The 116,835-nt window shown below is 45.4% G+C and overlaps 1 protein-coding gene across 1 annotated transcript; it reads right to left on the bottom strand.

Annotated features, from left to right (window-relative positions):
* Positions 1-21,309: 21,309 nt before the first annotated feature.
* INTS2 (integrator complex subunit 2) lies at positions 21,310-116,484 on the bottom strand. The gene is made up of 24 exons (XM_088446348.1): positions 116,299-116,484; positions 113,729-114,031; positions 108,041-108,179; positions 107,720-107,822; positions 104,304-104,417; positions 103,054-103,184; positions 102,720-102,893; positions 97,362-97,582; positions 96,211-96,336; positions 86,083-86,154; positions 85,840-85,954; positions 74,095-74,163; positions 64,587-64,721; positions 46,761-47,043; positions 44,791-44,895; positions 43,223-43,387; positions 36,891-37,092; positions 33,482-33,607; positions 33,193-33,397; positions 32,906-33,091; positions 32,140-32,247; positions 29,885-29,990; positions 26,229-26,405; positions 21,310-23,267 (listed from the first exon to the last, which is right to left on the bottom strand). Exons 2-24 carry the CDS (start codon positions 114,019-114,021, stop codon positions 23,101-23,103), a joined length of 3,522 nt encoding a protein of 1,173 aa, XP_088302474.1. The 5' UTR covers positions 114,022-114,031; positions 116,299-116,484; the 3' UTR covers positions 21,310-23,100.
* Between the last annotated feature and the right edge of the window lie 351 nt (positions 116,485-116,835).

The raw sequence follows: 116,835 nt of genomic DNA, 5'->3' as shown, positions 1-116,835 counted from the left end.
GGAACAGGCACTATAACTCCAGCCTGGAGCATAATGTGCAATACCTTCCGCAGCTCTGTAGCCTTGTTCCGGTCTGATTGTAGACCCATGGTGAAGAATCGAGCCGGGGGTCTGTGCCGGAAAGAGAGGGCGTACCCGTGGGAGACCACCTCGAGAACCCAAGTGTCTGTCGTAGTGACCGACCAACACTGGGCGAACTGCAGCAGGCGGCCTCCCACTTTGGGATCTCCCAAAGGGAGGCCCGGACCGTCAGGCCGCAGGCTTGTCATCTGGCTTAGGGGCCGGACGTCTGGTACTCCATGCCTGCTTCCGGGGCTTGGCCGATTTCTTAGGGCCAGCCTGTCGAGGAAAAGACTGTGGTTTGGGCCTGCCCTGGGCCCTATAAGACCGAAAGGATGATGGTCCAGAACCAGAAGGAGCAACGGCCGACGGGAGACAAGCCGATTTGGCTGCCGCCAGCGTGGCCACAATCTTGTCCAGATCCGGACCGAAGAAAACTTCTCCGGTAAATGGCAACGCCTCCAAACCCTTTTTGGAATCTGTGTCCGCCTTCCAGGATCGCAGCCACAAGGTGCGACGAGCAGCCACCGCTGCTGAAGAAATTCTAGACACCAGAGTACTAATGTCTAAGGCCGCCTCGTTGATATAAGTGGCCGAATCACGGAGATTACCAATCAACTCCGCCTGTTCGGCCGGACAGTCGGAATCAAAAGACGCCTCCAATGAATCCGCCCAGCGCTCCATCGCTCTGGCAACCCAGCAAATGGCCATAGCCGGCCGTGCTGCCCCCCCTGCAAGGGAATAAGCGGACTTCAGGCAGATCTCCATCTTGCGGTCCGTAGCATCCTTAAGGGAGGACATGGATGGCATCGGCAATGTGGCACTATGGACAAGACGGGTCACGTGAGAATCCACCTGTGGAGGGGATTCCCACTTTGCAAAATAATTATCCGCGAACGGATAAGCCACTGCCAGGCGCCTCTGCGGCTGGTATCTTTTGCCAGGCTGTTTCCACGCCTCCTCTAAATGGTCCACTAACTGACCCGAAAGAGGAAAGACTGTGGCATCGCCCTTCACATCTTTAAAAAAGGCATACTTGGATTTAGCCGCTGGGGGAACTTCGTCCTCAATCACCAAGGCTGTGCGGACTGCCCGAATAAGTCCAGGAATATATACCTTGGACTTAGTGTCAGCGTCCTTAGTATGGAGAGGTTCCTGATCGTAAGGATCCAGAATCTCCCCATCATCAGACGTCCCCTCGTCATCCTCATAAGGAGCCGACAGAGATGCCACCGACCATTTATGTGGCCGCATCACAGACTCCCCTTGCAACACATCCGACAAGTGCTGTACAGAACTCGTCAGGGAGTTAACCCACGCCGAATCCTGAGAAACCGGGAGCGGGGAAATAGGGAGACTGTGGGGTACCACCAATTGTCGTGGGAAACCCTGCATGGGTGACGACACCACTGACTGCTGGGACAAACCCATCGGCGTAAATGCGGGCTGCGGAGCTAACTGGCCCACTAAGGTTGTAAGTGCCTGAGCGAAACAAGCCCAGGGTGGCTCCTGTACCGGTGCTGTAACCGTAATAGGCCGCGCTATAGACAAACACTGCCGGCAGAGGCCCTCCGCGCTACCCTCCCCCTCCGCTAATGGTACTTTACACGTAGTACACTGTAGCCAGAGAGGAAAATCACTTTCAGACATGATGGCACCAAGTATGTGACCCCTCTCACCAATTATATATTAAATAGGCGAGAGACCACCCTGCAGCACCGCACCGCAAGGGCTTAGCAGAAAGGACAGGGACAGTAATAAAGCTGACAGTTAGAAGAAAAGTTACAGGCAGCAGCGCTAGCACAGTCACATACAATGCAAAGAAAAATCAATTCCTGCACTAACAGCGCTGATCACTCAACTACGCAGACACAGGGCCTGGTAGGACACAGCGCAGCATACACGGACCTGACCCAAATCGGAGGAGAGGTATGCGGGGGGACCCAGACCACGATGCTTCCGTCCAGTGCTTCCAGCAGCGTTCACCATGCGTTGGAAAGATGGCCGCCGAGGAGCAGAGAGGAGGCTGGCCTGGGGGAGGAGCGCTGCTACAGGGCCAGTCGGCAGTGTGCAGCGGGGGAGGCGCCGGCTGTGAGACAGGGAAGGCGCGCTCCCCTAGCATGCATTTAACCCCTGGGACGCCGCAGCGCTTCCGCTCTGCTGCAGTCCGCTGTCCCAGGGGGGTAGTGGAAGCGCAGGTTCTTACCTGGCTCCACGCTGCAGCCAGTCCCCAGGGAGCCCCCTGCCTGGGGACTCTGGACCATGTAACAGCGGGGACCCACCGCGGGACCCCGCTGCTTACCTGCTATCCCCCTTGAATCCGGCCATGGTCCGGAACATCTGGGGTCACCGCTAGCTGTGAACCCAGATGCTCACCAACATCCCCGGATCGGTACCGGCGTTCTGGTACCGGCGGGGGTGTAGGGAAGACAGCATGGACGTCAGCACTGACTGTCCATGCTGTTCATCCAGATGTGCAGCCACAGCTGCATGAAGAAAAAGCTTCAGGGGCTCTTCTAGCCCCCACTCCAACAGGTGCACCCGACTCCGGCCGGGCACCAAACGAAACTGAGGTGCCTTGGCTCGGGGGCGGGGTATAGGAGGGGGACCCTAGTGCATCCTGGGAGGCTGAAAGCTTAACTCTATGGTGCCCGATGACTGACGTCACACCTATACCCCAAGGTATCCTGTGGATACCCTATGGACCCTGAAGTAGAAATATATATATATAGTGTGTGTGTATATATATATATATATATATATAGGTGTTTTTTTTTTAAATCAACCGTTTGGAGGCCCCCCTTTAAAATTCCTGCGTTTGCCCCTGACCAGGGATGAAACCCAGTGTCTGGTGATGTCTATGCGTTCCAGACTTCAGGCTGTAATTGCCTGCAAAGGATTTGCAACAAAGTATTAAAAAGTGAAAGTTAGATTTAGGATTGTTTAGTTTGTCCCATTACTTTTGGCCCCTTAAAAAGTGTGAGGCACATATAGAAACCGTTGTAATTCCTACACCGTTCACCTGATTTGGATGTAATTACCCTCAAATTAAATCTGAAAGTCTGCAGTTAAAGCACATCTTGTTTGTTTCATTTCAAAGCCATTGTGGTGGTGAATAGAGGACAAAATATGAAAATTCTGTCAATGTCCCAATATTTATGGACCTGACTGTATATATACACACTGTGTATAGGTATGTTTACTATGTTTATTACACTGTATGTGTGTGTGTGTGTGTGTATATATATATATATATATATTTATATATATATTTTATATTATTGCTAATCTAATAAAACAGAGGCACCAATTATTGCCACTATAATAAAAGAGCCAATTATTGATAGTTTTTTTTATTAAGGGAGCACCGATTATTGCTATTTAAATTATTATATTAAAAGGGTCAGATTACTGATGCTGTAATAATGAGATGACCACACCCCTCCAATTAATGGCCACACCTACCCAAGGCTTGTCACATCCCTTCAGCAGGCCCCTGCCATTGCATTCCCCAGTGGGCACTTCATAGACAAGTCCAACACCGAACTGCTAAGCCCCTTTCTCTCCTCTCCTTCCTCAATCCTCTACATTTCACTGTGACTTCCACTACTAAAGTGTGAGAAGTGACCCTTTGACTTGGCTGAGAGCAGCCCAACAGTGTGCACACAGCCAAGCTGAAGGACACTTCTCCATACTCATCCTCTCTCACCGCTATGCTGTTTTCAATAGAGTTTACAATCCTCTACTCCTGCACATTCTTAATTACTTCACTTGCTTCCTAACTTTGTGAAAGCTTCTTCACTTTCTGGCACATCTTCTCCTCTACTCCTATCATCTGTCAGGGTCCCCCATGTATTGGTTACAATACTAAGGATGACCATTTGGGTTATATATACAACCACCCAGTATGAGGGTTCAGTAAAGGCAGTCTGTAAAATAGAAGTTTACCATCACTGCTTTAGATGAAGGTAAATAAGCTGCACATTACCATGTCTTACTGCATATATGGTTTATAACAAATGTAGTATGCAGACAACAATCCACTATAACAAATCACATGGTACAATAAACTAATACATACTGTAGAGGTTGGCAGAGAGTTCAGTCGTTACTTTTTGTTCTTTTCCACTGAAAACTTTATAAAATCTGGGTGGAAAAGAAGAAACCACGATCACTGAACCAATTCTCTGCCAACCACTATGATACACAGAACCATTTGCACAAGCAGTGCAGAGCATAATGCTTCCTCCTCGCTACTGTGGTGCAGTAATTCCAGCGACATCCAGCTCAGCGGCTCATGAGCTATAGTGACTATTGGAGCACACAATAGGCAAATACTTCAATCATTTTTTCGGACTCAAACCGTACTTTGGAGGATTAATTCTGGTAATACCAGTGATCCTAAAGACTTTATCATCTCAAATCTAATTTCTAACATATCTGGGTCATTTAATTTCAGCTCAATAATAAAGAACATATAAGTGTATACATTATATTAGTACTCTTACCCCAATACTGTATTCTAGTTCTCAAAATAACAAAATGCAGAGTTATGTGTAACATGACCTACAGCGGCTTTCAAATGTATTTCAACCCGGTAAATGTCTACAGATTTGTCCTCCCGACATCAACACGAAAAGATTTAGGGGTAAGTTTGCTAACAATCGTGTTGGTTGAAGATTGCAATCACGGGAATTTACCTAGAAAAAAACAGGGGTATTTTCTGTATCTTTAGAGGTGATCACGGCCGATTTTGATGTTAAAATGTACCCGAAAATACAACTAGAAATGATACACCATCATCTGAACACATCAGTACTTTCCATAGACAGGTATTTACCAAAACTCGTGATTAGAATCATTGGTGTAAAAATAGAACTTACAAATAGACCCCTCCTGAGCAGCGTGTCTAGCAGAATCATACACAGATTAGTGTGATCCGTGTATGTTTCTACCTTTTGTTGTTAAATAAAAAAAGCATAAACAGCCCCAGGGTCCTGGTTCTAAAAAACAGAGGGAAAAAAGCATGTAGGGTTCCCCCATATTTTAGAAACCAGCACTGGGCTTCCAGAGCCAGTCCTGGTTTTAAAAATAGGGGGAAACAAAGGCATATGGTTCCCCTTATTTTTCAAACTAGCACCGGACTCAAATCTAGCCAGGGCATAATGCCACAGCCAGGGGACCCTTTCACCGGGTCACCTTGGCCAAAGCATTAACACCCCTACCATGTTAGCACAAGCTGGGGATCTCAGGGGAGGTGGGTACCCCTCCAATAAAGGGATCCCTCCCTCTCCTGAGAACCCCAGGCTTATGCTGGGTGCAGGGGTAATAGAGTGAAAATTAGAATTATACTATTGGGGGCGTGGCTAAGACGCCATACTGTACAGTCGCACACTCCTGGATCTCCAGGCTATCACCCCCTTTTGCTGGGACTTCCCTACCCTGCACCGGGTCACCAAATTTCTGGAGGGTGCCTGACCTTACAGGGACGGAGCTGGACTTCTGTCCGGCCGCATCGGCACCTCCATAGACTTGGGAAGACCGCATGCCCGGCGTCCACGGTCAGGCCTCATTCACCGCGGTCCTCGCTGGGATCCTGCAAGCCGCACGGACTTCCACCCCAGCCACCCACCTGTTACTTCACACACTTCCGCAGTCTTCTCTGCTGTGCCTCTCTCCCGGATTCCCTGCTGTGTGCTGCCGACGACGGTGGGGAGATGCTGCCACCTGCCTTACACCACAGGCTATAGGAGCTGCCAGACACCCTGCTGTGAGCTGCAGCTGCTCACGTCGGGAAGATGCTGCTGCTGGAACTGCTGCCTGCTTCGCGCCACAGGCTGTCGGAGCTGCTAGACGCCCTGCTGTGAGCTGCAGCCGCTGACGGCGAGGAGATGCTGCTTCTGGGTCTGACGCCAGCCTCACACTACAGGCTACCGGTTCTTCCTGCTTCCTATCCTGGCACATTCCCAGTACAATGCGCCCTTGGAGTCTGGCCCCTCTGTGCCTCTCACACGCACTCAGGCAAGTTCTTTTGATTCTCCCTGGCTCCCCTGTGAATCTTTCTCCGGCATCTTAGTAGTGGCCATTTTGTAAACTGACCGCTGGTCTCCCCCTCCACCTAAGCTGGCAGTGGAAACCTACATAACCAGCCTCTGTACTACGATCCCTGAGACTCCCAGAAGCTTTCTGGATGGTGGAGGAGCCCCTGTGAGACCTGTTGCATGCCTGCCCCCTGTATCCCCAATCATTTATTTAATTACTGGAATTCTTTCCCATATTCACCTGATCTGTTTGCACTTAATCACAAAGGTGCCCTGCTTTGCTCTGGACCTGCACCTTTTAACACCTGGTCTCAGTTTACTTTTTTGAGGGGACTTTTTTTTATTTGTCTCCTTGGACTGAGAGCCCTTTTAATGATGTAATTTTTTTAGTGCTTCCCCACTAACCTGGACTTCGAGTCCCAGCTTCTAATGTTCCAGTGAGATTTAATTTCTACTCCTCCTACTCAGTGCTACTTTACTAATTGTCCCTAGAGATGCCCCTTCGCATCTCTACACCTGTGGACTATGCCTAGAGGGTGTCGGAAAACTGGAGGGACGGACTTGTCCCAGGGCCTCAAGAACTTTGCCTATACTGATGCTAAGACGGCAGGAGATTCTTCCCCTCATCGTCCTGACCATTCCGATTTGGAGGACTCCGATCATTCTCCACTTACTCACAAAGACCTGCAATCTCTCTTCCGTGAAGTTCAAGAAACGAGACGATCAGTGCAAGCGGTCTAAGCGGAGATCCACAAAGCTGTAAATTCTCTTCAGGCTGAATTGAATGTTCTTGGCGATAGGACTGACCATCTTGAATCTAAAATGGAAGAAGTGATTTCTTCCCAGCACTCCGCAGAAACCGAACTCTGACGCTTGCAGCGGGATGTGCTCCTCCTTCAGGAACATCAGGAAGACCAAGAGAATAGAGCCCGCCGTAATAATCTATGCATAAGAGATGTCCTTGAAGAACTTCCTTCTGTGGATGACTATCTGAAAACTCTTTTCTCATTTATCCCCTGCTACTCCTGATCATCTACTTTTAGATAGAGCGCACAGGGCACTCCATCCTCGTTCCCAAGCTTCCTCTCAGCCTCGGGATGTTATCCTCCGTAGCCATTACTATTCCGCTAAGGATGCAATCCTACGTGAGTCCAGAAAATATGATTTGGTATCATTTGAAGGGGCTTCCCTGCAAATCTACCAGGACACTGCTCCTGTCACACTCCTCAAGAGAAAATAATTCAAGCCCATCACAATGCTACTCAGGGACAATAACATACGGTACAGATGGGGCTTTCCTTTTCGTATCCTTCTATGGCATCATAACAGTTTTCACTCCGCTAATTCCCTGGAGGAGGCTCACCGCCTCCTTGAGACTCTGGGACTCCCCACCCCTGCTCCATCCCCGGGCTTCGGAGCAGGATTCTAGTGCCCCCATCGCCCCTCCACTTCTTCAGCACCCACCAAGGATGGAATGGACGACTGTGAAGAGTGCAAAGAAATCGGCTGCTTCAGAAACCCTGACTTGATCTATGTTTTATAGTTAACGTTTGTCTACTTTTTGCGCAACTTTTTGTTGCTGCATGGCAACTATATTTTTTCTATTTTCCATGTTGGTGGACAATCTAAGTATTGTTGCTATAATACTTTTTCCTGTGTTTTAGTAACTAAGTTTCTATAATTCTCTCGATTTCTTAACCAATACTATACCCTAGTACTTTATTGTTTTTTTATAACCATGTTTGCTTTTTGTTTATGTTCCCAATTACACATTTATTACCATGTTTTTATCTCTTCTAATATATATTTTCTAGCTTCCCCACCTGGTGACTCTTGTACCAGGTGGGGGAAGCTTATCTTCTCCCACACCTATACCTATGTCTTTGTGTTTGTGTTTTACCACCCACGCCCCTACTATTGGGTGCTGCACCATTGTCCGGCCTTTGCCCATCTGTGGCAACTCCCCCCCCTTCCCTTGACCAGCAGCTTGGACCAGGTTTTACCCTTTGTTTTGGTCTAGCCCCTTTATCATGTCCCCTCCTTTTTTTGGCCCTCTTTCCCCCCCCCCAGGTACTTACTGCTTATCTGTGAGTTTATTGTGTCAATATTTGTGTTCCTCTTTGTTTGTTTTTATCTGGATAGAGGGACCCTCGTTGTTGGACCCGGGGAGGCTACCCTGGACATCCTCCATGACTTTTATAATTTTTTCACAGAACGTTAAAGGTTTGAATAGCCCACAAAAGCGCACTAAACTTTTCCTTACACTTACACAACACAGAGGTGTCCTAGTGTTCCTCCAGGAAACCCAATTTTTACAGTGCCTTCACCCTGAATTAAAATCCAAATTATATCCTCTTACATTCCATGCTTGCGATTCAAGACAGAAAAAATGGGGAGTGGCAATCCTCACGCATAACTTTTGATTTACTAAATTCTTATACTGATAAGGAGGGCAGATACCTGATCCTAGTGGGCAGGCTTAATGATACCCTCTGTACCCTAGTCAATGTCTACGCCCCTAATCAGAAAGTTTTCTTTGCTAATATTAGCTCTGTACTTTCCAAAGTTCTCCAGGGAGCGTTAATTATGGCAAGTGATTTTAATGTAGTGGTAATCTAGATTGGTCACCTCCCACTTCTTCCGCTGGTAGATGCGAGCTCCGTAAATCTGCAGCTTTACTCACTCTCTTTCACCACCATCTCCTATTTGACACCTGCCAAACCATGGATCCCACCGCAAAAGACTACACATTTTACTCCCCGGTTCATAATACGTACTCTAGGATAGATGATAGACGATTAGATCTGACCCTTAAACTTCAGTTAGCCAAGATTCATCCGATGGTCTGCTCAGACCATTGCCTGATTACTGCCGATCTCTCCGATCTTGCTTCTCGTCCCTGCTCTTCTACATGGCGGCTTAATGAGTCCCTCTTGCATAACCCTGACTATGTCCAACGGATCCAGACCCTTCTGACTACTTCCTCCACAATTACCTTTCCGATATGTCCCCCACAATACTATGGGAATCCCTTAAGGTAGTTATACGAGGACATTTGATTAGCATGGCCTCCCAATACAGAAATACCAACGACTCGAGACACCTGTCTTTAACTATTAGACTCCAGACTCTGGAACAGCAACATAAGCTCTCCCCCACTACAACCATCATACAAGAACTTAATAAGGCCAGATCAGATCTGAACCTTCTCCTCTCTAAACGCACTGCTCTGTCTTTAAAACGATTGAAGCAGACATTTTGAGAAAGGTGACAAGGCGTATAGGCTCTTGGCTTCTAGGCTGAGGGCTTCTATATCAAAGAATAATATTCTAGCTCTTAAAACATCCTTGGGTACTCTTTCCTATACTCCTGACCTCATTAATAAAGAGTTCCAATTATTTTTCGCCAAACTGTATAATTTGGACATCCAACGCGTTGATCCTGGCCCGTCAGAGGATGCCATTAACGATTTCCTTACCCGCACCCATCTCCCTACACTCTCACCCCAGGCGGCCCAACAGCTGAATCTAGATATTTCTCATGAGGAAATAGAAGCAGTTATTAAGGCCCAGAAACCTTCTAAAGCTCCTGGCCCAGATGGCTTTTCCACAGCCTATTATAAGAAATTTTCCTCCATCCTGTTGCTCCACCTCCACACCTTGTTTAATGCCATGTTACATGGCACTCCTTTCCCTAAAACTATGCTTGTAGTGATTCATAAGGATGGGAATGAACCTCGTGACTGTGACAGCTACAAACCTATATCTCTGCTTAACATTGATCTTAAACTTTATGGTAAGATTCTGGCTGATCGCCTCAACGGGGTTCTTCCTGCCCTTGTGCATTATGATGAAGTAGGGTTTATACCAGGGCGGCAGGCCAGAGACAACACTAGGATAACAATTGACCTTATCCAAATTATACACCATAAATGGTCTCCAGAGATAATCTTATCCTTAGATGCTGAAAAGGCATTTGACTTGATCTGTTAAAGCCCTGAGAACCTATGGTATCTCTGCGGAATTCCTTACAGGTATTTCCGCTCTTTACTCATCTCCCGCGGCAAGAGTACTCACTAATGGCTCTATCTCGGAGTCCTTCCCCCTATTTAATGGAACTAGACATGGCTGTTCACTGTATCTGCTTCGATAATTTAACCCCTGGCTTCCATGATTAGACATTCTACTTCTATATGTGGTGTGGAGGTGGGTTCCTGTGAATTTAAAATTTCTCTGTTTGTGGATGATGTTCTTCTTTTCCTTACCCACCCCCAGTCCTCTTTACCATCCCTTCATCAATTGATATCCGAATATGGTACCCTCTCGGGTTATAAAATAAAATTTTCCAAGTCTGAGGTTATTACATGTCCCATCTGAATTGAGGGCGAGTTTACAGTCATCCTATTCTTTTAAATAGCAAGACCGTAGAATACAATATTTAGGAGTATTTATCACTTCCCACTAGAAAGACCTGTACCAAGAGAACTTCCCCCGACTTCTTTCCAGAATCAAACAAGACCTTGCTCCCTCGAGGAGATATATAATTTCGTGGCTGGGAAGGATCATTGCTATTAAGATGAATTTGATTCCCAAACTCCTCTATCTGTCCCAAACTCTCTGTTCAGGTTCCAGAGGCAGTCTTTAAAGATCTGCAGTCCTCTTTTCTGAAATTTGTTTGGAACTATAAGACCCCTAGAATCTCTCTGAATGTTCTAAAACAACCCAGATTCAGAGGAGGTAGGGGATTCCCTGATACAAAGTTCTATTACATGGCAAGCCATTTGAGCCAAGTGACAGCTTCTTTTGCCCCACATGATACCCTTGGTTTTGGTAGACTTGGAGGCTTGGTATACCAGGGTCCACTTTTTGTCTTCTATATGGGGTTTATCTAGTTCCAACAGACCCCCCTCACTTAATTCTTTCCCCTCCCTTGAATTTTGTCTATTTGGGATTCATGCAGAACTCTGTGTGGTTTTATCTTCCCCCATCTATTCACCTGGTCCCATTGTGGAGTAATCCAGATTTCTTGCTTGGGGTTTCTTCTCCCCCATTTTAAGCTTTGGGTGCAGACTTATACACGACCTTAAAATTTGTAATACTTGGGCCTTCATGGCTAATATTCAGCAAAAATTCCCCTCCTTCCACCCCCTTTTTTCAAATCCGTCATTTCCTTTTGTCCCTTCCTCAGGCAGATGCTTTACACACTCCCCTACCCCTTTTGAAAGACTTTGCCTTAGTTCCCCTCTCTGTAAAGGTTTGATTTCTATAATTTATAGATTGACTATTTGTGAATCTCAGAGCCGTCATGAACGTGAAAGGGATTTTTTTACCACCCCCAGATGAGTCCTGTTGGGAGGAGGTTAGAGAAGGGATTGCCACAAGCTCCATCTCCACGCAAATTAAAGAAACTGCATACAAACTTTATTAGAGGTGGTATTACACACCGGACATACTCTCCAAATTGTTCCCTACCTCCAATCCAAGTTGTTGGAGGAACAGTGGTCAAAGAGGAACTCTTTTCCACATCTGGTGGACCTGCCCTAATATTACCCCATTTTGGACTCAGGTTCTTTATATTATTAACTCTCTATCTGAGCAGCAATTTACCCTGGACCCTTGGTCTTTCCTGCGCTCTCACCCTTTCACAGATGTGAGCTCACAATCCAACAAATTGTTTTCCCATATTCTGGCTGCAGCTAAATCTCTAATTGCCCGTTATTGGAAAACCCCTGCTCCGCCTACACTTCAGGCCCTAAGAAATGATGTCTGGCTTATTGCAAGCATGAAAAGTATTACTCACTATCTGCATGATACACCACATAAGTTTGATATTATATGGGCTCCCTGGTTTTATAGAGAGGGCCGTTCCTTCTCTCCCCCTTCTGGACCAGCCCTTATCCCTTGACCATGGAGATCTCATACTAAATGTCTCTACTGCCGTCTTTGGGTCTTCCACGAGGGATACTCCTCCTTCTGTTTATGAAAGAACTATTTAGCTATCTAAATGTTTGTTTTTTTGGTATTGACTATTTTTACACTTGTATTTTCTTTTTTGACTGCTGTTCTAGGCCCGCTCCTTTTTATTTTTTTTTTCTTTCTTTTATCAAAATTACAGAAAACAAAGGAAATGATGGTATTTGTTTCTATGATGTAATCTATTGTTGTGGTTTCCTTTCATAAAGAACAAAAAAAAAAAAACTATACTATTGTTTTTTCAGTGGAACTACAGGTGCCAGCGTGCCTGCCCTTTGTAGTTCCACAAGTGCCAGCAGGGGGCTGGCACCCATACCACCACTGTAAAAACAAAAAAGTAAAAAGACTGTACTCACACCTTTATTGGGGGGGGGGTTGCAGGGGGGTCCCCTCCTCGTCTGAGATCCCCAGCTTGTGCTAACTGGCTTGGGGTGTTAAGGCTTTGGCCCCTTGCTGTGGAATTACACCCCGGCTAGATTAGAGCCAGCACTGGTTTAAAAAATAGGGGGAACCACACACCATTTTTACCCCGTTTCTAATTCAGGGTCCAAAGGGGTCCACAGGGTGACCTTGGGGTATAGCTGGATCCTGGATCCTCGGGCACCACGGAGTTAAAGCTTTTAGCTGCTCCCAGGATGCACTTGGGTCCAACCTCCCCTATACCCCGCCCCCGAGCCACAGGCACCTCAGTTTAAGATGGTGCCCGGCCGGAGTCGGGTCAGGAGCAGGAGCAGCCCCCTAAAGCTTTTTATTTTAACTTAGTTTAATTTTTTTACTATAGTTTTTTTCTCCAGAGCGGCAGCGATGGGCTGTCTGTACAGACGCCCACGCTGCCGCTCCTTCTCCCTGCTGGCGCCGCGACGCCAGCACTGAACTTGGGATCGCGGCGGGGGAAGCCAGAGTCTGTACTAGCCAGACTCTGATTTCCCCCGGGACTGCTGCCGGAAGACGCCGGGGAGATCCAGGTAAGCCGCGCTGATTAGCGGCGGTGCGCGGGTTCCCTTCAAATGCAGTCCCATGCCCCCGGTCTAGGGGACAGACCGGGGGCGCTAGCGGTGGCGGCGGGCCCCCCCTCCAGCAGAGGCATACCCCGCCAGACCACTAGACCACCAGGGTAAATTAAGCGGCAAGCCGGCAACCTGTGGGTTAATATGCTAGCCAGGGGAGGAAGCCTTCCCTGTCTAGCGGCTCCTCCCCTCAGCTCAGCGCGCCTTTCAACTAGTAGTCTGGCGTCACTGAGCTGCAGATACTCGGGCCACTCCTCCTCTGAGGTCTCCAGCGGCCATTTTCTTCAAGTGGCAGCGCAGATCTCCAGGGAGCACGCGGACCGGTCCCCCTGTGTACCTCTCCCCCGACAAGGACAGTGTACACAGCACTATAGCCCTCCTAGACACTGAATCTGGGCAGGTTGATTGTAGTGGAAAGGTGCAGTGAGTATATCTTCCTGCATGGTATGTGACTTTTGCTAGTGCTGCCTGTCTGTGTCTTTTTTCTACTTACTGTCAGCCTATACCTATCCCTTTACTTCTCCCACAAGCCCTACAGGTGTGCGGGGGAAGGGTGTTTCTACTGACCTCATTTATATAGATCACGTATTTGTGAGGTCCGTCACATACAGTTGTGTGCTACACAGTACCATATTGTGGGCTGTTGTTCAGCACACTGGTGAGTGCGCACGTTTTCTTCCTAAGTCATGTCAGAGGAGGAGATTGAGCACTCCGGGGCTAAGGTATTGTTCTCCTGCAGGCGCTGTTCTGCAGGAGTGGATAGGGAGGATTTGTCACAGGACGGCCTGTGCGGACGGTGCCAGGCGCTCCCTGGTATGTCTAAACCTCCCATGTCGCAGGAGCCACCATGGGCGATGTTTTCCCAGGTGCTGGTGTCCATCGCGGACCATCTGTCGGTCCCGACTGCCGCCCCTACTAGGGCGTTGCCCCAGCCTGCCATCCCCCATTCCCCGGGTGTCCCACAATTATTGCAGACTCCCCCGGGGTCTCAGCCTGTTGGTCCCTATGCGGGGTTGCCAATGTATATTCAGTCCACCCCTGTGGCACAGCAGGCTGTGGTGCCGTTTCAGGCTCCTGTGGCAGCTCCTCCACCCTGGGTGGATGCGCTTTCCCACACTGTCCAAGATTTGGCGGCAGCATCTTCGGCTTTTCAGTCGATGTTGCGCAGTGACGTCCCCTGCAGGGCGTCTAAACGCTCAGTCATGGCGCAGGCTGCGCATCTTTCGGATTCTGAGGGGTCCTCGGATGATGGTGAGGTGCAGGATGACTCAGCCTCAGATGCCTCAGTCCAGGAGGTAGACACTAAGTCTTCCATCAATGTGCGGGGTCTGGTTAAGGTGGTGCGGGCCATTCTTCTGATTGAGGATGAGGCACCCGCTCCCAAGTCAAGGTATCCTAGTTTTAAAAAAGCTAAGGTTACTTCTACAGCGTTCCCCTTGTCTGATCAGTTGACTGATCACATGGCGGTGGCCTGGCAGACACCCAGTAAGCGTTTTCTGCCACAGAAACGCTTGGCGTCCAATTATCCATTCCCGGAAGCGCATTGTAAGAAATGGGAAACTCCGCCTGCAGTCGATTCCCATGTAACACGCCTCATCAGGAGTGCTACTTTGCCATTGCCGTCTATATCCTCGCTGAAGGATCCTACGGACAGGAAGGTGGAGACTTGTCTAAAGTCTATTTATTCTCTCTCAGGTGCTGTAGCCCGGCCGTCCATGGCCATCTCCTGGGTGGCCAAGGCCATTGAGGGGTGGGCCAACGCCTTGGAGGACACGTTTACGGATGAAGCTCCGGACGTCCAGAGGGCGTTGTTAGGACAGATGAGAGATGCCGCCTCCTACATTGGAGAAGCATCTTTGGATGCTAGCCTGTTGACCTCTAGGGTTTCGGCGGCAGCAGTGTCTGCTCGTAGATCCTTGTGGTTGCGGTCTTGGAGAGCAGACGCGGATTCAAAGAAAGGCTTGGAGGCCTTACCTTTTAATGGAGAATTACTATTTGGTCCGGACCTGGACAAAATAGTAGATACCCTGGCAAAATCCAAGTCAGCCTTCCTCCCTTCAGCTACTACACCTGCTAAGGTCCGGAGCTCGGCCTTTCGTTCCTTTCGGGTTCAGGGCAAGGAAAAGGGTCAGTCCTTCCCGAGGCAGTCTGCACCCAAGACCGCCTCCAAGCCAAAGAAGCAAGCCTGGAGTGCTAGGCGCCCTTCTTCCAAGCAAGAAGATAAGCCTTCTGCGTGATGGGACGGGCCTCCCTCTGGGGGACCCCAGAGTGGGAGGCCAACTTCTTCAATTCGCCCAGTGCTGGCACAATACCACCACGGATGCCTGGGTGCGAGAAGTGGTCTCCCAGGGGTACGCCCTGTCTTTTCGGCACAGGCCGCCTTGACAGTTTTTTTGCACAAGTCCTTCTCAGGACAAAACCAAGGCCTTGCAGGTTCAGGAAGCCATAGAGGCCTTGCTGACGGCGGGGGTCATTATACCCGTACCACAGTCTCAACGTGGGATGGGGTATTACTCTACGCTGTTTCTGGTGCAGAAACCCAATGGCTCTCATCGCCCCATCCTCAATTTGAAGTCCCTGAACAGGTTTCTCAGGGTTCCCAAATTCAGGATGGAAACTTTGCGTTCCATCATTCTGGCGATGGAACCGGGGGATTATATGGTCTCCCTGGATATCCAGGACGCCTACCTCCATGTGCCTATAGCAACATCGCACCAACGGTTTCTGCGGTTTGCTATTTTCCACAACCACTACCAATTCAGGGCTCTACCCTTTGGTCTCTCCACGGCACCAAGGGTATTTACCAAGGTGATGGCGGTCATGGCGGCTCACCTTCGGAGCCAGGGAATACGGTTGCTACCGTATCTAGACGACCTCCTCTTGCTGGCAAGCTCCCCGGAGGTACTGATCCAGCATCTCCACCTGACGGTCGCTTGTCTACAGGCGCACGGCTGGTTGATCAACTGGAAGAAGTCCTCCCTCATCCCATCACAGCGGATGGTTCATTTGGGGGCCCTGCTGGACTCTCGTCAGCAACGGAGTTTTCTGACTCCAGAGAAGGTCTCCTCCTTACAGCTGCGGATTCACAGTTGTCTGAGCAGTGGCAGAGTGTCGGTGCACTCAGCGATGAGAGTTTTGGGGTCTATGGTGTCGGCATTCGACATGGTGGAGTTTGCCCAGTTCCATTGCAGGCCCCTGCAGGGGCTGATTCTTTCGGAATGGAACAGATTGCCACACAGGATCCGCTCTCAGATGCTGGTGTTGTCCTCGGAGGTGCGTCTGTCCCTAGCCTGGTGGCTGCAGACAGCTCATCTCCTAGAGGGGCGCCCCTTTTGGATCCCGGAATGGGTTCTGCTCACGACAGATGCCAGTCTCCGGGGTTGGGGGGCGGTGACAGGCTCCTTGTCACTTCAGGGTCGTTGGTCGGCGGAGGAAGCGATTCTTCCCATCAACATCCTGGAACTGCGGGCAGTATACAGAGCCCTGCAGTCGTCCGGCACCGCTCTTCATGGAAGGGCCATTCAGGTGCAGTCAGACAACGCCACCACGGTGGCGTACATCAATCACCAGGGAGGGACTCGCAGTCGAGCTGCGATGTCGGAGGTGTCCCGCGTCCTGGCTTGGGCGGAGCGCTATCTTCCAGCTCTCTTGGCAGTTTTCATCCCAGGAGTCCTCAATTGGGAGGCAGACTTCCTCAGCCATTACGACGTGCATCCCGGGGAATGGTCGCTTCATCCAGAGGTATTCCAACTACTCGTGGACAAGTGGGGGCTGCCAGAGCTGGACCTGATGGCGTCCCGTCACAATCACAAGCTGCCTGTGTACGGGTCAAGGACAAGGGACGCAGGCGCAAGACTGATAGACGCGCTGTCGGTGAAATGGCTGTTTCAACTGGCTTACTTGTTCCCTCCGATATCTCTGCTGCCTCGGGTCCTGCGCAAGTTCAAACAGGACGGAGGCACACTGATCCTGGTGGCCCCAGCATGGCCCAGAAGGCCGTGGTACTCCGATCTGTGGAGCCTGTCCATCGATGCTCCGTACCTCCTACCTCAACGGCGGGACCTGTTGTCTCAGGGGCCCTGTCTTCACCCGGATCTGGGTTGACTATCTTTGACGGCGTGGCTCTTGAGACAGCCGTCCTGAGGTCTCGGGGCTTTTCTAGCTCCGTTATTACCACCATGCTGAGGGCGCGCAAGCCTGCTTCCGCGAGGATCTATCAGAGTGTGGCACACTTACTTTCAGTGGTGCGAGGCCAGAAACTATGATCCCCAGGTGTTCCGGGTTTCGCGTATTCTGGCTTTCCTTCAGTGGGGTTTGGATTTAGGATTACGTCTTTCTTCGCTGAAGGTGCACGTGTCTGCCCTGTCGGTGTGGTTCCAGCGCAGGATCGCTGCTATGCCGTACGTACACTTTTTTCCAGGGAGTTTTGAGAATCCAGCCTCCCTTTGTGCCACCTGTGGCCCCGTGGGATTTGGCGGTGGTTCTTCGGGCCTTACAGGGTCCGCCTTTTGAGCCCTTGGAGTCAGTGGAGCTCAAGTGGCTAACTTTTAAAACTGTTTTCCTCTTGGCAATTGCTTCTGCCAGGAGGGTTTCAGATTTGGGGGCGCTTTCTTGTCGTCCCCCTTTTCTGATTTTTCATCAGGACAGAGCGGTGCTTCGCACTCGTCCTGATTTCCTGCCTAAGGTGGTTTCCAGGTTCCACATTAATCAGGAAATTGTTGTACCAGCCTTTCAGTCGCCTGCTCTTTCGGCTGGGGAGACTTCATTAGACGTTGTCCGTGCACTCCAGGTTTATGTGGACCGGACTAGTTCTGTGAGGAAGTCGGATTCTTTGTTTATCCTCTTTGGTTTTCACAAGAGGGGTTGGCCTGCCAACAAACAGACTCTAGCCCGTTGGCTTTGTTCTGTTATTATTGAGGCTTATGCACAGGAGGGTTTACCTGTGCCAGCCTCTGTTAAGGCACATTCCACTCGGTCTGTGGGCCCTTCTTGGGCTGCTAGCCGTGGCGCCTCTGCTGTTCAGCTCTGTAAGGTGGCCACCTGGTCTTCCATTCAGACCTTTTTGAGGTTCTATGCGTTTGACACCTTTGCCTCTCAGGATGCATCCTTTGGGCGCCGGGTTCTCCTATCAGCACAGGAGCGTCCCCGCCCTTAGTTGGACTGCTTTGGGACATCCCCAAGGTCTGTTTCTATGAAGTCCATAGGGTCCACAGGGCACCCGCCCTGACGCACCTGGCTTCATATGGGCTCTGTGACTGGTCACCGGTTTTCCGTCTCACATTTCTGTGAGTATGGTTCTTGTGTGTTCCAGTCTTCCTTCTCTCTGTTTCGTCTCCTCCTCCGGCCTGGGCTGCTTACCAACTGAGATGCCTGTGGCTCGGGGGCGGTGTATAGGGGAGGTTGGACCCAAGTGCATCCTGGGAGCAGCTAAAAGCTTTAACTCCATGGTGCCCGAGGATCCAGGATCCAGCTATACCTCAAGGTCACCCTGTGGACCCTATGGACTTCGTAGAAACAGAGATAACAAAGGTAAGTTCTTACCATATCTCTTGTTTTTTAAAGCCAGGACTGACTTTGGGAGCCCAGCACTGGTTCCTAAAATATGGGGAAACCCTACACATTTTTCTCACGTATTTTTGGAACCAGGACTGAGTCAGGAGCCCTGGCCTGGTTATGCTTTGGGGGGCGATGGGAGTGGGAGCATGTGCTTACACACACACACACACAAGCAACCTGCACATATCTCACTGATATATGCAGGCTGCTTGTTCGGGAGGGAAACACTGGCAGAAAACAAGGGTATTAAACAGGGGTAGGAACGATCACATACACCATCAGGAAACACGATCTTGACAAACATGGGAACTTGGTAAATTCCCAATTTATTTAAAAAAAACAAAACAAAAACACAACTCCTCCCGCTCGTTCCTACCCGTATTTAAAAACGGACAGAGACGGGCAGTAAATTTACCCCATCATTTAGATGTAACAAGCAAAAGGGCAACATAAAGTGGTCCATGAAAAAAAACAGGTCTCCACCTAGGTCAACTCCAGACACGTTGTGTCTGTCCAGGTGCTTTATTTATTGTCATGCTGTTACAGTGTGTATATTAAAATCAATAATAATAATTCCTTATACAGCTAAAACCAAAATATATAAATGAAATGTGATAATTTTCCCAGAGCTTAGAAGTTTCAATACAGGTAACAGAAACCAGCTCACAATACAATCTGATTAGCATTTGTTTACCCTAGCTAAGAGACACAGTTTCCTGCCTGAAGGCTCTAGATAACACAATAAGGTTTGAGAGGCCTTTGTTTGGGGTACGACACCTTGCAGGTGGGAGGCTTGGAAAATCAAAACACACAGCTGACTCACTGTTGGGACAGGATTGACACACCCCCTTTTTGAACATACCTATCAGGTGTGTTCAAGGCGGAGTTGGGTTCACAAAGAAATCCCAGATCTCAATTATATTAACTGAAGGACATGGTCACTCTGACTGTGGCAACCAGATGAGAAAGATGCAACCTCCATCTCTTGGAGACATGGAGAAACTGGCTGTTTATCTACCTGGAGGCTAAGTATACTGACTCTCCTACCACACATGGCATACAGGCAAGATGTAGAAATCATGTGTTTTTAGGGATATTGATTATCTATTAAGTAGTTATTATAGTTTGTAGTGATTTATGAATATTGTGGTTCATAGTGGAATCTTTGTTAGCGGCCAGGTTATCAAGCTGTAATGCTTTGGTTATTCCTTAGTTTGTGTTAATTTGTAGTAGACGATATGTAAAAGTTTGCAGTGATTTTGGTTCAGTTTTATACATAAAGCTGGCTGTGTTAATCTGTACTTCTTTCCCCCTTCCTTCCCATGTGTTGTATTCTCGTGGTCTGACTGTATCATTGTGTATTTGAGATTGGGATGGAGATTGGGTGAAATGTTGCAATCTGTAGATGTATATTTGTTTGATATCAGCTAGTGGTTGTGGTTCCATGGGAGTTGCAGATTGCTAGCCATATTGTGATAGTATTGTGAAGTTATATATTATCATAGTTTGGGCATTTAAAGATGACTACTACCTCCATGTGGTGTGAACAAAGGAAATTCCATGTGCTCTCCCCCTTCCCCCATTGACCCATGTGTTCAATGGAAATTGAAGTTGGTCCATGTGGTTGGTGGATGCTTTATAGTATTATGATAGAATTGTGTACTATGAGTTGTATAGTGGTATTTTTAACTATTACAGAGGAATCAGCTTATATGTATTATACAACATTATAGTATCTGAAAAGCTTGTATAGTATAGTGGATGTAATCATAGGCTAGTATCAGTGTTATATCAGGAAAGTTGAAAATATTAGACACTAGTATACAATATAATGTACTGTTTTGGTCAAAAGATATCACACAGTTGTAGTGGGTGAGAGTATTGGTATTCCAGAACATGGCATTATGGGAGTCTTCAATGTGAGTTTTCAAAATGGAGTTTGTGTTCAGAGACCATGCGGTTTGAACAATAGGACAAAGGGTCCCAACAACCCCCACTCACACACTCGGCAATCATTTCCTATCTCTCTCTCTCTTTGTATCATCTATATTGTATTTTGACAAGCATTGATTTTATGAAGATTTGATATATAAAAACGTTTTACTTATAACACTTGGTGTGCCTCGTTATCTTTATAAAAGGAAATGATTTAAAAGGTATATCATTCTGGTTAACACTTTGCGAAGTTCATATATTTATGTTGCGTATAACCTGATAGTTATTATATGAAAAATAGAATATTTGCTTCAGATATACTGGGATTAAACGAGCTGGCAATGGCCGGTGTGTACAAATAGAAAAAAAGGAAAAAAAACACCCATTATCACATGCCAAAGCAGACTCTAAAGCTGACCACACAGTAAACTACTCGCAAACGATGCAATGTCGTCAGTGAATTCCCTTGAACTCTCTCAGACACGATATGGTGCATAAACAGTACAAATCTGAAATACAAATTGTTAGATCGTGCGCGATACATGGGCTGTGTCAAGTAATGATGTCGGCATCGTGCGGATCGGAACTACATATCGTTCAGGCATAAACCTTGAGACCTAGAAAATGCTTCCAACCTCCTGCAGAAGGTGGGGATTTTTCAATAAGTGCCAGGAACAATTGGGGTTTTTCGGAAACCACATTTCCAAACATTTGTTTTTGTTCATGATAAAACGTTCTTTAATTAGGAAATAAGTCATAATAGAGAGTCAAAATAGTAAAAAAAAAATACACATTAAAACGTTTCATTATAAAAATGTATACTTTATAACAACTAAAAAGGAACAATTTGAAGGAGAGACAAGGCATTGTAAAAATACACAGTGGGTCTTGGTATTAGGTCATGTAAATCATGTGCATCACTATGGTTTATTTTGTTTGTGTTTACAAATTTTACTTCTATTTATCATATTCTGCACAGATAAAAAGTGCACAGACAAAAATAAAGTAATTTTACAGTTATTCACTTGTACATTTTGGAAAATCAGTAAACACTTGTGAACACAATCATTTCTTTAGCAATGATAATCAATGGAGTATTTACATGTTTTTAATGCGGGTAGCCATAGATCCAGTATGCAGAGCACAAAAGCTTTACGTATAGTAATCATAATACAAGTACTATAGGTGTAAATATGTTTTTAGTGCCCTTATCGTTAAGATCTTTTAGACGGTCTTTTGATTGATTTTATTATGCTGTTTTTGGTTCCTTTATATCAGGACATATATGGAATTCTTCTTATGGACAGCACTAGACACTGGGGTACTTTGTTTCTTCATGTAGGTGACTGTAACACTAATTCTCAAACCAATTATAAGAGAACACAAAGAAACCACAAATACTAAACACTACTGTTAAAAGGCAGCTGCAGCCAAAAGCTGTAAGTATATCCAGTAACTGAGCCAAACTAAGGGGATATCACAATGTAAATAGTTATGCTTCCCGATTATAGCAGACACTGGCAACTACTTAAAGAACATATAAGAAGTTTCAATGTTTCGGATAACCTCTAATTATTACATTGTGACTCACCAAGATGCAGTTTGACTTCATATTGTTTTCTCTTTTGTACAATGTTTTATTGGGCCACAGCCCATAAACTAATGAGTTTTATATCTTTACACAACACTCAAAGTCTGCAGAAGTCATTATAAAAATGTTAATTTCTTATGGAAATTGTTTTTAACCAGCAGTGCATTATTGTGCATGAGTTGTAATGCTTAGCTAGGGAACATAATAAGATCTGCAGCACATAGCACAAGATAAGGTCCAAACTTGTATTTGGAAATATCGTATTATCTCATCTTGGTCAATATATTACTAAATATATTGTGGTTTTCAAACACCCTTTTGTGGGTAACTAGTAAGCAGTGACCAGCAGAGTATTGAAACTGCAGCATTTATATTAAAGTGTAAACCTTTGAACAACATTGTAGACAGGACATCTTAAACTGGGCATACATTGTCCGATAAAATGTCTGTCAGACCAACAGACATTTTACCTTGCAGCCTCCAGGTATCATGGCCGTACACTGTGAGATATGTCACAGTGTATGGCCACGATATCAAAGTTCCTCCCCTGGAAATGAGACTCTTTCTGCCCCCCACCCCTTCCCCTGCTGGGAAGGATATGGGGAAATGATGGTCGCTCTGCCTAGGGTAGCACATACACTGCCCGAATGCGGTAGACTTGCAACTTACAAATTATCGCATCTGTGTCGGACATGTTGGATAATTCGGCTTGTCAGAAAGACCAATAATTTGTGGTCGTCGCGGAAATACACTGTACAATTATCTGGCCGACCGCGGATATTAGGCCCAGCATTACATGGTACTTGGAGGCATCTAACTAGCCAAACCATCACAAGGTTCACACCATGCAGCCACCAAGCCTTATTGCATCTTCTGTTCATGTTTCCTTCTTCACTGTGAAATCTGATACAGATAAACAATGTGTAGAACAAATTAATTTACACTCCGGTGACGCTCATGTTAATTATCTCAATGATGGTACTTTCCACTCGCTGACACAGTTGTACATCTGGATCCAGACTCTCTGGGTCCTTTGTAGCAGAAATTGGCAGCGGAGAAAGGGTGAATGTGCTGGAAAGTTCCTTCTCTTTAAGTTGCTGCAGACCTGTTGAAAGTGAAGAAAGTAATAACCATGGTGACACTGTATGGAGAGTCACTTATCCCAGTAATGTAACATAATGACTGGGCACACTGATCATGCTTGTGCACTGCTATTCCCTTGATGCTACTAGGTGAGTCTATCGCCAATACACATGCAGTATTTTTTTGAAATGTTACACTATTTTATGTACAGTCAGGTGCATAAATATTGGGACATTGACAGAATTTTCATATTTTGGCCTCTATTCACCACCACAATGGCTTTGAAATGAAACAAACAAGATGTGCTTTAACTGCAGACTTTCAGATTTAATTTGAGGGTAATTACATCCAAATCAGGTGAACGGTGTAGGAATTACAACGGTTTCTATATGTGCCTCCCACTTTTTAAGGGGCCAAAAGTAATGGGACAAACTAAACAATCCTAAATCTAACTTTCACTTTTTAATACTTTGTTGCAAATCCTTTGCAGGCAATTACAGCCTGAAGTCTGGAACGCATAGACATCACCAGACGCTGGGTTTCATCCCTGGTGATGCTCTGCCAGGCCTCTACTGCAAATGTCTTCAGTTCCTGCTTGTTCTTGGGGCATTTTCCCTTCAGTTTTGTCTTCATCAAGTGAAATGCATGCTCAATCGGATTCAGGTCAGGGGATTGACTTGGCCATTGCATAACATTCCATTTTTTAGCCTTAAAAAACTCTTTGGTTGCTTTTGCAGTATGCTTTGGGTCATTGTCCACCTGCACTGTGAGGCGCTGTCAAATGAGTTCTGAAGCATTTGACTGAATATGAGCATATAATATTGCCCGAAACACTTCAGAATTCATTCTGCTGCTTTTGTCAGCAGTCACATCATCAATAAATACAAGGGAACCAGTTCCATTGGCAGCCATACATGCCCACGTCATGACACTACCGCCACCATGCTTCACTGATGAGGTGGTATGTTTTGGATCATGAGCAGTTCCTTTCCTTCTCCATACTCTTCTCTTCCCATCACTCTGGTACAAGTTGATCTTTGTCTCATCTGTCCATAGGATGTTGTTCCAGAACTGTAATGGCTTTTTTAGATGTTGTTTGGCAAACTCTAATCTGGTCTTCCTGTTTTTGAGGCTCACCAATGGTTTACATCTTATGGTGAACCCGCTATATTCACTCTTGTGAAGTCTTGTCTTGATTGTTGACTTTGACACATATGCATCTTCATCCTGGAGAGTGTTCTTGCTTTGGCCAACTGTTGTGAAAGGGTTTTTCTTCACCAGGGAAATAATTCTTCTGTCATCCACCACAGTTGTTTTCCGTGGTCTTCCGGGTCTTTTGGTGTTGCTGAGCTCTCCGGTGCATTCTTTCTTTTTAAGAGTGTTCCAAACAGTTGATTTGGCCACACCTAATGTTTTTGCAATCTCTCTGATGGGTTTGTTTTGATTTTTCAGCCTAATGATGACTTGATTCACTGATAGTGACAGCTCTATGGATCTCATATTGAGACTCGACAGCAACTGATTCCAAATGCAAATGTCACACCTAGAATCAACTCCAGACCTTTTACCTGCTTAATTGATAATGAAATAACGAGGGAATAGCCCACACGTGTCAATGAAATAGCTTTTGAGTTGATAGTCCCATTACTTCTGGCCCCTTAAAAAGTGGTAGGCACATATGGAAACCGTTGTAATTCCTATACCGTTCACCTGATTTGGATGTAATTACCCTCAAATTAAATCGGAAAGTCTGCAGTTAAAGCACATCTTGTTTGTTTCATTTCAAAGCCAATGTGGTGGTGAATAGAGGCCAAAATATGAAAATTCTGTCAATGTCCCAATATTTATACACCTGACTGTATTTATTTACAGGTCCAGCTTAGGAAGTCATCCTTTGGGCAGGTACCAAATACTGTTGAGTAACAAAGACCCATTCACCAACCTCTAAAAGACTATTTTGCTATTGCGCACGTGTCAGAGTCGCTAAAAAGTCACAGAGCACCTGCGTGACACAGTGTGTACTTACAGAGGCGCAGCTGTGACTGAGATGCACCTGATCAGTAACGTACTGGAAACATGCTGGGCGTTCCTAAGCGGTGACTATTCAGATGCAGGGAGATGATCCGTCTAATGGGCGTGTTAGGGGTGTGCAGCTGAAGTGGTTGCAAACTCAGACACAAATCGCTCACATAGGAGGCCATACTCTGACGCAGAATCTGCACCAACGGTTGCTTCTATAGATGCACTAAGTGGTATGTGAGCATCTAAAGACACTAAAGAGGGCATCTCAGTCCTTGCACATGCAGACACACGGATGTACACCAGGGAAGGGATTATAGGAGTATTTGCAGAAAGCCGCAGATGCAAAACCAGCAAAGGACGCACACACAGAAGCTGCAGCGTCCTACTCAGAATCAGGCCCTCAGTGTGCCCATTTCTTACTACAACACAATCTCTCATCACATAAGGACCTGCACAAGGCTGCAGAGAGAGGTTGTTACATCCAGACTAAAATAACTACCCCTAGTTTCCCAGGAAATTGCAGACAGCAGGCCAAGTAACATCGTCTTGTCCTTATGGCCGTGTAATATTAAAACAGGTCAGTACAACAGTTAGTTCAAAAACTAAAACAGACTGACTGTTCTCATATCCATTTATATCCTTTTGCTGAGGAATGTGTTCCTCTCTATAGTGTATAATCACAGCTCTTTGGTTCATGTAATAAAAAAGCTAGCGAAGAAGGTCTGAGCTTCCAATAATCACTGATTTAAATAAACGAAGGTAGGGGTTTGATCGGCTCGTGATCCATTTTATTGTTTGTGCATCTAAATATAAATGGAACAATGACAGAGAAGGCACGTTATTAATGCGCATCTTTCCTCTACCTGCCCTCTATTCCTCATGCTTCCAAATGGATTATTCTTCATTTGCCATACTATATAGTCTTTTAAATGTGCTAGAAGTTGAAACAATTCCTACTTACGTGTAATAATTGGGTCAACATCTCTGGTCTGAGTGGCCACATTTGATGCACAGACCTGCCCAATCTGTATAAGTAATGACATAATGTCCTCATATAATGGAGGAAAGGCTTGACAGAACGGTACCAAAGAAAGTAATGTTGGCATGAAAAATATGTAACGCTTGGCTTGAGTTAGTACTGCAAAAGAAAGGAAAAATGAAATAAAAATTATAATCATTGACATGATAGAAGGTATGTAGCTACAGTCATTTCCTTCTGCATCAGTCACAACATCTAGTTATGTAGTAAGAAGAGCAGGTACTGTAGCACACACAGCCTATTAAAACCTTTTTATGATGTCCTTCAAAAAATCCCCAAAGGCCTAATGGTTGTGGAAATCAAGAGTCAAAGAATCAATGAAGAGGAGACAAATAAAATTATTTTAGAGATTTTTCAACTGAAAATCACGTCTCCCAACAAGCTGAATAGACATTGATCTAGGGGCCTTCCTCTAAATCATATTTTATTGACCCACATCATCACATCTTGTTCAGTTCCAAGTTTCTATGTGCTATGTATTGAAATAGCGCACTCCTTGTATTTTATCTACCTGGCATGCCACTGCGAGAAGGGTTGTAGTAGGTATTACCGCCGTTCGCAGGGCCGGCAGTTCAAAACCCGACAGCAGCAGCCCGGCAAGGGTGAAGATCCTTATCGTCCCTAAGGTAAGTATCGCTAACCTAATTCTACCCCCTAACCCTCCCTTAGGGGTGCCTAACCCTAACCTTCCCCCCAAGTGTCTAACCCTAATCCCCCCTTCCCCGCTGCCTAAACCTAAGTCCCCCGGGGGGGGGGGTGCCTAACCCTAACCTCCCCCCAGGGGTGCCTAACCCTAAGTCCCCCCGCGGGAGACCTAAACCTAACCCTCCCCCCCGCAGCTGTCCGCGCCCGGCTTATCTTCGTTCGGTATGCCGGGCGTCGGTCTTCCTGCTCCAATACATTACCTGATTTTCATTTCGAACCAGCCAACTAGTTGGATGGGTGGATGTACGTTGGTCTAGTGTATGGCCAGCTTTACTGTTCACTTGCTGCCTAATATATCCTACCCCTTCACAGGTTCCACTGTAATCAGATAATCAATGTTATTCACTTCACCTGTCAGGGGTTTTAATGTTATGGCTAATGGGTGTACATAAAACTAATTATTTTACATATTACTGATTAATATACACACTTTACAAATTATGCTCCTATTAAATAGTTTGTTTAACCATGATGTCATAATTGTTTGAAAAATATTAATATTTTTATTTACCCATTTTGTTTTCTAAAGGGAAAAGAAGTTTCAGTATGAAGGGTGTATAGAAACATTTAAATTTATATTGAAACTATTTCCTGAACACTTGCAGGTTGGACCCCTGCCCACTTATAATGATGCGTACACACGGGACGATCGGCAACGATAACATTGTACAATCTCCCGGGTGTGCTGGACGATTGATATCGATCATCCAGCACACCACCCACTCAACAATGACTATAGCGATCAACGATCGCGAGTCCCTATAGTAACCTGGTCGATAACGACCAGGTTGGCCTGCATTCACGGGCGATGGACGAAATCGATATCGTCCATACGTGCCCGCACATCGTAGGTCACCGAAAAATGCACGATATGATCGATAACGATATGATTGATATCGTTATCATTCATATCATCCATTTTAATCGTACAGTGTGTATGCACCTTAAGGGCATGTTGACTAATCAAATAATATGACAGAACAAATTTTATTTTGATGACTTCTGTAATTTCATTGATTTTATTAAGACACTATGCCTCCACCAACATTAGTAAATAATACATGTAGTAGTTATTACTATACTTAATACTAAACTTGTTTTAACATCAAAGACCTATATTACAGAAAGAGGGTGAGTGGTGTCAAAGGGAGACCAGGGAGTAAGATTTTACAATTTTATTTTCAACATAAACTCTATAAAATCTCAGGATACCTGTACCCATCTCAGAAAACAATGTACTACTTGTTACCTATAATGACATAGCTTTTAAAACATAGGAAACAGGAAATGCAACAGGGAAAATTCAGTAGTTTATTGTGTTAAATTAAAAAGTCAGTCAATTGCTTACACACAGTGAGGTAAATGCACCTTGGATCCCCAGTTGTTAGATAGAACTGTATTAGACCAGAGAGTATTAGATAGTCGACCGTATTATGTTACACTAGCTGGGATACCCGGCGTTGCCCGGGTTGAAGACTGGACCCTGAAGTACACCTGCTTAAATTGTCCTCACCTATAACCTCATTCCGTTGATCCTGAAAAAGACCCCACTGTTTGCTAACAAGCATGCAAACAGTGGCGTAACTACTGTGGGAGCAAGGGCTGCTGATGCTATGGTGCCCAAGCTGCCTCTGTGGCCCGCCGCTCCCCCTGCACCACAGTCACGCACACAAGGTGGGCCGGTCCAGTCAGGGCCGTTGAGAGGGGCCCAGGAGTCAACGATGTTGGTTTGGTGCTGGCCCGCCAACTAATTACAACTGGCACACTGGCAGACAGTCATGGAGACAGTGCCACTGGCTGCGAGGCAATCGGAGCTTGCAGACCGGGGCCAGATTCAAATTGTGCTGTCTGCCAGATGTAATTAGCTGGCGACGAGGCCCCAAATCCACACCTGCTGGCACACAGGTGGAGGCGAGAGGCTGCTGGAGGAACACGGGGAGGTGAGTTGCTGGGAAGGGGGCCATAATGTGTACGGGGCACTACTATAGTGTGGAATAATGTGTTATATGGTGCTCTACTACTATGTAGCAGAATCTGTAAAGGGCATCACTGTGTGGTATAGTGGGTGCGGGGCATTACTGTACAGTGTAAGGGGCATTACTGTGTGGTATAATGGGTAAGCGGCATTACTGTGTAGTGTAAAGGACATTACTACTGCGTGGCATAATGTGTATAAGGCATAGGTTCTCAAACTCGGTCCTCAGGACCCCACACAGGTCATGTTTTCCAGGTCACCCTGCAGGTGCACAGGTGTATTCATTACTCACTGACACGTTTTAAAAGTTCCACAGATGAAGCTAATTATTTCACTTGTGGTTCTGTGAGGAGACCTGGAAAACATGCACTGTTTGGGGTCCTGAGGACCGAGTTTGAGAACCTGAGGTATAAGGTGTACTACTGTGTGGCATAGTCTGAATGGGCTCTGTGTGGCATAATGTGAAAGGGCTCTGTGTGGGGGCAATTGTATGTGTTTTTCTTACCTCTGGGAGGGGTGGGGGCCTTTTAAGATCTTGCTATGTGGCCCACAAAGTTCTAGTTACGCCCAGAGACTCTGGATTTCATATGACCTTGCACGAGTCATCAAGTTTGCTCAGACCTAAAATTATACTTTTGTAGCTTTCTCACAGGTTTTGGCAGACAGCCAATTTCCACTAAAGCCAGCCCTGGAACCTGTAATTTAAGAGTGTCTCCATTTTTAGGGTTTGTGCTAAAATGTGTGGCTCTAACTAACTTTAAACCTAATCCTGGTCAAACTACACCACTATGCCAAATTTGGTGAAGCTAGGTCCAAAACTGTGGCCGTGCATAAAGCACTATTAGACAGACAGACAGACATGCTTTCTCGCTTATTATATAGATATATAAATACTTACCTGTGAGCAGGGTTCCCATTACATTTATGGCCAGACGAGCCATGCTGAGAGATTTAGGCAATGCATACTGAATGCACAAATGTGAAAGAAGCTGGATTGCAAATATCTGTGAACATAAAATATTGGTTATTGCACACTGATCTACAATTGACTAAGACAAAAAACTTGTATTATAATTTAGCTATGCATCCTCTACAGTCTGAATGTATATTCATCATATACAGTCGGTGGTAAAACTGCTTAAAATGCTCTGCACAGAAATGTTTCAGTGGTCCAAAAAAGGATTCTAATTGCTAGGTCTGTGTGCGTTTCCAGTGTCTGATCCTCACTGGAAATGTATAGACCCTAGAACAATATGACTATGCCCCATGCTTTTTATCTGGTTGCTTACCCATCCAGCACCTCTGCATCACTGAACCATGGATCAGTCACTCTGTTGCTTACCCCACCTGTGCACAATACTTTTTTTTTTTTTTTACACAGTTCAGAATCTCACAGCAAAGGATTTGTGAGATTTATCTTCTTTTAAAGACCTGCAAACAGGCTTTGGCCTGCCATTGTGAAGGCTGTATTTTAAGGATATCATTTCTATGATACAGATTTATAACTGAAGCTTTAACTGGATTTGGCCTCATTCTCTGATCTCAAAAATGCTAATTCTCAATCAAAATAATCCTTGCGTGCTACTACATCTCAATTTCCCCCTCCTGCAACTTCACCTGGTAATTCTACATATTGTTGCTTAATATTGACTATTGCTGCATTCTGACCTCACTCATTTTGCAGTATGTCATCCCTGCTATTAATCTATTTTACCATGTATTTCTAATTGCAATACACTGACTGCTTTACATATCTAGTCATACCACCGCACCATGGATTCCCTATTCTACCATTTCTCCCAAATCACACTTACCCAATATCTTTGTTCCTTCTACACCAACTGTACTTTTATGCAATCCCTCACTGCATGTTACACTTCTACACCTATTGTACTTTTATGCAATTCCTCACTGCATGTTACACTTCTACACCTACTGTACTTTTATGCAATTCCTTACTGCATGTTACACTTCTACACCTACTGTACTTTTATGCAATTCCTCACTGTAGGATGAACAATGTATGGTTCTGATGATTTTTCAGGGATCATTTCTCGCACCTAGTATATTTATCTTCATCATGATGTGTTATCTCTTCAAGACAGTGCCTCTTCTACCCAGTGTAATCCTATATAGTGTGACTAAAATGGCCGACTCCCCTGGATCCTTTATGGATAGGATGAATAATCCTTGGAACTGATGACCCAAAATGGCTGCCTCGCCCCTGTATTATATTCATGGTTCCTGTATTTTACACAAATCCAAACCTATGTATTCTGTTCATGGTATATTTTATGAAAATGTAAACCTCTGTTCATTGTATCTATCAAGAGACTTGAGTCCTTTTTTTTTTTATTCTAGAAAAGTGCTATGTAAATAAATATATTATTTCTGTTAATTATATTTTATTAATAATGAAAGTGCTCAAAGTTATCTCAAGTGAGAGAGGCATGAAGGGTGAGGCAATAAAAGAAAAGGAAGAAAGTGTGTCATCTTCTGTGATTGTATAATCGGTACTTGTGTACCTTACGGACTCATTGCAGAGAGAACCCAATGACTGTTTTAAATGGTACTTCTGTACTTTACGTACACAAGTACCGAACGTTGTCCCCACCTAAAGAAGAAAGTTGGTCCCTTGCAGGCTCGCTTCGCTCGCCACGCTTCGGGCTCGGTGGCTCGCTACGCTTTCCACAAGGTTATATTCCCCCTCTATGCTCACTTGGATGGTAGGGAACGGCGCTGGACACTGGCTGATGACGTCAAGGTCCTCTCCGTGAAGGGGATTTAGACATTACCATGGATTGATAATAATAATGAGTGTAGGACACTTGGGTTCTCTCTGCAATTAGTCCGTAAAGTACACAAGTACTGTATAATCTTATAACAGATCTCAGTACATTTAAGAAAGAATTGTATCAAGTAATTAAAATAGCTACTTTGGGTAGCTGAAGTGCAGCACATGTGTAAAAAGGAATAAAATGCTCAATCCAAGTATTTTCTACCAGAGTCAATACTGTAAAGAAATGCAGCACCAGTATAATGTGTAGTATAATGTGGCAAATACAACAGACTGCTAATTCCCTACCCATATCCTGAAGCTATTGAAATTGTGAAGTCACAAAACTTGATAAAAGACAGAAATAACATAGTGACCTGTTTCTCTAGTTCAGGCTGAGCTATGAGCTCAGGAATAAAATCCAGACAGATATGCATTGAGGGAATTCCTGCAACAGTCAGAGGCAGTAGCTGGCACGGATAGCCCTGAGGGGAAAAAAAAAATCAAGAAACCAGGAATTAATTTAAATGTACATGCATTAAGAAATAAATTAACCACTAAATGATGGGAAGCATTTGTTCCTTCGTGACCAAAAATATTTTGTCAAAATTGCATTGCCTATTCCCAATTTAAACTGGAGCAAACTAACGACTATTAGACACACTATGCCTGGCTCTTACTGCAAGTTGGCAGAGGAGACCCAGATTAGGTTTCTGCTGCTTTCCCTGCCCAGCTCTAAGTAATATCCCTCTAATGAAGAATGGCATACAGGACCTGAATAAAATTTAATTGTCACATAACAGGGTCCAGCAATAGTGGGACGCTGTTAAGAGTGAAGTTCATTGACGCTAATGGCGGTTTATAAACAAAATCTCCAAAATGCCAGTTAATAAACGATTTAGTGGTAAGAAAAGGGTCAAGTTAGCAAAACCTAATCGTTAGCTTAAGTAATAGTCGGCAACAATCATTCTTTATCATTTTATAATTATTTCCAGACAAGTCACTGCTATGCAGGTGCACCACAAAACTTTAAATACTACCATTGAAATCAACTTCTAAAGCTCAGATTATAAGACTTTTTACTGTGCACACACACACACACACACACACACACACACATTCAATGTGACAAATATATAATACCTGAAAATGAACGAGCTTAGCAATATTTGGGTCCGCTATGAACATCTGATGGAGCAGACAACAGATTAGGCACTGAACTTCACGCAGGTTGCAGAGTAGGCTCTCCTCTCCCTCCAGTTGCTCTTGATTCTTTTCCTCCTCTGAAGGAAGACAAATCTCCAGCAAGATTTGTACTGCGGCACTATCCTAATTAGTAGACAAATCCAACCATATTGTAGTGGGTTTCCTAAAAGGGCAGTGTGCAGCAAGTTAGACAAAGAAAACTATTAAAGGTCTTGACAAGTTACCTGTGCTGAGAGCAGCGCGTTTTTTAGCTCTTCTCTAGTAACCTCCATTGTTTCTGCCTGTCCTGCTAGAGATGCCATTGCATTACTAGGAGAAGGTTTAATATCCTGGTCTGCAGTTTCTTTGAGATAAGAGTTTAAATAAGCTTTAGAAGCTAAAAGGTAGCCATTCAGCATGTGCAGGGTGATATCCATCAGTGGTGGGCACCTGGAAACAGGAAAAGAACAGACAAGGTAGTACACCATACAAACCAAACAGTCCACATCTCTAAAATGGCGAACACAAACCAACCTCAATACTCGTGCGTCACATCTTAGAACAATCAAGGGGTCAATCATGAGATCGTTCTGTGTGTATTTATGCTGCCGAGCCAGTTTCAGTGAAGGTTGTAACGCATTTACCGTCATCACCCACAACCTGCAAGTTAAAACAGGAGACAAAATGAAATAGATATCAAATATAATCTTGTTATTTCAACGTGGACAAGAGCAAAACCAAACAAATTAATTCAGTTAATTAAATTACATAGTCATGTGTTAAATCTTCAGCCTTATTCTTAACTGGAATCTATTGTGGAAAAGGAGGATTTATAGTCTTACCTTGTTAAATCCTTATATTCGAGTCCACAGGGTGAGGAGTCCAGAACACGGAAACCCAGATCAACACAACCAGGTAGAAGAGGAACAAAGACACAACTCTGGGTAAGAACCCAAGGGAGACCGCAGAACGGCCCGATATAAAGAAAAGATCACAGAGGGAGAGCGAAAAGACAAGGCGCTCAAACAGACACCCATCGCGCCAAGCAATGGCAAGTAGCAAGACAGCTGTCCCGGTAAACCAATGAATGAGCAATGCGCACCGCAAAGGAATCAAAGACTCCTAAAGGAGTTTACCGAACAGTCCAAAGAACCAAGGAAAGGTTCGAAGGAGCCACCTGGTAAGAACTAATGGAGATAGCACACAGTGGACGCCCTAAAAAAAAATGTCTGAACCTCTGGTAGGCGTGCAAGCAGTTATTGGAGGATAACCGACAGGTTGGATACCTGTATCCATAGGAAGAGGCCAAATGCCCCCAATTCGCAGAAAACAGAGGATTCAAAATAGCTGGAATGATCTGGGGAGGAAGCCTCTAACCACACTCCCCAAGAGGTCCAAGTTGCCAAGAGGTAAGAAATGCATAGCAAGGCTGATGGAAGTACAGGCTCGGAGACCAAAAACCGCATTATATCGCTGACTGAGAGGTGGATAGAGCTGCGTACTACGGCCGCCGTGGCCAAGCTAAGCCATAAGGATCACCATGCTCTCTTCTAACTGGAATCCGTGGAGCATGAACAGTGGAAGAAAGATAAAGAAGAGTGGAAAATTCCACTGTACTGCCAGAGCTACCAAAAGGAGAGCTCTGGGAACTCTGAAGTTGGAACAGTATCTCAGTAACTTGTATTTATGCGAGACACCATGATCTCGATGTCAGTCAGGCACCAATGATCACAAGGCACTGAAAAGCATCAGAATATAGAGCCCACTCACCCGAATGAACGACCTGGCAGCCTAGGAGTCATCTGCTGCAGGAGAACTGCGGGAAGGAAGGCCACCTACAGAGGCGAAAGATGACAGTCCACCCAAGTGGGGGAATGGCTGACCATCTTAGTAGCAACGCAACTGAGAGCGCCACCCAGATAGCTTATGTGGGCAACAGGTATCCCACTGTGGGGGCAGACCTGGACCGGACTACTTAAAAGAAGGGAATTCCCTCAGCTTTAAGTACCTGGGGTCAAGACCAGGGGGCTGCTATGTTTACAGGTGTCTGCCTTTTAAGAGCCAGGAGACTCCAGTTTTCTGTACCAAGGACAGGACCTAGCGCTGTCAGGCCTGTGCTGAGCCACGCCCCTGCTGGTTAGCATTGGCCACTCCTGTACTGAGTAGGTGAAAGCCTGTGATAGGGATTCCTCTGCCATCATGGTATAAGAACACAGAGGTCTGTGGAGAAAGTACATTAGTACACAGCTCTAGAAAAAGGTTCAACAGCTATGTAAGATAGTAGCACCCACCTCCTTGGATGCTTCAACCTTGGAAGCCTTTTAAAAGCAGTCCAAGTGTATCCCCCACACAAAAGTTATAAAAACAGTGATGGTGTAGATTACAGGGTTGTGCCGTGAATGATAAAGCAGCACAAAGAGAAATAAGTGGGGCTATAGAGAGAGATAAACTCAAGTCATACTGATGTTAAGCAATTTCTCTATGACTGAGACAGTAACAGCCCCATCACTGTTACCTATAGTACAGTGGCATCCTCGCTTTACTGATGGGGTACTTAGACAGATATAAACACATACATATATGCGCATATTATAGATATATACCGATACATACATATATACACACACATCCACAAATTATTAGGACATAAATATAAAGTACCTCAGGAAAGATGCACACAACATTCAAGGCACAGAACCAATGGGTGATAATAGTGCTCAACAAACCAGCCCTAAATAAGGCAGGACTAGCTATAGAGAGGTATACATGGAGACAGGAGCCCAACTACTCTCCAGAGATGTGTTGAAACTTGCTATTTGTAAAATGGCTGCCCAGCATTTTTCTATAGAAGCAGAGAGTTTTGAGAGAGAGAAAGCAATTCTACTGGGGACAGGTTGTCTGCTATGAGCAAGTGCGCCCAGGTGTGGGGGATGGGGGGGGACAGGAAAAGCCAGACCTCCCCCCCCACCTCTGGTGTGGACCCCAGGGACATGGCCCTCACCGCTGCCACCGGCGTCCTGTTAGCAGACATCCTGGTGGTCTAATGTATGGAATACGGACACCCTACCACTGATGGTGGTCTTCGCACCAGCGGTGTTAAGCCGCGAGCATGCTCTTACCTGCCCCTAGTCGGCATCCGGCTGCGGCCTCGGGAGCGGTGTTGTGCTGGCCCTTCCCGGAGACCAGCAGCAGAAGTCACAGACCCAGTCGCTTGTGCTGACGCCACCGACACTGGGGATGTTGGAGCGGCAGTGATGGCGTCATATAGGACGCCCTGCACTGCTCGCTCTATGTTATAAAAAAAAATAGGAGAATAAAATTAAATAAAATAAAAGTAACAGGGCGCCACTTAAAAGCAGCCCCCACAAATGGCCCCCGCTCCTGCTTGACACCAAACTAAAACTGCTGGCTGGAAAAATCAGTAACTATTTGGTACCCAGACTCTCCCTCTCCAGGCTATACCCAGAGTGATCCCTGTGCCCCCTAGATTCTGCTGGTAAATAATAGTTTTTATTACAAAAGATAAAATCTGAATTATGATAACCAGGTTTCAGTTATAAAAAATTTAAATAGCAAATAAAGGAGAATTAGTTGACAAATTCAAGCAGAAAATCAACTTTCGGTTGGCAAATATAGTGAGACAGTTCTTTTCTTATTTGTTGAGACATGTTTAGAATCTTTATACCCTTACTGCAATATCACAATGTTATTTTCCATCATGAAACATTAGCATATCATCTTATCATTTGCGAAATAGGTTTTTGTGGGTTCAGTTCCCCTTTGGATCAGCTTTATAGAGTACATGAGACTGCTACTTCAGTGATGCTACAGAATGAAGCCTTCAATTCCAGGTCACAGGCAGCAGATATACAGTAGTTATTAAGTAAACAATATATCCCTTTTGCAAGGCCAGCAAATTCTAGAGAAATAATATGGGTGCTACCTTCTTGGCATAACAGTGTTCAAGGACATCCATAGCTTGTTGATGGTCTGAAGGATCCTGCGTGGCACACCAACATTCAGGAGCTCGCTCATATTGGCAGTGAGAACTTCTGCATAAGGGATAAGGTCACTGGCACTAAGCAAAGTCAAGTGCTCTAGAATTTGCATCACTTGTGTATGGTTGCTCTGTAGTAGTAGAAATGCTAAAGAAGAAAAATATAAATTTTTAGAGAAAGACTTAATAAAACAAAGTAAAACACGCAAAGACTGGTAAAAATATGCATTCTCTTTCAGCTTACTATACACAGAGAGAAACGGTATTGGCTTGCTGGCTTTTTTGTAACTTTCTAAAACCTAGACAGCAGAACATCTAATAAAATAGATCACAGAAAGAGAAATAAATAAAAGAAAAAAAAACTAATTTTACAATATACAATTTAGCAAGTTTCCAATTTCATGTCCAGTGCCCATGTGCGACTCTGCTGGTGTTCTTCACAGCCATCATATGCCCTCCAGTAACAATATGAAAATGTATTCAGCAATAGCTATTGCAAGATCCTAAAATTTTACATCTTACCCAACAGCTGCATATTCTGTAGTATTCACACTTTGTGCCCCCTATGCTTGTAATTACATTTTCCACTTTGATCATATTTACTGTATATTATAATATGAAGCACAGAACTATAGAAAGCACCTTGTTTTTATGGAAACTGAATTTTTGCTCTTACCTGTAAAAATCCTTTTCTCTGAGTCCATGGGACACACTGGAAACATGGGTATAGGTGGAGCTGGAGCTAAAGTTTGAAGCAGCACCATAGGCTACTTCTACCCTTTAACCCACCCCCTGCATCCAGCAGCCAGTTAATACTAACAAAGCCAAAGACCGGGAGTAGAAGGAGAAGAGGACAAAGCCAGGCACACAGAAACCAGTCACAAAAAAAGGGTAGAAACCCTGTGACCTTAATATATGCCAGAAACCATACACTAGCCAGATAGGGGACTCCGAGAAAATAATTTTACAGGCAAGAACAAAAATCCAATTTTCCAACTCTCTTACATGGGGGGACAATAGAACCATGGGATGTCCTAAAGCTGTCCCCTTAAGGGAGGAACCGCTCCTGTGCTGTGAGGAGGACCTGTTGCCAAGACTAGTATCTCAAGAGGCGAGTGTCCAACATGAATCATCTGATGAAGATATACATAGGGGACCACGCAGGCAACTGGCAGCATTGTTCCACAGTGGAATTGCCCATCTCCCCCCACCTAGCCAAAGTCTTTTTGTAAGCAGGCCATCCCCGCCGGACTGCATCATAACAGACAAAAAAAGTCAAATTTTCGCAGATTCTCGGTCCGAGCCACATAGATTCGAAGAGCTCGCACCACATCCAGGGATGTAGACTAACCATCGACCCTAGACAAGACCGGCACAACCAGAGGATGGTTTATATGAAAAGCGGAAACCACCGTCGGCAAGAAAGACTGCTTCTTATTCAGTTCTGTCCGGTCGTCATAGAAGAGAAGATATGGGGAACGGCAAGATAAGGGTCCCAGCTCCTATACGCGTCGCGCAGAAGCCAGCGCCAACAAAAGAACAGTCTTCGAAGAAAGATATTTGAGATCCACCTCCTCCAAGGCCTTAAACCAGGGATGGGGATCCTCCTGCAGGGGAGCTTTATAAGGCCCGCGGAATCATTTGGTCTGGCCCTCTGAGCTTTTTTCAGCTAGCCTCATCTGGCTAACAGGGTGCCTAGAATGGCACCCTGCAGCCAGAATCTATGCAGCAGTGCCACCTGGAGCGTCCTTCGGATGCTTCAGACGTTCACACCGCTGCCCTTACAGCTCCCCGGAGCATTCTCAGTATACTCCGGGTATTGCTGTAATAACCGGTGATTGTGTCTCCGCCCCCGTGTGACATCACGTGGAGGGGGCATGGCCTGAACCAGGCCGGCAAATAATGTTATATATCTCAAATTTCTGGAAGCAAGGCCAAACGTTGCTGGAAAAAAATAGATAATGTATTGACCAGTACCTTTAGCGATCCCAACCTCAACCCTTCCTCCAACCCCGCTTGTAAGAAGAGGAGGAGACGGGACAGCCAAAAGGATAAAGAAGGAGATCCTTTACGGTGACACAAGACCTCCAAATTCGGTATTGAGCAACCGTAACCAGCTTCCGGATCCAAAGCATGGTGGGAATAACTTTTTCCGGGACACCTCTGTGTCTTAAGATCCCGGTTTCAAAAGCCATGCCGTTAAACGCAGACGCGGTAACCCGTGGTGAATGAATAGACCCTGTTGAAGAAGATCCGGTCTGAGTGTTAGAGGCCTTTGAGGGACGCAGAACATCAGAGTAGCAGATGCGACGCGCCCAATTCGGGGCTACCAGGATGACTGTGACGGACTTGCGCTTTTGCACCAGTGGAAGAAGAGGAAAAGGTGGAAAAAGCTAAACCATACTGTACAACCAAAGAGCAGAAAGCGCGTCCACCTCCTCCGCTGCTGGATCCCTCATCCTGGAACAGTAGAGTCACAGCTGGTGGTTTCGATGAGAGGCCATTAGGTCTATCTGAGGCCTGCCCCAACGCTGAACCAGATGCAGAAATACCTCCGGTTGAAGGGCCCACTCTCCAGAATGGAGATATTTGCGACTGAGATAGTCTGCATCCCAGTTCTCAATGCCGGCAATGAACATGGCGGAGATTGTGACTATGTGTTGCTCCGTCCATAGCAGTATGCGACTGGACTCCCGCATAGCCAACCGACTGAGTTCCGCCATGACAATTTGCTGCGACGTTGTCCGACTGCACACTGACTGCTTGTCCCTGTAGAAGAGAGGACGCAGCGAGAAGGACGTTGTATACTGCTCTGAGCTTCAGTACATTGACAGGAAGGAGAGCCTCCTGGCATGACCAGTGACCCTGAAATTGGGTGTCCAACACCACGGCCCCCCAGCCCCGAAGGCTGGCATACGTGGTCAGAAGAATCCAATTCCAGATTCCAACCGGCGACCCACTGTGAGATGACCCTCTAGAGTCACCAGAGCAGAGACACACGGGTTTGAGGGGACAGCCAAACCATTATGTGCATTTGGAGGTGTGATCCCGACCACTGGGACAGAATATCCAGCTAGAAAATCCTGGAGTGGAATCTGTCAACCTGAATGGGCTCGAAAGAGGCCATCATCTTGCCCAGCAGGCAAATGCAGAGATGAATGGATACTTTCTTTGGTTTGAGTACCATCCTGACCAAAGCCTGAATAGGCTGGACCTTGTCTATTGGCAGAAACACCCTCTGAAGAGGTATCAAAGATCATACCCAAGAACTCATCCCTGATGAGTCAATGATGCATGGTCCCGAAGTTTCTCCGCTAACGGGGCCTTGATGAGAAGATATATATATGTGTGCGGGGTAATTCAGGGGACAAGGGTTTTTGTTATAAGACGGAACGCTGACTGAAAATCTACAGCGCGTGTGAAGCCATAATTTATTACCCTGACAGAAGCTTCATGCTAAAAGGAAAATACAAACCGGTGATGCCCTAAACAGATGAGCATTGATGTTATTTAAGCAGTAACACCAGTAACATTAAATTTATGTAATATGTGTCCCTTAACACCCTTTGTAGAGATAACAGCTGGATATTAACAATAGGGGTGTGAAGATCCTACTATATTAACAGCACCAAGACATCTATTTATTCACAATTCTCTAAACTGATATCTGTTTTATGGGTAATAAAGACCCCAAATAGGATAATTAATTTTGAGATACTAGCACCATATACCAATGTGCTTTGAATGTGTGGACAAAAGATAGTCTGATTCTTTATCAGCTGCTTATTTTCTATTTATTCTGACACTTCCTATTTGAAACATATGTATCAGCTTTTGTGGAGGAGCAATTCTGTATCTAAATAGGAAGTGCTCATACAGTGTGGTTTGTGTGTTAGGGGTATTTTACAACTGACAATAACTCATTGCCACTGTCTACACTCAAAATCAATTTTGACTGATTAACATATCATTTAATTAAGTTGTATATACTGGCAAAGTTTACCTATATGATGATGATGTAATGCAACCACATTGATTGTAAATTAACATTCACACCTAACTCCTCTATAGTTATCATCAGTGTCAATAAATGACAGTGACATATTGATTTTGGATCCTCTTAGAGGAGGTATGAATTTGATCACATATACTAAGTACAATGAGTGAAGGGTATTTATACCCATAATATTGGAATAATTATTCACAGTCACAGCACACAGTAAATCAGTGTTTTTTTTACATTTATTTGATCTTATTTTTAGCTTTAATATTTCACTTCACATAGTGATTTAACAATTAGAGTAATTACAACTGTTACATTTATATTTGTTTCGTGAGGCATTAATTCAATACACTTTTAATATCAACAAATAAAGGTTATATTTTAATATAATATTCACAGTGTGCCAACAAAAAAGACATTCTTTTTCTCTTCTCCCTTTGAGATTAGTGTTGCCTGCAGGAGAAGACATTATACACTAATGCCGATGAACAGACCTGATAGGAGCCTGTGAGGAGATACCAGCAGAGGGCACATAAATAACCCGTGGAGAAGACTGTGCACTAAACTGTGAAGCACATGTTATTACATATGTGGATTCATCATCTCTACAGGGAAACTGCACATTTTGTGAGTAACTACAGAGAGGTACTTTAGCAGGAGTAAACCAGATCGGTAGGATAAATGAATACTACTAGTACACAATATATACAACACTATATAATATAGGAGAATAGGATTGTGCGTCTTGCCGCTGTAACCTGAGCTCTAGCTCTGTTTACACAGTTAAGTCACAATATTTAGCAGAACCACAACAGCACCCTGCGCACAGAGAAAGTTCAGTCTGCACAAGAAAAACCAGTCCGTGTCCTATACAGCCAATACCTATATCAGGGCCGAAACTAGGATATCTGTCACCCGGTGCAAGGCAATAATTTTGCGCCCCCTCCCTTCCCGTACCTGGATTTTGTCCTTGCTCCTCCATATGGCAGTGCACTACTCAGACGTCCCTGGTATAGTGACTTACATTATTCCACACACCATAATTCCCATTACACATTATGCCACACACAGTAATGCCTATTACCAAAGTGCCACTTACATATTTCCCCGACACCATTTTAAGCCCCACAGTAAGGCTTCTGATTACTTTAAAATTACCTGCTCGTTGCCAGGGGGTTTCATGCTCATTGCCAGGGGGTTTCATGCTCGTTGCCAGGGGGTTTCATGCTCGTTGCCAGGGGATTTCATGGCAGAAGATGCAGCTTTCAGCATCTTCTCCCGGCAGCACCAGCGTTCCCAGCACTTCCGGGAATGCTGTGCGCATTGCGCTGGCCTGACACCAGAGGTCCAGTAGGACCTCTAGCATCTGTCTCCTCCTTGGCGGTGGCCATTTTTGAATGGCCATTTTCTTAATCTGCAGCCCCCAAGCCACCGCGAGTCAGCCCTTTTTCACCCCCTACATTCCAGCACCCGGTGCACGTGCACCCCCCCCTCCTAGTTGCGCCCATGCCTATATAGGTGAGGTAGGGATAGAGACACTTATACTCTAGCACCAGTATGCAAGTTTAGTTCCTGGGAGGATTGCTCTCTTCATAATAAAATTAGTTCTGGCACTGGACTTGAACAGAGATAACCAAGTTCTGTCAGGTCTTAGAAAGTAAACATGTGACCACATATACATTAGAAGCAATCAGACACACTGTCCAGACTGTTTCAGGTTTGCTTATCTAATGCACACTAGCCTACTGAGCTTTTTTACTCTGCTGTATAGTAGGAATGGCCAGTAACTTGAAATGGCTGCCTAATGAGGTGAGTGCTGGGACCTTTTGAGATCTGCCCTGTGGAGGGAGCACGCCAAAATGGGTGAGGGGCGAGGAGCGAAACGGGAGATGCCTTTAACTTATGGCTGACCCCCAGGAACTTGTCGTAATTTTCAATGGCGTCCAGTTACAACTATGTCCTTGGTGATCCAGTGGGAGGGGGATCACCGCTGTTCTAGCTCCCCACAGCGCGAGGAGCCTCTTCCTTGTCCTGTTACTCTGTCCGCACCATCCCCGCTGTGTGCTCCAGGGACCGGCCAGTGTCACTGACCCAGTCGCTAATGCGCCAGACACCGGAGCAGGCAGATGTAGCGGCTACCATGAGCGCTGCCTCTGCTCAAGTGATAATAAAAATAAAACAATCAGCTTCACCCATGGAAGAAAGAGAAAACCAGTTAGAGAGACCCCCGGGAGCACTTCTGCAGCAACACACACAGCCAAATTACAAAGCTTACCTTCCTGCAGCTGTTTGGGAGAATGACTTTTGGCAGAGTTTGTCAGCAGCATCCTTCGTAGGAGAGCATCTGTCCCAGTAATTTCCTCTTCACATATCCAGTCGTCCACTATGCACAAGTGAGGATAGTTAGTTGCAAGTAGGCGTAGTAGGGCAGAGTGTAAGCCTAGAGAAAAGATAAACACAAAACTTTTGGTGAATATAAGATAACAAAATGTAGCAAAAGTATAGAACCATACTAAACAGAAATGCTACATAAATGCTAAGTGTATTCTAAAGCAGTGGTGCTCAACCTGGAGTACTAGTACCCTTAGGGATACTTGCTGCGATGTTCATGGGTACTTAAAACATTTTCTGTAATGGTCGGGAGGGACACCCAGGTGATAAGACACAAAGGGAAAGCAGTGCCCTAGGGATCTCTAGCCCTATGCATCCCAGTAGGACCCTGAAGACAAAATGAAAGTATGCTCCTGTATCACTATTAAAGAAAGCATATGCAGGCTCTAGTTTTACTGTCAGTTTTTCATCAATTGTAATATGTAAAATCTACAAGTAAAATTAGTTCTATTCTTGTGACACATTGCTTTTATACATTGAGGTACCTAAATATATTTTATCTAATAGCAATTATATTAAGTACAAAAGTTTTGTTTTACAAGCGTTTGGGGTACAAATAACGCAAATGGGCTGCCAGGTGGGTACCCAGGTTGAAAATGATGGAGAACCACGGTCTTAAAAGGAAACACCACACAAAAGGCCTGCTTCATTACGGATCGCAACTGCAATTACGCACACAGACCCACTGCAAAAATATGCTAATGTTTGCAATCGCAATGCCGTCGCAGCCTAACTCAAGGAAGCCCAGTTCCCCCTACTCACATCCGTAAGACGTAGCAAAACCATAGAGTACCATTGGAGCCTCACGCACAATTTCAGAAGGACAGCTTTCTCAGAAATCTCGTTGCACGCAGTGGGAGCTCAAGCTGCATATACCATGGCAGTGGCTAATTTGTGCACGCACCTGTAACAGCGTTCAAACGCACGGACACGCCTGCGTTTCGCCGACCTCCCCGTCACCACCCCCAAATGCTCACTTCCTGTCAATCACTCTGCGTAGTGTCTGCGTTCGCACTGAGACCCTCGCGCACTGTGTTGCGCTGTGCGTATGCATCAATCGACTGACTGCCTGCATAGTCACCGTTGTGATCAGTAATGAATCAGGCCCAAAGTGGCTTTTATCCCCTAAGTAAGCTCTTCTCCACAGTGTTGCCTAAAGCACAATTTCACTGACATCTATAGCCTGGCGCAAAAACTCAAAAGCATCACCTGATCATTCAGAGGTCTACACACAACAAAAGCAAGTTTCTGGGTTATGGCAAACTTTTCTTGTGCATCAGTTTTCATAAAAGTCCCCATAAGCTATTAGCATGGCTGACAAAATTATAAAGGTTTCACCTTGGATGCAACCCACACAATTCAATCACCATATTCCAATAGATTTATGCTAAAGCCACTCAGTGATATAAGTTCACATCTAATACCATAATACCACAGCATTCCCATCCTTACCTCCTAGTTCCTGCTGAAGGTCTTGTGCTTGTCTAATAAGGTATTTTATTGGAATCTGGTCCATTAAGGATGAAGAGTAAGACTTGGGTTTCTTTTGCATAGCAGCTGTAATTCCAACACAAAATGATAATGATTTTAGGTAACTATTTTTGCAGGTTTTTTTCTTTTGTTCAGTCCAATAACTGCATATATACTTATAGTGACTACCAACAAAAGCACACATGAAACCAATAACAGTACAGATGTGTCCTCATACACCTAGCATCTATACGCCATACAGGGCAAGATATCCGGCACAATTGAGAGGAGTACCACACTGTACTTTAAATTTAGTGTCTTATACACATCACAGAATCAGGGAAAAGCTGCTCACAGTGTACTAGAGATACTAGGCTGTGAATTTTACTGCACAGAAAATGGTTTTAAACATGTACAAAGTCGCAGATAAGCAAAAGGTTGCACACAGATGTACAAAAATGACAGTGGTCTGCGTACAGTAGCAATACAGCTTTGTCACTTCCAGTAGTGTTATTTGTGCAAATAAAGCCACATATTGAGAGACAAGGTGCTCAGCTCAGCAGTGTCACCTAGTACCTGGTGGCAGCGAATGGGTTATATGGTGTAATTGAAACCACAGTGTAAAAAGGACACGTCTCTACATCAGTATATACAAGCACAAACATTCATATTTCGAAGGACATGGACACTAATTTTATTGGACAAGAGGCTTCATGGTTCCAAAAGTTAACTCCTGGATTGCATGCTTATAAGAAAATGATTTTATACTGAAAAATATACTTTGCTTTTTTTTTTTCAAAAGTGTTATGTCAAAAAGTCTGCTAAATACATTCTCTAGCAGAGTTTGTCTGGCTCTTCCGCTACCCCTACAGATTATAAATGTTCGTGGAGTCAGGTGAATACATCCTAAATTGCAGTTTGAAGTAGATTTTTGTGCTAGTTGAATGGAAAAGCTATTTGCGCTATTCATTTCACCTCCAATGATACAGTCTTTCTGATGTATCGGTGGGCATAGGCAGAGGACTACACATGCCCACAATGTCAAAGAAGAGGAATCTATAGGAAAGAAGGCAAGTGCTATAGACACTAAGCTAGAGATTGCATCTAGGGAATGACTAGACATCTTTAAAAGCTACATTTGCAAGGGTCTGTCTAGAAACTAAAACAATGTCTAATCACTTGTAAAAATATAATAAGTTTTAAAAAAAAAATAAAGTCCACAAAATGAGGACTTCTACTTTTAGGAAAAAAAAAAAAATCAAAAGAGCAAGAAGTGGAAAAGTATCAGTCAGCATGCTTAATAAATCATGCCAGAGATTGGTTTAATTAGGTCTCACTGAAACTCTGGGTGGTAGTGGAGATGAAATCAGCAGGGCCCTTTGATCTCCAAAACCTCATATGGCTTCTGTGTTTCTGAAGCAGTCAGATCTGCGAGAGTCGAAGGCAAATGTAGCTACTATTATTGCTTGGTGTAGGTTAGTTACAGCTGCGGAAGATAGAACGCTACCTTCTCCGTGCTCTGTCTCTAAAGAGTATAGCTAATCTAATTCCAGATCTTCCAATGTACTCTTTCAGTAGAGGGATTTCCACATTGGGAGATGTCCGATCTGATAGTTGACATCGGATGGAGTTACTATAGGGAGGAACAGGGACACTCTGACATGTATAGTAGAAGTATAGACCTTGGTATACTTAACTCTCCTCAGTGTGATCCTTAAGGAATTTGTTTTGTTGCTATAATTCCATGCTGTGTACTTTTCCCCGGGTTAATTGACTAAGTTGTGTAATTCTATTTGGGTTTAGCCCATTCTTTGCACTGTACTTCCCTTTCTGTATCCCCGCTTTATTTATGTATCCAGTATGTCAAAATTCATAAAAAAATCTAATGTTTAATAAAAAATAAAAAAAAACAAGAGCAAGAAGCATAACTATTTAAAAATGAAACTACCAACCTAACGTCTTAGAATTAGCCAGAAGAGCTTCTTCGTAAGACAGAAGGTAATAGAGCAGCAGCAGTTGAGTGGTTATTTTGTGGCATAGGCTGGAACGTGAATTCTCCCCCATTTGACCCTGAAAAACGTTCAGTATTTCCTGCTCTGTGATTGGTTTGTTTGTGGCTTCCGGGCTGGATTTGGATGCAGGGGTGATGATGGAGTTGATGTATACATCAATAAGAGGGAGAAGCTGCTGATGCAGAGGAGTGGTTGTTTCACAAAGTTGAGTATAGATCCAGTCCTAGCAAAACAAAAATTCACAATGTTGTTTATGTATAAACTGTCATACAAAAGTGTCTTAATAAATTATTTAAATTTACAGTACAAGATTATCTGGTTCCACTTATCCCACCATAATTGTTGCCCTGAAAAAAAAATAAGAGATATGGTAAGACCTTACCCTTTGTTATCTCTATTTCTACTAAGTCCATAGGGATCCACAGGAGACCTTGGGGTATAGGCGATGAAATCAGTCTCAGGCACCTCAATAGTTAAACTTGTGCTCCCAGGATGCACCGGGCCCCTCTCCTATACCCCGCCCCCACCCAAGCCAAGGCACCTTAGTTTCGTAACAAGCCAATGACCGGAGGAGGAGAAGAGAGAAGAAAGAATTTCTGGAACACACAAGTATCACACTCTCACATTCAGAAGGAGACGGAAACCGGTGACCAGAACACAGCCCAACTGCAGCACAGGTGCTACAGGGTGGGAGTCCTGTGGATCCCTATGGACTTCGTAGAAATAGAGATAACAAAGTTTAAGGTCTTAGCATATCTCTTATTTTCTACTGCAGGGTCCATAGGGTTCCACAGGAGACCTTGGGGATGTCCCAAAGCAGTCTCCTTAAGGGTGGGGACACTCCTGTGAAGAGAGGAGAATCCGCCGCCTGAAGGAGGCATCCTGAGAGGCAAAGGTATCGAATGCATAATACCTTAGGAATGTATGGACAGTAGACCAAGTGGCTGCCTTACACAGCTGAGGCACCAAGACGAGCTGCCCACGAGGGACCCACAGACCGAGTAGAGTGAGCTTTGAGAGAGGATGGAACAGGAAGGCCCTCATGAATGTAAGCCTCCGATATTGCCAGGCGAATCCAGCCTGCCAACATCTGCTTAGTGGCAGGCCATCCTTTATTTCGGAAACCAAAAAGGACAAACAACGAGTCCGACTTCTGAAATGAGTTGGTACGGTCCACATAGGTCTTTAGAGCCCGTACCACATTCAAGGAGGCCTCACCAGCTGAGAGGTCTGGAGAGTTAAAGGCTGGCACTACAATTTCCTCATTAATGTGGAAGCTGGATAACACCTTAGACAGGAAAACGGCATGTACGAAAAACCACTCTGTCCCTATGAAAAATCAGAAAGGGGGGGACGACAAGAAAGAGTCCCCAAATCTGATACCCTTCTGCCCGAAGCAATGGCCAGAAGAAATACAGCTTTCATAGTAAGCCATTTTAAATCCACTGAGCCCAGTGGTTCAAATGGCGGTCCTTGTAGAGCCCTAAGGACCACAAATTTAAATATAAAAAGCAGCGCTAAAACTTTAAATCATTTATTTGGATAATACCAAAAGTACATAAATCACATAGAACAACACTAAATGACATTTAACCTAAAATTGTTACTTGCAAGTAGGACAATTTGTAAAGAAAATAACAATAAAAATAATAAAAAAAATATTAGAAGAGGCACTATTTAAGATGAAAATAGACATGCATGTCAAAAAATTTATGTAGACTTAATGTCCTCAATATACACCTGTGTCAGGCAATATAGAATAGACTGCACCAAATGTAAAGCACTGGAATAAGTTCCGTGATATGGCTGGAAGATTCACCTCCGCCCAAGCCAGGATGCGGGACACTTCCACTAGTGCTGCCTGACTTCGAGTGCCTCCTTGGCGGTTTATGTAGGCCACTGTGGTGGCGTTGTCTGACTGGACTTGCACGGGATTCCCCTGAAGTATGAGCCATGCTTGTTGAAGAGCCCTTAGAACCACCCTTAGTTCCAATATATTTATTGGCAGCAAGGACTCCTCCATTGTCCACCTTCCTTGGAAGAAGTGTGGACCTGTCACTGCACCCCAGCCCCGGTGACAGGCGTCCGTCGTCAGGACGACCCACTCTGGAGTCCAAAAGGGGCGGCCCTTGGTAAGGTGACTTGTATGAAGCCACCAAATCAGAGACAGATGTACCTCCGGAGACAGTACCAACGTCTGCGTTCTTATCTGGCGTGGATATCCATCCCATCTGGACAGGATCAGTGTCTGTAGAGGCCTGGAATGGAATTGGCCATACTCCACCATGTCGAAGGTCGACACCATGTAGACCAGCAACTGCGTTGCCGAGTGGATCGACACGCGGCAACTGCGCAGGCAGCTGCGAACCCGCTGCTGCATCGTGGTTATCTTGTCCCTAGTTAAGAAAATCCTCTGTTGTTGAGAATCCAACAAGCCCCGAGATGTAGACTCCTCTGTGAGGGCGTCAGTGAGTACTTCTTCCAGTTGATCAACCAACCATGGCTTTGTAGCACTGTCAATGTCAGTTGCAGATGCTGAACAAGCAATTCCGGAGACATGGCCAGCAATAGCAAGTCGTCCAGGTAGGGTAATAGACGTATCCCCTGCATCCGTAGTCGGGCCGTCATTACCGCTATAAGTTTGGTAAACACCCTGGGTGCCGTGGACAGTCCAAACGGCAGGGGCTGAAACTGGAAGTGTTGTTGTAACACTGCGAATCTGAGGTACTTCTGGTGAGCCGAAGCTATCGGGACGTGCAAGTTGGCATCCTGTATGTCCAGAGACACCATAAAATCCCCAGGTTCCATAGCCAGTATAATTGACCGCAGGGTTTCCATCTTGAACCGGGGTGTTCGGAGGAACTTGTTTAGGGACTTTAGATTCAGGATAGGCCTGTATGTACCATTTGGTTTTGGAACCAAAAAGAGTGGAATAATACCCCGTTCCCCTCTGGGGAATAGGTACTGGAACTATAACTCCCTGTAAGAGCATAAATCGAACCACTCTCTGCAGTTCCAATGCCTTTTCCTGATCCATCAGAATTGATGTGGAGGTCTGTTTTGGAACGAAAGGGCGTACCCTTGAGAGACCACTTCCCTTACCAAAGTGTCTATTGTGGTATGACACCAACACTGGGCAAACTGAAGAAGTCGGCCTCCCACCTTGGGGTCCCCCAAGGAGAGGCCCGTCCAGTCAGGCTAAAGGTTTAGCCTCGGGCTTGGCAGCTGGACGCCTAGCACTCCAGGTCTGCTTTTTGGGCTTTGTGACTTTCTTAGTTCCAGAAAGTCTGGGAAAGGACTGAGCCTTGGCCTTACTCTGAGGGCGGAAGGTCCGAAATTTCTGAGTTCCAGAACTCGAGGGTAATGGGGCCGAAGGTAAACAGGCAGACTTGGCAGCCACCAAAGAGCCTACAATTTTGTCCAAATCTCGACCAAAAAGTACCTGGCCATTAAAGAGTAAACCTTCTAACCCTTTCTTGGACTCAGCATCCGCCCTCCAAGATCGCAACCAGAGAGCATCTAGCTGACACTGCAGCCGATGAAATGCGGGATGTTAGCATACTAACATCCAGAGCAGCCTCATTCACATATGTGGCTGAATCTCTGAGGAAACCTACCAGTTCCACTTGTTCATTGGTAGCTTCTACAGGCAAGGACGAATCCAGGGCATTAGCCCAACGCTCCATTGCCCTGGCCAGCCAGCATATAGCCATAGCTGGCTTAGCCACTCCCCGTGAAAGAGAATAAGTGGACTTTAAGCATATTTCCACCTTCCTGTCCATGACATCCTTTAATGATGACATGGATGGCATAGGGAGTGTCGCACTTTTAACAAGGCGCGTAACATGAGAATCCACCTGAGGTGGAGTTTCCCATTTAGAGAAATACTTCTCCTCGAACGGATAAGTGGTCTCCAATCTCTTCTGTGGCTGAAATCTCCTGTTTGGAGTTATCCATGCTTCTTCCAAGTGTTCAACCCAGCTGATCAGACAGCGGAAAAGCTGTCGCTGAACTTTTAACTTCTTTAAAAGTAAGAATGTGTGGATTTGGCTGCTGGGGTATCCTCATCCCCAATATCCATGGTCACACGGACCGCACGGATGAGGCCGTGCACATATATTTTGGACTTGGGCTCCGCCTCTTTTAGAGGGAGCTCAGATTCAGATAAGTCCTGTATTTCCCCATCATCAGTCGACACATCATCCTGATAGGAAAGAGATACTGTCTTCCCAGTCTACGTACTAACAGAACGTTGGAAAGGCTCCCCCTGTAACACCTCCATCAGGTTTTGCACCGTATTGGAGAGTGTATTAACCCACACAGGTACCGACTGTGTTTGGTAGGGAGTAGGTTGTAAAGGTATACTATGAGCCACAGCTAACTGTCTGTGGGTCCGTTGTGATGTAGATGGCATAGTAAGCTGCGGAGTGTGCCCCAATGGTGGGGTCACTGGTGGTGCAGAAAGCCGACCCACCAGGGTATTTACTGCTTGTGCAAAGCAAGCCCATGGAGGCTTTTGAGAAGAGCTAGGCCCAGCAGGTAATCCTGCATTCCTGGTACACAAGGTACACAATCCTCCCACAATAATCTCTCCCTCTCTTATTCCAGCCCAACATTTGTTGCAGGACTGTGTGAGGGGTAGATCAGCCTGACCAGACTCAATGCCAGTACCAGTGTCAAACTCCTCAGTACAACAATCGTTTGAACTGTGAAGTAAATTAACCCCTGAGCAGCACGGTCACCGCAAGGGCTAGTGAAAGAGAAAGTACAGGGATAGATAAAATGGCTGACAGAGAAATACAGGCAGACAGCACAGACACATACAATGCCAGGAAAAACCTGCACTATATTGCACTATCATCAACTAGCTAGACCTTGTGTCTAGTAGGAATAGTGCTACATACACTAACCTGCGTAGAGGAGAGGTATGTAGGGGGGCCCCGGCCCCGCAACTCCCGGTGAGACCAGCGCTTCAGCACATATAAAATGGCCGCCGGACTCATAGGGGGTGTGTCTGAGGGAGGAGAGCTGCCTGCAACCGCCAGACCGCAGTGGAAAGGCGCGCAGTGCAGCGGTGGAGGGGTCAGCTGTGCAGTACAGGGAAGGCCCACTCCCCTGGCATGCTATTAAACCCCGGGATGCAGACAACGTCCACACGCTGTGGCCCACTATCCCTGATGGTATAGTGTCAGAGCAGGCGCAATGCCTGTTAACACGCGCAGCCGCTTCCACAGGACCCCCATCTGGGAAGCCTACAGGACTGTGCTGTCAGCGGACGCCCGCTGCTTACCTTAACGTCTCCCATGAAATCCGGCCACAGTCCTGGGCGTCTGGGGGATTTTGATAGCCAAAACCCCCAGACACCCAATGCAATCCCTGGCGCCATGCCAGCGTCTTAGTGCCGGCGGAGTGTCGGAGTGGCAGCATGGGCGTCCGCTGGACCGCCCCTGCTGACCACTCTTGTAGTTTTTAAAAGTTTTCTGGGGCTGTCATGCAGCCCCTCTTGAAGTGACCCGACTCCGTGCCGAGCACCTACTTAAACTGAAGTGCCTTGGCTTGGGGGTGGGGTATAAGAGAGGGGCCCGGTGCATCCTGCGAACACAAATTTTACTATTGAGGGGCCCGAGACCGACGTCATCGCCTATACCCAAGGTCTCCTGTGGAGCCCTATGGACCCTGCAGTAGAAAAGAAGAGTTATGGTAAAACTTACCTTGATTAGCTCTTTCTTCGAAGTCCATAGGGTCCACAGGGAGACAATAGGGTGTAGGTGGGACCTGGGGGACTGGACACCAACAGCAAAGCTTTTCAATCCCAGTGTGCTCCAGTCCTTCCCCCTATACACCTGCCCACAGCCTGAGGGCAACTCAGTTTTGTTAACAAGCCCAAGGCAGTAGCAGGAAAGGAGAGAAGGAAGACTGGTACACCGAGGAATCACACTGTCACACAGAGAATGAAAAAAGTGACCAGGAGAAGAAAACCCAAAGCCAGGTTGCCCACGAAGGAGCCACAGAGCGAGTAGAATGAGCACAGAGACTGTAGTCGGCACAGGAAAGCCCATCTGCATGTAAGCCTGCGAAATAGTCATGCGAATCCATCTGGCCAGAGTCTGTTTATTAGCTGGCCATCCCTTCTTGTGGAAGTCCGAATCCGGATAGAAGCAGTTCGGTCCGCGTAGATCTTTAGAGCATAGACCACATCCAAAGAGGCCTTATCTGCCCAGAGGTCTGGTGAATTAAAGGCCGGAAGCACAATTACCTCAATCAGGTGGAGAGAGAAACCTCCTTGGGAAGGAAGCCTGGGCGTGTTAAAAGAACAGCCCTGTCTTGATGAAATATCAAAAAAAGGGGGAGCGACATTAAAGCGCCCCTAAATCCGATATCCTACGGGCAGATGCTATAGCCAGAAGAATCAGAGTCTTCGCAGTGAGCCATTTGACATCCACTGATTCCAAGAGTTCGAATGGAGGTTCCTGAAGTGCTTGGAGCACCACTGACAAATCCCATGGAGTCACAGGAAATACAAAAGGGAGGTTGTATCTGTAGGACATCCTGCATGAAGGTGTGAACATCCGGTATAGGAGCAATTCTGCTCTGAAACCAGATAGACAAAGTGGATACCTGCACTTTCAGAGATGCTAGGGGGAGGCCTAGATCAAATCCAGTTTGAAGAAAGGCAAGAAGTCTAGAAATCTGAGGGTCATAGTTTCTTGTAGCACACCAATGGAAATATGCATGCCATATTCTGTGGTAAATCCTGGCTGAGGCTGGTTTACGTGCTTTTAGCATGGTCTGGACCACAGAGCTGGAAAAATCCTTAGCCGTTAGGAGGGCAGTCTCAAGAGCCAAGCTGTTAAAGACAAACAGGCTAGGTCCGGATGTAGACGTTGACCCTGAGACAACAGGTCTACTGGTAGAGGAAGCTGAAGAGGAATGTCTATGGAGAGCCTTTGAAGATCGGAGTACCAGTGACGTCTGGGACAGGCAGGAGCTATTAACATGACTGTGCCTCCCTCCTGTCTGAACTTTCGAAACACTCGAGGAAGCAGGGATAATGGAGGGAAGAGATACGCTAAATGGAAGTTCCATTTCACTGACAATGCATCTCTGAAGGCCGCGTCGGGGGTCCTTTGTTCTGGCTCCATAAATTGGAAGTTTGTTGTTGTGTCTGGAGGTCATGAGATCCACCTCCGGAAGACCCCATTTGTCTACATCCAGAAGTCTTCCAACTTCTAGTGAAGACCATTCTCCTGCATGCACGTTGTAACGGCTGAGGAAATCCATCTCCCAATTGAGAATCCGTGAGATGGCTGGGAGATTGCGTTCAGCCCAGGTGAGAATGCGGGACACTTCGGTCATTGCTGACTGACTTCAAGTGCCCCATTGGTAATTGAGGTAGGCCACAGCCGTGGCATTGTCGGACTGAACTTGTACTGGCCTGTTTTTCAGAATATTCGGAGCCAGAGTGAGAGTTCTGTAGATGGCTCGAAGTTCCAGAATGTTGATTGGCAACACTGCCTCGACTGGTGACCATTGGCCCTGGAAGAAGTGCTGGCTGGTTACTGCGCCCCACCCTCGGAAGCTTGCGTCCGTGGCGAGGAGAGTCCAGTCCGGGATCCAAAAGGGACAGACCCTGGTTGAAATGGGAAGTCTGTAGCCAACAGGTTTGGGACAGGCGAACCTCTGGGGGGAGGCTCATCGTCTGGGATTTGAGCAGATGGGGTAGCCCGTCCACCTGGAGAGGATCAGGTGTTGGAGGGGCCTGGAAGAAACTGGGCGAACTCCACCATTTTTGAAGGTGGACACCATTGATCCCAAGCAGTCTGCGTAGTCTGTGCTGTAGTGCTGAAATCTTGTCTGCCAAAAGGAAGATTCTCTAAACTCAAGAGTCCAGGAGGGCTCCCAAATGTACCAACCGTGCATTTGTAGAAAGGCAATGGTTACCTGCAGATTGTTGTGAAAAGTCTCTGGGGAGCTTGCCAACTCTCAAGAGAATGACTAAGCATGGGAGGAGTCTGTCCCTTGACAACGAAGAGAGGCCGCCATAACTGCCATGATCTTGGTAAAGACCCGAGGTGCCGTTGAGAGGCCAAACGGCAGAGCCTGAAATTGGTAATGTTGCTGCAGTGTAGCTAACTGGAGATATTGTTGATGAGAAGGCGCTACATGTAGGTAAGCGTCGTGAATGTCTAGGGATACCATAAAATCTCCAGGCTCCATAGATAGAACGGAGGGTTTCCATACAAAATAACCAGGGGAAGAAGGAAAAGGGAGGGGGAGAGGATCCAGGAGATAAACTACCGCACAGGTATGGCTATCACTAAGAATTAGAGGGTCAAAATACAAAAAGAAGAATAAATCTGAAAGGGCTATGTACACAGGTGTTCCTCAATAAAAACAAATTAATGGTGGAATTAGTGGTGGTGCTACTCAGAGTAAACGACAGTAATGCAAAAATCAAATGGATGACCTGCAAGACTATTATGGAGCACTCTTATAGCCTATACGAGTATTTCAAATAAAATATAACTTTTAATATATCGAAAAAAACTTATTAAAATGGACTTACAAGACAGACAAAAAATGGAAAGGTGTGTACAGTATAATGTGATAAGATTAATACTCGAATATGCATTATTTACCTATCACACTCCTTTCGTCTCCCACCTACAGCCCAGTAGTTCTCTCATTCTTTGTCCAATGCACTCCAGTGCAAGACAGTGAACAGTAGAGACGAACAGCGGTAACAGGGATACGTTACTGTCTGTTTCCAAGGGTTACTGTGGAACACATGTCTCACTCCCCACTCAATGCCCTAGGTAAGATGGGAAACAGCAAAACTGTGGAATACAGGTCATTCACACCCTGACTATTACTTCTTCCTTACAACTGGTATTGATTGAGTATTTCTCTAACGTGACTAATATCACCAAGGATATTTTCAAAATGAGAATGAAGGTTCAACTTCACTTGTTTTTCATGAAACCGGTTTCCATACAAAACTTGGGCACACTGATAAACTTGTTCAGAGACTTGAGGTTGAGGATAGGCTGAGGATAGCCATTGGCTTCTGAACTAAGAAAAGGGTAGAATAGCCCCTTGTCCCATTGTGAAGAGGGGACCCAAATTATTACTCCAGAATTCAGTAAGGACTGAATGGCTTTTTGGAGCCACAGGGCCTCTGTTGAGTCTGATGGAGGTCCTGTGCAAAAGAACTGTTGAGGGGAGGGGTCGCCTCAGGAAGGAGAAGGCGTATCCGTGGGAGACCACTTCTCTTACCCAGGCACTGACGCGGTTTGATGCCAAACTTGGGCGAATTGAAGAAGTCGGCCTCCAACCCTGGGAACCCCCAGGGACAGGCCCGCCCTGTCAGGCTGCATGCTTATCCTCAGACTTGGCAGGTGGATGTCTAGTAGCCCAGATTTGTTATTTCCCTAGGCTTGGAGGCCTCAGCTGATGTCTGTTGCCGTGGTAAGGACTGACCCTTGGCTTTGTCTTGAGGGCGAAAGGACCGAAAAGATGACGTCTCCGGCTTTGTATTATATGACGAGGGCAGAAACGCCGTCTTGTTAGTTGCCAAAGTAGTCACAATTTTATCCAATTCTGGACCAAATAGGAAGTCACATACAAACACAGAAAAAAAACATTACATGTCTTCAATGGGCACTAAAATCAACTACACAGACCACAGTGGCTGGTAGGATATAGCGCTGTATAACCTGACCCGTGGGAGAGGTATACAGGGAGACTGGACCCAGCGTTTCCCAGAGACCTTGGTCTGCTTAATGCAGCCTTCTGTTATAATGGTGGTTCAGCTCCTGCCGGACACCGTCAAAAACTGAAGTGCCCTCAGGCTGTGGGCGGGGTATAGGGGGAAGGGCCGAAGCATCCTGGGATTGAAAAGCTTTGCTGTTGGTGTCCCGTCCTCCAGGTCCCACCAACACCGCAATGTCTCCCTGGGAAGCCCTATGGACCCTGAAGAAGAAATAAGGAAATGTATAGAGGGAGAAAACTAGTCACTCATCAACACATTTATATGCATACATTATATATATATATCCAATTAGCAGTGTATAAAACATCATTACAGCATATATCAAAACCCCAAACCAGCCTATAATACTCATCCCCCTAGAATGGTTTATTGGAGGCAACAAATACCAACAACACATACACAGCAGAGAACTGCATGTCACATAATTATTTATTTATTTATTTATTAACAGTTTCTTATATAGCGCAGCATATTCCGTTGCGCTTTACAATTGGAAACATTGATAGAACAAAACAGGGTAATAACAGACAGACATAGAGGTAAGAGGGCCCTGCTTGCAAGCTTACAATCTATAGGGAAACAGGCATTGATACACAAGGATAGGTGCTATATATATTGCAATTTGGTCTGGCCAGAATGCAGAGTTTCTTGGTGGGCTGCTTGATCCAGTCACATAGGAATGTCGGCAAAATGTCAGGAGTATGTGAAAGAAAGACAATATGTGAGGTTATGTATGGACTGTGAGAGGGGATGTGATAAGACATGGAAGCTATGAAGGTTATGTGGTCGGTTCTGGAATCTGATAAGCTTGTCTGAAGAGGTGAGTTTTCAGGGAACGCTTGAAGGATTGAAGAGTAGAGGTAAGTCTTATTGTGTGTGGTAAGGCATTCCATAGAGTAGGTGCAGCCCGAAGAAAGTCCTGTAACCGTAAATGGGAGCAAGTAATGCGTGGGGATGAGAGACGCAGTTCTTGTGCTGAGCGGAGAGGTCGGGTTGGGAGATATTTTGAGATGAGTGAAGAGATGTATGTTGGTGTAATTCGGTTAATGGCCTTATGTGTAAGTAACAGTATTTTGTATTGAATACGGTAGAAAACTGGCAACCAATGGAGGGACTGACAGAGCGGAGCAGCAGATGATGAACGTTTGGCAAGGAAGATAAGCCTCGCAGCTGCATTCATAATGGATTGTAATGGCGATAGCCTGTTTTTGGGAAGACCAGTAAGGAGACTATTGCAATAGTCAATGCGGGAAATAATGAGTGCATGGATTAGAGTTTTTGCAGTGTCTTGTGTGAGATATGGTCGAATTTTGTATATGTTTTTTAGATGTATGTAACATGATTTTGAGACAGATTGAATGTGGGGAACAAAGGACAATTCAGAATCAAGGATGACACCAAGGCAGCGAGCTTGTGGGGTGGGGTGGATTGTTGAGTCATCAACAGTGATAAAGAGATCAGATTGGTAACTGTTATTGGCCGGTGGAAATATAATTAATTCTGTTTTAGAAATATTAAGTTTCAGGTAGCGAGATGACATCCAAGATGAAATGGCAGAAATACATTCAGTGACACGGACCAATACAGATGGTGATAAATCTGGAGAGGATAGGTAGATTTGAGTATCATCCGCATACAGATGGTACTGAAATCCAAAAGAGCGGATTAGTTTGCCAAGAGAGGTGGTATAGATTGAGAATAGCAAAGGACCTAAGACAGAGCCTTGCGGTACTCCAACTGATAGAGGTAGCGAAGAGGAGGCAGAATCAGAAAAAGAGCGATCAGATAGGTAGGAAGAGAACCAAGAAAGGGCTGTGTCCTTAAGACCTAGGGATTGTAATGTTTGTACGAGAAGAGAGTGGTCAACAGTGTCAAAAGCAGCAGAGAGATCTAGAAGAATTAGAAGTGAGTAATGGCCTTTAGCCTTGGCAGTGACCAAATCATTTACTACCTTAGTCAGTGCTGTCTCTGTGGAGTGCTGGGAACGGAAGCCAGACTGAAGTGGGTCCAATAAGTTGTGGGTGTTAAGAAAGTGTGTGAGGCGGGTGTAGACAAGTCTCTCCAGTAGCTTGGAGGGGCATGGGAGCTGGGAGATAGGACGGTAATTAGAGAGAGTGTTAGGGTCAGAATTTTGTTTTTTCAGAATGGGAGTAATCACTGCATGCTTGAACAGTGATGGAAAGATGCCAGTAGAAAGAGAGAGATTACAGATTTTAGTTAGGGTTGGGATGAGCACAGGAGACAGAGCTTTACTAATTTGTGAGGGTATAGGATCTAGAGGAGAGGTAATAGAGTAGGAGGATGAGAAGAGTGTAGATACTTCATCTTCATTTGTGGGGTCAAATGAAGAGAATGTGCCAGAGGGTTCAGGTAGGGAATTGAGTAGGTCACTAGCTGAGGAAGAGAATAACATTTCATTTCGGATATTATCAATCTTGTCCTTGAAATAGGAAGCAAGATCTTGTGCACAGATAGTAGCAGGTGGCTTGGGTGAGGGAGGGGTAAGAAGCAGTTTAAATGTATTAAAAAGTCGCTTGGGGTTAGAGGCTTGAGCAGAGATTAGAGATTGGAAATATATTTGCTTGGCAGTGTCCAGAGCAGTACGATAAGAGTTGTAGATAGACTTATATGTGAGGAAGTCACTTGGAGTGCGAGACTTTCGCCACTGACGTTCTACTTTACGTGAGAGTTTTTGTAGATGCCTTGTTAAGTTAGAATGCCACGGTTGACGTCTGAGTCTACGCAGAGTGTGATGGGTAGCTGGAGCTACTTCATCGAGGGCTTTTACTAAAATCTGGTTTAGCTGTGATGCAGCATTCTCAGGAGAAGTGAGTGCAGAAATTGGTGAGAGTTGTTGTTGTAGAGAGGTAGATAGTTGTTGAAAGTTAATCACATTAATATTTCTGCGGGTTTTAGTAGGTTTGGTTGATTTCACTGACATTGAGGTTGATGTAATGGAGGAAAGTGTGCAGGTGATAAGATTGTGATCTGAGAGAGGGAAAGGAGCATTAGTGAAATCAGAAACTGAGCATAGTCTGGTAAATACAAGATCAAGGCAGTGGCCCTCCTTATGAGTAGAGGAGTCAGTCCATTGGGAGAGGCCAAGAGAGGAGGTTAGAGAGAATAGTTTGGTGGCATGAGGAGATTGTGGACTGTCAATGGGGATATTGAAATCACCCATAATGATGGTGGAGATGTCTGAGGATAGGAAGTGAGGGAGCCAGGCTGAAAAATGTTCCAGAAATTGGTGCGGTGGCCCAGGCGGGCGATAGATAACAGCAACTCGCAGAGAGAAAGGGGTGAAAGTCCTGATAGAATGTACTTCAAATGATGTAAATGTGAGTGAAGGTACCTGTGGGAGAACTGTGAATGTGAAAGATTGGGAGAGTAATATTCCTACCCCACCTCCTTTACAATTGCCAGGCCTGGAGGTGTGTGAGAAGTGTAGGTTACCATGTGAAAGTGCAGCAGGGGAGACAGTGTCTGATTGTGTTAGCCATGTTTCTGTTATTGCCAGAAGGTTGAGGTTGGTTGAAATAAAGAGGTCATGGATGGATGTTAGTTTGTTGCAGACAGAGCGTGCATTCCATAATGCACATTTTAGTGACTTGGATGGTGAAGGGAGGCATGCAATATTTATGAGGTTAGCTGGATTTATAGTTTGTTGTGGGTGTGGCATGTGAGTTGGGCCTGGATTTGGAGATATGTCACCAGCTAATAGAAGCAACAGGAGCGAGATATAAATATATTTGTGGGATTTGACAGAATGTTTGTTATGGCGAGAGGTTGTGGATGTTATTGTCAATGTGTTTAGATAAGTTAAAAGCTCATATGTGTTTGTAAGAGAAGAGGAAAGTACTGAGGCAGCAATATGTACAAAAGGATGAGCTGCAGGGAGAGTAAAGGATGTAGTAGTCTTAGAGATGATTCCATGATGATTCCAGATGATAATGGTATTACATATGTGATCATAGTGGACGCAATGTATAAGGTTCTTGGTGCAGATTCCACATGTGTCACAAAACATCTAAAATCGCAGAGGGAGGGCATTTGCTGCCAGAGATTTCATTTATGGAAAGTATAGGTCAGGAAATCAAAACAAAGGAGACAGATTGAGAAAGGGAAGCTGTCCATTCTGGCACAGAGAGGAAAAAAGAATATATATTTTTTGTACAGTAAAATCAATTCCTCGTAATCCATTGTGGCGATACAGCTAGACTAGAGTTATGGTGCGTACACACGGTCAGATATTCTGGTCAATATAAACGATAACGATATTGTTTATCGTTCGATTGTTTATATCGACCGGAATATTAGCCCCTTTCAACGACCAAACGATAGTCGATGCGAGGGCACGGATGGTCAAATCAATATCGACTATCTCCCGTGCATGCAGACCAACCTGGTCGATATCGACCAGGTTAGCCTGTTTACTATAGCAACCCGCTATCGTTGTTCGCCCTCTCTAAGCCCTAAACCTCAGTGCTTTTACTAACAAAGCCAAATGGCGTAAAAAACATGCAATAAGCATAACAAGAAACAATATTTAACACTCAGAGAGGGAACTCAGTGTCACCCAGATGGATTAGGGGGAATAGATTTTATAGACAAAAAAAAAACCTCTTTCTTTCAATAAGGGAGACATTAGAGGTATGCTTCGGCAAAGCTGTGCAACAAAATATTACACCTAAAACTGGCGTATCTGGAAACAAAAAAGTAAGAAAATACATTGTAATGTGTGAACAGAGGACAAGGTAGCCGTACTTGCACAGCAGCTCGACTGAGACACCACGTCTCACTGTCCACAAAATACCCACAGTTTGAGTAGAGTGAGCCCTAATGAAATACGACATCGATCAATCTATAGCGACATAGGCCTGTCTGTTAGTGGTGGTTAAATAAAGATATTGTGGTTATGCTTCATTGTTCTATTGATGCAGAGTATTGGTGGAATCAAAGGAACCAGAGTGCTGAAAAGCCAAAAGGACAATGTTCTGGTTCAAATGAAAACCGTACACAACTTCAAGCTGGAAATATAGTAAGACCACTCTGTCAGGATGGAAAATCAAATTGTGCCTTCTGGGGGCCTCCAAAACCAGATTTAAATCCCAAGGTGGAACAGTTTTTACAGAAAATGACTGAATGTGGACCACACCCTGCATGAGTGTCTGTACGTCAGGGATCAAGGCAACGCTTTTCTGGAACAAGACAAACAAGAAAGAGACAAAGCCGTGCAGTGCGAATTGAGAGGCTGGAACACCGCTGCACTCACACCCCATGATATACATTGAAAGGCAAATCTTTGTAGTAGCTGGCTTATGTGTATGGGGCATAGTGTGGATAATTACCCTAGGAAGAGTCTTCAAGATCTGGGCTGCAAGTTCCATGGAGTTAAAGCCAAATTAAACAAGTGCAGAAATGAGCCCAGATGCCTTTTTCTCTCCCGATGAACTTGGAAAGTGAATGAATAAAGCACTCCAGCCAAAAGAGGCCACCTGGCAGTAAGCGTTTCCATCAAGGTCGTCTTAAGGTTCCTCGAGAGTGCCCAAAACTGGGGAAGCTTTCTGTTCAGCAGGGAAACCATGAGATCTATGTTGGGGTACCCAAATGCTCACTGATCAATGAGTATATCTCCTAATGAAATTACCATTCCTCCGGGTGTACTGTGTGCCAACTGATGGTCCTCAGTTGTCCACTCCTGGGATGAAGATGGCAGAGATCACAGGAACAAACTATTCTGCCCATCTCATGATCTTTACGGTTTCTGATTGATATTGGCTACAGCTGTGGCATTGTCCGACTGAATGCAATGTGGCCTGCTCCTTACAGCATTCTGAGCCTAGGTCAGGAAATTTGTGACTGCAGACAACTGCAGCTCAATGACAGGAACACAGGTTTCCTACCTTGACAATAGGACCTCAACTGGAGCCCAAGGGTCACTGCTGCCCACCCATAGCCTGGTATCCATTGTAACAAATGTAAATTCCCAAACAGAGAATGGACACCCATTGGACAGGGCGGGCGAATGAAGCCCCACAGCAGTGATAGACTAGTATGAGTAGACAGCCTGAAGATCTCTCTGACCAATCTGGAATTGGATCTAGACCAACGAGCCAGGATCTGGCCCTGGGAGTGGTGGAGGGAACAAAAGGTGAGGCATTGAAACTGTAAGTGAAGAGCCCCATTCCAAAACAGCAAAGCCAGTGATGCCACTTCCACATTGGGAAGTGTCCACAGAGGTCCTTGATGTCCAGGGAACCAAGGAATTCCCCACTTTTCATGACAATAACTAAATTGAAAATAGTGTGAAATTACCTGACTGGCTTTTGCATCATGAACAGGTTAGGAATAAACCCCTAAACCTCTCTCTACAAATATACAATGAGGAAAACAAACAAAACACAATAATTCTAAAATCAATAGCTGTACCAAGCTTGCAAGCCACTTGAGTGTTCCCAGCAGGAGCTTCAGAAATGGCATTTGGTTCAGTCAGGTACTGTTTCTAGAGAGGAAAACTGCCAAGGTGGAACTCAGAAGAGGGGAGGAGCTCACACCTATGTTGATCTGGTAAAATATAACTTTGTTCATTGAACAACGTCCTTGTCATTAATTCCCTAGTGAGGGCTGAGATTTAGCAAGGTACACTAAACCAACGACTGGTCATTTGAAGCAGCCATGAACCACCTGCAGCTCAGCTCTAACTAGAGGAAGCCTATGGTTGCATTACCTGACACTCACGTCCCATGCATCAGTGCAGTGAGTCCTTGTCAGACAAGGTGTATATAAGCAAAAGCTAAAAATTACAAAAGGCACTAAATAAAAAAGTCAAAAAGGAGATTGGAGGGCAACTTCATTTTAGTTAACTATTTAGTGCCTGCTCCAAGTGCCCATCCAACTAACCTAAAGTCTAGCGTAGCAGTGTACCCCCATATCATATGCAAGAAACAAGGGAATTATATGAAATTAGATTAAGGGGTCTATTTACTAAGCAGTGTTAGGAGACAGAGTGAAACGTGATAAGTCTGTGATAAGGTGCCAGCCAATTAGCTCCCAACTGCCATCTCACAGGCTGGGTTTGAAAAATGACAGTTGGGAGCTGATTGGCTGGCACCTTATCACTGACTTATCACTTTTCACTCTGTCTCCTAACATTGCTTAGTAAATAGACCCCTAAGGAACTAGGTCAACACTGAAGGCATGGATAATGTCAGAAAAATGGCATATTCAGGGAACCCACATTTTGTTTAAAGGAGACAGAGGATTTCCCCTAAATACTAGTCATAGTCCATGTTGTTTTTTCAATGTACATGTGACAACCCGAGATTTAGTAATTGGATTTTGGGATTTAACTGGAACATACCACCACCACCTTTGATATCTAAATAGGCAGCAGGCCAACCTAACATCCCTTTTGCACACTCAGTGAACCACTTTACTTGCTTCCATTTAACATCAACATGAATTGGTACTTCACATCATTGCACAAGAACATTTTCAAACGGCACTTGCTAGGGCATGGATTAAGGGGAGCAAAGCTTAATGGGTAAATAATTCTTATTCTTCATGGCTTGTTTACAGAGCTAGAGTCTTAACAGCAGCCAAAAATAGAAAGTACCTGTGAATGTACACTCCACTCCAAGCTAACAGGACAGAGTGGATTACAAAAAAGACAACTAGATAGTCACATATTGCATTTTGCATTCCAGTTACAAAGAACAAACCTATAAACCACATTCACTGCAGCCCACACACACAAAATTATTAAAGTAGCAACACACATACTGACATCCAAAAATAGCTTAAGAAATAAAAAAAAATTATAAATTAACTTTAAAATAATCACTACATAAGAGTATTATTTTATTAAATCTAATCTCTCCCGCTAGAATCTCAGCTGAACTCACAGTCAAGTACGTTTGCATATAACAACGTCTAAAGTTTCACAATGTAAATTACACACTGTAAGAGAAGCTACACAATCACTGAATACCTACCTTTATTGACACTTTGTGTTTGGTGAAAGCTCGACTTCTCAGCAGCTGATATATACAATGAATGGGTAAGAAACCAGTAATGTTAGCACTCAGGTTGCTTGTGACGGGGACACGAACTGCATGAGCTGTTACAACCTAACAAGGAAAATAATGAAGTGTTTTAGAATAAGGAAATGTATTGAACTGCTGAACAAGTACACTCCATAAACTATATACACCCATCCGTCATAACATTAAAACCACTGACAGGTGAAGTGAATGACATTGATTATCTTGTTACAATGGCACCTGTTAGTCAGCAAGTGAACAGTCAATTGTTGAAGTTGATGTGTTGGAAGCAGGAAAAATGGGCTTCCCACTGGGTCAGAGCATCTCCAATACTGTAGGTTTTGTGAGGTTTTCCTGGTATGCAGTGGTTAGTACTTACCAAAAGTGGTCCAAGGAAAGACAACCGGTCATCCCCCCCCTTTTCTCATGACCACGCCCCTATTCTGCATGCGCACTGGAGTGCTCTTTCTATGGTGTGGCGCCCTGCCATGCACCAGACCAAGAGGGAACACTACTCTGGGCAATGTTCTGCTGGGACAAATCATGTGGATGTTACTTTGGCACGTACCACCTACCTAAATATTGTTGCAGACCAAGGACACCCCTTCATTACAACGGTATTCCCTGATGTAAGTGGCCTCTTTCAGCAGGATAATGCGCCCTGTCACACTGCAAAAATTGTTCAGGAATGGTTTGAGGAACATGACAAAGACTTTAAGGTGTTGACTTGGCTTCCAAATTCCCCAGATCTCAACCCAATCGAGCATCTGTGGAATGTTCTGGAAAAACAAGTAAGAGCCATGGAGTTCTCTCAACTTACAAGACTAAAACGATCTGCTGCTAAAGTCTTGGTGCGAGATACCACAGGACACCTTCAGAGGTCAATATTAGGGTGGTGGGTTTAATGTTATGGCTGATAGGGCAACACCAGATATTTCACTACAATATAGTATTCAGTATTTTTATGAAGGGCGTATATTTTTACATACACAATTTTTCAAGCACACATTAACTTACTGAACTTACTACAGCCGCCGAGACTAGTATTGAGACGCCCACTGGAGCAATCGCTGCTGTCCGCAACTGTGTACACATACGCAGCATTGATGCAGATCGTGCAAAACATCAACTCCCTGTGTGAGTCTATGGTCACTCAGAATGGGCACCGCAGCTGAGACACTGAAGCCATATTATCTGCGTACTGGATTACAGACACAGCCGGAAACAAGCTCTGAAAGCGACCAGAACACGCCTCCGTTTAAGCTGTCACTATCCATTACCTCCCACAAAATGTTTGCCGTCTGTCACTTGCGAATGAATCCTAACTGCAACCATAATCGCAATTGAATCGCCATGCGTGCACATTGTGGCTGTGATGCATGCGCAGACGACCGATATTAGCTCAATTACGTGAACATCGTAATTGAGCGAATATATGTGACATCAGTCGAATAGTTTACTATTGATAAACCAACAATAAAAATAAGATATATAGAAAATCTTAAAGTGAAAAGCAAATTAAAAGAAATTTTAGAAACCTCTTACACCGGAAAACAAATAATAAAAAAAAGTTCCGGTAGGTTTTGTTTCTACTTCAGGGTCCATAGGGGTCCACAGGGTGACCTTGGGGTATAGCTGGATCCTGGATCATCGGGCACCACGGAGTTAAAGCTTTTAGCTGCTCCCAGGATGCACTTGGGTCCAACCTCCCCTATATCCCGCCCCCGAGCCACAGGCACCTCAGTTTAAGATGGTGCCCGGCCGGAGTCGGGTCACCCTGCGGGGGGGGGGGGCTGCAGGAGCAGCCCCCTAAAGCTTTTTTTAACTTAGTTACATTTATTTATTTTTTTGACTATAGTTTTGTTCTCCAGGGCGGCAGCGCTGGGCTGTCTGTACAGACGCCCACGCTGCTGCTCCTTCTCCCTGCTGGCGCCGCGACACCAGCACTGAACTGGAAATCGCGGCGGGGGAAGCCAGAGTCTGTACTAGCCGGACTCTGGCTTCCCCCGGGACTGCTGCCGGAAGACGCCGGGGAGCTTAAGGTAAGCCGCGCACCGCTGATTAGCGGCGGTGCGCGGGTAATGCCTTTTATATGCAGTCCCATGCCCCCGGTCTAGGGGACAGACCGGGGGCGCTAACGGTGGCGGCGGGCCCCCCCTCTATCGGAGGCATACCCCGTCAGACCACTAGACCACCAGGGTAAATTAAGCGGCAAGCGGGATGCCGCAACCTTGGGGGTTAAATATGCTAGCCAGGGGAGGAAGCCTTCCCTGTCTAGCGGCTCCTCCCCTCAGCTCAGCGCGCCTTTCAGCTCGGAGTCTGGCGTCGCTGAGCTGCAGCTACTCGGGCCACTCCTCCTCTGAGGTCTCCAGCGGCCATTTTCTTACTGGCAGCGTGGATACTCTCAGGGAGCACGCGGACCGGTCCCCCTGTGTACCTCTCCCCCGATCAAGGACAGTGTACACAGCACTATAGCCCTCCCAGACACTGAATCTGGGAGGTTGATTGTAGTGGAAAGGTGCAGTGAGTATATCTTCTCTGCATGGTATGTGACTTTTGCTAGTGCTGCCTGTCTGTGTCTTTTTTCTACTTACTGTCAGCCTGTACCTATGCCTTTCCTTCTCCTACAAACCCTACAGGTGTGCGGGGGAAGGGTGTTTCTACTGACCTCACCTATATAGATCACGTATTTGTGAGGTCAGTCACATACAGTTGTGTGCTACTCGGTGCCATATTGTGGGCTGTTGTTCAGCACACTGGTGAGTGCGCACGTTTTCTTCCTAAGTCATGTCTGAGGAGGAGATTGAGCACTCCGGGGCTCCGGCATTGTTCTCCTGCAGGCGCTGTTCTGCAGGAGTGGATAGGGAGGATTTGTCACAGGACGGCCTGTGCGGACGGTGCCAGGCGGTCCCTGGTACGTCTAAACCTCCCATGTCGCAGGAGCCACCATGGGCGATGTTTTCCCAGGTGCTGGTGTCCATCGCGGACCATCTGTCGGTCCCGACTGCCGCCCCTACTAGGGCGTTGCCCCAGCCTGCCATCCCCCATTCCCCGGGTGTCCCACAATTATTGCAGGCTCCCCCGGGGTCTCAGCCTGTTGGTCCCTATGCGGGGTTGCCAATGTATATTCAGTCCACCCCTGTGGCACAGCCGGCTGTGGTGCCGTTTCAGGCTCCTGTGACAGCCCCTCCACCCTGGGTGGATGCGCTTTCCCTCACTGTCCAAGATTTGGCGGCAGCATCTTCGGCTTAGTGACGTGCCCTCCAGGGCGTCTAAACGCTCAGTCATGGCACAGGCTGCGCATCTTTCGGATTCTGAGGGGTCCTCGGATGATGGTGAGGTGCAGGATGACTCAGCCTCAGATGCCTCAGTCCAGGAGGTAGACACTAAGTCTTCCATCAATGTGCGGGCTCTGGTTAAGGCGGTGCGGGCCATTCTTCTGATTGAGGATGAGGCACCCACTCCCAAGTCAAGGTATCCTAGTTTTAAAAAAGCTAAGGTTACTTCTACAGCGTTCCCCTTGTCTGATCAGTTGACTGATCACATGGCGGTGGCCTGGCAGACACCCAGTAAGCGTTTCCTGCCACAGAAACGCTTGGCGTCCAATTATCCATTCCCGGAAGCGCATTGTAAGAAATGGGAAACTCCGCCTGCAGTCGATTCCCATGTAACACGCCTCATCAGGAGTGCTACTTTGCCATTGCCGTCTATATCCTCGCTGAAGGATACTACGGACAGGAAGGTGGAGACATGTCTAAAGTCTATTTATTCTCTCTCAGGGGCTGTAGCCCGGCCGTCCATGGCCATCTCCTGGGTGGCCAAGGCCATTGACGGGTGGGCCAACGCCTTGGAGGACACGTTTAAGGATGAATCTCCGGACGTCCAGAGGGCATTGTTAGGACAGATGAGAGATACCGCCTCCTACATTGGAGAAGCATCTTTGGATGCTAGCCTGTTGACCTCTAGGGTTTCGGCGGCAGCAGTGTCTGCTCGTAGATCCTTGTGGTTGCGGTCTTGGAGAGCAGACGCGGATTCAAAGAAAGGCTTGGAGGCCTTACCTTTTAATGGGGAATTACTATTTGGTCCGGACCTGGACAAAATAGTAGATACCCTGGCAAAATCCAAGTCAGCCTTCCTCCCTTCAGCTACTACACCTGCTAAGGTCCGGAGCTCGGCCTTTCGTTCCTTTCGGGTTCAGGGCAAGGCAAAGGGTCAGTCCTTCCCGAGGCAGTCCGCACCCAAGACCGCCTCAAAGCCAAGAAGCAAGCCTGGAGTGCTAGGCGCCCTTCTTCCAAGCCAGAAGATAAGCCTTCTGCGTGATGGGACGGGCCTCCCTCTGGGGGACCCCAGAGTGGGAGGCCGACTTCTTCAATTCGCCCAGTGCTGGCACAATACCACCACGGATGCCTGGGTGCGAGAAGTGGTCTCCCAGGGGTACGCCCTGTCTTTTTGGCACAGGCCACCTTGCCAGTTTTTTTGCACAAGTCCTTCTCAGGACAAAACCAAGGCCTTGCAGGTTCAGGAAGCCATAGAGGCCTTGCTGACGGCGGGGGTCATTATACCCGTACCACAGTCTCAACGTGGGATGGGGTATTACTCTACGCTGTTTCTGGTGCAGAAACCCAATGGCTCTCATCGCCCCATCCTCAATTTGAAGTCCCTGAACAGGTTTCTCAGGGTTCCCAAATTCAGGATGGAAACTTTGCATTCCATCATACTGGCGATGGAACCGGGGGATTATATGGTCTCCCTGGATATCCAGGACGCCTACCTCCATGTGCCTATAGCAACATCGCACCAACGGTTTCTGCGGTTTGCTATTCTCCACAACCACTACCAATTCAGGGCTCTACCCTTTGGTCTCTCCACGGCACCAAGGGTATTTACCAAGGTGATGGCGGTCATGGCGGCTCACCTTCGGAGCCAGGGGATACGGTTGCTACCGTATCTAGACGACCTCCTCTTGCTGGCAAGCTCCCCGGAGGTACTGATCCAGCATCTCCACCTGACGGTCGCTTGTCTACAGGCGCACGACTGGTTGATCAACTGGAAGAAATCCTCCCTCATCCCATCACAACGGATGGTTCATTTGGGGGCCCTGCTGGACTCTCGTCAGCAACGGATTTTTCTGACTCCAGAGAAGGTCTCCTCCTTACAGCTGCGGATTCACAGTTGTCTGAGCAGTGGCAGAGTGTCGGTGCACTCAGCGATGAGAGTTTTGGGGTCCATGGTGTCGGCATTCGACATGGTGGAGTTTGCCCAGTTCCATTCCAGGCCCCTGCAGGGGCTGATTCTTTCGGAATGGAACGGATTGCCACACAGGATCCGCTCTCAGATGCTGGTGTTGTCCTCGGAGGTGCGTCTGTCCCTAGCCTGGTGGCTGCAGACAGCTCATCTCCTGGAGGGGCGCCCCTTTTGGATCCCGGAATGGGTTCTGCTCACGACAGATGCCAGTCTCCGGGGTTGGGGGGCGGTGACAGGCTCCTTGTCACTTCAGGGTCGTTGGTCGGCGGAGGAAGCGATTCTTCCCATCAACATCCTGGAACTGCGGGCAGTATACAGAGCCCTGCAGTCGTCCGGCACCGCTCTTCACGGAAGGGCCGTTCAGGTGCAGTCAGACAACGTCACCACGGTGGCGTACATCAATCACCAGGGAGGGACTCGCAGTCGAGCTGCGATGTCGGAGGTGTCCCGCGTCCTGGCTTGGGCGGAGCGCTATCTTCCAGCTCTCTCGGCAGTTTTCATCCCAGGAGTCCTCAATTGGGAGGCAGACTTCCTCAGCCGTTACGATGTGCATCCCGGGGAATGGTCGCTTCATCCAGAGGTATTCCAACTACTCGTGGACAAGTGGGGGCTGCCAGAGCTGGACTGATGGCGTCCCGTCACAATCACAAGCTGCCTGTGTACGGGTCAAGGACAAGGGACGCAGGCGCAAGTCTGATAGACGCGCTGTCGGTGAAATGGCTGTTTCAACTGGCTTACTTGTTCCGTCCGATATCTCTGCTGCCTCGGGTCCTGCGCAAGTTCAAACTGGACGGAGGCACACTGATCCTGGTGGCCCCAGCGTGGCCCAGAAGGCCGTGGTACTCCAATCTGTGGAGCCTGTCCATCGACGCTCCGTACCTCCTACCTCAACGGCGGGACCTGTTGTCTCAGGGGCCCTGTCTTCACCCGGATCTGGGTCGACTATCTTTGACGGCGTGGCTCTTGAGACAGCCGTCCTGAGGTCTCGGGGCTTTTCTAGCTCCGTTATTACTACCATGCTGAGGGCGCGCAAGCCTGCTTCCGCGAGGATCTATCACAGAGTGTGGCACACTTACTTTCAGTGGTGCGAGGCCAGAAACTATGATCACCAGGTGTTCCGGGTTTCGCGTATTCTGGCTTTCCTTCAGTCGGGTTTGGACTTAGGATTACGTCTTTCTTCACTGAAGGTACACGTGTCTGCTCTGTCGGTGTGGTTCCAGCGCAGGATCGCTGCTATGCCGGACGTACACACCTTTTTCCAGGGTGTTTTGAGAATCCAGCCTCCCTTTGTGCCACCTGTGGCCCCGTGGGATTTGGCGGTGGTTCTTCGGGCCTTACAGGGTCCTCCTTTTGAGCCCTTGGAGTCAGTGGAGCTCAAGTGGCTAACTTTTAAAACTGTTTTCCTCTTGGCAATTGCTTCTGCCAGGAGGGTTTCAGATTTGGGGGCGCTTTCTTGTCGTCCCCCTTTTCTGATTTTTCATCAGGACAGAGCGGTGCTTCGCACTCGTCCTGATTTCCTGCCTAAGGTGGTTTCCAGGTTCCACATTAATCAGGAAATTGTTGTACCAGCCTTTCAGTCGCCTGATCTTTCGGCTGGGGAGGCTTCCTTAGACGTTGTCCGTGCACTCCAGGTTTATGTGGACCGGACTAGTTCTGTGAGGAAGTCGGATTCTTTGTTTATCCTCTTTGGTTTTCACAAGAGGGGTTGACCTGCCAACGAGCAAACGTTAGCCCGTTGGCTTCGTTCAGTTATTTGCGAGGCTTATGCACAGGAGGGTTTACCTGTGCCAGCCTCTGTTAAGGCTCATTCCACTCGGTCCGTGGGCCCTTCTTGGGCTGCTAGCCGTGGCGCCTCTGCTGTTCAGCTCTGTAAGGCGGCCACCTGGTCTTCCATTCAGACCTTTTTGAGGTTCTATGCGTTTGACACCTTTGCCTCTCAGGATGCATCCTTTGGGCGCCAGGTTCTCCCATCAGCACAGGAGCGTCCCCGCCCTTAGTTGGACTGCTTTGGGACATCCCCAAGGTCACCCTGTGGACCCCTATGGACCCTGAAGTAGAAAACAAGAGATATGGTAAGAACTTACCTTTGTTATCTCTGTTTCTACGAAGTCCATAGGGTCCACAGGGCACCCGCCCTGACGCACCTGGCTTCATATGGGCTCTGTGACTGGTCACCGGTTTTCCGTCTCCCATTTCTGTGAGTATGGTTCTTGTGTGTTCCAGTCTTCCTTCTCTCTGTTTCGTCTCCTCCTCCGGCCTGGGCTGCTTACCAACTGAGGTGCCTGTGGTTCGGGGGCGGGGTATAGGGGAGGTTGGACCCAAGTGCATCCTGGGAGCAGCTAAAAGCTTTAACTCCGTGGTGCCCGAGGATCCAGGATCCAGCTATACCCCAAGGTCACCCTGTGGACCCTATGGACTTCGTAGAAACAGAGATAACAAAGGTAAGTTCTTACCATATCTCTTGTTATCATTCAGTCCTCAAGCAGCAAAGATATAAAACACATTGATATTCAGACTTAGCAAAATTCAAGTGCTAATTGAATTTCAGTGTAGACAGTTTAAATACATCACTACTTTTGCATGACAGATGCCCTTCGGGAGGTTAATTCTGTAATCTTCAGATACTGAACAGCACATTTGTGTTCCCCTTCAAAACACTCTAGAACAGGGGTGGGCAATAAGCAATAATTCCTTTGTTGAACTACAAATCCCAACATGCCTTGCAATAGTATTAGCATGGCTAAATATCAAAAATGTGGCAGGGCATGCTGGGATGTGTAGTTCTACAACAGCTGGGGGGCCTCTTATTGCCCACCCCTACTCTAGAATGTAAAACTGAAAAGGTGCTATAGATAGAGGACATTTCTTGGTTACAAATTGCAAGATTGAAAGATTGGCAAATGGAATGTAACTTTATAGCGAGTCATACTTAAAACACTTTTTATACAACATAGCAGCCCCGGCTTGTTACATATGTACACTAAGTCACAATAACCAAAAAGCCTACAGCCAGAGCTATACACTACTGAATGTATTGTCGTAAGAAAAATCAACTGTTTTTGGAGATAAGTAGATGTATCAAGCGTTAGTTGGTAATCAACATTTAAATAGATTTCTAGTTTAAAGTATTATCTTGACAAGCTCGAGTAGTAGATGAACATGTGTAATAGTAGTAGTAGTAAGACTGACCCATCAATAAGACATACTCATACATAAGTAATGAATCGGACACTTTGTAAACTAGGGATTTTGGAAGAGACCATGAAATTCATTCTATATAGTATTAGAGTCATTAAATAAAATAAATTACATTTCTACATAAATGGCTATTTCAGCAGAGTAATTTAATCTTCCCTTAAAGCAGTAAGTATTTAGATATAAACAGCTTTAGAGAATGGAGAAGCTCTTTCTCACTTTTTTGCTCAGGGCCAAAGCTCTCTTCCTTGCCTTTTGTTGAGCTGCAGACAGTGGAGCTCATTCATACCCGCTCACTAAGGAGCTCATTCATACCCGCTCACTAAGGAGCTCATTCATACCCGCTCACTAAGATGCAAACGCTCGCTGCTGCCGATGGTATGCAGTGTGTATGCATTGTGCGTGTACATCACAGTGCACGAGCGCATACCTTAACGAAAGTTCACAATGCGTTCGCTCTCTGCGCATAGATAGCCCTGCAGAGTGAGTGACAGGGAAAGCTGTTTGTAGGTGGTAACAGGGGATGGCCATTAAAAACGGGGGAGTGGAGGTGCAAACGTATGCTTGCCTGAGCATCGCGTTTTAGAGGTGTGCATAATTAAAAGACAGCATCATAGTACACGTCACCTGGCTTGTTTTCACACTGAAGTGCTCGCAGCAGGGTATGGTCAACCTCAAGCGCTGCGATCGCATCCGATGTACCGATGGTTGCATACACTTCCTGAATCAGCTGCAGTGTGCGCTGTGGAGTTTTATTTTTGATGGTTTCTTCCATTGCATGATCAGTGCCATGTGTATGTGCACCTGTTTCTACTATATGCAATTATTGTGCTCTTATATGTTCCCCAATTGTCCCCTTCTTTTTTCTATACCTCATTTATGTTTTACAGAATATAAAAAAAACTGAATAAATCATGAATTATATATGACCAGCAACAAAAAATTCAAATAAAACATTTAAGAACAGAAAGCAATAAATGAAACACTTTAGCAAACAAAGTAACTTTGAAAATGACTTTACCTGCTCTGTAAATATCTCCTGGGTAAAGATGGTCTTCATTCTACCAAGTGAGGCTGGCTTAATGACTATCTGGAAAAGCACAATTTAAACCAATGTGTCAAATAAATAAAAACAAATAAATAGGACACATGCACAAAATTCAAATATACAGGTAAATATTGAACTAAAATTTCTAATGAAATCTAGAGTATACAATTATTTATTATATAATGATGCAAAATGTCCATCTCTGGTATGTGCAGTCAGGGGCAAAAAGGTCCTCCTCACTTTCCTCCTCCTGCCCTCCCCAGAAAAAGACGGTATAGGATAAAGAGGACAGAGTGCGAGAGGGACAGAGAGTGCGAGAGACTAAGGGGCCTATGTATTAATAGCCTCGGGAATATTTAAATTTTTTATGAAAATATCCTCGCTATGTATTACCGGGAACTAGCAGGGACAGTAGTTACAGTAACCGCTGTCCCTGCAAGTTATATTCACGTAATTTCAGAGAAGTCTTTCACTTAAGTGAAAGACTTCCCCAGGGGAACCGGACACTACGCACAGCTTCCGGGGCCTGAAAAGGGCTGCTAGAGAGAGATCGAAAGATCTCTCTCCTGCCCCTGGAGACCCCACAGACAAACAGTAGTTTACACCATCTGCAAATGGTTTAAACTACCGATGCTAAACTCCGAAAAACTTTGCTTTTTGGAGTTAAGTACAGATGGCTGAAATCGTAGTCCCCATTGATAATAATGGGCACTGCGATCTGAAGTGCTAATTAGCACTTTGCCTGAGATTTCTGTGAAATCTCCTGCATTGTGCTGTTAGTACATAACTATAATACATAAAATTATGCAGAAACCGCAGTTTCTGCATAATTTTATGTAAAAAATGGCTTGATACATAGGCCCCAGTGAGTGTGAGAGAGACAGAGAGTGAGAGAGAGAGAGACAGAGGGCCAAATGTAATAGTGAGAGTTTAGTAAACTCGCACTTTTTAAACTCGGCCAATGTAATAAGAGTCCGAGAATATACAAACTTGCATGTTTTTCAGACTCAAAAAAACTCTCACAATTTAAACTCTCACCAGATGTTTTGCCATTTTGAAAATACAACTCTACCTGTAATCGTGTGAGAGTTTTACTGCTAAACTCACATTTTCTAAACTCTCGCCCTATTACATTTGGCCCAGTGTGTGAGAAATAGAGAAAAGAAGAAACAGAGAGAGATTAGGGGGACAGATATGGGGATGGAGAGGGGAGGGATTGAAACTAGAAGCACCAGGCACGCAAGCTGTGCCCATATAAAAGCAACAGGCCCCAGGCCTCAGAAATCCCTCTCACACACTCATACTGCAAACAAGTACAGGCTGCATTACTCTTTAGAACAGCGGTTTTCAACCGCTGTGCCGCGGCACACTAGTGTGACGTGGGCGATTGTTAGGTATGCCACAGCGTGACAGCCCGCCGCCGGTCACATTATAGGACGGACCGGGCAGCGCTGCCGCTGAGCTCCTCAGGGAGGCTTAGACGTTCCCGGACCATGTGTAGACACGGTGGCGTGACATCACAGGTCACGCACGCCACATTGCCTGTTGGTGAGGCCAGTTACTCAGCCCTTAGAAGACCTGCGGAGAGTGCCCGTCGTGGAGGAGGAGCCGTGAAGAAGCTGGTAAGGTAAGTGAATGGGGTGGGGGACAAACAATAATGGACACTAATGGGTATGAGAGGGGGGGAGCAGAATAACGGACACCGATGGGGAGGAGGAGGAAGAGAGCAGAGCAGACACCGATGGGGAGGAGGAGGAAGAGAGCAGAGCAGACACCGAGGAGGAGGAAGAGAGCAGAACGGGGGAGGGGGCGGGGCATAACAATACAGATGTAGAGAAGGGGATGTGCACAACAACATAGATGAGGAGGGGGGAGCACAACAATACAGATCGGGAGGAGGGCGGGACAACAACTCAGATGAGGAAAGGGGAGCACAAACACACAGATGGGGAGGAGGAGGACACAATTACACAGAAGAGGAAGGGGGGGCACAAACACACAGATGGGGAGGAGGGGGGACACAATAACACAGAAGAGGAAGGGGGGTACCACAACAGATGGAAAGAAGGGGGGGGGGCAATAACAATGATGAGGGGGAGCACAATCACACAGTTGGGGAGAAAGGGGGACAATAACACAGATGGGGAGGGGAGCAAAATAACACAGACAGGGAAGTGAACCCAGTGACCCCTTCCCCTTCACAGAGTGTAATTCTGAAAATATTGGGGGGGGGGCATCTAGGGGCTGCTCAGACCCTAGATACACTCGTGGGGCCATTGCACGTACGTTTTATTTCTTTTGGGCCAATGGATGTGCGTTTTATTCCTGTGGAGGCCAATGTATGTGTTTTACTCCTGTGGAGGCCAATGTATGTGTTTTACTCCTGTGGAGGCCAATGTATGTGTTTTACTCCTGTGGAGGCCAATGTATGTGTTTTACTCCTGTGGAGGCCAATGTTTGTGTTTTTTTTATGTAGGAGGCAATATGTATGTTTTTTTATAGGTTGCACACACCGTATTGCCGGATGGTGTGCCTTGGCAATTTTAAAATCTTCATAGAGTGCCTCGAGTACAGTTGTTAAGGTTAAAAATCACTGCTTTAGAATGTACGAGTAGTTACCTTTTGACAAAAGTTAGAACATTTAAGAAATGTGAATATCATTTGTTTTTTTTTCTTTCTTTCAATTAGTAAAAGAAAGCTGTCAGTTTGTTACATTTCTTGTAAAAGGATTTCCAGCTTGTACATGGGAAAAAGGCTCGGTTTACTGTGATTATTGTGATCGATGTAAATTAAAATGTAAAGCAGAGGAAGTGCAAGGATTATTTTTTAAAGACTATATGAAAACTATGAATAGCCTTGTCACTCTTTGGCATGGATACAATATCCTACCCTCCAACATGACCCCTTCCATCAGGTACAAAATGCTCTGCTCCTGAACTTACCGCCTAATTTATGATTGCAGTCACCTGAGTTAACTCATGAGACAGGTGTTTCACCGCAGGTGGCTGCAATCATAAATTAAGAGGGAAATCCAGGAGCAGAGCAATTTGTACCTTAAGGTGCGTACACACTGGAAAGCTACATCTGCACAAGTGATCGGCAGATGATGGTCGTTCAAACACATTGAACAACCATCATTTGTCTCTTTAGACACATGTCCGCTGGCCGGTGGCGTTCCGCACCCCTCCCCGCGGCCTCTGCTGATTGTGTACGGGCGGTAGGCAGACCGTCTGTACACATTGGCCGATGGACAGATATATCTGTCCATTGGCTGTGCAGCAGAGCCTATGTGATATGTCTGAACGACGTAGTTCACAGACATATCGCGGGTACACTGGCCGACAGGCACCCAATATATCTGCCAGAGTGTACCCAGCATAATGGAACGGGTCATGTTGGAGGGTCTCAAATATCTCTCTATATAAAAATGGCCACCACTTATATCAAATATAAGGATAACCATCTAGTTGTTTATACAGCTATTCAGTCTACTCATGTAATTTATTCTTTATACGCCACATTTGCTGTCTCCCTTCAATAAAGTTTGCTTAGGGTGATACATTTGCATTACAAAAGTTGTTTTTTTTCTGTCATATTAAAAAATAAAAAGCTTTATTAATTGCGATCATATAAACACAGCTTTTTCACTTTAGTCATAGTGTTTCCAGCTTAACTTCAAGGTTATGTATTTTTAGAATACCTAGTTGTTAAAATACTACATGTAATAATCATGAGTATTAGGGACTTAGGAACAGTATAGTCTTTATACGCACGGCATCTATTCACAGTGAGGTAAGAGCTTGGGGGCAGGCCAGCATGTACGCACTCAAGAGTGACGAAAAGGGGGCGTGTGTCTTAAGGACCAATTTTCTTGTAGTCGCGCCCCCTTTTCGGTCTTTAGCGCAAGCAACAGTGCCCTTTTTATGTCCCGGCACCCTGTCCAGCACCAGACCTATAATTAACACTGCTATACCCACCAAAGCAGCAAAACTAAGTATATACCTCTTTCATATCATCCAGTATAACGCATATAGAAAGACATGAGTGTCTTCTCTTCTTAGCCATGTATTGGGGCCGGATTCAAAGATGTACTCCGATCTGATGGTTTGCGTACATTTCCGATGGCGGTGGGACTGCGCATGCGTAAAACCCATTCTGTGCATGTGCAGAATGGGTACTGTGAGATTGCTCGTAGTGCCCTCAAAGCCGTTTGAGGGCGGTATAGAGGGGTTTTGTAGAAGTGCCGGGGGTCAGGGTCTGCGTCTTCCGACGCAGATTTCCTGGCCCCGGCAGAGCACTTCCGTTGCCCATTCTGGGTAAACTTAAGTTTCCTCAGATGGGCGACGGTGGTCGCGATGGTGACCCAATGCAATGCTGCATCTTCGGATGCAGAACTCGGTTCTGCAATGCTGGCAGGAGGAGTCATTTGTCTACAGACGCCTCCTGCTGTATTAGCATATATTATGCCCAAAGACGCAGCAGCATCCATATCTGAATCCATATCTGAATATTGAATAGCATCCAAATCTGAATTCGGCACTTAGTCACTTGCTAAATTCTTGGAAAACTTAATACACCAGATATGAAACATACAATAAACTAAAGAGATGGTCTATGGACTGGCCTGTTAAGGAGCTTTAGCGCAGTGTCACAGCATCTGTTATTATTAATAATAATCTCCTGCATGTACATGTGGGCATGGATTAATCAACCTGCAGCCAAGCATATCATTGGAATATGCACAGCAGCAGAATATTTGAGATAAGTGACCTGTCCACTTGACTGACTGTGGGAGGATGGGGCTCCATGTGTTCATACATCCAACTTGTTAAAAGGGAAGGATAGAGCTCCACCCTTTGTCTGGTTGACCCTGTTTGTATCAGAGTGTGTACTTAGAAATACTCTAATCAACTTCCACTCCAGAAGTGCCCAGTTGGCTTTCTACATTGCCTAAATTATTTCTGATATTACTCATCTGCTAATGTACAAAAAAATATGAGATATGATAAGAACTTACCTTTGTTATCTCTATTTCTACGAAGTCCATAGGGTTCCATAGGATACCTTGGGGTATAGGCGATGGCGGCAGACATCCAGGCACCACAGAGTTAAATTCTCAGCCTCCCAGGATGCACTGGGGTCCCTCTCCTATACCCCGCCCCCGAGCCTCAGGCCACTCAGTTTCGTAACAAGCCATAGGCCGGAGCAGGAGCAAAAAAGAGAGAGAAGAAAGTCTGGAACACACAAGAATCACATTCTCACCAGAAGGAGACGGAGAAACCGGTGACCAGATCAAAGCCCATCTGCAGTACAGGTGCGACAGGGTGGGAGTCCTGTGGAACCCTATGGACTTCGTAGAAATAGAGATAACAAAGGTAAGTTCTTACCATATCTCATATTTTCTACTTCAGGGTCCATAGGGTATCCACAGGATACCTTGGGGATGTCCCAAAGCAGTATCCTTTAAGGGTGGGGACGCTCCTGTGCTGTAAGGAGAATCCGCCGCCCGAAGGAAGCATCCTGAGAGGCGAAGGTATCAAAAACATAATATCTTACAAAAATATGGACAGATGACCACGTGGCTGCCAATCACCGCTGAACCGCTGAAGCGCCACGTCGAGCTGCCCACGAAGGAACCACAGACCTAGTGGAAGAGCTTTAAAAGAGGATGGAACAGGAAGACCTGTGAATCCATCCTGCCAAAGCTAGCGCAGTGGCAGGCCAACCCATTTTATGGAAACCAGAAAGGACAAAACCAAGAGTCTGATTTCTTAAATGGACTGGTACGGTCAACTTAAATTCTTAGAGCCCGTACCACATCCAAAGAGGCCTCACCAGCAGAAAGGACTGGGGAAGTAAAGGCAGGTACTATAATTTCCTCATTGATGTGGAAACTAGACACCACCGTAGGTACAAAACCAGGGCAAGTGCGAAGCACTGCCCTGTTCCTAGGAAAGATGAGAAAGAGGGAGGTCTACATGACAGAGCCCCCCATTCTGAGATCCTACCGGCCAAATCAATGGCCAGAAGGAATACATTCCTAGCAATAAGCCATTTGAAGTCCACTGAGCCCAGTGGATCAAATGGCGGTCCTCAGAGAGCCCTAAAGACCACAGCCAAATCCCAAGGAGCCACAGGAGCAACAAAGGGATGCTGAATATAATGTATACCCTGCACAAAGGTGCGGACATCAGAGTAGCAATCCTACGATGAAGCCAACAGGGCAGAAACCTGCACCGTCAGGTAAGCAAGGCGAAGACCGTTATCTAAGCCCACCTGTAGGAAAGCCAACACTCTGGATATCCGGAATACCCGAGGAGCAGAGCCTGTAGGGCGACACAACTGAAAGAAAGTATGCCATACCTGATGGTAAATTCTTGCAGATAAAATCTTCCGAGCTCTTAGCATGGACATAGGCCCTGGTAACTATAGAGCTGGAAAAACTCCTAGACCTTAAGAGGGCAGTCTCCACCGCCACACCGGCAAGGACAGACAACCCAGGTCTGGGTATCAGCCAGGATCCTGAGACAACAGGTCTGGTCGTAGAGGTAACAGCTTCGGAGTGTTAACTGAAACACTCCAAAGATCTGAGTAATAGTGCCGTCTGGCCCACACACGAGCTATCAGCAGGAGTGCGCCTCCTTCTTGCTATTACTGGAAGAAGGGATAACGGAGGGACGAGGTACACAACTTAGAAGGTCCACTGGACCAACATACGTCTACCATAAGAGTCTCATCTCTGAAAGGCTCCACTTGTTCACCAGAAGATTGAACACCCCCTGATGAAGAGGACATTTCCCTGAATGCACGTCCTGACGGCTGGGAAAGCCTACTTTCTATCTGAGGATCTCTGAATGAACACTGCCGATGACAGCAGGGATATAGCCTTCCACCCAAGCCAGAATTCGGGACACCACTGTTAGTGTCGCCCGACTTCGGGAACCTCCTAGGTGGTTTACATAAGCCATCATGATGGCGTTGTCAGACCGTACCTGCACGGTATTTCCGTGGAGGACCTGTTCTGCATGCTGGAGAACCGTGAATACTGCTCAGAGTTCTCAGATGTTTATGGGAAGCGCAAAAACTACTGGTGTCCACCTGCCCTGGAACAAGAGTGGACCCGTCACTGCTTCCCAGCCACGGATACTGGCGTCCGTTGTCAGAAGGACCCGGTGCGCAATCCCAAAGGGGGTGCCCCTTGTTTAGGTAAGCTTTCCGCAGCCACCAGGCCAGAGAAAGACAAACCTTCGGGGAAAGCACTATTGACTTTATCCTATGGGGCAACCCATCCCATCCGGAGAGGATCAATTTTTCTAGAGTGACACTGGGTACTCTCCACCATGTCGAACAGCGACACCCTGGAACCACATTGCCGAGTGAATAGACACTCGGCGACTCTGCAGGCAACTGCGTACCTTTGCCTGTAATGCAGAGATCTTTTCCTCAATCACAAAGATCCTCAGATGTTGGGATATGGAGCATCCTCTGAAGAATCAGAGAGGACCATTTCCAGTGTATCAGTCAGCCCTAACGTAGCAACACAGATATTGTCCGTTGCAGATGGCACTGAAGTATCTCTGGAGACTCTGGTAACACCAGGTGGTCGCCCGGATTGGGTAACAAGCGGACCCCCTGCATCTGCAGGTGGGCTGCCATAACTGCCATGACCCTGGTAAAACTGGAAATGCTTATCGACCACTGCAAACCTGAGGAAAAACACTGGTGTTCGAAGAAAATAGGGACATTCAGGTAGTCACCCTGAATATATCCAACGACACCACAAAATTCCCAGGCTCCATTGAGTGATGGAATGCAGGGTCCCCCTCCTGAACCAAGGAACCCTTAAGAATTTGTTGAAGGATTCAAGGTTGAGGATGTCCAGGTAAGACCCATTGGGTTTCCGTACCAGAAAGAGGATGGAATAATACCTCGTTCCCCTTTGGGGCAACGGAATAGGTACTATAACTTCTGCCTGGAGCATAGAGTGTAACACCCTCAAAAATTACAGGGCCTTGTCTTGAATTGACAGAAGACCTGTAATGAAAAACCGTCTGGGAGGCTTTTACCGGGAGGAGAGGACATACATTCAAGAAAATACTTCTCTTACCCCAGTGTCCGTGGAGGTCAGACACCAGCACTGGGCGAACTGGAGAAGCCGGCCTCCAACTCTGGGGTCCCCCGAGAGGAGGCCCGTCCCCTGAGGCTGAAGGCTTATAGTCCAACTTGGGAGTAGGACGTCTTGTAATCCAAGCCTGTTCTTATGGCTGAGCAGATTTCCTGGCTACTGACTGTCTTGGAAAGCTATATTTTAGACTTACCCTGGCCTCACAGGGCCGAAAAGACAAAACCCCAGACCCCGATGGGACTGTAGCCGGTGGCAGACAGGCAGACGTAGCTGCTGCCTGCGGAGCCACAATTGTGTCCAGATGAGGGCCAAACAGGACCTGTCCCGTAAAAGGCAAAGCATTCCAAATGGAATCTGCGTCCGCTTTCCAAGAGCGCAAGCACAGGGAGCGGCGAGCCGCTACTGCTGCCGAGGAGATTCTGGAAAGGAGTAGGCTATATGTAAGACTGTCTCATTATGAACGTGGCTAAGTCTCTGAGAATTTGCCACTATCCACCTGCTCTGCTGGAGAGTCAGTGTGCAGAGAACCAGTTACCTACCCAGCGCTCCATGGCTCTGGCCCCCCAGCACACGGCCATAGCCGGCCTGGAAGCCCCTCCAGCAAGGGAATAATTGGATTTTAGATATATTTGCACCTTGCAATGTGTAACCTCCTTCAAGGAGGACCTGGAGGGCATGGGCCACGTAACACTCCTCACTAGGCGTGTAACATGAGAATCTACCCGTAACGGTAACTCCCATTCGGAAAAATAATTATCCGCAAAGGGGTATGCAAAAGGTCAACCGTTTTTGAGGCAGGAACCGCTTACCCGGATTTTCCACGCCTCCTCTAAATGACCCACCTGACCAGATAGAGGAATTACAGTGGCAACACCCTTATCCTTTAAGAAGGCATAGTTGGATTTAGCCACGGGGGATATGTAATAACCAAAGCCGCACGGACTGCCCGTATAAGGACAGGTATATAGACTTTAGACCCAGACTACGCCTCCTTTGCACTAAGGGGCTCGTGTCTGAAAAAGTCAATAATGTCACCGTCATCAGACGTCATGTCCTTACCCGTCTGAGACCCGAAAGGCCATTTAGAAGGCCGAAATGGTGACTCCCCCTGTAAAACGTCCATCAGGTGCTATACCATTTGGACAGTAAATTCACCCACACAGGCTCCTGCGAGACCTGGGGGGGGCGAAAAACAGGATACACTGGGGTACCATCAACTGCCCAGGGACCCTTGCATGTGATGAGACCACCACTCGCTGCGATAACCCCTATGGGGAAACGCAGGGAGCGTTGCCCACAAGGTCTGTAAGCATCTTAGCCAGCCGAGGGCGGTCCCTTTTTGTGCAGGCACAGTGACAGAAATGGGGCAGGATATATAATACAACATGCCCTCCATAAACCCTCAGCGTCTACATATCCTTCCGCTAACTGCACATGATATCAGTACATTATAGCTGGAAGAGGATATCCTCGTTCACTTTCAGACATGAGGATTGTGAACGGAGCGTATGTGACCTCCCACACAGAAAAACCACGTTTACTGTGAGGTAATAAACACCCTGCAACACCGCACCGCAAGGGCTATAGCAGAAGAACAGGGATAGGAAAAAGGCTGACAGTCAGAAATGAAAGTACAGGCAAACAGCGCTAGCATTTAAGTCACATACAATGCACAGATAACATCCTGCATTACAAGCACTGCGATCAACTACACAGACCAGAGCCTGGTAGGAAACAGTGCTGCATACACTGACCTTAATTGAAGGAGAGGTATGCGGGGGACCCGGACCGCAATGGCACCTGTAACAGCTTCCAGCAGCGTTTGTCATTCCCAGCACATGTAGTGAGAAAATGGCCACCGAGGAGCAGAGAGGAGGCGGGCCCGGGGGAGGAGCGCTGACACAGCCCGCTAAGACCGCTGTGGAAAGGCACTGTGCAGCGGGGGAGACGCCGGCTGTGAGACAGGGAAGGCGTTCTCCCCTGGCCTGCTATTAACCCCTGGGACGCCACGCTGTACCGCACATGCTGCGGTCTGCTGTCCCTAGTGGTCTAGTGGAAGGCGCAGGATCAGTACCTGGCCCCACGCGCAGCCGGTCCCCAGGGAGCCCCCTGCCTGGGAACCAAAAAGGACTGTGTTACCTGCGGGTGCCCACCGCGGGACCCCGCCGCTTACCTTGTCCCCCGTGCATCCGGCCACAGTCCAGGTAGCCGGGGTCACCGCTAGCTGTGACCCCAGCTACCAACCAGCATCCCCGGATCGGTACCGGCGTTCTGGTACCGGCGGGGTGTAGGAGTGACAGCATGGACGTCAATACTGACTGTCCTATGCTGGAGCACTCTAGTTGTGCAGCCACAGCTGCGAAGAAATCTTCAGGGGCCTTGAAAAGACCCCCCTCTGTACGGTGCGACTGGTCCGGCCAGGCACCAACGAAAACTGAGTGGCCTGAGGCTCGGGGGCGGGGTATAGGAGAGGGACCCCAGTGCATCCTGGGAGGCTGAGAATTTAACTCTGTGGTGCCTGGATGTCTGCCGCCATCGCCTATACCCCAAGGTATCCTGTGGATACCCTATGGACCCTGAAGTAGAAATAAGCTCTAGCTAGAAAGGTCATCTTTTCTCACTGCTGAAAGATGTAAAGTCTATTACATTTAAGCTTTCTAAAGCACAAAGGGGGAGATGTATCAAGCAGAGAAAATAGTGGAGAAGTTGCCCATAGCAACCAACCAGCTTCGAGGTAGTACTTATCAGGTACATTACACAAAATGATAGGTAGAAGCTGATTGGTTGCTACAGGCAACTTCTCCACTAGTCCATTTCTCCACGCTGCTTGATGCATTTTCCCCCCCATGTGTCCAACATGGAACAAACCAGGTTCTATGAAACAGGTGAGATATAATTTTTAGTCCCATGTGGGAGAGTTTTTTGTCCTCATAAGAAAAGGTTGTTCTAACACTTGGGGTTCAGCCAACACATCTTACCTTGTAGTGGGGATGTGGTTAATAACCGATACTTGCCAGACTCCCGGCAAAGGCATCCTGACCGCCGGAATCTCAAAAGTAAGTAGCGGAGTTGGGGGGAGGTTAGGTTTAGGGTGCAAGGAGGGGGAGGTTAGATTTAGGCACTGGGGAGGGGAGGTTAGGGTCAGGCACCGGGGAGGGAGCGTTAGGGTAGGGTGAGGGTTATAATACTGACCGACAAGTGTCAGTATTCTAATCCTGACTGGATGCCGGTGTCGGGATTCTGACCACCGGGATCCCGTACCCATCCCTTGTAGTGTAACATCTCCACTCTCCCTCCCCTGGTCTTCTCACTCATTCACTGTTCTTCTCTCCCTCATAGGGATACTTCCTTGTCATATTACTAGGGAAGCAATATATTGGGCTCTGTGCCGAGATCTTTGCTCATGTTGGATGCATAGCATGAATTGATTGTTAAACTAAACATACCTTTTTACCAATGCTTAACATATCATAAAAGATGTAATCAAACATCTCATTTGTACCCTTACATGAGAAAGGGGTAAATGGTTATTATTCTACGATACACAAAGCAACATCTCTCTCCCCTTTCTGTAACAATAATGATGGATTCACCTTCATTCCTAATGTGGAACAGACCAAATCAATGATAGCGTTCAGCTGGTTGCTATGGAAATACATGGCAACCAACAACAACATCTCTCCAAATGAGGCCGATACTCCAGCAGTACTGTAAGAGATAAGCAAATAATTATTTAGCAGACCACTCATGATAATACAAAGTGTGAAAATTGCCATTTACACCGCCTTTTACATGTAAATTAAACACAAGGGACATAGATTAAACCAAAGCCGCACCTTTCAAAATAAGCCTCCTCTTTTATCATCCAGCTCAACCACATCAACATCAGCTGCTCTTGCTCCGGGGTACTGATGGGCAAAAAACAAACAAATTTGATTAATGTTCCGGTTCATTTCTGCAAATACAACTTGACGAGTTTAACTGAAAAAGTAATCATGTACCTACTTAAAATAAAAAAGAAAACAGTTCTTCTGTCTTTTTTTATCGCACCTCCGGGGCAACTATGATTTTTTTTATTAGGCTTTAGGAGCCGGTACTTCATCTTCTATAATGAGGATTGAATTAACCGCCCCCTGCTAGAGAGGAACATCCACTAATGAATGACGCTCCTCCACTCAGAAATAGGCCCAGAGGGAGAAACCTGTGTATCCTCTGCCTCCTCAGATAATATATCAGAACCTGAAAGCAGTGTGAACTGAGAGGATGGTCCAGTCCATTTATATACTTAGACGGCTGATGGCTTATTCGCCTGTAACATCTGCAGATAGGTAGATGCTAAAAGCCAGATTCTGAAATGAGTGGACATAACCCTCCATCCAAGAAGGATGTATGGAAAGATGAAACATAGCAGGCTGTAATCACTTTGGGAGATCCAAAGTGGGAGGCAATGTGGGGGCTGCCCACTAATTGGGTCTTAACCTGATGCCAGGAGGACATTCAAGGCGACCCCAAAACAGGTGCTGGTGAGGTGGACTGTTGTGGTGTATAACATGAACAGGTGCTGGTGAGGTGGACTGTTGTGGTGTATAACAATCAACACACAGTCCATCCTGTATGAAATCCTGAGAGGCCTATTGCACAGGCCTTACATGAAACTAGCACAGGGACAACAGTCTCCTGTTTACCTTTGTCCTGAGTAATGGGAAATATTTGCAAGTAACCTACAACAAGTGTAGAGTTAACAATGCAATGTGATTCCCCTTCACAGATAAAAGTAAATGTGAAGCACTCTCTAACCCCCATACACCAGGTAGTTGGGAGTTAGGAAAGCAACAAAAAGAAAACAAAAAACTGTTTTTTTTTCTCAACAGCAGAGATAGCATAAGTCACATAAAAATGCATATAATATATTGCAAGAGGGCATTAAAATCAACTACCTAAACACATAAGTTTAGTAGGATCTACATGCATACAAATATATATGCAAATGGGCACTAAATCACAGTCACATTGGTAGGATATAAGTGCAATGCATACAAATCGGCACTGAATCAATTTATACAAGCAAAAAAGTTGATAGGATTCCAGTGCTATGTACCTTGGTACTAGGGGGCGGGGGGTGGGAGAGAGACAGAGAGAGAGAGACAGAGAGAGAGAGACAGAGAGAGAGAGAGACAGAGAGAGAGACAGAGAGAGACAGAGACAGAGAGAGACAGAGACAGAGAGAGACAGAGACAGAGAGAGACAGAGAGAGACAGAGACAGAGAGAGACAGAGACAGAGAGAGACAGAGACAGAGAGAGACAGAGACAGAGAGAGACACAGAGAGAGAGACACAGAGAGAGAGACACAGAGAGAGAGACACAGAGAGAGAGACACAGAGAGAGAGACACAGAGAGAGAGACACAGAGAGAGAGACACAGAGAGAGAGACACAGAGAGAGAGACACAGAGAGAGAGACACAGAGAGAGAGACACAGAGAGAGAGACACAGAGAGAGAGACACAGAGAGAGAGACACAGAGAGAGAGACAGAGACAGATAGAGCGAGAGAGAGAGACACAGACAGACAGAGAGAGAAAATCTGCCCTCAGCAACACTCAATTGCAGCTGAGTATCTCCAATTAATTAGGAGAGGGGGGAATGGGCAGCTCAGTCTTCACAAGTGTAAAGTACAATTTAACCTGTGGCCGGAAGCGGGGTATATATGGGGGAGGAGCCAGTACATCCTGGGACCGGAAAGAGTTTACTCCAAACCACATATCCCCAAGGTAGTTCCTGTGGACCCTATGGACTCTGAAGAAGAAATGAGTTAGGAGCTGATTAGTTGGTAGTTTATCACTTGGGAGGCCAGTGTCCATACCTGCAAGGAGACAGGTAGGACCAAAAGAGACTGTGTGACTTTGTGGCAGCCAGGCCAGGCAGCCGTGACTAGGGAGACCAATCCCAGGATAGCGGGATCCCAGGATTTTGGCCTAAAAATGGCCGGGATTGCATCCCAAGATTGGAAGCATCCAATCTCGATCCAGGGAATTGGCCGTAAATGCGTGCTCACTGCTTATATTCACCTGGCGGAGTAAATAAAATAAAAAAAAACTGAGTTGCAGATGGAGATGGAAGGGTTTAAAAGGGAAGGTAGTTTCAGCCTCAATAGTATTAACTATTTAGTACATACTCCTCAGCCTTTCCACTGAACCCATTCTTTTCAGTGTCCCCCAATTAGTATGAAAGCGGAAGGCCTTTTTCAAGGAACAAATAAAGGAGTTAAGAACTTTCATCTGATCTGCAGCAATGGAAGTAAATCAAGTTCAAAGTTAATGCAAACACTTCATACAGTAGTCTCAACTCACCTGTCTGTATAAAAGCAATGTTGGAAAAGCCTGTTATTACAAGCTCTAAAGCACTATTTGGACAATACAGCATAGCACAAGGTAGTATGCTGCATTCATAATGGTGAGAAAGGCAATAAAGGAAGACAGACCATTATAACACTGTAGGTCTTTCCTTTGAGAGAACTTGCAAAGAAAGCCAAAGAGGTTTGGAAGATCCAAAGCCACAACAGAATCAGAAGACAAGTTTCTGAGAGTCAATCGCTTGCATGTAGGTGGCTTACAGGACAACAGCTGCAAGTACAGCTTAACACTGGTCAAAGTAAGCAAATCTCAGTTTCAACTGTGAAAAAAGATAAGAGTTATGGTATAACATGCCTTTGTTAACTCTTTTTCTTCGAGGTCCATAGGGCCCACAGGAATTACCTTGGAGTAACAGTTACAAGCTTTAGCTCCCAGGATGCATTGGGTCCTTCTCTATATATACCCCACCCCTGGCATTAGGTTTGTTACCAAGCCCAAGGAGAAGGAAAGAGGAGAAGGAAGGACAAGTGTACCACAGAAACACTTAGAGGGAATCATTGTAATGCAAAAGAAAAAGATTACCCTATAACACCAGGTGCGTTAGGGAGGGTGTCCTGTGGACCTCAAAGAGAGTTAACAAAAGTATGTTATACCATAACTCTTATTTTCTTCTTCGGGGTCAATAGGGTCCCACAGGAATTACCTTGGGGATGTCCCAAGTCAGTTCCTGTTTAGTAGAAAGGAGAATCCGACAACCGAAGGAAGCATCCTGAGAGGGAAATGTATCAAATGCGTAAAATTTAAGAAAAGTGTGGTCGGAAGACCACATGGTTGCACAATTGTTCAGCAAAAGGACCACGACGAAACGCCTATGATGGTCCCACGGATCGAGTAGAATGTGCTGTTACTCTGTTTGGAACAGAGAGATCAGCTTGTGTGTAAGCTTGAGAAATCATCATACGAAGCCACCTATCCAGAGTCTGTTTGTTAGCTGGCCATCCTCGCTTATGACAGCCATACAACACAAAAAAAAGAATCTGATTTCCTAATAAAGTTGGTGCGATTCACGTACATACATAGGGCGCGTACACCATCCAGAGAAGCTTCACCTACAGAGAGGCCTGAAGACTGGAAGGCAGGAAATACAATTTCTTTATTTAAAAGTGGGATGCAACCTTAGGAAGGTAACCCACCCTGGTACGAAGAACAGCTCTATCCTGATTAAAAATCAAAAAGGGAGAGCGACAAGAAAGGGCTGCCAAATCAGAGACGCTGTGGGCAGAGAAGATAGCAAGAAGAAAAACTGTCTTCGCTGTCAACCACTTAAGGGCTACTTATTCCAGGAGTTCCAATGGGGGAGCCTGTAAAGCCTTGAGAACCAAAGACAAATCCCACGGAACTACCGGAGGGACAAAGGGAGACTGAACCCTCAGAACACCCTGAAAAATTGTCCTAACATCAGGCAGCGGGGCAGAAACCAAACAGAGTGCAGATGCCTGAACCCTCAGGGCGGCCAGGCGGAGATCCCGGTCTAACCCAGCCTGGAGAAAAGCAAGCACTCGGGAGACCCTAAAAACTTTGGGATCATATTTTCTAAGCATCATCTGAATACAGAATTAGTAAAACCCTTGGCTCTTAAAATGGAAGATTCAAGAGCCATGCCATCAAATGACAGATGGGGAAGGTCCGGATGCAGGCAAGGACCCGGTGTTAAGAGGTCCGGCCTTAGAGGAAGAGACCATGGAGTGTCTATGGAGAGACTGTGCAATCCGGTGAACCAATGGCGCCTTGGCCAAGCAGGGGCTATCAGTGCTACTGTTCCGCTCTCCTGCTTAAATTTCCTGATGACCCTTGGGAGAAGGGAGAACGGAGGAAAGAGATACGCTAGCTTGAAGTTTCACCTCATTGGTAGAGCATCCACAAAATCGGATGAGGGATCCCTGGTTCTGGACCCATACCTGGGGACCTTGAAGTTGTGGCCTGAGGCCATGGAGGTCTACCTCTGGTAGTCCCCATCTGTCCACTAGGCTCTGAAATACATCTGGATGAAGAGCCCACTCCCCGGCGTGTATATCCTGCCGACTCAGGAAGTCAGATTCCCAGTTGAGGACTCCGGGTATGAATACTGCAGTGATTGCTGGAAGATGACATTCTGCCCAGACCAGAATGTTTGTCACTTCCGCCATGGAAGCCCGACTTCATGTGCCTCCCTGATGGTTGAGGTAGGCTATTGCGGTGGCGTTGTCAGACTGTACCTGGATAGGCCTGCCCTTCAGTATGTCCTGTGCCTGAACGAGTGCTCTGAATACTGCACATAATTTCAGAATGTTTATGGACAGGAGAACCTCCTTGGTCATCCATCTTCCCTGAAATGTGTGCTGACCTGTCACTGCGCCCCATCCACGGAGGCTGGCATCGGTAGTGAGGAGCAACCAATCTGGAATCCAGAAGGGGGGACCCTTGTTCAGACGAAAGGTCTGCAACCACCATGAGAGGGACATCCGAGCATCTGGAGAAAGACTGATCATCTGTGACCTTACCAACTGGTGCTTCCCATTCCACCAGGAGAGGATCAACTGTTGCAGTGCTCTGGAGTGGATCTGAGCATATTCCACCAGTTCGAAGGTGGACACCATGGACCCCAGAACCTGCATCGCTGAGTAGGCAGATACTGACTGCGGAGAAATCTGCGAATCCGCAATTGAAGGGCCACAATCTTGTCTTCTGGCAGAAATATCCTTTGTGCCAGAGAATCCAGGCATGCACCATCTGCTGTACTGGAGAAAGCGATGACTTTTTCCAATTTATGATCCAGCCGTGTCTGTAGACAGGCAATCGTCAGTCCGAGATGATGCTGCAATACCTGTGGAGATTGTGCCAATATCAGGAGATCGTCCAAGTATGGCAGAATCCTGACTGCCTGAGGTAGGTCGTCATTACTGCCATTATTTTGGTAAAGACCTGCAGGGCTGTTGACAAACCAAAAGGCAGCGCCTGAAATTGGAAATGTTTCTGCAGAACCGCAAACCACAGAAACCTTTGGTGGGAAGGTGTAATTTGCACATGCAGATATGCGTCCTGAATGTCGAAGGACACCATAAAATCCCTCGGTTCCATTGCCAAAACAATTGACCTAAGGGTTTCCATACCGAACTTGGGCAACCGGATAAATGTGTTGAGACCCTTCAGATTCAGGATAGGCCGGTGAGACACATTGGGTTTTTGGATCAAAAATAGGTTGGAATAATAACCCCTTCTTTGTTGATGCACCGGAACCCGGATTATTACCCCTGAATGCATCAAGGAACGAACGGCCTGCTGAAGGGCCAAGGCCATTGCAGATTCTGCCAGAGGAGTTGTGCAGAAAAGTCAGGGCGTACCATCAAGAGACCAGCTTCCGAACCCAGGCGTCTGTTGTTGTGAGATGCCAGGTATCCGAAAACTGAAGAAATCTGCCTCCCACCCAGGGGAGACCCGCCCCATCAGGCCGTGGGTTTATCATCTGACTTGGAAGCCGGATGTCTATTTTCCCAAGATCTCTTAGTTTGCAGTCTCTTACGAGAACTGGTTCTAGAGGAAGACTAACCCTTTGCTTTTCCTTGTGGCTGAAAGGCTCGAAAGGACGACTGCCTAGATCTAGGAGTAGACATTGTAAGCAGACGAGCCGCTTTGGAGGCTGAGAATGCCTCCCATAAACGGTAGGGATTCCAGAGCCTTCTTGGACTCTGCATTTGCTTTCCAGCTCATTAACCATAGGGCTCTGCAAGCAACAACTTAGGCAGCTGACGCCTTAGAAGTCAGAATACCTGCATCTAATGCCACCTCTTCCAGGTAGGAGGGTGCATACTTGATATATGAGATAATAGTCAGCTGTTCTCTGGAGGCCTCTGGAGTATTTTCCAGTGCCCCTGTCCATTCTTCAATGGCCTTATATAACCAGGCCGTGGCCATAGCCGGGCAGTAACAGCCCCCGAAAGAGAAAAGACTGCCTTGAGACAGGTTTCAAGTCTTCTATCTATATTAGGAAACTCAGCCTTAAAATCTTCTGGCGTATGAAAACCGAAGTCTTCTTAAGCTCCGGCTCTTCACTATCTATGTTTAAAACAGCTTTGACCGAGGGAACATCTGCTGTTGGAAAATGGTCCTCCTCTCCTGAGAGAGACTCTTGAGAGGAGCACTGTATGTCCTCACACTCATCTGAAGATGCATCAGAGTCTGCAGGCTGGACGGAGTGATAGGAGGAAGCCGACCGTCTTCTAGTTTTAGGCTGTACCGGCTTGGCTGCTTGCAGCGTTATTCTGACTTGAGTGGGCATAACATCCATCCAGGACGGATGCATAGGAGGCAAAAACATAGGGCCTGATTCAGAGCCGTTCGCAATTTGCGGACGTTCGTTCAGGAAAAGGGGCTGGCTATTTAAATGAACCGTTCGCTCTTTGCGGTCTGTTCACGCCTCTATGTCTGAACGAGCGAACAAAACATGAGAACGTAATTTAGAAAAAAACGCCCCCTGGCCACTCGCATCCTACGTCATGTCCGCTATTTATTAGATTAATCGAGTACATCGACCAGGGTATGAACTGCTCGCTATTCTTGGGGTTGGTTTTTGCTACCACAATTTTGCGAGCAGTTCTGGCTATAAAATAACCCAGTGACGTGGTCAATGACGCTACTGTATTAATTATGCACACCCATAAAACGCCCGTTTTGACCTTTAAGCACGCCTGCGTTCGGATCTCCACTCCCCATTTTCAAGCACCTTCCCCTGTTACCACCCACAAACGCCTCATTCTGTCACTCAAAATAGCAGGCATTCGCAATTTAGTGAACAAACGATTTTCGGCCGCAATGACTGGTTCGCGCATGCGTATTATGATCCGTACGCAAGCACGGTTGGGCAAACATCGCTCGGAGCGAACGAGCAGCCACTTGCGTCCGGCTCTGAATCAGGCCCATAGTAGGTTGTAGCTGCTGAGGGTACCCCGTGGTAGGGGACGGCAGTTTACAACCTGCGCCATGATCTAGGAGAAAGAAGCCCAAGGGGGTTCCTGCCCAGGAACTGGTAGATTTGACTGTTGTGGTGACTCTTTGTAACTGTGACCAAATAATCCATTCTGTATGAAATCCTGAGGGGACGACCCTGGCTTACAGACCATACATGAAACCAGCAGAGGGGCATTTGCCTCCTGCTTATCATTTTCTTTGCATATATTTATGGGTATTGTTATGTCCAAAGTAATATAATACAATGTGACAGTGTTCACCCCCAAAATAACCCACACAACTGTAGCAGAGGGTTATAAGGAGAAACAGCAGTGATAGTCATAACTGACAGTTATTCAGGAATAAGAAAGGCAGTATAAACACACAGCAGACTTACATAAGTCACATACAATGCAAAAATATATATTATAATATATATATATATATATATATATATATATGCAATAAGCTCTTAGTCAACTACGAACAGTACAAAGGCCAAGTAGGATATCGAGCTCTGTATAACCTGGCCACCTAAGGAGAGGTATACAGGGAGACTGACCAAACCTCCTAAGATTCACAGCCACCGAGAGCACCTGAGAGTGGTCTCTGGCCGTCTTATATGCAGGGAGGAACCAAGACGCGGGAAGCCTCGTCTCTGGACCAGCGTCTGGGTTGGGGGAGGGGCAGCCGGGGAGAGCCTATCTCCCCTAGGCTGTATGTATCCATCCCCGGCTGCCAGAATTTCATGACCCGGAGGTCTAGCGGAGGAAGCAGTCTACCCTGGTTCCTCACTAGTGGCCTCCGGCAGGTCTCCACTGCCGGATGCATGGACTGCCACGTGGTTCCCTGCCGTCAGCAGATATCGGGGAACCACCTATCCTGCATCCCCGATGTCTCCGGCTGCAGTCCTAGCCTCAGCGCTCACTCCGCTGACGCCTGTCGAAATCACCAGTTCCCTCACTGGTGTTGAGTCACCAGCAGGGGTAGACTGAGCAGCAGCACGCTGTTAGTGCTGCTTACTCATCGGCAAAAAAAAAAAAAACCTTGCTCGAGGCAGTCTCCTGTTCACAAGGTGCACTCCTGCGCACCAAACAAAAAACTGAATGCTTGTAGCCAGGGGCGGGGTATATATGGAGGAGGACCTAGTGCATCCTGGGAGCTAAAGCTTGTAACTGTTTGGTGCCTGGATCACTCCAACCACATACCCCAAGGTAATTCCTGTGGACCCCGAAGAAGAAAGACTCCAAGCTGCAGGTGTGACAGGTCAAGGTGCAGTAAGAAAGCCATTGCTAAGATGGTAAAATAAGAGGAGGCTTTCCTTGGCCATGAATCTCACGCAGGTTTTCTGTATGCCATCAAATAGGCGAAAAGATGGTTCCTCAATATTTGACACCAACTATCAAGCATAGAATACAAAAGAGTGATGGTCTGTGGCTCTTTTGATGGATCCAAAGACAGCGACTTGCACAGAGTGATTACACCCTGAACCCAAAAAAATACCACATAATTTTGCAGCGTCATGCAATACCCTCTGGCCTAGGCGATCAAAGGTTCATCCTACAGCAAGGATAAATTACTAAAAACATACATCATATGACAAAAGTACCTTAGAGGAAAATAACATGATGGAAGGCTTCAAATATGGAATAGCCAGCACAATCTCCAGACTTAAACCCCATCAAGCTGGTTTGGGATGAACTGGACAGAGGGGTGTTCACAAAGCAACCTACAAGTGCAACAAATTTGTGGGAACTTCTCCAACAGTGTTGGGCACAACTTCCTGAACAATGTTCAATTTCCATTGACGTTGGGTGTGTGAGAAACACGCTATCTCTATGTGGTGGTCAGAGTGGGGTTTGGGATGGGGTAAGGGAAGTATGTTGTGTTTTGCAAAATGGAATTGCAATTGTAGAGAGGGCGCAAATAATGCAAATGCCACTTCTGCCTAAATTGCACCCACAGTACAATTTCAATTCCATTTCACATAACACAACAAACTCCCCCAACACCACCCAGTGATAGTGCATCCCTCAACCACCCAAAGTCAATCATAATAGAAGGCCAGATACCTTCTAGGGACAGCAACTTCACTGTAATGAGTGCAGTATACCCGAACAATCTTCAATCAACTTCAATTGTTGAAAGAATATCAGAAGTGTATTCGGCGATCATATCTGTAAAAGGCAGCTACTTCGAAGAATCAAACATTTAGGGCCAAATGTAATAGGGTGAGAGTTTAGAAAAGTGAGAGTTTCTGACACGTTTTAAACTTTGCCAATATAATAGAGTCCAAAAACAAAGTAACAGAGCGAACTTGCATGTTTTTTTATACTTAAAAATCTCTCACGATTTAAAATCTCATTCAGATGTTTTCCCATTTTGAAGATAAAACTCAACCAATTTGAGAGGTTACTGCTAAACTCTCACCCTATTACATTTGGCCCTTAGAGTCAATTTCATTAAAATAATAGAATCATTTTGTTTATCTCCAATTGTTTGTTACATGCTTTAACTTCATCTGCTGCTACAGCTCACATGACCCCATTCTCCATGTAGAATTTCGTATTAACCAGACTAAAAAAAATAAGCAGATTTAAAACTGATGTTTGTACATGGCTTATAGCTTACCTGACAAGCGTGGAAAAGGCCAGCAGCATACAGAAAGAAAGGGAGACAAATCGCACCCCAGCAGGAGTCGCTGGTGGACGGCTGGTCATGAGCTGAAGCACCTGCTCCGCTTCTTCATCTGTTGGCCTGCAAGGATAACAACTGCGGTTACACACGTTTCATTTTTACATATTAGTATATTTGCCACATATGAATAGAGACATATTTTTGTATATTATACATTCATTATTTCCACTTTAAGAACTGAAATGAGGGTTGTGTTTTTGGAATACACACTGCCTCATAACCGAAGAATTCCACTGTCAGTAAGTGAACTGCAGGTCACTTACTAGAATTAGGTTGCATGCAATAGGCGTTTTGTTCTTCATTCTATTCTTAAGGATGATCTAGGACTACATACACCAAGTAGCATTTTCTCATGTACCTGTGTTAGATGTGACTCTACTGCCATCTACAGGCTAATGTCATAGCTGTTTATTTTTGCATGCTATTTGCACAGGCAGTACTATTTGGTTTAAAATCTAATGTTAGTTGTGCGATTGTTAGAACAATTTGATCACATTATATGTGTGTTATTCTTTGTTCTCACCAATTGGTTCAACACAAAAAACACTTTTTAATACAGTTTCTACTCTATTTGTAACACCAGAATACTTAATCATTAGGAGCATATGGTGCCTACAGAACCATAAGCAAACTGCATTGTGACACAGGAAAATGACAGAACTAGAGTACTGTATCTCCATAAATGATAGTTCTGATCACACAAAATCTTTCTGATTAAATGCATCCAGATTAGTCATCTGAATAATATGAGTAATAAGACTATTTAGTTAATTTTGACATCCCTGTCTACTTTGCATTTGCTGTGGAAGTGTATTACCAAAAATAAATATCTTCTGTATAACAAGAGCCAGAGAGCAGAATGGAGTCTGCAAAATTACCACTAGACTAACTTCATATTGCTGGCTAGTGACATTTGAACAACATCTCCTCAATATTACAACAAGTCAGAATTGTCCTGAGCTAAATGTATAAGGATATATTAAATAATTGGTAACAATAATACTATTACAGATCAGTTTATAATAACCTACAATGGATTTCAATAAATGGAAAAAAAACAAAACAAAAATAAAAAGACCAGGTACTTAAGACCGGCAATTCCCATCAAAGCACAGTATAGACGGAGCAGGGCGCTGGCTTTGACTACATGTTCCTCTTTGAGTCCACAGTACACAGGAACTCGACACTCGGTGTCTCCCTCCTCCGGCACTTGTGCGTTCTTCTCAGCCGGGAGTATACCCATTAACTCTGAGAGGAGCTGCTTTCTCATTTGCCACAGCACTGAGCTGCTGTTTTCTCTTCTTCTCTAAGGTGGGAGAGAGTATCAATAGAAGTAAAGCTGTCGCCATCTGTTAAATATATTTTTCAATATTCCTTTGAAAAAAAAGAATTTATAACAAAACAAAAAAAAAAATTACCAAATATTTCAGGTTTTCTTTCTTTTTTTTTTTTAAACAATGTTAAATGCCTTGAAATCCTTGGCCAAGTCTCTCATTTTACTGAACACATCCAACATTGAATTTTGGTTATCTGTGTTCTATTTAAAAGCACTAAAAAAAAAAAAAAAAAAAAAAATATGTAGTTTTTTTAAATGTGACTTTTGTATTATGTTACAAGAACAATTTAAGAAAAAATAAATATGCTGTTTGGATAATTAGTTAATCCATGTGTTGCATAAATTCTAAGTTTATATTGGTGAAGAATAATTGGCAAACTAGGAGAAAACGTCCTGACAATTGGCCTGCTTTTGTGATTTAATACCTGTAACACCACAGCCACCCTGGTGCAAACCCCATGCAAGTGTAGCTATGAGTTTTGCAACAAGACCTATACTATAAAGGACTTGCCACTAGCTAAAGGTCAATTACATTCTTTGCTCATGGACCGCGGAGCGGAGGGCTGGAGATGCGGGTTCCGGGAGCCAGTACTTGTTGGCTTGCCCCGTCTAACTTCTACATGCAGATAGCAACTAGACACAAGGAAAGCCACTTTACACTGTTGCTACTGGCGCCATCAGACATGTCTCAGGTGCTATATTAACCAGGCACATTGAGAAAGGCTTAAATGACACTCAGGGCTTATGTTGGATGCACTACCGCAGGCTGTACTTTTAACCGCTGCATTGCTACCAGTCACTGCCCAGTTACAATCACCATGAAGTTAGGTAATGGATTTGTATTACTTTATCTCTATCAAAACTCTGTACAAATACAAAGGAGACTTGTGAGGGAAACCACAGGAGGCCAACAATTACTTTGAAGGAGCTACAGAGTTTAGTAGCTCAAAGTGGAGTAAGGATGCAGCAGTCAACCATATCAAGAGCTTTGGGTAACACTGGAAGGGTGGCAGAAAATAAGCCATTACTCAAAATGAAAAGCCAGAAAGTATGAGTGACTCGTTATTACATGAATAATGGTTCTGTGGTCAGATAAGATCACTATAGAGCTGTCTGGTCAAAGGTCAAAGAAATGGTTGTGGCAGGAATATAACTCAACCTACACTTAGCCATCATACTTACAGGAGGTAGCACTATATTCTGTGTTGGATTTGTTGTTCTTTAACATGAAAGAATTGGGCAAGGATATGAGATTTTTTAAAGTTGCCTTGTCTGTGTATTCATGTGTACTACATGTAAAAACAGGATTTTGGTACTAACCGGTAAATCCATTACTCCGATACCACAGGAGACACTGGAGCTTAGGACACTGGGGTATAGATGGTTTTTGAGTAGAGCCTGGCACTTTAAATAATCTAAAAATGTGACTGGTTCCTCCCCCTATATGCCCCATCGGCTCCAGTTAAGGAACTGAGCCCGAAAGGAGAAGGAGAACATACCCAAAGAAACAGCTCACCCAAGGAACAGAAGAACATACTGCAGGTAACGCAGGCAGTCACACAAACAGACAACATACAAACTGCAACAGAACAGAAGCAGAACAAATCCAACAGGAAAACTCTAAAAGCAGGTAAGCAGCGCTGGTGTCCCCTGTGGAATCAGAGAAATGGATTTACCGGCAAGTACCAAAATCCTGTTTTCTCCTTCATCCACTATGGGATACTAGAGCTTAAGACACTGGAATGTCCCAGCTTTCCTCCTGGGTGGGAGAGTGCTGAGAAACTTGCAACACACTGCGGCCAAAACCTGAATCAGAGGCTGCAATAGGTATCAAATCTGTAAACCGAATAAAAGTACGCAGTGAAGTCCATGTAGCCGACAGCAAAGAAGAAGCAGAAACCCTTTGCGCACAGCGCAAGAAGTACTCATCGAGCACGTAGAATACACAGGAATGGATACAGGTTGAGGTCGTGCATTGGCGACATAAGTCTGACGAATAGCCAGCCGTATGCATCTGGCTAAGGTCTGTTTTGACACAGGCCAACCTCACTGGGCAGCATCATAAAGAACAAAAACAGTGTCCAATATATGTAAGCGCGCCTTACAGGCCACGTAAATACAGAGGGCCCTTACTACATCCAAGGAGTGCAAAGCCCCTTAAAAATTCAGCAAAGCAGGGACAACGATCGGCTGATTGATGTGAAAAGCCCATACCACCTTAGGCAAATAGGAGGGGCAAGTAAGAAGTTCCTCCTGGTCGACATGAAAAACAAGGACAGTGCCCCCAGCTCCGACAAGTGCCTAGCCGAAGCCAGGAACAACAAAAGGACCAGCTTCCAAGTGATAAACTTCAATTTCACCTCATCTAAGGGTTCAATAGAGAGAACGAGGTTGAGATTCCAGGGGGAAGTAGGCGGAACAAAAGGTGGCTGGACTCAATGCACCCCCTGAAAAAAAATGTTAACTTCTGGAAGAAGGGCCAAACGACGCTGAAAAAATACAGATCAGGCAGAAACCTGTACCTTCAGCGAGCCCAAACGAAGTCCAGCATCTAGACCCCTTTGAAGGAAAAGACGATGAGGCAGTTGGAAGGAGGAGGTGGAGGAATCATGCCCCTCACACCAGGTCACATAGGATTTCCAAATCAGATGATAATGAGCAGATGTCACCGGCTTCCGAGCTCTGAGCATGGTCTGAATCACAGCCCTCTGAATACCATGTCTCCATAAGATGTTGGTTTCAACAGCCACGCCATCAAACGTAGTCGATGTAAGTCGGGGTACACAAACGGACTTGCTGAAGAAGATACGATCGTAGCGAAGTGGCCACGTATCATCTGCCAGAAGGAGCAGGAGATCAGAGTACCAAGCCCGACGAGGCCAGTCCGGCGCCACTAGGATGACTGTTGTGGATTCGCGCTTGAGTATGCGTGGAAGGAGTGGAAATGGTGTGAACAGGTAAATCAGGCCGTTCGGCCAAGAAATTGACAGTGCCTTCGCTCCAACGGCCACTGGGTCTCTTGTTCTTGAGCGATTGTTCCTGGAGGCCATGAGATCTATCTGCGGTCTGCCCCAACGGCGGACCAACTGCAGGATGATCTCGGGATGCAGAGCCCATTCCCCAGGATGAAGATCCTGACGACTGAGGAAGTGCACTTCCCAGTTGTCCACCCCTGGAATAAAAATTGCGGAGATGGCCTCGACGTGTCTTTCTGCTCACTGTAGTATGCATCTGGCCTCGCACAACGCCATGCAACTGCGCATTCCCCTCCTCCTAATTGATGTACGCCGCTGCTGTGGCATTGTCGGATTGCACTCAAACCGGTCACCCCAGCAGGGGAGCTGCCACTAGCAGCGCATTGTAAACCGCCCAGATTTCAAGAACGTTGATTGGTAAGAGGGACTCCTGACGAGACCAACGACCCTGGAATTGATTGTCCAGGGTCGTTGCCTAACCGATGACCTGCCACAAGGTGGTCTGTCCTGAGCCACCAGATCAGAGACATGCGGGCTTGATGAGATAGTCTCACTAGGCGGTGCATCTGCAGATGTGATCTCAACCATTGGGATAGAAGATCCAACTGAAATGGCCTGGAATTAAATCTCCAGAACTGGAAGGAGGTCACTATCTTCCCTAGAAGCCGGTTTCAAAGGTGTAACAATACCCGTTTTGGCCGTAGAACTAAGCACACCAATTCCTGAATGGCTAGCACCTTGTCCATGGGAAGGAACACTCTTAGTAAGGCAGTGTTCAGAATCATCCCCAGGAACTGATGCTGCTGAGACGGCACCAGCGGTGACTTCAGGAAATTGACAATCCAGCCGTGCTGTATGAGGATCTGATGAGTCAGCGCAACCTGGTTCCGCTGACTGGGCCTTGATCAGCAGGTCATCCAAATAAGGGACAATGTTCACTCCCTGAGAGCAAAGATAAGCAATGATCACAGCAATCACCTTTTGTGAAGGCCCTGGGAGCCGATGACAGGCCGAAAGGCAAGGCTTGAAACAGGTAATGAAAGTCCTTGATGGCTTGGTGTGGTTTCCAGATGTGGAGGTGTAGATACGCATCCTCGATGTCCAGGGATACCATGTATTCTACTGCCTCCAACCCCACAATGACCGAATGAAGGGTTCCATCTTGTATCTGTGAAAGGATAGGTAGAGATTTAAAGATTTGAGATTTAAAACGGGTCTGACTGACCCATCCGGCTTTGGAACCACAAACAGATTGGAATAGAATCCTTAGGTCCTTTGGGGAGATGGAACCAGGACCTCGGAGTCCAGTAGCCAGGGTCACCGAACACAGGCTGCAGTAGTCTTTGTCCCCCCCCATTGTTCAGCCAGATGCACCGGCTCTAAAAGACTGCCTGTATAACTGTGAAATCAGCCTCCCTTTTAAGTCTGCGGAAGATGCGCTGAGGGGGGGTTGGGGATCAATGCAGGAACCAGCCATTCCTATAGTGGCAGAACAGCACTGTCACTCAACCCAGCAACAATATCCACTGCTCTTGCTAGTCAGGAGCGGTGGTCATACTTATCAGCTGTTTAGCCAGGGTACTGGGTTGAAGGGGCGGTGAGGGACACCGGACACGAGCCAGCGTCAGCTGTGGCGGGTCCTCGCTGAGTCAGGGTCACTGTACACAGGCTGCAGCAGACATGGCTGTGTCCTCCCCAGCGGCTCCCAAGTAGAAGGCAGACTGTCACAGACGTCTGCCTGTCCTCAATGTAAATAAAAATAAATCATTAAATAAATAAAATAAAGGATTATTAACAAAAAGGGTCTGGAGACAGCCCCACTGTGCACCGGCTCTCTCGGGCACATATCTAAAACTGGGGCTGAGGGAGTATAGAAGGGGAGACGCCAGTCACATTTTTAGATTATTTAAAGTGCCAGGCCATACTCAACAACCATACTATACCCCAGTGTCTTAAGCTGCAGTGTCCCCTAGTGGATGAAGGAGAAACATAGTTTGAGACCAACACATCTTCATTCTGTATTTAAGTTTGATTAAACTAATAAGCAACACTATGCAATTTTAAGGTTGAAATAAAATATCACCACCATTGAAAAGGTAAAGGAAATATACAAGATACCAAAGCAAACTCACCAGCTGACCATTCCGAATAAATGTTCCAAACCAGGTCCGTACTTTAGCATTGGTCCCAAGGAGCAGCCCGCTCACAAAACACACCATATTGCTCACACCATCATCATCGGCCTCATGTTTAGTATGGTCCAGCATTAAAGCTACACCAAGCCCTGGAAGGTGGCATTCTTCTACCTGTCACATAGTAGAATTATTTGTTATGTTAATTAAGAGATTTGACTTAAACAAGAAGTACATAAACTTGTAACCAGAAGACATTCTACTGAGCTTCATTACAAATTATCACTACTAGTGATATGGAGATTTTCTATTACACGATAGAACAACTCCTTACCACCATTCCTCGCACTTTAAGAGCATGAGATGGATTCATCTTGCACAGCTGGCGCAATGCTTCAGTTCTGCGTCTGCCACCAGCGCTCTCCTCATCTTGCCGTTCTCCATTCTTAATCAAACTGCTGCAAACTATTATAAACATATAAAGAGTCAAGCAATTTATAAAAAGGTGCTAAAGTATTTATAAAATAAAGAGTGAAATATAAACTGCATTAAGCAGGTAGAGCAAATAATATTAATCTTGAGCAGTGGTGTCAAACTCGGGCCCTCCAGCTGCAGTGGAACTACACATCTCAGCATGCAGTGCCACACTTTTGCTATTAGGGCATGCTAAAACTGTGGCAGGGTATGCTGGGATACGTAGTCCCAAAAAAGCTGAAGGGCCCGAGTTTGACACCACTGATCTTGCGTATCAATCTGTGATAGTTTTATTTAAAAACACAGAAAATGCACTTTTTGAGTCACATTGTTTTAGATTACAAAACTATTTTAAGAAAAAAACTGAAAATATGCTGTTTGCATAAGTAGTTAATCCAAGTTCTAAGTTTACATTAGTGAAGAAGGTGGACAATAAGTCATTACAATTGGCCTACACAGGCGATTCATTGAATGTGGGCAATTCAATTGAACACGATGTTGAATAGCATCGGGTATGAGCCCCCGGAGCTATTCGACTGGCTTCACTGTAAATACGAGACTAGATGATTTCTGCTTGCACCCTCCTAAAGTGCGAGCAGATGCTAGTTGCGGGCTTAGGTGTGCGCCAATAGCATCGACCCGGCACTTAAGTCGGAAAATGCAGTTTACCGCGACTAAACCCCAGGCATTAGTAAATGGCGCGGTAAATGGCAGCTCCCGACTTAAGTGCCAGGTGTGATGCAGTCAATTGAATGCTCCGGGCACTCATTCCAGGTGCGATTCAACATCGTACTCAATTGAATTCCCCCCAATGAATTCTAAAGAGCATCCCTGTAACACCGCAGCAACCCCAGTACAATCTTCAAATAAATGTGCCAATTATTAGATGCTTCGATGGAACAGCTGTATAATGGCAGAGCTCGGCATTCCACCTTTCTAGATTTTAAATCTGTGCACATAAAGAATAGGAGTTAGTCTGTGTGTGTGTCTGAGCGATTTTAATAAATGGATTTTAATGTGAAAATAAATCAATGTTAAGGTTAATTACTTAAAGAAGAGGCTTTTACTATAAAAAGCTGCTAAACCTTTGTAATGATCTAAGTTGCCCACCTTCATTGAAGCTGTCTGGAACATTAGCCACCAGGAGACACAGGAACCAGGCACCATTGCGAACGTGCAGTAGAGCTTCAGCCATTTCAGTGATTGGCAGGAGAGTGTGCAATTCTGTGACAGAGAATAAAGTAACAATACTGTAACCATTCTGAAATGTATACACATTAAGGAATATAATTATGTCAGGTTAGTATTGATACCGTTTATGAAAGGTTAAACAAACAGGAAACGTTATAACAGTGAGAGACATTGGACACATATGAGAAAGCAGCAGTGGGCCTCTTTATGCTGGCTGAGCTTTGGCAGGCATTGGCATATTTTCGCAGATGCGATCGCATTGCCGTCCACTGCTGAATCAGGCAGTAAGACTTTTATATGGATATTCAGCAGTGTGTGAAACCACAGGTGACATGCAATCTTCCTTCTGATGAAACCGTGCTAGTCATGGAGAAATGCGTTAAGCAGTATAAGATGTTTTTTAATCTGACTGCTTTTCAAACTGTGCCGGCACATCTACATCTCTGCTGCACTTTGAGATCTGTGTCTACTATCACTGAACATCTATTAAGGCTGTAGCTCTGCATGCAGACTAATCCAGTATGCTGTCAGCATCTAATTCAGCATACACCTTTATGATCAGCCTGATTGCTTTATTCATCCATTGAATTCACTTACATTGGTTACCAGAGACGTTTGCACTTCGGGACTGCACATGGTATGCTAACCTCATAGGGGGATTCTGTGTTCCATATAACAACTCTTGTCAAGCCGCAGATTTTGATTCCATATACTCAAGATCGGATTGTACTTTGCTTCAATATTCAGATTCACATTGAAGGGACTTGTCCCTTCCATAAGAAGTTTTATAAAATTTGCTACCTAACTTAAATGTTCAATATGGTATACAGATTAAAGATAGACACTCCACAGGTCGACACCAGATGGTCGACAGTAGGGAGGCTTTTTTTCAATCCCGGGGATTGGCTTGGTTTGAAAATACAAAAATGCCCCTTCTAGCCCCCACATTTACTTACAGGCGGGGCTTGCAGCGGTGGCTCCATCTGTGGAGAGAGGTGGTTCTGATACAGCCGGCGTCGGGCTGCGCAGCGTGACCTCATATCACGCTGCACAGTGCCAGCCGGGGGAGCGCGGGTGCCAGGCAGCGTCTGAGCACTCTGCTGGAGCTGCTCAACACTGCCCGGCATTTAAAAAAAACAACAATTATGGCCAATGCCGAGATCGGGAATGGAGGCCTCCAATCCCGGGATCCAGTCCCGTCCATTTTTAGCCCCAAATCCCAGGATCCCGCCGATCCAGAGGTTGGCCTCCCTAGTCAACAGGGACAAATGGATGACATGTTTTTTCAACATTTTGTAAGGTTATGCCAGAGGTTCCCATACGCGGACCTCAAGGCACCCTAACAGTTCAGGTTTTAAGGATGTCCATACTTGACCACAAGTGACTTAATTTCAGTCAATTTAATTTAACCACCTGTGGTCAACCATGGACATCTCCAAAACTGTTAGGGTGCCTTGAGGATCGAGCTTGGGAATCTCTGGGTTAGGCACTTGCCGGAGGGTTAGGCTGTGGAAGGGGACGTTTAGGGTTAGGCACTAGGGCAGTGGTCGCCAACCTTAAGAGCTACTAACATTTTTGGAAAAGAAAAAAAAATTCTGACTAATAACAAAAAATGAAAGATCATTTAGTGAAAATGAAAAAAAATGTTTAATAGAAAACAACAATGCATTTAAGTAATACAGTGGTATTGTTGCATGTTTCACTTAACTACCAGCTGCAAGGAGGCAAGTACAGTAGAGGAGCTAAAGATATAGGCAGGGCTGGGTGGGAGTCACTCGCCCCAAATGTAGTCGACTCCTGTGGTGTTCAGAAGGTGTCAGTCACGTAGTGTGCCGCCCTACGGCAATCACCTGATGCACTTTGGGGGGCGGTGTTAGGCACTTGGGGAAGGGTTAAAGTGAACATTTCTGTCAACCATTTGTACCTGTCGTCTTCAATGTCTATCATGATGTCGATCGAGTGTCAATCTTCTACAGCACATCCGTTCAATATAATGCACAATACTTTGTGTATAACCATTTATTACGCAGACTGAATATGAGGGTGGTTCAATAAGTAAGGTGACAAGTAAGGTAACAAGACCTCTCACGTGTGTTATGTTCTTAATTTCATTTTAATTACCTGCCAGGCCAGAGCAGGTAGACCACCGCTTCCCCTCACGGCCATTAGACTGTGCCTCATATCAGTCATACTGTACCAGCATCAGTTGTTCCGATGGTGGGGTTGGTTAAAAATTAGTGAAACTTTAAGGTGCATAATGTGATCAGATTTCTGTGTCTAAAGGGCACATCAGCAGCTAAAATTCATTGCCAACTTGTCGAGGTGTACGGCAATAATGTCAAGTCACAAAAACAGGTATGGGTTTGGGGCACTGGCTTTGATAACTGCAGGACAGACATTCAAGGTGAGAAGCAGTCCGGCCAACCAAGTAGGTCCACAGATGACAATTTGTGTTGCATTGAAGGTCTGATTTCAGGAGAACAGACGCATTCGAATTAGTGACGAACTGAACATCTCAGTGGGTACTGTGCACAACATTGTTCATGAGCAACTGGGGATCAGGAAAAAGTGTTCACGCTGGGTATTGAAGCAACTCACAGAACCGGTTTGCGGAGGGCAATTCATCAAAAACGACCTGGGTTGCTGTGAACAGGTGTCGTATTGCTTCACGATAACGTCAGGCCACACTCAGCCAACCGCACGCGTAAGTAGTTACGCCGCTACCATTGGGAGGTACTGGACCATCCTCCCTACAGCCCTGATCTGGCACTGAGTGATTTCTATTTCTTTGGACCATTGAAAAAGCACCTGGGTCGAAGGCGATTCGCAACAGACGGTGAAGCTCAGCAAGCCGTCATGTCCTGGCTTCAGGCGCTTGACACTGATTTCTTCTATGCCGGGATAGATGCCATGGTATAATGTTGGAACAAATGCTTAGACAAGTATGGGGACTGTGTGGAAAACTAATATGTACCAAAGCCATACTATTGATTATACGTATATGTACAAGTTAAATACAGTTACGCAATGGGCGGTCTTGTTACCTTACTAATTTAACCATCCTCATTTTATTTTATAGTGCCGTTACTGACTGCAGTCAGAATATATTGTATACTTTATATATTTTTTTTATTGCTCCACAAATATTTTTTTTAACCAATTCCAGTTTATGTTGCTGTTATTGCTTTAGTCAAGGACTACACCATATCTTTTGGTTGTTGTTTTCTTGGGAGTTGTTCAGTTTCTCCCCAGGTGTTGGGTACCTTTAGTTCTATAGCTCACTTAATCCTTTACTGTGACTTGCAATTTAACAATTACCCCACATTCTGTAATACCTGCTTGTAAAATGCAAAGCACATCTGCAGCTTCCTCCATGTGCACGGGACTTTCAAAGAGCTCTGATGACTTCAGAAAGTATTCGCCACTCGAATCTGCAACCTACCCAAAAATCATAAAAGATAGAGAGAAAGAAAAATGGTAAAATCATAATGTCAGGATATATAAAGAAAATAAAACACAAAGCAATAATACGCTTGCCAAAATACAATGCAAAGTTCCCCCTGCCCCCCCAAAAACTCTTACGAACATTTTTGTCCATCATCAGACTATTCCATATAGAATACGGTTTACCTACATTTCTTTACAGAAACTCATACCTTATTCATTATCGCCAACAACTCACTGAGCACTAGTCGCAACCGACGAGGAGAGTCACTGTGCTCAAACTCCAATGTTAGGCCATGCTGAAGCTGTGATACCAGTATACTTTCTCCAGTACCTCCTCCAAGCTTGTGCCTAGGAAAATATTAGCCAATGAATCGATGATAAAATGACAGTTTCTCAACTTCTTGCACCGAGGTTACAAGTCATTGTTCCATAATGAACAGACCTTTATAGAAATGTAATAATCCAACTTATATTAATTATAGTTTTAGATCATGTAAATGAATACTAATAGCATTTTTTAACTGCAGTATTCACCCCTGCAAACACCACGTTATTATTTTCTATAATTAGAGCCTATAAAGGAGAAATATTTCCGGTCTGATGAATGTAATGGATCAATAGGCTAGAAACTATAGACTATAAAAATGTCTTACATTACTAATAGAATACTAATGTAAAGATCACTAGGACTACAGTACAAGATACTCTCCTATCCTGGTTAGCATCAGACTTATCAAACCACTCCTTTAGAGATCCATGAGATCATTTACTCCCAATGAATATAAATGTATTCAGAGATTTTTAAATAGGAAAATATGGACAATTAAGACACGTCATTTTACAGGTAATTTTCTCTAAAAAGCTGTAAAATGGGCTAAATGATTTGATACATGCATGTTTAGTGTTGTATTGATGGGAAAGGGGTTTTTGAACCAGCAGATAGGAGTTACAAGGGGTTTTTACAAACTTGAAGATGCACACAAAATCACTAGAGACATTTTAATGTACTCCAAAACACTCAGTCTAGGTACTTTTATTTGCTGACATGCACTTGCTGGCTGTCATTTTTCCATCATTTAAAAAAGTTGCAAAAAGCAACCATTTCACACAATTTATCTGCCTCAAAAATGTTGCTTATGACCACTAAGAGCATTCTACACTGTTTTGCTATCTTTTTTGAATGATTTCTCCAATTTAGGTATTGCATAGTTCAAACCCCACAGAATTTACATGCAACATCCGCAGCTTGCTATTTCTAATTGAACCACACAGGTATCTGGAGCGCTCTTCAAGAGAATATCCCATAAACACAGGGCAAAAACCTTGCCCCTTAAGCTCTCAAACCGTGGTGTCATCCTTGACTCAGATCTATTCTTTCTTCCCTACATCCAGTCTAAATTAAAATCTTGCTAAAAACACCTAATAAACATTTCCAGAAACACAAAAGGCATTTCATACAAGACACAGCATAAACTTTAATTCATGTACTCATTATCTCCCACATTGAATAATGTAATAGCCTTCTTACTGGGTTACCCCTGACTTTCACCCATACAATACACTGTGAATGTAATGGCTATACTAACTTTCCTTGCAAAATGTTCTTCACTGGCTGTTGTGCTTTGAAAAGCTGGGTACACACCTACGCAATTATCAGGCTGTTCAGCCGATATCGGTCCTATAATTGTATAGCTGTGCATGCATGAGCTGATAAAGATCTTCAAGGGCTCCTGCAACGGTTGGAGGGGGGAGAAAGGGTGGGGGCGGATTGGTGTCAGGATTTTTAGTCCTGTTTAAAAATTGATGCCCGACCACTCAATCCCCTTGAAGAAAGCACACACTGAGCTCAAAATAGTTCAGTGTGTACAGGGTCAGATCTGCTGAGTGATCTGCAAGTGTGCAATCAGCTTCAGTCCCTGCACTGGTTATCTGTATTTTATTGAATCAAGTATAAAATACTTCTAACATAGGCTACATTAGCAATACTGAAACAAAATACATCTCCTCCCTTGTTTATAATTATCTCCCAACTCAATACTTCTAACTGCAAACTCATCTCTTTAGTAAAACTGCTCAAATTCCTGAGCCATCTGCCTAACCTCCCTTGTCTGCACTAACCAATTGCCACCAGCCTACGCAGATCACACTGACTAGCTAAAGCCCTATTTTATGATTGCATCATATAGCCCAACTAAACACTTTTCCCATTGCATTCTGGCTGGAACATTTTGCAATACTTGGCACTCAGCCTCATGTATCAAACTCCCAGTTCCCTAGAAGTCGCTAAGCTTGTGAGCAAGGCCCCTTCTGCTGCCAAAACAGTTCTGACCCATAGAGGCAATTAGATATTTACCTTTTTTTTTTTCGTAAACCTAATCTCAAAGGATAGGTTCACATTTATATAATGGTCTTCCATTTGTAGGTTCCTAAACAGTGTTTGTCAGTTATTTTGTTTTGGAATGGATTTATATTGTGAAAGATCAGATGTTATTGATTCATCATAGCATTGTTTAAATATGTAGAATATCCTATGTGTTTGGTTTGAAGTAGTTTAAGGCTGGGTACACACCTAAAGATTTTCTGTCCAACCAGCCAACTAGTTGATTGGTTGTAATGAAAATCTGGTAAGGTATGAAAGCAAATGACAATCAGCAATTTGCTCCCAAACGCCGGAAAATGGACAATAACTGTTGTTTGCACAAATTGTTTAGATCAAACATTTAACAAACTTGTCTGACGACCATTTTCATCTGTTTTCTGGCATTTAGGAGCAAATTGCTGATCAGTTACTCCCATACGTTACCAGATTTTCATTACAACCAATCAACTAGTTGGATGGTTGGACATAAAATCTTTACGTGTGTACCCAGCTTAACAGATATTGAATAAATATTGATATAACATTGTATGCTTATTATAACATCTATTTAAATACAAGAAATGGATTGCCTTACTGGCGCTAATTTGAAATCAATACAAGTATGGGATAAACACCAGTGTGGAAAGTTAAAGGTGTGAGGTTACAACACTTATAAATCACATATACTCTTACTCCAAGAGCTGGTGATCGCTACAATTGGAGGAACTCTGGAAAACCAACCGTGAGGAATGTGCTGGGGACGGTGTATAGGAGTGTCTGGGACTCAGAATCTGCCACCCTGTTTTGCCATCTTCCTTTCAAGCGGTGTGGTGAAACGATTCCAGAGACTGACCACCTTAATTGATTATATGTTTTTTTTATATGTGAAAAATGTGAGTGCATCGATATTATTAAATTTAGTGTGTGTTGTTGAAACGTCTGCCCTGTTGTTTTTTCCATCTTTTCTGGGTTTATTTTGACACCTGAGAGATACAGAGAGAAGGACCCAGAGATTTACCAACTCCAAATTGGTTACATGCTTTCTTTTGATATGAAAAATGTGAGTGTATTTTATTATTAAAGCTATATGCTTTTTCAACAAGTCTGCACTATCACCTGTTTCTTTTAATTTATTTTGGGTATCGTATTTCTGTAAGAATACTACATCTAAGAAGAATACCACATAAAGGATATGGACTATATTTACTTTTAAGTAAGAGTATATGTGATTTATAGGTGTTGGAATCTCAAACCTTTAACTTTCCACACTTGTATTGATTTCAAATTAGCGCCAGTAAGGCAATCCATTTCTTGTATTTATCTATATTTGTGAGTGTGGTGGAAACTCATTTGCTTTGCTTTCAGGCTGCTGATTATGTTGCGGAATTATCAAGGCCATTTCAGTTACACACACAACTCCTTGACAGGTGAGATTGTCAACAAACGGTTACATATGCAAATTTTCCGGACATTTGGAAACGTAGATTATACAGCTTGCTTCGGTGCCTTTCCTGTTAAAAGCATTTATATAAAGGAGATGGACGGCACTCAGACAAATGAAACAACAAAGCAGAGTGCGACCTCTTCACATATACACACAAGTATAAAAAAAAAATTTATATATACACATACATACAGTCAGGTGCATAAGTATTGGGATATTGACAGAATTTTCATATTTTGGCCTCTATTCACCACAATGGCTTTGAAATGAAACAATCAAGATGTGCTTTAACTGCAGACTTTCAGATTTAATTTGAGGGTAATTACAATCAAATCAGGTGAACGGTGTAGGAATTACAATGGTTTCTATATGTGTCTCCCACTTTTTAAGGGGCCAAAAGTAATGCGACTATCAACTCAAAAGCTATTTCATGGACAGGTGTGGGCTATTCCCTCGTTATTTCATTATCAATTAAGCAGGTAAAAGGTCTTGAGTTGATTCTAGGTGTGACATTTGTATTTGGAATTAGTTGCTGTCGACTCTCAATATGAGATCCAAAGAGCTGTCACCATCAGTGAAGCAAGCCATCATTAGGCAGAAAAATCAAAACAAACCCATCAAAGAGATAGCAAAAACATTAGGTGTGGCCAAATCAACTGTTTGGAACATTCTTAAAAAGAAAGAATGCACCGGAGAGCTCAGCAACACCAAAAGCCCGGAAGACCACGGAAAACAACTGTGGTGAATGACAGAAGAATTATTTCCCTGGTGAAGAGAAACCCCTTCACAACAGTTGGCCAAATCAAGAACACTCTCCAGAAGGTAGGTGTATATGTGTCAAAGTCAACAATCAAGAGAAGACTTCACAAGAGTGAATATAGAGGGTTCACCACAAGATGTAAACCATTGGTGAGCCTCAAAAACAGGAAGACCAGATTACAGTTTGCCAAACAACATCTAAAAAGCCATTACAGTTCTGGAACAACATCCTATGGACAGATGAGACAAAGATCAACTTGTACCAAAGTGATGGGAAGAGAAGAGTATGGAGGAGGAAAGGAACTGCTCATGATCCAAAACATACCACCTCATCAGTGAAGCATGGTGGTGGTAGTGTCATGGCGTGGGCATGTATGGCTGCCAATGGAACTGGTTCCTTTGTATTTATTGATGATGTGACTGCTGACAGAAGCAGCAGAATGAATTCTGAAGTGTTTCGGGCAATATTATATGCTCATATTCAGTCAAATGCTTCAGAACTCATTGGATGGTGCTTCACAGTGCAGATGGACAATGACCCGAAGCATACTGCAAAAGCAACCAAAGAGTTTTTTTAAGGCTAAAAAGTTGAATGTTATGCAATGGCCAAGTCAATCCACAGACCTGAATCTGATTGAGCATGCATTTCACTTGATGAACACAAAACTGAAGGGAAAATGCCCCAAGAACAAGCAGGAACTGAAGACATTTGCAGTAGAGGCCTGGCAGAGCATCACCAGGGATGAAACCCAGCGTCTGGTGATGTCTATGTGTTCCAGATTTCAGGCTGTAATTGCCTGCAAAGGATTTGCAACAAAGTATTAAAAAGTGAAAGTTAGATTTAGGATTGTTTAGTTTGTCCCATTACTTTTGGCCCCTTAAAAAGTGGGAAGCACATATAGAAACCGTTGTAATTCCTACACCGTTCACCTGATTTGGATGTAATTATCCTCAAATTAAATCTGAAAGTCTGCAGTTAAAGCACATCTTGTTTGTTTCATTTCAAAGCCATTGTGGTGGTGAATAGGGGACAAAATATGAAAATTCTGTCAATGTCCCAATATTTATGCACCTGACTGTATGTATGTAATATATATATATATACATACACACTTCCTTCTATGCTTTGTCAGCAGCTGCACAATAGTTTAATGAGGAACAGCATACTAAATGGGTAGATATGAAAATTAAAAATATGGTTGTGTATTGTTTCAATATTGAAGTGAAGATCACCAACAGGCTTGAGACAGAATTAGATTATATTTCAAACAGCAAGGCATCCTTTAACATTGTGGTGCCTGAAATTACACTAGAGCCATTAAAGGATTAATTTACCTGAGTTGCTGCTCTTTGTTGGCATCCTGCTCTAATGCATGGAAATCCACAGACAACAATGCCACAATGGAATTCACTGCCTCCACTCCAGACAGAAGTCGAAGAAGCAACTTTTTGTCTTGAGCCCAGCTCTGGCTCTGGTCTGCTGGAGCACACAAGGCCATCCGAACCAGGCATGGCAGTAGAAGTCTCAGCTCCGGATCACTCAGAGCAGCCAAACGCTCCACATCCACCTTCTGCATTGCTTCAAATGCATAGGGGCTGACATAATGCAGACCCAAACTATCACCCATTTTATTGACTCTAAGAAAAAAAAAATAATATTAATTTGTTATAAAGGTTATTGCTAGTAATGACAATGAAACTGCACTTTAAATTTGTTCAGTGTCTCAAATCAAAGTTTATAAAGGAAATACAGTAGTCTTTATATGTTGATGGAAATATCAATGAATGCATCACTACAGTGCACGTGATACAGAGGTGTCCACATCTATACTTCGTACGCTACAAGTCGTGTTACATATAACATCTGTAAGTGCCGTGTGACTCTGTAGCGTCTTTTGTGCAACTTTTTACCTTCAAATGTGTCTTGTTCGCACAGCGACATAAATAGAATGCTCGAGCAGCTTCTGCTTATTAAAATGATATGCCTATATTCTGTACGTGACTACAGGTGTATCTGCATGCGAAATGCTACTTTACAGTTTCAGCGGCTGTGACACTAACGTAGCGTTTCGCATGCAGATACACCTGGATATTCTGTGTGCAGCTGCAGGTGTGTATCTGCATGTGAAATGCTAAGTTACAGTGTCTGCGGCTGTGACACTCTAATGTAGTGTTTCGCATGCAGATTCACCCGCAGTCACACACAAAACATAGGTATGCTGCATATTTTAATCAGCAGAAGCTGCTTGTGTGTTCTATACATATAGCTGTGCAAATAAGAAGCATTTGAAGGGAAAAAGTCACATGAAGAGACACTCAGCACTACCAAGTCACACCACGGCATGGTACGACTAGGACTGTTTAACGCGCAAGGAGGCTAGATGTATGTGGACACATCTGTATGTGGCATTAATACTGTTATTTTTTATGTAGACTACCCCCTACTGTTACCCAACAATGTTCACAGAAATATTTTTAGATTTGACAATGTCTCTATGCGCAATATAAGTTTTGACTTTTCAGGTCTGTACAGTATTTTAATATATAGTTAACACTTCATATAAATAATAGTTGAATGTGTGATTACCATAAAATACCATCTTAGAGGGTTAATTCAATTAGCCGCAAGGGGGGCCAGTTAAAACGGTGTGGAAAAGCTGCGCATACAGCCGCACTTTTTACAGGGCAAGTCTAAATGAATCGACCCCTTAAGGTGCCCATACACCTACACGATCTCGGGCCGATTGCACGATTTTCGATAAGTCATAAGATGGATCTTGTGAAAATCGTGTATTATTTTAGTAAGATAAGATCCGATGCGTGCTCCCGCAGCTCCTATAATCGGATCTTATGATCAGATGTGCAGCCCATATGTTCCATCATATCGTGTGCAGATCGTGCCGTTTATTTTGTTCATGCGATCCATCGTGTGGCAATTCAAGTCATTTCAATGACTGTTTCCCAATGAGCCTGTAAAACACAGGATCCATCTTAAGACAGATCCTGTGCTAAGAAAAACAACAAACATGCTGCCGGGACTGCCAGGGAGCTCAGGGGAATCGTAGAGAAATCGTATGATGAATCTGATCTTATGCTGGTCGAATAGGTGTATGGCCAGCATTAGTATTAAAAGCTATAGGGGTCTATTTACTAAGCTTTGTTAGGAGATAAAGTGGACAGAGATAAGGTACCAGCCAATCAGCTCCTAACTGCCATGTCACAGGCTGTGTTTGAAAAATTAGTTTGGAGCCGATTAGCTGGTACCTTATCACTGTCCACTTTATCTCCTAACACAGCTTAGTAAATAGACCCCATAGAGAGCATGAAAGAGATCAGTACCCTGTTCAATTATTATGAGAACAGAGCTTCACTCTTTGTTTAACCAGTTCAGCTATCGGTATATGGTAACATGGCAGCTGGTAGGTATGCATGTAGTGAATGCAGAGTCCTTCTCCACAACTGCAATAAAAGTATATGTGCACATAAGCCAATGTCACTGGTCACAAATTTCCGCACAATAGGCACATTGGGTTTTTTTTCACTGTAGCAATGTTTTTGTTCCCGGTTTTGTATACAATGCACAAAGCGAGAATGTATGAATGTATGAAAACTGAATGTATACCAAGCATACACATTTATTCCATAAACAGGAACAATATAGTGTTAGTACAGAATGTTACTATATAAACACCTTAAAACAAAACAGTAACTGTAAGTTAGCAGCTAAAAAAAAAATCGATGTAACATTAAAAAGCCAGTCAGACAAGTCTATTTCAGGAGCCAAATTATATTTCCCGTGGCCAGGGCAGATGAGTGCATCATATGCAAAAGTCCCAAACTTGCCTAAGCAATACGATTCCATTCACTGAGCTATAGAGCAATCACTTATTATACATCGCTACTACCTGAGATGCCAGCCCGGGGAGCCTGCTAATGTGCCAACGGGCTCACGTACAGCAGCACAGAGGATTAGCCAGCTGGGTGTCCCCCCGCAAGCACCGGTGTAGACATAATAATAACGTGGCGCTGCGAGCCTCAGCACAGCAGGGAGGACAGAGTGACAGCCGGAACCGATGTCTGCGGTGAGTGTGTGCGGCAGCGGAAGACGGATGAGGCGCACAGCAGCACAGGACGCTTCCCGCAAAAGACTCGGATCCGCCCCTCGCTCCATCGCAGCCAATCAGAAGCCAGGCTGAAGAGTCGCCAATAACCTGATAGCTCTCAGAACTCTCTTGTCTCTATTTGACGAGGCCTGTGATTGGTGGACCCAAGAGCGTATCAGTACCAGCAGCGTTTAGTGTGTATGGTCTTGTTTGCGTCTTTGCTGTTAGGACTGGAGGAGGAGAAAGCGCGGAAGCTAGGGGCAGGAGGAGGGGAGGACGGGGGAAATAGCAGTAGTTCCCCTGTAACCAGACAGTCTCCTCACCTGTCCTCCTCTCAGG

Source organism: Taudactylus pleione, unplaced genomic scaffold (genome assembly GCF_031769625.1).
Source record: "Taudactylus pleione unplaced genomic scaffold, aTauple2 ptg000397bl, whole genome shotgun sequence".
Lineage (NCBI taxonomy): Eukaryota > Metazoa > Chordata > Amphibia > Anura > Myobatrachidae > Taudactylus > Taudactylus pleione.
The sequence above is the reverse complement of the archived record's forward strand: the minus strand, read 5'-3'. Positions and strand labels throughout refer to the sequence as shown.

Excerpts from the sequence above, each read along its gene's own strand:
- INTS2 (XM_088446348.1), bottom strand. The coding sequence starts at position 114,021 with ATGGGTGATAGTTTGGGTCTGCATTATGTCAGCCCCTATGCATTTGAA. Across the intron at positions 96,337-97,361 it reads ATGGGAATTGCCGGTCTTAA|GCCAACAGATGAAGAAGCGG; the intron begins GTACCTGGTCTT and ends TTATCCTTGCAG. Across the intron at positions 85,955-86,082 it reads GAGGAGGCTTATTTTGAAAG|TACTGCTGGAGTATCGGCCT; the intron begins GTGCGGCTTTGG and ends TATCTCTTACAG.